The sequence below is a fragment of the Podarcis muralis genome, chromosome 2 (assembly GCF_964188315.1).
Source record: "Podarcis muralis chromosome 2, rPodMur119.hap1.1, whole genome shotgun sequence".
Lineage (NCBI taxonomy): Eukaryota > Metazoa > Chordata > Lepidosauria > Squamata > Lacertidae > Podarcis > Podarcis muralis.
The window spans coordinates 45,097,945-45,242,123 of record NC_135656.1 but is presented as its reverse complement, the minus strand read 5'-3'; the positions used below and the strand labels follow the sequence as shown (position 1 = coordinate 45,242,123).

At 41.9% G+C, this 144,179-nt stretch overlaps 1 protein-coding gene across 2 annotated transcripts; it reads right to left on the bottom strand.

The window, feature by feature from the left end:
• Positions 1-25,598: 25,598 nt before the first annotated feature.
• On the bottom strand, positions 25,599-87,105 carry GABRG2 (gamma-aminobutyric acid type A receptor subunit gamma2). 2 transcript variants are annotated; one of them, XM_028717423.2, is made up of 10 exons: positions 86,555-87,105; positions 61,275-61,423; positions 59,598-59,665; positions 57,833-58,053; positions 56,275-56,357; positions 54,928-55,065; positions 32,008-32,160; positions 30,812-31,017; positions 29,059-29,082; positions 25,599-27,619 (listed from the first exon to the last, which is right to left on the bottom strand). In XM_028717423.2, the coding sequence occupies exons 1-10, from the start codon at positions 86,659-86,661 to the stop codon at positions 27,344-27,346; spliced, it is 1,425 nt and encodes a 474-aa protein (XP_028573256.1). In that variant the 5' UTR covers positions 86,662-87,105; the 3' UTR covers positions 25,599-27,343. The 2 variants fall into 2 exon arrangements, with proteins under 2 accessions (XP_028573256.1, XP_028573257.1); XM_028717424.2 differs by lacking the exon at positions 29,059-29,082 and having other exon boundaries at positions 86,555-87,104.
• Positions 87,106-144,179: the final 57,074 nt, after the last annotated feature.

Below are 144,179 nucleotides of genomic sequence, written 5' to 3'. Positions count from 1 at the left end.
CGGGTTGGCTTTGCTTCCCAGGTTAATTTGGCCATGTTTTAAAGTGACACCTGAGGCGTACCTTTTGGGTTTGTGGGACCTGTTGTCAGAGTAAGGCTCACCTATGGGGCTGACTTGTGGCTCAGTTGTGGAACCCCAACAGGGTGTGAGTCAGGAAGGTGGTGGGACTGAACAGAAGAGTGTGGAGATTGAGCCATGCCCTTTTACGTGGCAAGGTGGGTCTCGTCCGATTTGTTAACAGGTTTCCACACAGTCACACTGCAGTTAATTTAAAAAGGTAAAGGTAAAGGTACCCCTGCCCGTACGGGCCAGTCTTGCCAGACTCTAGGGTTGTGCGCTCATCTCACTCTATAGGCCGGGAGCCAGCGCTGTCTGCAGACACTTCCGGGTCACGTGGCCAGCGTGACGAAGCTGCTCTGGCGAGCCAGAGCTGCACACGGAAACGCCATTTACCTTCCCGCTAGTAAGTGGTCCCTATTTATCTACTTGCACCCGGGGGTGCTTTCGAACTGCTAGGTTGGCAGGCGCTGGGACCGAGCAACGAGAGTGCACCCCGCCGCGGGGATTTGAACCACTGACTATGCGATCGGCAAGTCCTAGGTGCTGAGGTTTTACCCACAGCACAACCCGCGTCCCTTGCAGTTAATTTACATGAATTTAAATAAACATGGCCCTATGTGTTACCTAAACAAATGTGTCACACCTCCACAATTACTACTTCTCCTTCAAGTTGTTTTGTTCCACACAGTTGTACTTTCTATTGCCTCTGACAATAATTAATGCTTCTCAAATGGTGGCATTTATTAGCCCTGTGTTATACCAAATCCATTCTCGCTACCCGGGATTGGAGATGCCTGGCTGCCTGGCACTCTGACAAATATCAATGTTCATGGATGGTTAAATAGCCAATGAACTATTCGTACACTCCATGTGGAACATACTGTATTTGTGAGTGCTTATCTAAATAAATGTATTTGCCTTTCATGTAAAACAGATTGTAGGCTGGCACAGCAACAGGGAAAGAAGAGTCTGTAGCTGTTCTCTTTGTATCCGAATTCACAAAGTCCAAATTTCTTGTGCATCCCTAAATCAGATCTCTGGAAAGAAGCAACAGGGAAGCAACTGCCTCCTCCTGCTTTATGATAATATGTGGAAAGGGGTCAGCATTTAGCATCTCTAAGGTTACAGGGGCACCAGCAATAGTTAAATCTTCGTTAGCACCACACTTGTCGATTCTTACTCCAGTACTGTTTTGCAAGTCAATGCAGTGGCAGTTCGAAAGCATACTTGTGAGAGTAGATAAATAGGTACCGCTGTGGCAGGAAGGCAAATAGTGTTTCCATGTGCTCTGGCACTTATCACGGTGTCCCGTTGCACCAGAAGCGGTTTAGTGATGCTGGCCACACGACCTGGAAAGCTGCCTGCAGACAAATAAATGCCAGATCCCTTGGCCTGAAGCGAGATGAGCTCCGCACCCCATAGTTGCCTTTGACTGGACTCAACCATCCAGGGCTCCTTTACCTAGTAGTTAATTATTCCTGCTTGCCAACAAAGAAGGACTTCTTGCTTTCACTCTTCCCTCCTCACAGCTGCCTGTGCTGGCCTTTGGGGAAAGGCAAGCACGACCTGCTTACACACTGTGGAAAGAGAAGGGTAGGATGCCAGGGTTGTCATCCAGGATAGGCAGCTCTGGGGATTAGCCTTGGTATTCTTCTCTCTTGTGCGATTTAACTGAAGCACAGAAGCGCCTCCCAGGAGAATGCAGGGAGTGATCACAGTGGTAACCTGTCTTAGCAGCTGGAAGCCGAAGATAGCCTGCTGCTTTCCACCAGCAAAGCTCGATTCCCTTTCAATACGCAGCGCTGGTCCCAGCCAGCAATACGTTATCTGAGCCAGCGATTTGCCTCTCTTTTCATCCTTGAATGTAGCATTCAAGAGGGAGGCCATTCTCCTGTTTTTGCTAAAAGATACCATTATGATTTTGCTACAAGGGCAGACAACTACAAGTGATCTGTCAGGGCACACGCTTCCCTCCACCTGTAGAGGAGGTTCACGCCTCTCATTCATAGCATCACTTTATATCATTTTCTTCATATGTGCACAGATGTCCATGCACACGTGGATCCATCGCATTTTGTGGTCTGGAGCTCAGAGTCACAGTGCACAAGTTGCACTCGTACCAAGGAGAATTAGGCAGCAAACCAAAGCTAAGAATAAAATGCCTTACAAAACCAGAAAATATTATCAATAGACAAGTCGCTGTAAAAGCAAACTATTAACAATATAAGCAGTATTTAAATCGGACCAGGAGCAATGAATTAACGTCAGGAGGCCATAGACAAAAGAAGACGCTGATTCCAAATAGGTTTGAGAGGGGAGATAGAACACAAAGAGCTCTGGCACGCATTGACATGCCTACCTTGCTTGAGAATTAGAGAGACAGAAAGAGAAATGGAGTAGAAAAGAGGGAAACAAGAGTGTGGGTATTATACTTCCTAGAGCAATGAGGATCCATCTGATTTGGTTCAGACTGATTTGAAGTTTCTTTGATCCGATTCAGTTCAGGCCTTTGTCAAATTGCTTGCACAGCCCTAGTATATATCCATTAGGAATGAGCTGACACCCTGCTCCCAATTGGATTTGGGGGACGAATCTGACCCAGATCTGTGGCCCAAACTGTATGGAGGGACTTGCACAGTGTTTAATGAGGATTTTAAATCTTAGTTAAATATATGTTTGGAAAGGGAGAAAGGAGGAGATGTAGGCAGGTTGCCTGTGTCTTTTTCTCTCTCCTCCACTCCTTGCTAATGGACAGTCACCATCACCCCTGCTGCTTGACAGTTCTGGATAGTGCTGGGTGGACTTGATCCAACTCAGAGCTGCCTGAACTTGCTCCAGCCAAATCCTGGGTCAACCCAATGATGTTTGAGATTTGGCCTCAGCCTGTGATTGGTGCCCCATACCCTGAGATTCTGCAGTTCTGTTTCTCTTTGTATGCTACTTTATAGGGGGTTTGGCTCTGAAAACCAACTACTAAACAATTGGACAGGTATATTCCCAGCTCTCAGCTGAAGGGTCTGCAATGAAGGATTGTGAGCATGTTTTTAGCAGATTTGTGCTTGGTGCAGCGTTTGTAAGTGAATAAAGCTATTTCCCATTTATAGCATGCTCTCAGCGGTGGAAGAAAGCCCTGGTCTGCCTTGTGATGCTATCCAGAACCTGAGGTATGAAATCTGTTCTGGATGGCATTGTACAGTGATCAGCACAATAGCATCCAAACTGATTTGTAGCTAGGAGAGATTGCTGCCAAATAGTCACTGCTAGTTTTGCTGTGGGAAGTGCTTTGGCTTGTGTTTCACAGTAAATCTCTACAGAACCATGAACTGCTGCAGCAGCATTTTAAAATGCACCTGGGGATTATTTACTTGTGAACGCAGCCAAAAACTGGGGTGCTCCCTGCCTTAAATCTGGCATTAGTTGCCAGTGTCAACTCCTTTTCCTAACTGTTCCCCATAATTCTGGTATTATTGTGATAATTAAATAGAATATTTCTTATTTAAATGATTTATATACCACTTCACTGCAATAGTCTCTAAGCAGTTTATAAAGATACAGTTCAAAAACTAAAAAAATAATAATTAAAACTATAAAATCAAACTTCAATTAAAATGCCAGCTGGAATTTTTTAAAAAAGTCTATAGTAAGTGCTGGATCGGGTTGGAATGGGACTCCACAAAATTAGGTCCACCATACTAAATGCATGGCTCCTGGTGGACATAAGTCATGGGAGACCACTAATAGCAACTCCCCTGAAGTCGCAGGGCAGGGCTTTAAAGGGCAGGGCTTTAAAGGATCATAGGAGCCAACTCCTAGGGGCTGAAGGGTCTTCATTCCCCAAATAAAATATTTGAGGGGGACACCCCAGATAATGGGCATTGCTATTCAAATGGTGTGCATGAACTACGTAATGTGATTGATTATGCGGGAGGGACTTTTCTGTTCTCCCCCTCCAACAATTGTTCATGTTGGAACCCCTGCAAAGAATTTGGCAGTCCTTGAGGTACCCTTGATCCAAATTGTGAAGGGCATTGTAAAATAATACAAGAACCTTGGATGTGGCATATGAGTAGCCTGTGCAGGTTTTTGAGCGCCAGCAGGTGATAGGCTGTCCCCACCAACCACCTAGCTACAGCATTTTGAACCACCTGGAGCCTCCAGACGAGGCCCAAGTATAGCCCCACATGGAGCTCATTGCAATAACTTACTCTTGATGTTCCCAATGCATGGATCATTGTGGGAAACCATTTGTGTGTGTGTTAAAGTAAAGGTAAAGGTACCCCTGCCCGTACGGGCCAGTCTTGCCAGACTCTGGCGCCCATCTCACTCAAGAGGCCGAGGGCCAGCGCTGTCTGGAGACACTTCCGGGTCACGTGGCCAGCGTGACATCGCTGCTCTGGCGAGCCAGAGCCGCACACGGAAACGCCGTTTACCTTCCCGCTTGTAAGCGGTCCCTATTTATCTACTTGCACCCGGGGGTGCTTTCGAACTGCTAGGTTGGCAGGCGCTGGGACCGAGCAACGGGAGCGCACCCCGCCACTGGGATTTGAACCGCCGACCTTTCGATCAGCAAGCCCTAGGCGCTGAGGCTTTTACCCACAGCGCCACCCGCATCCCGCGTGTGTGTGTTAGGGGGGAGGAACTGATTAACCCATGGGTCATTAACCATGGGTGCATTTTTCAAGAGATAGCCACCCTCACCAACTGATGACCAAGGAGGCACTGAGTGGAGGGAGTCACAGGTGGGCCAGGGAAAGACCTCTGTGGTGCTGTGGCAATCATAGGTGTCACATTGGGAAGCCCTGGGCCAACCCGTTCTCCTCCTCTGCTCCACACATTAGAGGCAAACACAGAACTTTGAACCCCGTGTTTGCTGATGAACATCAAATTCCTGCCTTATATGTTAAGACACTCTTCCTAAGATTAGGGCAGCCACAGTACTATTATTTTTAAATATCCTCACTTATTGAATTATTTGCTAGTAGACAAATATACTGATGCTGCATTCCTTACCAGAGGGTAAGTCCTGCTGAACTTGGTAGACTGAATAAACATGCTTAGCCTTACACCAGCTTCCTCCTCAGGCTGCAGGATCCAGTACTTGCGCCGCTGGCAGAAGCAGGCAACAGTTTGTGGAAGCTAAATGCCAGCTGGAATTTTGTTCTAAATTAATTTTTAATGTTTCTGAGATGCTGATGTAGAGACTGTTTATGTTTTTTATTGTGTATTTTTGTACAGTTTGACGGATAGGACTGAAGCTAGTTATGTTTTATGTATATATTTTTATCTACTATAATTTTGCATTGTTTAATTTTCTTTTTGACATCGGAGATGGATTTGTAATGGTGTATGGCTAAAGTCTATTATTAACTGTCCAAGGATTCAACAACTCTGGCAAAGTCACATTTGCAATAGTAGGAACAGATTATATGGCAGTATATATTAACATATAAATTAGTATATCATCATAATTGACTGTATCATGGCTGCATTATATATGAAAGAACCCTCTTTCTGCCAAGTGAGGGTATGTGTTGCACAGGAATCGCCCACTCTGTACAACATTTGCAAAATGTTTTAACCTAAAATTTCCTGTTGGGTTGTGCACTGAGCTGCCTACGTACAAACAAAAGGAGGAAGCCAAATTTTTTTGCCTTTTTTGCCCCCCTTCCACACTCTGCTCACAATTATCCAGAGCAGATATTCATTTGGCACAGGTAGGAGGAATCAGGAAAAAAATGAGCACTTTTTTCAGTGAGGGCATCCTGAGTAATGGGAACACTGGATCTAATCCAATAACATATGGGAAAGTGCCTGTTATAAGGACCACTGGAGTTTAAGACTGTCTCCTTTAATTGGGCTGGCAACTAATGTGAAGCCAGTGTGGTTTTCACAGCAATGGCAGAGTATGATTCAATCTCTGTGCCCCAACCAGGAAGTAGCAATCAGGAACCAGGCCCAGCTAAATTTCACAAGCCGCATTGAAAAGTATCAAAGACTGACCACATCAATCAATCCCATTGGTTTAGCTCAATTGGAAGAGCTCAAGATTCTCAATCTCAGGGTTGTGGGTTTGAGCACATTGGGCAAAAGATTCCTGCATTGCAGGGAGTTGGACTAGATGACCCTTGTGGTCTCTTCCAGCTCTATGATTTTATTATGGGCTCTGCTTTTATGATGGTTTATAAATTTAGTCTTACTTATTGCACACCTAACCTGCATTTCTTTTTATTTGTGCAAGGAACTCAAAGTAGAATAACTATGCTCTCCATTCTTGACCTCTCAACAACCCAGGTGTCTATGTTAGGCTGAAAGATCATGACAGACCCAAGGTCATTTATTTCAATAACAGTGGTTTCCCTGATCCTAATCTGGTAGTCTCCTACATCACACTGGCTCAGCACAAACTGGGGAAACCCAGCTAGATGGGCGGGGTATAAATAAATTATTATTATTATTATTATTATTATTATTATTATTATAACTGCTTAGCTGGACAATGGCAACATTGACCCCACCCCAAACACCCTTTTTCTCAAGCAGCATAGTCAGATCAAGAAGCATGTCCAGATTGCACACCTAATCCAATAGGGTCACATTTACTCCATAAATCACTTGTCCCAAAACAGTTGGATTCCCCACAAAACTCATTTCTGTCTTGTCTGGATTCAGCTTCAGCCTAATGATTCTCATCTATTTTAAATGAAATAATTACCTTCCATTGGCTGGACATGAATGTATTAGAAGTGCATCCTTAGCTGTTACATTTATTGTACAGTGTGGAAGTTATGTTGTGCCAAAGAGGACTTAGTCGCTGCTGAAATGTTGCTGGTGGAAACTAGAGTCCAACAGCAACTTAGGCTGGTAAATGAACTGGGCATCCATTTGGTTAGCTCTTTGTAAGGTGAAGGTAACATGAGAACATAGGAAGCCATCTTATACAGTGGGGGTGTTCCAGGGACCAAATGTATCTCCTCAAGCTCCTCTCTCTCTCTCTGGTACTTGAGACTCTGTCTGGTTCACATCCCCTCTCCTGGTCACAGCTCTCTACCCAGACCACATGTCTCACTGACCCCACTCCATGCCCTCAAAGGCTTATGTCTGGCTGGAACGTGTCTTTGAATTGTGATAATCTCTCTTGATTGTTTGGAAGGCTGTAGGATAGGGAAATGTTTGTGCATGTAGAAACCTCTGGTTTTTGCATAGCTGGAATGTAGTCTACTATACAAACGTAAAGGCCACATCCATTTCTCTGCCCACTTTCACTTCTGGTCCCACCCATCATTGGCATATGACCCTTGGAAGATTTCCAAGTGTTTAATCCCTAGTCCAAAGTGTTAAGAGTTGCTGCAAGCAGAATCCCTGATCCAGACCTTGCGCAGAGTAGATATGAATTTGCTCTCCATCATAAGAATGAGTTTCAAAGCTTTGCAGGAAACGGTTTTAAATTAGTTACAAATAAACTGCAAAAATACGAAGTTAACACATTGCTCTTAAACAAGAAAGCAATGCAGTCCTGTCTTACTTAAGTCCTTAAAATGGTTCAGTGTCTTTCCTCTCTCTGATCCCAGAGAGAGATCCTATGAAAGCATCTTGCTTGATACTCAACATGGAGCCTAGTCTCTCCTCCAGCATGCTGGGAGTTCTTTCTGCCAACACTCTGAGCTAGGTCTGTTCCCTGCCTAATGCAAACTTCTCTCCCTTTGTAAATGCTACCCTTTACAAAGTCCCCCCCCCCCCAAACTTCAGTGTGTACAAACATTACATTTTATGCATATTAAACTTATATCTTTAACACAAGGCAGTACGTATGGGTTAGGAATCAAGTTATTCTCTCTGTCTGCCAGACAGAAGATGTAGTGGAATTTAGGGAACATAGCTTTTTGTTAACTCTAAATGAAGACATTAAATACAAGCGTGGGCCATACACTTTCTTTGGATTTCTGGATATAGGACAGAGGTGAAGCTAATGGCAACCAATGGATGCAATGTGAACCTTTGCTCCTCGGGGCGGGGGGGGGGGGCAGACAGAAGGAATGGGTAAAACAAAGAGACAAACATGCAAGTGTTGAGAATCCATAATTTTTTCATGTTTTCCTGTGGGTTGCTTTTTTCACATTTGTTTTCTACCAATCATCAATTCTACAATTCTGTGACCACTGTAATGGTGGCAGTGATGCTGAAAAGATGAAGGAAGTAAATCTCCAGGTGTACTTATGGAGATCCAAGTTGAAGAAAGCTCTTAAGCTTGAACATGCAGAGACAGTTCCAGAGACTATTCAAAAGCCTGGAAACATTAAATCCACAACTCTTACTGAGGTACAGAGTTGTTAACTGAATGAATCTGATTTTAATTCAATAGCAAACACTGCTTCATTTGCATAATCTAGTCACAGTAAGCATGAGAGAGGTATGGGATTTGGTGCCAACAGGCCCTGACCTGGCAGGTGGGCTCACACGCTGAATAAGTTTTCATTTTACAGCTTGCTGCTCAGAAAAAATAGATATTTCACAAACATTAATAAAGGGCTGAGATTGGTCAATGGCTCTTCATTTGTAATCCAATTTTGAGCTGTATAACGAGAAAGATAAAAAATGCTTTGTGATCCTGAAAAGAACCCAACCTGCACCTGAATGAAGGAACAAAACACTGCGGAATGCCTGAATGAGCATGAATAAATTACATTGAATGTAATGTCTCATATTGTTATGCACCTGGTTGAATAGGAATCAACACCCCCTCCAAAAAAACCTAAACTAAACTAAGTTGGTAGAAATTAGAAAAGGTTCTCTAAAATAAGGGTAGAACCATATGTCTGTAGCTTTTCTATGATGCCTTTTGATGCCAGGATAGCAGAAGCTCAGTGTCAATGACAATTCGTAAGCAGCTGTTCTGGAGTGGGCTGGTAATATACAATTGATAACCCTGGCCATCCACAGTACATCTGTATGGAAAACATATTACAGTGGTACCTCGCGTTAAGTACTTAATTTGTTCCGGAGGTCCGTTCCTAACCTGAAGCACCACTTTAGCTAATGGGCCTCCTGCTGCTGTCGCTGCGGCGCCGGAGCACAATTTCTGTTCTCTTCCTGAAGCAAAGTTCTTAACCCGAGGTACTATTTCTGGGTTAGCGGAGTCTGTAACCTGCAGTGTATGTAACCTGAAGCGCATGTAACCCAAGGTACCACTGTATGGCTTTATTTCCCTGTGTGATAGAAGTATTTGAGGACCAATTAGACCCACAATCTCTACTGTTCACTTGAAACATTTTCATTTCATAGGGAGCAAGCTCTCAGGATGACTGTGAATACGCTACTGCCATCCTCATGGGTCATAGGTCTCTTTCAGAGGCTGGATAAAGGGGATCTGAAGAATCTTTCAGCTTTTCCATGTTGGTTAGGAGTAAGGGATGGTGGCGGCCAGCGCTGTGGATTATTAATTGGAGAATTTTTGTTCTAGAACATTCTATGGGCAGTTGCTGAAATCAAGGCCATTTTGGCCACAGCCAGATGCCCAAATGTGCAATGATGTATTGCATGCAAAAAAGGTGCAGGGAACAAAAAGGGGTCATGTGCATCTTTTGAGTGCGGTTTCCTAACCTTAATGTGCATTTCCCAAACTAACAGAGCCTGGATACCTAGGATGTGTGAAGAGCAGCTATATGGGGAATGCCAGTAAGATTTCTTTAAAAGATCCTCAGTATATGTTCCCCAAAGGAACATGTGAAAGTCTTAATGATGTGCAGCCCTAGCTTGTTTTTAGCATTAGGAGAGCTGGAGCGTCCCCCGCCTCCACCCCCCCCCAAACACCCAAAAGGCTTTTTCCACACAGCTACACACTGACAAGAGGATACACAGGCAAACTGAAACCCCAAGCGTGTATCTCTAGCTCCACACTTTCTGAAGGAATAACTGACAAGCTGGCATCACCTGCCTGAATTTCTCCTTGCTCTCTGAATGGCAATAGTCAGGGAGTATTAATTTATCTTTCATTTGACACATTCTGAGATTTAGCCTGGCAGACTGTCAGAATCTGCTGAGGGGGTACGAAGAGAAAATATGACAAATATTTGATGATGGGTTTTGTTTGGTTTCGAGACGGTGTCACTTGAAGTTGCAGTCCATATGAGATTCTTCCAAGCCATTCCTCCCAAAAGCTTTGGTGAATGGCATCAAGAACACAGCATATAGAGGGAGGTGTGAAGTTGAATTGAAAGGTGAGAAGATTCATCCCTGACCAAGAAAAGCATTCTTTACAGACGTGAATTTAGATTACTGAACATGCTGTAGGAGAGCATGACACTGAATTTTTGTGAGAATCAGACTAGGCATGTCTGTACTCCGTAGGCTGGATTTAATTTTCAAAATAGGAGGTTCCAGAATGTGAGCTGACCAAAAAGGAAGTGGGAAGTGCAAGCCATTAATGTCAAATCCATGGGCTCAATGAATATTCCAGCCATGGGGAAGGTCAAATTCCAAAGTGGGTGTGGGCAGACCCATACACAATCTTATATCTCAACCTCTATTTTCTTCAAACTCTGTTTTATCTGTTCTGACTGTGGGGGGGGGGGGAGGCAAAAAGAGCTCAGTAGTCCCAGCAGAAGCACCCAGACTTAAGTCAATGCACAGCTGAAATGCAGAGCCTGCCTTACGGCTATTTAATTCTCAGACTTCAAAATGCAATTTCACCCTGAAACTTGCATGCATTTAATTGCAAAATGCATGAACTAGTTTTTGCAAGGAACGCAAGCCTGCCGAGACAATTACCTTTCTGCTTTTAGCTGATTGTCTTACACAGGAAGTAGATGCAATGGATGTTTAACAAGATCAAAGCCCCTTTTCTTTCCCACGGAATAGTTGGGAAAGAATCCAGAGGGTTGCATGAAATTTGGATGTGCATCTGACCGGAAAACTGAGGTTTCCCCACCTCAGTTGAGAGCCAGTGTGGTGTAGTGGTTAAGAGCGGTAGTCTCGTAATCTGGTGAACCGGGTTCGCGTCTCCGCTCCTCCACATGCAGCTGCTGGGTGACCTTGGGCCAGTCACACTTCTTTGAAGTCTCTCAGCCCCACTCACCTCACAGAGTGTTTGTTGTGGGGGAGGAAGGAAAAGGAGATTGTTAGCCGCTTTGAGACTCCTGAAGGGGAGTGAAAGGCGGGATATCAAATCCAAACTCTTCTTCTTCTTCTTCTCAGAATTAAACCAACTATTATCTAAGATACAAGACATACGGTATTTATTCCTCTCTCACTCCAATGGCCTTTGGGGGTGATTTGAGTTGGGCAACATGCCTCGTTTTGCTATTTTGAATTGTGACCCAATTTTTTGTGCATGGTCGCCTACTATTTACCAGTGCTTTCTTTTTTCCTAGAAAAAAATAGGTGATGGTACTCACCAAGAAGTTGTTACAGTAAGTGTCACATTTCCCCCCTCCCCCCAAAGGTGCTGGTACTGTGTACCCTGGGGTACCCCCTGAAAAAAGCACTACTATGTACAGACCTGTTTAATTGAATATTGCTATGGTAAGAGAGAGCTATGTTTTCTCACCTACTTCACCAGAAACTTCCTTTGCGGCTATGACTACAAAGTACAAATGGAAAGAGACAGAGGCATTTTTAAAAGGTAAAGGTAAAGGGACCCCTGACCATTAGGTCCAATCGTGACCGACTCTGGGGTTGCAGCGCTCATCTCGCTTTACTGGCCGAGGGAGCCGGTGTACAGCTTCCGGGTCATGTGGCCAGCATGACTAAGCCGCTTCTGGTGAACCAGAGCAGCGCATGGAAACGCGTTTACTTTCCCGCTGGAGCGGTACCTATTTATCTACTTGCACTTTGACGTGCTTTCGAACTGCTAGGTTGGCTGGAGCTGGGACAGAACAACGGGAGCTCACCCCGTTTTGGGGATTCAAACCGCCGACCTTCTGACTGGCAAGCCCTAGGCTCAGTGGTTTAGACCACAGCGCCACCTGCGTCCCGAGGCATTTTTAGTGGAGCGCAACTGGTTCACCCACACTGGGCACCATGCCAAGAGGGTGCCAAAACAACGATGTAGAGCAGAAGGCGAATGGTAGGGGAGTGTCAAATTTTGGCTGGCACAGGGTGCCACTGAAATTTGAGAGCACTAAGTCTGCTACTGGAAGAGGCAGAGGCAGCTGTGAGCTACACTGGCGGTGTCCCAAAGAACCTTGCTTAGGGTTAAGGAAACTAGAGGACAACAGGTTTTGTTTTTTTACTTGAGCAGCTCAGACTTTTCCATCACACTCCTTTGCAGGCTGTGTAACTGTCAGGGAACTGACATCAGAGACACGGGAGAAGGAGAGGGTCTCAGATTCTGCAGGTGAAGGTCCTAGCACAAGGGGGAGACTCAGCTTGGTGGAAGGGGAAGGAAATACGCGTGACACCAAGAGTCCAGGAGAGCAAGGGGAAGAGGAGGTGGAAGGGCTCCGGGATTCTTCCCTGGAAGTCAGTGAAGAGAGCCCAGGCACTCCGCTACCCACGCCCACCCTGCGCAGGAGACTCCCGTGCAATGAGAGGCGGAGACGATTAGGTGTCAAACAGCTTTTATGCTGGCAGAGGTTTAAGAAACGCCCACAGACAGATTCTGCCAGTGACTGAGGCAGTCAAGCGGAGATGGGCTGTGCAGTCCGAAGGGTTTAACCAGGCAATCAAGCACCCAAACGGGGTTGGCTTACGCATGAGTAACTCCAAACCACTACAGTAACACTTGACAATAACAAGTGACATCATAGCTACTGTTCCATTTTTTGCCGTTGAAGGGCCCTTCTACTCAGCAGATATACCTTGTGCTCGGTAAGCCAGGCTTGGCATGCATGGTATAGCTGCAGTGACATAATATAAAGCAAGCATCCCCAAACTCGGTCCTCCAGATGTTTTGGGACTACACTTCCCATCATCCCTGACCACTGGTCCTGTTAGCTAGGGATGATGGGAGTTGTAGTCCCGAAACATCTGGAGGGCCGAGTTTGCCTATGCCTGATATAAAGGAATCTGGCATAGAGATGGAAAGGTGGCTGTCTCCTACCCATTGAAAAGGGGAGATTGCATTGCCATTTTCATACAATAACCATTGTACAAAACTGAACCTATTCCTTCCAGACTGCTTCCCTCTCCCCTCCCCACACACTTCATTTTGGTCTTAATAGGATCATCTTCTTTTCTGAGGGTAGCAGAGTTCATTCATGGGCATCCGACAAGCTGCTTTAAATCATCCTGACACTATGAAAAAGGGCATTCTTTCAACTGAAGCCAGTCATTTGATTTATTAAGAATGTGAGGTATCTAGTGACTGTCCTTTCTCTCAGAAAGAATAGGTTCCACGTTGATATAGAAACAAAGGTCTGGTAGCAATAAAATAATGAGGCTATGTGGTAGATGCCATTACATTGAGCAAATGAACCCTCTGCTCAGCAGAGATAGATGACTAATGAGAACAAACATATTTGTGTGAAATATTTCTGGCGACTTTGCAATCTACAAGGACTGCATTTCACAACACAATTGGACATTAGCAGAGTCACAGAGTCTGCTTCAAATCGTGTATTAGATGAACCTTGGTGGCAACCTTAGGAGATGAGGCCCTGACCAGAGGCCAAATATGGTACTCAATGTCTATCTGGCCCTTGGAACTCTCCACAGATTGCTACATGCCCTCTGCCCAGGGGCACATCCCTCACTGGCCATGCTTTGCATCCAGAGTGTTTTTGCCTGACTGGAATATGGCCTTGACATCTGACAATGCTTCTTGGTTGTGTGGATGGAAAAGAGGGTTTTGTGTCAAAACTAGCCTGCTGTACAAAGGTGAAATATATGTTCAATGTTCTGCCTGCTTTTGCCTCTACCTCCCCCCACCCCCAAAATGGCATGTGGCTCTCAGAAAGTTGCTCAGATGGGAATAAAGACCTCAAACTGTAAAAGGTTTCTAGGTGGAACTCTTCTCATCTTCCCAGCTTAAAAAACTTTCCAGTGGTCCCTCACTCTCCTTTTAACTTTTAGTATTGGTTCCCAGGGACACAAGCCTGTACCAACGAGCTAGGTTGGATCCACCAGAAACCCTCATTACCCCAACCCTTCTTCCTAGTCTCCATCTGTACACCTAAAGCAGTGTCATGCCTCCTGAAACAGTCATAGCTTCCCCTAAAGAATTGTGGGGACTGTAGAGTGTTTAGGAGGCTGAGAGTTAAGAGATCCCTGCTCACACCACTGATCTACAATTTCCAGAGTTCCCTCACAGAGGGAATGATTTTTAAAGCACTCTGGGAATTATAGCTCTGAAGGGGAATAGGGGCCTCCTAATGACTCTCAGCACCCTCAACAAACGACAGGCCCCAAGATTCTTTTATGGAAGCCATGTTGGAAATGCACTGAAAGTATAGTTCAGATGGGGCTCTAGTATACTCTGACACAGTTATAATTTTTTACCAAGGCCAGGCTTTCTTGGGCCTCACACTGAAATATTCAGCACTTGCCACTTGTGAGCCTACTCCTATTTAGCCTTGGTATGAAGCATGGAACATAAAGCTGGACCATAAAAAAGGCTGATTGCCAAAGAATTGATGTTTTTGAATTATGGTGCTGGAGGAGACTCTTGATAGTTCCATGGACTGCAAGAAGATCAAACCTCTCCATTCTTAAGGAAATCAGCCCTGAGTGCTCACTGGAAGGACAGATCCTAAAGCTGAGACTCCAATACTTTGGCCACCTCATGAGAAGAGAAGACTCCCTGGAAAAGACCCTGATGTTGGGAAAGATGGAGGGCACAAGGAGAAGGGGACGACAGAGGACGAGATGGTTGGACAGTGTTCTTGAAGGTACCAGCACGACTAAATGACTAAACAACAACATGAAGCATAAGGAGGCTTCACTTGGAATTCAGTACTCATCTGTACAAAGGATAGTTCAGTTGGTAGAACTCAGAGTCATGGGTTCGAGCCCCACATTGGGCAAAACCATTCCTGCATTGCAGCGGGTTGGACTAGATAACCCTTGTGGTCCCTTCCAGCTCTGTGATTCTGTAGTCTCAGAGAGATTGCCTGATGCTTATGGTAACATGGTGTTTGTGGATAATTCATTGGTTTTAAATGGACTGAAGCCATTCCACACCTTGCTTGTCTGCTGTGATCTTAATATCTATTGTTTGATTTGTAAGGGTAGTATTATATGGTAGCTCTAATTGAAGACGCTGCTGCTGCTGCTTTTGTGGCTTTGTAGTGATAACTTTACTGATGTTTTCTGAGTGTTTCTTCAGCAGATGTGTTAATAAAAAAACAAACTTTAAACCATAGTTAAGACTAATTCATTTAATTAGGGCATAAGAGCCAACTGAAAGGATTTGAAGATACAGTCGTGGAAGGAAATGAGCCTTGAGGACATTACATTATTTTTTTTAAAAATTAAGTCCCTGTCTATATTGCCATAATGCCTGTTCTTTATTCTCCATTAAAGAACACATCTTTGGGTCTGCACATTGAGCTGTTTTCATTAAGAAATCAAATTATGTCATTTCTGTCAAGAATGGAGATTGAACAAAAATGACTCAGCTTCAGCTTATTAAATTGTTGTAGAAGTTTGATCAAAATGTACAAAGCAACCCACAATCAAGGGTATCATATGGTGCGAGGGAGCAATGCATGCAACGTGAAATAAACAAACATGTCAAATAGACCCTGGTTATTCTGGAAAGTCAAGTAATGAATGGCACATTCCTGATGCATCAGTGGGCAACGTGGAACCTATTTTCTTTATTTTGTACTTGTGCTGGGTGTTTGTTTATTTGTTTATTGCATTTATATCTTAGCATTCCTCCAAGGAGCTCAAGGTGGTGTGTATAGTTTTCTTTCTCACCATTTTATCCTCACAAAACCCCTGTGAAGTAGGTTAGGCTGAGAGTGATTGGCTGTCCCAAGGTCACCTAGTGAGTTGCATTGCTGAGCAGGGATTGGAACCCTGGTCTCCCAGGTCCTAGTCAAACACTGTAACCATTACACCACAAAGGTTCTATGCAGATGGTTCAAGAAAGGCTCTCAAGTGGCAGGACTGGAGACCCTTGACAGCTGTTGTCAGCGTAAGTGGACGGTATGGAACTAGTTTGGTTGTGCTATGTCTTGGCATAATTGCAAAGCTTTTCTCACGATAAATACTCTCAAAGCTCTTAATCAACTGATAAACATGTTTGTGTGTGTATTTGTTTGTACTTGCGCATGCACACACACACACAAAAACCTGCAACAAGCAACATTTTTATAGTGCATGTCCACCCCGTATGAACAATTCTTCTAGCTAGCTGGAAGCCTTGTTCAGGCCGTGTGTGTGTGTGTGTGTGTGTGTGTCAAAAAAAAGAAAAGAAAGTGTGGGCCAGGCCACTTTCAGACGCTCCAAGTGCCCCTATTTTCCAGGGACATCCCTGATTTAGAGAAGCCGTCCCAGTTTCTGATTTGATGCCGGAATGTCCCGCTTTTCCTTAGGATGTCCCTATTTTCATTGAAGAAAGGTAGGAGGTTATGGAGTTATCTGACCCCCCCCCCCAAGCTGTCTGAAGGCAATCCTGTATAGGGAAGTTTTTCAAATGTTTAATGTTTTATTATGTTTTTATATACGTTGGAAGCTGCCCAGAGTGCTGGGGCAACCCAATAAAATGTGTGGGCTATAAATAGTAAAACTATCATACGAAATGGGAAGTCCCCATTTTCATTGGAGAAATCTTGGAGGGTATGCACTATTTTGTTCTTTCCACCCATGAGGCATTTCTCTGTTGTGAGGTCTGCCTCTACCATTAGGCAGCGTGCCTCAGGTAGCTGACGTTGGTTGTATAATCTATCCAAGGTGTAAACTATTTCTTACCTCAACTGCCTTCAAGTTTTCTTAAATCCTGGCTTTTCATCAAGGTCCTTCTTATAAGGTTTGTTGTTGTTGTTGTTGTTGTTGTTGTTGTTGTTGTTGTTAAAACAACCTAGCAATTCTTTTCCTTCTAATTTACAAATTTCTATATTTCTGCATTTGTGGGGAGATGCCTATTTTCTAAATAGTAGATGGAAGGGGGTGGAATAGAGACTGCTATCTTATTTTGGGATGGTTCCATTTCAATACTAAAATGGTAGGCCCACCTACGTTTGCTATAAGAAGAAATGACCCGACATCTATACAGAAAAGAGGTGCCTTCTGTAACGTATTAAAAGAAGGGTTCTATAAGGAGCCTTCATAGTCTGCCTTGCAAATAAGGTTTAACTAAATAGAGCAAGCTAGTTGCTCCCTTCAGCAATCCACCCTCTATTTTTAGACTTTTCTCATCATCTTCTCCTAAATAAGAATGCTGCAGAGGACTGAAGAAACCTCACTGATGAGAATAACACTGGATTGTGTTGATATTTGTTCATGTCCTAGTCAATTTAGAAATACCAGTGTGTATGTGTGTGTGTGTATAAATGTACAACAGAGCATCCCAACATTCTTCACCTCTGTCTGTCACAAAAGATTCCTTTCTCTTTATTTAACAAGACATTGCAACAGTAGAGGTCAGGTAGGCAGATAACCAAGAAAAAGAAATCAAAATAACCTGAAGGAAGAGGACAGGAGGGAGAAAACAGGGATTGCAGGAGAATTCACCTGAATTCACAATCTATTTCATTTGATGCCCTCCTTTATTTTCAGCTTCATAATGGAGGGAAATAAGTGTCTCCCAAGGATGATTTATTAATAAGTGATTTGGAGTCAGGGATGAGCACTAAGTTAGCCAACTTTGTGGAGGAACGCTATGTTTTTCAGAATGGTAAAAACCCAAGCAGACCATAAAGAGGACCCCTCTCAACTAGCTGAATGAAAAACACAATAGCAAATGAGATTCAATCTATATTGTGCATTTTGTTTATATAGCACAGTTATTTATGGCATTCTTGTGTTAATGTTGCCTCATAACTCAAGCATAATTCAGCTGCCCATGAATTCTGATTTATCATTATGAACAGAATAGCTGCTATATACTAGCAGTATTGTCTCATAAACTAGTAAATACTGTAGCCCTATAAATGTTTATAGTACTTTTTTTATTTGACATAACTGAAAAATAGTAAGAATCTGAATGGGTTCTGCAAAGTGTTATGGAAGAACATATATTTTCTAAGCCATACAACTATAAGCTGCCATTCTATGTGAACAAGCTTGATAAATCATACATAATATTGCTATCGGAGTGGAGATAATACTGTAGTGGGGTTTCCTACAATCATTTATGCTAAGAGGTTTTTCAAGACCTCAAGCACCACAGTGTTGCCAAATGACTTTGAACTGTCCTGCTCCTTTGCCTTTTAGAGCACCTTGAACTTCAAGAATCAACTGGGGAAACTTTTTATGGCATGTTACATGTAGATGACAATCATTACCCACTAGTGTAGACTTTCCCAACCTGTGACCTCCAATCCCATCAGTTGCAGCCAGAATGGCCAACTATTAGAGTTTTCATTCAAAATGTATGGATGGCACCAAGATGGTGAGGGTTGTGTTAATGTGTGTCAAAGAAGCTGTTGTCAAAGGCACATGAACAGCAGTTTGTAAGAAGTTGGCAACTCTTAGTAAGAATGTAAAGCTTTTGTGTTCAGATGCAAATGCCTCTGAATCAAAGTAAATACACATAAGAATGCAGCCTTATTAAACTGGAAATATTTTTAAAGTACTTGAGCTATTAATTTTTACCACCCTGCCAGTTGTTATTCTTGTTTTGCCCTTTTATAGAATTGCTCTTTTGATGTGTGGAGTTCATTCCTACTTGATGCAATTTTTAAAATAAAGGCATATAAAATAATAATAATAATAATAATAATAATAATAATAATAATAATAATAATAATAATTAATAATTTATTCATACCCAGCCCATCTGGCTAGGTTTCCCCAGCCACTCTGGGCAGCTCCCAACAGAATTAAAAGCATAATAAAGCACCAAACATTAAAAACCTCCCTAAACAGGGCTGCCTTCAGATGTCTTCTAAAAGTCAGATAGTTGTTTATTTTCTTGACATCCACTACTGAGAAGGCCCTCTGCCTGTTTCCCTGCAACCTCACTTCTCACAAAGAGGGAACTGCCAGAAGGCACACGGTGCTGGATGTCAGTGTCTGGGCTGAATGATGGAGGTGGAGACACTCCTTCAGGTATACTGGGCCAAGGCCATTTAGGGCTTTAAAAGTCAGCACCAACACTTTGAATTGTGCTCTGAAACATACTGGGAGCTAATGTAGGTCTTTCAGGATCAGTGTTATATGGTCTCGGCAGCCGCTCCCAGTCACCAGTCTAGCTGCTGCATTCTGGATTAGTTGTAGTTTCCGGGTCACCTTCAAAGGTAGCCCCACGTAGAGTGCATTGCAGTAATCCAAGCGGGAGATAACTAGAGCATGTATCACTCTGAGGGCAGGTGGGGTCTCAGCCTGCATACCAGATGGAGCTAGTAGGCAGCTGCCCTGGACACAGAATTGACCTGCGCCTCCATGGACAGCTGTGAGTCCAAAATGACTCCCAGGCTGCACACCTGGTCCTTCAGGGGCACAGTTACCCCATTCAGGACCAGGGAGTATAAACTTGGGATGCGTGTTGGATTTGGATGCATCCTGAGGTAAAACAAGGTTCTTCAGAGGGAATTTGGACATGTCTGAGGCAAAGCAGGATCTGTGTACCCATGACTTTTGAAGTGTTCTGCTGCTCCTTGGCAATCCAGACATTTAAAAAAATGCTGCAGTCAAGTGTCTATTAAAAGTAAGTAATGTCTCTAAGATCACTTTTATAAGGAATAATGCCAGGTGGGGATTCTAAAGAAGGCAGAGCGGGAGAGGGCAGGGGGAGGGCAGAGGAAGAGCTCCATTATAGCCTTATAGGGAATGGTTTCAACTGGAAAGCAAAGCCCTTTTAGTTCTTCCTCCCCAAATAATTTTAAAGCTGTCTAGCGCATCAGCTCTGGACTTTTTGCCTATAATTTGGCAGGTTTCTTACCCAGGGGCCCCCATCTAATGTCTGCAGTCTTAAGGCCAATTGTCCACAAAACACTGCAGGAGATTAAGTGATTCATTTTCTTATCCATCTTAAAATTCTAATAGCTACTCTTGTGCGCAAAACTACAGCAGCTATCCTTTTGGAATTTGACATGATTCATGTCCTAAGAAGGAGAGAGGCCTGCAAATTTCATTCAGTCATGCCCCCAAATAAAATAAAGCCATGGACTTTTACTTTAAAATAACAAAGCCTACATTTTAAATGTCACCAGCAAAAAAATCCTGTAATTTGGCAGGCTTCATCCATGTATTTTGCCTATACATTTCGTTCACATCTGTCAAAAGGTGGGGGGAATTGTTGACATTTTTTTTTATTTCCAATAGTGAATGGAGGGATGAAATAGAGTAGGATGGTCTGAAGTTGAAATGGGCTGCACCACAGACTGAGACAGCCTTTTTCCAAAGGCCCAAGTCCTGATCCAAACTAAACCTTGATTGTGTGCACCTCTAATACAAACTTGGTAAAAAAAGTGGGGGAAAGTACCACTTTACTGAGCAATGTATGATTGTGTGCCCATTAATAAGATTCATTTTATATCCTGAGGGTTTTGTCACAAATCCACATTTTAAGCAAACCCTCATTACCTTAGGCTGAGTGGAAGGTCAGTTTAGCAAAGGTTTTGTTACTTACATTGCTTTCAATTACCTGTCAGATGACTGAACTTCTACCATTTAATGATATGCTAACAAACTAAAGTCCCTAGAGAGTCTTGGAAGCACAGTCTGTTCTAATGAATGCCTACCAAAGAACCCCTGCCGCCTCCTAAGAGACTTTGTGGTGTGAACAGCCTACTTAAATGAGAGAAGATGACAAAATGTTGTTGACAGTGGGTTTCCTACATTGGAAGACAAATATTACCTTAGAGGCCACTTCCAAGCTCATGATTCTAATCCTATTTCAAGATGAGTTTACTGCATGCTGACCTGGGCATCATGTGTGCTTTATTAACGAAACAACAAATATTGTAGAAAGTTGTCTTCAACAGAGTCAGAATATGTCTCCATCTAGCTCTCTATTGGTACTGACACTGGTGCTCTGGGGTTTAGGATAGGGAGTCCCTCCAGCCCCATAACAAGAAATCAGTTTAGGATTTTTGGCATATAAACACGTGCTGTTCCTTTGTAGAAAGAAACACATTCTCACAAGACCAAGCTAGAGGGGCACATCTGAAGCCATGTTATGGCATTTGCAAACCTAGGAGGAAGAGCAGATTTCACATCTATCTGTGCCAGACATTGTAGCATCTGAGCCTAGTATGGCTTTATAGCTGCACATGCTCCTACAAAGGTATAGAAACCTGCAACTCTGAAAGCCCACTTGTTCCTTTAAGTTTCTCCACAATATTTTCTTTCCCCCTCAGAAGGGGAACAAGAAAAAGATTCTGAATTCTAGTCAGGGTAGTGATTTTCAAAAGAGCTGGTTTTGCTAGCAGACAATGGGCAGATATGAAAAAGGACAGATAAGGATATAGATAACAAGCTGAACAATGGGCTTCCCTGAGTGAGAGGGGAAAGGAAAAGAATGGGGAAATGGCACAATGAAAATTTCATTGCCATAGAAAAGGTTGTTCCAGTAACAAATTAGGCTACATGTGGTAGGCAGTTGAGCCTTAGGGCCAGTACATACTGTCAGATGCAACAGGAATTTCTGTTGTCATAATCCAGCCTCAACTAGGGTAGATAACTGAGAATATTTCTGTTTCATTTCAGTTTTACATGTGTCTAATCATAAGTCTGTTCTGGCCCATTTTCTGCAGATTTTTGTTTTATTTTTTAAAATACACACACAAAGCAAATTCATTTAAATGATATGCATTTTTTTCGTTTAAAATGCACATTTTGTATATTTTTCTATCAATTCCCCCCTAAAACACAATTTTGTATGCATTCTGCACTCATTTTCCCTGTACAATATGCACACTTGCATTCACTTTTTAACCAAAACTGCACTGCAGTTTCAACAGTCCCATTGTTAACTGTGTTCTAATCCACACTTGGAAAATTAGTCTGGACCACTTTATAATGTGGACTAAATGAAATTCTCCTCCATCAAAGCATAGGGTCATAGAATTCAAGAGTTGGAAGGGATCATGAGGGTCATCACTGTGCAATGCAGGAATCTTTTGCCCAATGTGGGTCTCAAACCCATGGCTTTGAGATTAAAAGTCCCTTGCTCTACCAAAACAAAAAAAATTCCTTCCAGTAGCACCTTAAAGACCAACTAAGTTAGTTCTTGGTATGAGCTTTCGTGTGCATGCACACTTCTTCAGATACCCTTCTTCAGAGAAGTGTGCATGCACACGAAAGCTCATACCAAGAACTAACTTAGTTGGTCTTTAAGGTGCTACTGGAAGGAATTTTTTTTGTTTTGACTATGGCAGACCAACACGGCTACCTATCTGTAACTTGCTCTACCAACTGAGCTATGTATGACAATGAAAATCCAGAAGCCCCCATACAATCTAGCAACAAACATAGATGGATTGTCATGCTGCCCATTTGCCCTGTGCCACACATTTATTCAAACCTCTGCACGTAGCCTACATCTATATAGGTGGAACTCATATCAGCACTCTCTATGCAGTCTCTTGAAATAATGGAGGGTGGAGGGACTAGAACATGCATTTGTAGAAGTACCCTCTGTACAGAAGGTCAGATCAGTGTGCAAAGACCATACGCAAGGCCAGAAAGTCCATGTTCTCCTAGATAGTTCATCCTCCCTAGATTATTTTCTGCACAGAGTTAGAGAGCAGGCTGTGTGCAACAGCAGGAACAAAAGAACAGCAGGAGCTCTGCAAAAGTGTGGGATCATAACCATACCTTGTACTTTGTCTACAGACTAAAATAACAAATAACCTACTTTCAGCCCAAGTGGAGCTGTACTAGAGGGAAGAAAGAAAATTGAATCTGGAGTGGTAGGGAGCATGTTTTGCATGTAGGAAGACCCATATTCAGTCATATTATGAAGGGCCAGTGGGTGTGCTGGGAAGTCTTAGAAACAGCTGCCTACAAGTTTTGATAGAATGAGCTATAGGAATAATTGATCTGACACATAATAGATCATACTTGTCAGCAGGAAAAGCACATTAAAGTTCCAGATTTGAGCACTGGGGTTTCTAAAAACAGGGGATGTCTCAGAGGAAAGACATCTGAAATCCAGGTGAACCACTGGAAAAGTGGAATATTTAATGTTGGGTGCCTCTACAGATTATGTTCAATTCTGCTGGGTGTCTTGAAGGAACTCAGTCTAGATTCAGCCTTCTGTCATATTAACAACATCCACTGGAATCTCCTCTGAGTGGCAGTTTCTGGTGGGCTAGGCACATTCAAAAGGCTCTGGAACTCAAGATGCCAAAAAAGTATCTGTCTCCAAACACTGTGGACTCTGTTCTTCCATAATCCATGCTTTTGACTGTTCTACACGCACACATTACTTCTCTTTCACTCACTTGCCCTTCTTTGACCTTGCCTTGGATTTTCTGAAACTTGCAGCATTTTCTGATTATACAGCTACGTTTTCCAGATCTCCCTGATAGTTCTTAGTTCCTTGATGGTTCCCTGTTCCAAATTTTGCTGTTGTAGAGAACATGTAAGTGTTGCAACTTGTTGACATCACAGACATGGTAACACCTTGAGATGATCTTTCTCTCTTTCTAAATGTGAAGATTGTTGTTGTGTTACACCCCATTCAACAAATTGGTGTGAACCCATTTGTGGCTAATCATAGTTCTAACACATAGATTTTGTTTAAAAAGAAAATGGTCGTGGCTGTTAAGTTAGTCTAAGGGTCTTGCAGATTTTAGAAATTCATTGGAAGGGGACTGGCTTTTTCCCTTCATATAATTGTATATGTAGGCTGCCATCAATATATTACATAAATGCAACAGGAGGGGACTCAATGGTGAATGTGTGTTGGCCAGCAATGAGATGTATCACAGTCAGATTCTTTCCAGGAGGGAGTTATCAAAGAAAGTACTGCACCATACTCATAAATGCACCTGGATTATGTAGTTAAAGGGAAATGTTGTTAGGAAGGCAAGTGTTGCAGATTCCTTTTTAAATGGACTGAAGTGTGCTGGTGTGGCTAGTTCCAAACATTTCCTTCCCTCCAATGGAGAAGCTGAACTGTCATGGTGGAAATTCACCTTTCCAAGTTTCCCATTGGTTTGCTGCCCATCAAACTTCTGATCTTCAGTGAGCTCTCCCTCTTGATATGCCTGCACCAATGTGAGTTGGCCATTAAACTTCTGTGCATTGCACTCTGAGGGAGCATTCTCTGGTACCTTGAGGAAATTGGGTTCTGGTGTTGCCTTTCACAAACTGAGAATACAGTCTAGGATATCACATTGCCATTTCCTGTGCACATTGCAGGGGAAGATTTGGTAATTTCCCTTAGGGAAGCTGTCCAGCATTAATGATCTTGTTAAGAATCACTGTTAGGTTTCCAAGAAGCACTGTTGCTCTGAAAAAATAAAGTCTGAAAATCATTCTTCTGACGCAGGGAGAGCACAAGAGATTCAACGAAACATAGGAGAGAGAGGAATGACAATGCATTTGTATGCCATACATGATATTAGAGCACTAGCTAAGGTGTCCATTTATCTTTAGTGGCTATGAAACCATCGACCATATGTAAATAGTGGCATGTGATGGAGATAATGTAAAACCACATACTGAAGTCACTTCACACTCATTCCCTTTAGAACTTCGTTGGGTTCTTCCATATTTCCTTTACAGACACTACCTGTTATGACAAGCACTCTGTTTTCACTATGACCCTCCACTGGGCAATGGTGTTTGCAGGACATTTAGTCTCACAAACACTCCTGCACCTAAAGAGCTCTGCTGTGAATTAAATGGCAATTTGTGCATGCATAAGTTTTGGTATGCGCTGAACAAAAGTGGATATACATAACTTAATGGGGGAGTTGCCTAACTAAAAAAATATAGCTTTTTACAAGTACTTTGAATTCAGAAACACCATTGCTCGCTCTCTCACACACACTAAAACACTTTTAATAAAGTCAGGAACTAAAAACTACTGTGAGGTTGAGTGCAGCCATTTTATTGGAAAAAAAAAAAACTATGGGTATGTGCATTTCTTTCTTTAAAACACATTAGACAAGGAGCAATTGATGATCAGGAGTTATAGCTTTCTATACATGTTTATTTCCAAAACTATACAGACATTGGAAAATTGTCCTTAGGTCTCTGTATTGGTTATTGTTAATTCTGCAGTGATAATATATATATATATATATATATATATATATATATATATATATATATATATATATATATATATCATATATATCATTCTCATATATATATATATATATATATATTTGCTTTCGTAGATTTTCACGGGTATAGGAATGCAGGTTTTGGTGTCCTCGGGTGTCTTCCCGTGTAAAAGTTGGGGTGTCTAGGCGACCGCCTAGACACCCCAACTTTTACACGGGAAGACACCCGAGGACACCAAAACCTGCATATATATATATATATATATATTTCCTCATTCCCAGTTGCAAACCTATTTGATATGAACTGGTGTTTTCAGTTTGTGACAATAAAAAAAAGTTGGTTATATTTACATGTGCTTAACGTTGCATAATTGACCATTGTACAGGTGTTTTAAAACCATTAGCTACTGCTAAATGAATTTCAAGATTGACCCAAGTGGGTTTGGTTGTTATTTGAATACACATGTGCTACACAGATACGGTTTATTAAAGACACCCTCTGTCTCTCACTCCCACCATCACCACTTTTGTGTTTTTGCTGTTCTCTCTAAATCATGTTTTAGCTGTGGATATACTCTATATCATCATCAACCAACTGGGGTAGAGGAATACAACTGACCCCACACAAATGCATGGTGAGCAGTGGGACTATATACTGGCAAAAATGAAAATGTCCCAACATCTGCTTGGAAAACAAATGTTTGCTGCATTTGTGAAAAAGCAAATATAGCAAGAGCTATATTTGGCTCTGGTTTCTTCAGATGGATCATGCATCTCAGCAAAATATTCTAGGTGCAAATGATCGGCATTCAGAGTAGGGAATGATCAGTTGACTGCAAACAAATGCTTCAGAATACCGCAGCCAATCTTGTAGTACATAATTGTAGTTTCAGTTGCTATGGAGAAATGAGGAATAAAACAGCAGCAAACACCTGGAGCTAATCTATAGACTAAGGTATTATTTATATTGGTCTTACAGATGTGCTCTGTCTATGGATCATGTTCTGTTCAACGTCTTAAGGCTTGTCTAACTTCTTACAGAAAGTGCTGTCTGTTCAAATCTTCCATGCATGAGGGAGAAGGCATTTCTGCCAGGAAAGAAAAGGATGATTTTAATCCATGTTTTTTTCTGCTATAACAGCAAAGCCAGGGATATGAAATAAAATACAATATTGTATATGGTATCTTGGCTCCATTTATTCCCCCCCCCCAAAAAAAATAATTCTCCATGCACTAGACCCAAGTACTACAAGGTAGTGAAATATTTACAACATTTGTACATGTGCTTTTAGGGAGGTCACCCAAAAGTTCTATTTTTATTTGGATGTAAAGAAAAGCTATTTTCCCCTAGACTAGTTACATCGATCTGAAGTGAGAGATGACTCTTCCAAAAGGAAAAGCCCACAGAGGACAAAGATATCACATATTTATAGTGAATGCTCACAAACTGAATGGTATTTTTACCTTTGAACTGCTGCCACTGCATAATGCCCAAAATCTAATGGTCTGTGGGTCCTCTCCCTACGGTGCCTCTCAGATTCATTGGTATCGTATGTAATACTTGTTTCTTTTTTTGCTTATCGAATTTCTTAAAACGTTGACTGATAGCATTCAAACTACAACAATTTCATGGTAGCCTTAGACAATATATATGATATGATATTTACTGGGCTATGGCACTAAAGAATTCAGACCACTTTAGAAGTTCAGAGTTCCATGATGTGCAATGGATTCCTAAGTGACGCAGGGCTGATCCACCTCCTGCACATGTCAGGGAATGCTCTGTGTGCATAAAGGAGCGTGCGTAGAGTATTCCCAGGCACAAAAGAGAATGGGATGCTTCTACTTGCAGGAAAGCCCACGAGTATGTTAAAAATTCCCCTCAAGTGCACTACAGCCATTGGAGCGGGGCGTCAGCTTGGATTTATACAGGTTACCCATCTCTCTAATAAATTCCAGGAGTAAGGCTCTTCTCACCCAATTTCTTTTCTACTTGTTTAAAGGTAAAGGTAGGACACCCAGTAGACCAGATTAAACAAACAGAATGCAGTTGGGAAAAATATACGGGCGTATGAGTCCATTTTGGCAATGCGGATGTGTATCCTTCCATGCCGCCAGGCTCCCGTTCGGCAATCCTCAAAGCAGCAGAAGAAACTTGCGCAGTCCTTGCCATCGAGACATTCATATCCATATTCTTCGTCCCGTTCTTGGAGGTGTGTGGCATTGTTCATTTGGATAGTAGCTGACCTGGGGCGGATATCGATTGTAGGTGCCTAGGACAAACGAGCAGCAAGAAAGGGCAGAGAGGAGAATGAGTGATTTGCTCGTTGCTACAATGTTCTGTTTCAACTAACATTCAACAAATCGGTTGCTCTACATAATGTCAGAATGAGGGAGCCATGATGCTTAGATATGTTACAATGATGAACCTTTAATCTGGAACTTTCTCAAAGCAACAATTCAACACTTAGTCTTTAAATTCCCATTTTACTTAACAGCATCGGTTTGGTAGGGTTTAATTCCAAATAGGAATGCAGAATAAAAAGTGCTGAGATTTGTTTGACTGCTTCATATAAGAAGGCAATCACAATTCTCCCTCCCCCACCCCATATCACTATTAAGTTGGGGGGGGGGGGGTTGAGAGATAATTTAAATGCAGAATTCTTGAAAAAGAATGCTTTATGTTCCTGCATGGCTAGGTAACTTAATTTGGTTAAGGGGAAGAGGATGCCACATAAGAATTATTTGAATATAGGTTAGGTGGGGCTCTATAATGATCTCTGCTATGAAGCACTCCTGACAACATGCAGCTCTTGGTTAACAATGGTCCGTTGACTAAAAGCTTCATAATGTCAACACAGTATACAGCAGCTGTACATGTAGAATCACTTGAATCATGTTTTACTGACAATCTCTTTTGATCCTTTGGTGAACATACTGCACAAAAAACAGCAGCTGGCACACAAATGATCAAAAAGAGTGAATTGTTAAAATTAAGGCTGGAGTCAGAAAAATTGTTTGAAACAAAGTAAAATTATAATTTTAATAAAGCTCTGATTTTGGCTCCCACCTGCTTTTTGGGGGGGGGGGGGAATCACCAAGAAGAACTAAGTATCTGCATTTCAGAATGAGGGATATTTCAAGTTGTTATACAGCTACCTATATTTGCCATTTTGGATAGCAAATGATCTGAAGAGCTGGGGACAGCATCGAATGTAAGCAATTTATACCCTTTCAAAACTCTGAGAGTTTGTGTAAGAACAATATTGGCACCATTCCAATAGCATCTGATTGTTCATTGCCGATCTTTGAGAGATTTGAAGCTTGCATATCTTTAAATGAGATCATTAAGAGTCAGAACTGAGTTCTAAAAGGGTTTTTGTGGATTCTTGGTGTAGCTAGTGGATTGGATCCCATGAATAGCTAAAAAAGAGAGCAGCACAAATGCTTTGGTTTTACTACTAGGCTCTCTTCATGCATGCGATCCAAACATGTTAAAATCCATTGAACTTATCATAAGTTCAAAACAGTAGTGAATTAGTGTTTGGGCTGCTGAATCAACTTCATGTTAATATCTACATATTAGCCATTCTACTTCACTGCAAGGTTGCTTCAAGTAGAATGCATAAATATCTAGCAAGCCTTTACTGAAGCTATAGTTGTTCAATTCAGCAGTCACATGCAGTGGATTTCTATACCAAAAATATTATACCTTGAATGAAAACATCCGAAGAAGCTTTGGTTTTGTAGACAGAAAAAGAAAGAATCAGAGGTTTTTAAATTAAAGAAAGGTAGAGAGGGGGGAAAGGAGACAAAAAGTAGCATAAATTAAAGTTACTTTTCTAAACTATAGCAAGTCAAAAGAAATAGAAATAGAAAAAGGATTTAAGATAGAATTTTCTATAAGAACTTTAAAAGCGATTAACATGTAAAGAAGGATCTGAGTTAACAAAACTTGGAAATCCAATTTAAAATAGATTGACAGTTCAGGGTTCTGTGGTTTGTTCTGAGTTATTTCCATGGATAGGCAAACATACTGTGAGTAAGACAGTCAAATACTACCATTTTCTTTTCTGCTCCTCTAACTAAGGGGAAAGACCCACTAGTCTTGAGTAGATAATGTTCTTCCTCAAGGTCTATAGGCATTGGTTTCTACCCTTTTACCTTCCTTGTTCACAATATGGTGAACAAGGATTGCAGATTGTAGAAGTATCTCTTGGTTCTTAAACTATTTAAGAGATTTATATATTGCCTTTTATCAATGATTTCAATGCAGATTACACAAATTAAGACAACAGCATTAAAAGGGAGGAGGGACAGCATTGTGCTAATAGAACACCCTATAAAATAAATAACTTATAATAGTAAGTGGTAGAAAAGAGAGAAGGGAGAAAATACAGGCAGTGAAAAGAAAAGAGATGGGAATAAAGTGGCAGGGGGAAGAGATACAAGAAGAAATCATTCATATTTTGAAATTCAGATTAGTAATGTCCATACTCTCAACCTTCCTTCTGTCCTTAATACAATGCTCCTAGGACTCAACAGGTTTATAGGATCAGCGAGGAGACTTCTATGGGTACAGGTAGATCATCTTGAGGTAACTTCCCTGCTGCCATCTTTCAATATTAGCAAGGAGTCCAAGGACACCCATAAAGGCAGTGGGTCACATTCCTCAGATGCCCCACGTTACAGGCCTGCCTTCTAACCTCCACCACCCATATATCTGTAGACACAATTCCAAAAGGCTACTCCTATCAGAAACTGTGGTGTGCCTTGGTGGGAGCTGGAACAATACAAACACACATCTATAGTCTTGATTTGCCCTGTTATTTTCAATCAACCAGAACTGTTCTCTGTGCCTGGGCTACAAAGCAGTTTGACCACAGCCTCAGAGTTCACAAGCCATCACCAAATGAGCTAGTTGATGAAAATACATGCTCCAAAAGAGAGGGACCATAATTCCAGGCAGATTAATTTTAAATGTTACATGCAGCCCAATCCTGTGCTGGAATTCAATGCAGCTTGCTCCCACAAAGTGTACCTAGGATTTAGTTTGTTCCCGTGGTTACAGCAATTAAACACAATAGAAGATATGCATATGAACAGAAAATGGACCACATAGAAGTGGTCAATTTTCCTGTCACTAACAGTTAAGTTTCCTTTAACTGTGAGATTTGATGTATAGCTATTTGTCAGATTTTGTCACTCAGTCTTGATACTCTTCTGGAATCTGGTACTCTGGTACTCTGGTATTCTTCTGGAATCTGGCTATCAAAGCCAACCCCGGTATAAAAAAGGATCATGTGAACCTGATCAGCCATTTCCTTTCTTTCCCTTCCCTGGTCATCAAGCAAACCTTCTATGGTTTCCACTTCTAATACCGCTACAGGACAACAAAATGCTCATTTCTGGGAAACATAATTAAAATGTGGGTTATCAGTTGGTGTAGTAATAAAAATACATACAGGGTTTTTCTTCTTTTTGTCTTTATCCTTGCTTGGCTTTCTGTTACTGACAAAATAGTGAAGAGTCCCATACTCCACCAGGGCAGAAAAAACAAAAATAAAGCAAACTGATACAAAAAGATCCATTGCTGTCACATAAGAGACCTTGGGGAGGGATTTGCGAGCGATCGTGCTGAGGGTGGTCATTGTCAGGACAGTTGTGATACCTAGGAAGGGAACAGAAAATACAGTACTACTTCAGGGTTCTCCCTTGCGTAGAGGAGCTGTGCGGCATATGCTGGCATGAGCAGAAGGCCCTTTCACACTGTTGCTGAATGCACAACACCACAATCCTCTCCCATATGCTTCAACACATGAGGCATTCCTTGTACTGCTTAATTCCACATTAACATTCAGCTCCCTCATTGTGAGTCCCTATGGAATGCTCCTGGTTTCTGTGGGATTAGAACAATCAGCTTGCCTCGATATGGTCAGAAATGTGCTTATATAAACCAATAAACTGTGAGGTTCCCCTGAGAAATGCAAGCAAAGGTCTCAGTGCTTCAGGATGAGGTGAGCAATGCATCATAATAATACCCTTGGGTTGCATGCTGCCTCTCTCCTTGGGCATCTCCAAAGTGTTTACAGATATTGATTAACTGAGCTTACAAATAGGCCTCTTTCACTTAAGATCTATGTAGGACCACTGGTCCATGTAAACATCTCACTCGAGTGTGCTTCAAGGGATAAGGAGTGTCACAGTATTGTAAATGGCAATGTTTATCACACTGGGCAGCATTTGCGCATAGCAGTGATTGAACTAAAAGTGCTGGATTTTCCATTTCAGTTGCACAGAAGGATTTAGTTACATCAGCTTCAACTGTTCCATTACTCCTGCTAAGTATCAAATGTTGGCTGTGTTTTCATGACACGGAGCTACTGTATCCATAGACAAAGCAGAGGGCCCAATTTCATGAATTGGAAAAACTAGGCCTAGAAACACTCTGGGATTCTCTAAAGGTCATTTTAATTCTACTGAAACACCATGGAAATAATTTTGTTCACTACAATAACATGAAATAAAGCAGGCATTCCAGTCACACAGTGATGTATGAATTGGCCCCAGATCCTGACAGTTTGGATCCATGTGCACAGGGAATGGTCATAATTCAGTATAGGAACACAAACAATCGGAATAAAGAGAAGCCATGACCTACCCAAAGATGTTCTGGCTGGGACGGCATCCTTATTAATCCAGAAAGAGACCCAAGATAGCACTACAATGAGTGTGCAAGGGATGTAAGTCTGAATGGTGAAGTAGCCCATCCTTCTGCTTAGATCAAAGTAGACTGCCATGACCACATAATCTCCTGTAAAATATATGTTATGCAAGGTGATAGGGTTTAAGGTGTAATAGTCATTCCTCAGTTATGATTTTTCTGTAATTTTCACTGGATGGTATTCAATTAAGTTTTATTCAGAGTAAACATATCGAAATTGATGAACCTAATTAATCATGTTCATTAAATCCAATGGAGTATAGCCTGGTTTAATGTCACCCATTGTGTTCAGTGAGGGCTATTCCCAATTAAATCTGCAAAGGTGTTCAACCTTAATCTGCCGTCTAAAGGTCAGTAAATAAGGCACTAGACTGTTCCTCTGCTCACCCCAGGAAAGGCCCTACTGTTGAACACCACAGAAAAGATTCACAACTCATGCTTTCTTCAAGGCAAAGAATTGAACAGGTGTCTCTTTAAAACTAAAGATAGTGCTTTATTGACTGGAAGGAATGCAGTGAAACTTCTTTGAGGTCACTGTGCTGTGCTTGGTACAATACAACACAGCACAATAAAGCAACATGCTTGCCTCATGACAGAACACACAGCAAATGTTAATTCATTAGAATTATTTTAATAATAAACTTCCCGGCTTTGAGCACTGACATTTGGCGTGCCTATTGTTCGACTATAGAAGCAACCCAGATAATTGCATACCACCATAAGCAATCATAGTCCAAATTTACTACAACAAAATATTTGCATTTAACTTCGTTCAGTGCATGTCACTGCTTGATTTTTGTTTACGGTACTTAAAAATGTTCTGCCGTTGCTTTCCACCACTGGGCTTTTTCCAAAGGACTCTGAGGATGTCTACTAAACTTATATTTAAGCCAACTTTTAGAGGATTACACAGTTAATTCATGGATATATGAGTGAAAGGGAGAGAGACTGAGTAGGGGGTTGCCCAAAGGTTGATTGGGATCTACTAATAGCTCTCTGGGTGGTCTGAAGTAGATTGATGGGAATTTCTGACTCTAAGTGGATGAAATGTTTAAATAAAGAAAATGGAGATAGGTAGGGAATAGATATAAAGAAAGGCACAAAGAAATGCAGGATGGGGAGAATAACCAGGACTAAACAAAAATATGTGGGAGCCATGTAAACTCAAATTATTTTTTGGTACTCAGAAAGTTCAGAACCCAGGGATTCATTCTAACTCTGTGTATCTTTCTTCTCCCCCCTCCCCAACCTGGCTGCCATTGGTGGATCTTAATGCTCTAGTAAAACATGAAGTAGATCCCACAAGCCTGAAATCTGCCAACCCCCAAGATAGAGTATAGTGCAATACAGAGAATGTGAGTCACACTTAAGGTTAATTACCGTAAATTAACTCACATTAATTTTTCTTGTGGATTTCAATGGGACTTAGTTACCACTTTATATGTTGATATTGAGACCTATTTCAGAATGCTATCTCTAAATGCCTATCCTTAGCCCTTTGGCCACCTCATGTGCTATTAGTTCCAGGTTGTAACCCCTTTCAGTACTTGTGCTAAAGTGGCTATATATATATATATATGCATAATAAACGGCTCCCAAAGCTTCCCTCAGAAACACTGCACTCTGAAATTAACAACACAAGCTCCCATGGGAAATTGAGTTTTCCTGCTCCGTGAATTAGTCACACTGAGCCTTAGGCTTATATGCCCCCTTTCTATCTTCTCTTCTCTTGCATACCAGAGGTGATTGGAAGCTCTCCTTTTAACTTCCATCTTTTATATCAGAAGTAGCTGCTTGTGGACTCGATATGTCCCCAAGGTTTTTAATGCCCCCCCAAGACCCCCCATAATTTGGCAGTGCTGGCATACTTCTTAACAAACTGCTGTGCCTTCTTCACTTCAGACTTCTTTGCTTTTTAGTGTTAAAGGTCCCTCCCCCAGACTGATTTTGTATGTGTGTGGGGATGTGTGTGTGCTTTCTTATATACATTACGGCACAGGTATATGACATCTGAAGATGTGTCATTAGCACATGCAGACTGTGTAAAAAATCTGGGATATTCTGTAGAACCCAAGATGGGAGAGTCACAGGACATTGTGGTCCCAGTGCCATCCATGGAGTGGCTATAGCTATGGTGTTATTGAACAAACTCAAGCGGACAACAATCTGGATTAAAAATGGCCACAACCTTATTGATTCCAATTGTAGGTGGATTTTTGCTCAGGCATTGGGTGAATATCCATTCCAGCCTCCTGCCAGAGGGCTGAAGCTTTTAACAGTGTTGTGCCAAGGATTATGGGCTCCCCAAAATAGCAGTCTATGGACGTGGCCATCCTCAGGCTGCCACTGGAAGCTCTATGGCCCATCTACCCCACATTTGGCTTCTGGACAGGGATTTGCATCAAGACTCCTCTAATGGGGTACACTGAATACGCCACTGGATAAGGTCTGGGTGATGCACCACTTCACCCAAAAGCTTGATGACTAGGATTCCACCCAATGCCTTAACCACCAAAAGTTGACATTTTGCTTTGGAGAAGGCAAAACCTCCAGATAGGCCAATCTCTCTGCAGGCAAATTCCTTCCTGGCTCCAGATATGGCAACCATTAGCAACCAGAGCAAGGTCAGATGGTACAAGGAGGCAAAAACGTGGTTAAACAAGAAACCTAGGAAACAAATATGGTTAAACCAGAAACCTGAGAAGCAAGTTATAGTGAATATACATGATAAAACAAATGACCTAGAATGTAACAAAAAGGGTAAAATTACAGGAGCATGGGAGGGTTTGCTCTTCTGATGATTGTGCTGAAGGAGTCAGTGTCACTGGTGGACCAGAGCAGGAGAAACCAACTCACAAGGCTCTGCCCACTAGTGGGATGATCCAGACTGGCTCATTTAAATACAGAATTTTGGCAGGCAGTCCTGCCCTGCAGTTCAGCCAGCTGAGGAAATTCCCAACGGCTGGTTGAGATTGTGTGTGACAGCTGCCAGGGACAGTGGCCAATCCACGAGGGGCTGCAACAGTCGGCCCCCCGGGAGAAGGCGGAAATTGCCATTCTCTCCCAGTGATTCCTTGAAGGGCCCTGAGAGAGAAACAGTCCCAGGAGCTCCTACCAGAAGCTCCCACTATCTAAAGGGGGCTTTGTGGTGAAAGGCTGAGTGTAGTATAGATGTAGCCCTGAGAGGCTGCTGCACAGCAATGCCCATATATCTGCAACCCTAGAAGAAAAATACACATCAAAAATTTCTGGGCATCAAACCACCACCTCCACTGTTAAAAGAAAATAACCAATTAGAGTTAACCAATGAATTTTGCTTCTAATAGCAAGACTAGCATCTTAAATGTTAATTTAGCTAATGTGTACAAACATGAATAAAAATCTGGAATCAAGCTATTTAGATGGGCTCTGTTCAAAGGCAACAGGAGTTTGCGCAGCACAAACTGCTTTTCATGGGTTAGGAGTTTCCCTTGTTTGCTTCAGGAATAAATGGTGCCAGGACAACAGATGGATGGGGAAAGGAATGAAGAGAAATCTGTGATGCATGACCTAAATTGGTTCAAAGTTTCCCGTGTGGTTTATCAACTGTTCCTTAAGGACTGATCAAATGTTTAACAGCTGGAGTAAACATGGGTCACTGTTTAGATGATAACTAGTAGACACAATGTTATTGGCACAGTTGACAATGGCCACATGGCATGTAGAAACCCAGATATACACCAGCTGTCCTAACAAACCATGCTCTTTACAGGGAGGAAAAGGGAGTGATTTAGAGTGGACATTCTGCTTAAATTCAGGATTGGCTGAATTAAATGTGTTGTGGCAAAATATTCTTATTTAGCGGGGTGTGGGATTAGTATCCTTTCCTCTTTCATTACTGTATCTTGCAGTATCTGCTAAGAATTTGAGCAAGTCTATATTTCAAATGATGCATCTTCAGCATTTGAACCTGCTGTGGTGCTTTATATAAACACTCGATAATAGTAAGGCACCCATCGCCTCTGAAATTGTACAACTGGCAAGTGATGGCACATCTTGTCAGCTGTATAAGTAAGAAATCTGCCCACAATTAGCACAGGCCCCATGTAAAGCATCATGAATTAGCTCTATCTACTCTGTCCTTTCCAAACATTCATTTCCATGCCACAATTAGAGTTTCACTACATAATGAAGTCAAGCACAATTGCATCTTTAACAACGCTTGCTCCAGAGTTCATTTATGTCAGATTCTCTTTGGGATGAAGCTACCTGCTAGGAACCCAGAAATCCCAACTATATTTTATGACTAATTCTGTATGTGTATCGTGCTAGTGAATGAGTCAGAGATGATCAAACATGTTCAATTCATGAGTGGGAAGCGCATGTATGTCCCAATCGTGGTTCATCCTATGGTCACAGAATCACAAATCAAATTGCTGTGGAATCCAATGGGGGCAGTGCAATGCTTTGTACATAAGACTTGGTGGGCAGGGATTATTCCAGAGAATCACTCTGATATGAAATGACATTTCATTTTTTAAAATTAAGTGCAATTAAGCATTTGGCATTTCACCATTGTTTGTAGCTCCATCCTATTGAAATTAAGGAGCAATGTATGTCTGTGCATTTTATTCCAAAAGTAAATGCTATCTGTTCTGACATTATGCTGGTACCATTCTTTAGCAAGTTATAACTCACCTCTAGTTACCCTTTAGACGTAAGCTGACAGCTAGAGACCTACAGTTAAAATGCAACCTTACATCTATTACCAAAGGGTACAATACAGTCAGCAGCTCTTTACATGCTCACAAGGTCTAGGACATCTCAGCATATCTTCTAAATCCACTTCAATGAGTGAATTAATGTTTTCTCTTTGCACATGATCCTTGGAAGGGAATATATGGAAGTGTACTGGGAGACTTGCTCACTTTAGCTTTCTATATATGCCTATGTAAGACACCACTTGTGAATCTTTGGAATGTAAATGTGAACAGTAAACATACATACACACAATTCCCAAGAGTAGGTGTAGGGGTGTAAGGGTGTGTGGGTGTGGGTGTGGGTGTGGGTGCACGCACTCTTTAAATGTTTTTGTCATTTTAGTTCTGAAAGGCTTATAAAATGGCTGCTATGCAAAATACAGCTTTTATATTTTACCAAAACTTTTAGCATATAATGTAGTTAACTGGGACATAATTAAAATAAGTAAGCCGTTGTCATTTAGAAAAGTAGCACAGTGCCTATCTGGGGATTAGCAGAGACTTGTCAGGAAGATGTTTGGTATTTGGGATTAGCATCTATGTGAAGAAAAAGCACTGATGGAGTAGACTGAAGTACCTCAGGAGGTACCATTACACACCAAAGTGTAAATAATCTGCAAATGAAGATGCATCTGCTTCCTTTTCCTTTTATTTCCTCCTCAGTAAGCTACCACTGTGGAGGAGAGCAATATGTTTTTTTCATTTGAGCTGTTCAGACTGGTTGAAAGATTGGCTTTCCAATTAACCTGCAGAGTTCACTATTATACCAATAATATTCAAGGAAATTGCTCTGCGGTTGTGAATAAATGAGATTTTAGAACAGAAGCATTTCCTCTGCGTGCAACCTAGGATGCAAAAACGCCTTCCAAAACTGGAGCCAAAGTTCTGACAGTTCAAACTCTCAGTTCTTGTATCTTGTAAATGCTCTGGGGAAAAAATGTACTCCATCTCACTCCCACAACCTCCATATCCTCTCATGGGACTTTCACTTCTGTGGTCCATTAGGATTAGTACCATGGGATGCATCTTGGAAAGAGTAATCCAAAATCAGATTCCACCTCTCCACCACTGTAGAAAATTTATGGCCCTTGTCCTACTGATGCTGGAGCATAAACACTGGTAAGGCTGAAAATGGATCATTCTGGCAAATGAACCTGAAAGATCCAATGCCTTAAAAACACACACACACACACACACACAGAGAGAGAGAGAGAGAGAGAGAGAGAGAGAGAACGACAAGAGCTGCTGTAGCTTATTCCCTTTGTGCCCAGTGGGAGGCAGATTTGTTGCTGCTTGAGAAAGAAAGAAAGTAAGAAAGAAAGAGCGAGCAAAGGGGTAAAGGGAGGGAAATATCCAGTGTGTTTTTGGCCTCTCAGATCCTCCATCAGAGAATTTCAAATACAGAAGTTAAGTCTCTTGTACTCAGTGGAAGGAAAGAGGAAACAGTAGAATAAGAGGTTGAACATTCTGTATTGAAACTCCCTGATGGAAGACCTGAGAGGTCCCAAGTGCCTTGGATGTTAAGCTCTTACTCTGTCATGTTGCTCCTTGCTCCCACTCCTACCCCCATTGCCTAGGGTTTTCCCCTTTTTGTTACATTCCTCCACCTTTTCCTCTTTTCTTAATAGTGTAAGAGCTCCCCTCCACCTGCTGTTCCACCCTGGCAGCTCTGAATGAGGTGGAAGAACTGCCTTTGGTTTTTCAGCTCTCCTTCAATCCTAAGAGAACTATGCCTGCTTATCAGGGAGGCAGTGTAAGTTTGTCCCCATTTCTTTTTCGTTCTTCATGTCAATTTGCTAATTGTGGGATACACAGAGTACAGAAGACCTATTTGACCAAACACACTTTTGAACTCCCTGGCAAAATGGAATGTCAAATCAAATGTACTAAAGATATTTGATGAAGATTTTATTGGCAAGACTGGTGGGAGAAAGCCATGAGCTCCAGCTTCTGCCCAACTCACAGCTTGTGGCAGCAAAGATCCCTAGAATTAATGTCACCACAGAGTGAGAAGAGCCATGTAAAAGGCCAATGGCACAGACACAAATTACACAAGCAGGCTAATGCTTAGGATTCTACTTTGTCAACTCTCTTTCAAGTCTCTTTAGATTGCCAGAGGTAGGATAAAAGCCAGCTCAACACTCCTCTAAAAGCCTTCCATTCCCAGGGAGTTGGGAAAGGCAAGGCTCCTGTGCATTTAATCTTTGATGCTTATATTTCCAGCTACTTTCAAAGTCAAGGGACAGTACTGCATAATAAAACTGGAACAAAACCCTTCTAGCTCAGGGCACTGATCCTCGGAGAGGCTACAGATGTTAACAGATTCATTCTGCCTGAACCCACACCAGGAGAAATACTTCTACAAGGAAGTGCCATTAGAAAGTACACTGCCGTCAAGCTGGTAAGAAGGTCTCATAAGGAAAAAGCCAGAGGGATTCTGGGATGCAGACAAGATGAAAAGCTGTTTTATTGCTCAAGTTCTTCCCCCTTCCAAACACACACACACACACACACACACACACACACACACACACACAAAATTCCATGTTTTTTCAACTTCCATCCTTTAAATATTTCAGAGGACTGCATCACCATTTTTGCTGGAACATTTTGTTTTAAATTCCCCTTAGGAAAGTAATCTAAGCAAGTAAGCAACGAGAAAAACTTATCTCACTACAAGATTCTGGAGGGCAAAACAAAAGCAGTGCAGATCAAAAGCAGACTCTCTTGGAAGCTCAGTGTGATCAGTCAGGCTAATGGCATATGTATTTCAGGGCAGTTCAGCTTCAAAAGAAGTGGAATTTCAGACCAACTATAGAGAGCTGGGGTGTTTGGGTGGGTGGAGGCTGGAAAGGAGGTGACTGTGCACAACGTCCCTTCAAGGGAAAAGCACTAATGCAGCAAGATACGGCTTTGCTGAACTGGAGTAATTCCAGGCAAGCCATTTGCAACCCCTTTAAGGTCTAGCAGATGCTTGCTGGTGTGCAGCTGGAGGAAAGCAGCTATAATTGGGTACCGCAGTCTTACATTGCATGGTGCATGTTATACTAATAAAAGAAAATACACTAACTTTCGGAACCTAAACTAGACCCAATCTAACTGCAGAATGAAAGGCTATAAATAGAAAGCAGGCAAACACAATGACTGTGCAAAAATAAGCCTCCCTATGGTCTCCCAGTCCCATTCTGGTGTTCAGGAGACAGAGATATGTCTTGATTATTTTACTAATTATATACACAGATAGGTAGGGGAAGCACCCCATATACATGATAAAAATTATTGGAGAACATTTTCCCTCTTGCTTATTTCAGGTACGGCTAACATTTGAGCCACCAAATAAACTTGCATCTTGCTTCATGCACAAATAAGCAACTATCCTGTACTGCCTGATGTGGCTGAGCCCCTGGGCAGCAGTCCAAGCAAACAACAAGGGCCGGCAGTGACTGTTTAGCAACTTAACAAGTCAGAGAATGGGAGCAGTCAGCGATAGATATTTCAGGACCCTGGACAGGTCTTAGAGAAATACAAGTGCTCTGCAACAAAAAGCTTAAAAAACAAACAAACATGTTTTGGAGACTTAATACATTTCTTTTTGCGAATTTTAAAAACCCATGAAATGTATCTTTACTGTATCGTGTTTCTTATCACATTAGAAGAAGCAATCTCTTTTGTAATCTGTAGACTTTATCTGTGCTCCTCCATTAAAGTCCAAGGCTCTTGGGGGAGAAAGGAGAGAGAAACATCTGAATTTGACTGCTCAGTTTTCACCATCCACCCCCTGAATATTTGCTTTAAAAGTTTTGCCCCATTCCCAGCCAAATCTTCACATTTGAAACACACATTTGCTTGAGTATTATGTTTCAGTAGACACATACAGATGTCTATTTTTTTTGTATGAAATATGCATTTATGAAATAAAATGTTACAATAAAAAGGACTTATATGTGGTTAAATAGCATTACAGCTGAGTGAAGGAGTAAGCAATACAATCCAGGAAACAAAGAGCAAAGTATCTTCAGGGTCCTAAATTGTCCCACCCTGATGCCTAAGGCAGGATGACAAGTTTATACTAAACTGTGAAATCAAGCTTGGCTGCAAGTCTAACACCACTTACATGGGACTTACTTCTGAGTAGGTATGGTTAGAATTGCAGCCATAGATGGCTTTGAGTTGGGCTGTTTTGCCGTTTAATTGCCACAATATTCTTTGTTGCTTTTACTGCAAAAGACTACCAAGGCTACCTGTCTGGAAAAGCATTAACTTTAATTATAAAAAAGTTTGTTTGTTTAAAAATGAAAAACGCAGAGAAGTCACCACAGCTGACTCCATTACTCTCCCACTTCCCACAGTTAAAACCATTACTCTCCCACCCCACAAAGTGCCCCTGAAAGTCCTATGAATTTCTTCCTCCTGCACCAGATTGTGTAGAAAGTGGATGCTAGTCAGCTAACTTTTATTCAGAGTTGACCCTTTGAAATGAATGAACCTTGACTAAGCTAGGTCCATTAATTTCAGTAGTTCTACACCAGGTAAAACAAAGCTGACTATTGCCTTCTGTCTTCTGATCATCACAGGAGTGGGCTTGTGAGATTGGGAAGGTACTTTCTAACTATCCCTAGATAACGTAATTTGCTGTGCAAATCGCTGCAACAGAAACACAACTTTCAGGGCAGCTCCCTGGATTCTCTGCAGTAAGTAAGTAAGTAAGTAAGTAAGTAAGGCTGCATATTTCTCCTCTACAAACTGCCTGCATTGATTATGGGTTCCATTTGGGGTATGATGTACCACACTGGATACTTAGCCTATATGTTCACTCTGTTTTGAAGCCGCATTCCCTAACCATCTCCATTCTCATAATAACTCTGCCAATAACCAGCCTAATAATAGTTTTCACATAATAGCTTACAAATATAGGGCACAGCCCATAGAGATTTTCTGGGATGCATCTGGTGAACTAGTTAGTTAATCTCACAGAGCTCTAATGAAGCTAGAAAACATCTTGCATTTTACAAAAGCGTAATCCCAGCTCATTCCAAAATACCATTTCAGACAGTAAATGATTACATATTGTCTGTACTCTCAGCTGCAAATCATAGTTAATGCTTACATTTTACATTATTTTGTTCATTTTGTCAAACTAGCAAATGGCCTTATGAATGCAGAGCACCATTTTTCCTTCTCTATTACAGAAGATAGAGTTGCACAAAACAGCCAACTATTTTGTGGAATTCCAAATATCCAGGATATTCTGTTAACTAGAAGTTAATGGAACAACATTTTGACTCGAAGACGAGCTTTGAGGAGAAGACACCTGATTTAGAGTAGTTTAACAGGAGGAATGTCCTACCAAGAGATGAGCAGATTTTCCCAGTTCTGTCCCTTTACTATGTGTGGTCTCTGCCATGTGCTCCACTGCTCTTGAATTCTTATTCCATTAAGATAATATATATAACTAATTTCAGAATGGAAGCATGAACAATTCATCTAAGTTATTTCAGGCATTTGCATTCCCTACTGTTACTAATATGCACGTAGACGTTCATTTTTTAGAAAGCTACCCTGCAATGCTCATGTGGTCATACACACAACTGTGAAGTTTGTGTTTTGTTTTAGGAATGCACACAAGTGCTCAAACAAAATCCATATTGACTCAACTATACATACAAACACATCAGGACTGGATTTTGCGTTGTTTTATCAATGCAAACCTGCGCATATATCTTAAAGATGTGTACTGGGGAAAATGATTGTTTTCCTTTTGTGATTTTGGCTTTAAAATTGTTTTTTTTAATTTGTTCCTTTTGTAAAACTTTCACTTGTATTTAGCTAATTTGGAATTCATTTTTTGGACATCATTCTTTTCAAGGGAACACACACACAGCATTCTTTTTTTTATTATTCATGGCATTTCAAAGCTGACTAGAACTACATTTGAAGGATTTAGATTACTTCAGGGCATCACACCTGCAATTTTTTTAAGAGAGATTAGATAAAGAGTCTCCATTTGAGATGCAATTTAAAATGGGGAGACTTCCAATAAGCTTTCTATTACATTCAATGGAGTCTAAGCCAGATTAATGCTGCCTGTAACTTTGGAGTTCTGTGCTCAACTACCATGAAAATTGAACACACTATATTACTCCATAGGGGCATAACACTTGCCATGTTTCAAGAAGATCAGACAAGAGTCATCCATGTCAAAGACTAGGAAAAAATAACACCTTTAAAATTCTCCGAACTAGGATTCTGGGGTCCAAAGATCATTAATTAGTCTGCTTATAATCCTTTGAAATGTTCTTTGAACTTACAACGTGTGTAACTTTGGAGTTTTGCATTCCAATGCATGACAATTTTAGGGATTCTAGTACTTCCTTTGGGTATCTGACCTGCCATGTTTTGAAAAGACTGGAAATAGGGAACCAACCTTAGGTCTCTTGTTAAATATAGTGCTTTTTTGCTTTTAAAAAGAAAACTCTTCTTCATTGTGTTCCTTTGCTCATAAGATTGGTACCCTATTTCCAAGAAAGTTGATATAGGGGCAAGGAACAGGGAGAAAGGTTCTGAGGTGGGGGATGTAGAAGAGCACTAATCAGATGATGGGAGACTTATGTGTATAAATGAGACAAATGCATTGCTGGTGCAAAGTGGAGGACAACTTCCCTGTCAGTTTTAGAGCTGGCCAAATGTCTTCCCCATTCCCACGCGAACTTTGATGCAGTGTTTCAGCTTTCAAAAACTGCCAAGAAATACAGTGCAGTGCAAATCTTAAAACAGAAACAAAATAATTCCGAAAGAAATAATTTTATAATTTCAGCAATATTAATACTATGTTATCTGAATTAATAGAAATAGAAATTACTTTTAATTAATTTTATTTGTATTTCTTACGTCTGAATTAAATACAAACGAGGCTCTTTTATATCCTCTACCCGTAATAAGCAAATACAGCCCTGGTGTACACCAGTAAAACATTGCACAAAGAGAATATTGATGGAAATCATGTGTATAATCACATCAAGCCTTTTACATAGTTTATCAGTCGATATTTAATGTAGATGTGATAAAGACACAAATGAAAAGAAGAAACGGAATGCTTCAACCAAATGTGTAGAGGTACCAAGTTGCCCCCAAAACTGAGGGGGCCCAGCACATGTCCCGTGTGTATGATGTCAAGCATGCAAGACATCATGTGATCTGGAGGAAGTCGAGCATTCTGGAGGAGCTGGCCACTGAAACTGTGACACGCATTGCATCATGGGTTTTCCCCACCTGTCTTGTCAATATCACCACTATCTTCATCATCATTGAGGGGGGCAGGCCCCTTCCAACAAATATTGAGGAGGCCAAAAATACCTGCTGTGAAGTAGCATAGCAGTTCTATCCTCCATCCCATCCAACTAATTTCTCTAGACTAGACAGCATAAGACAGCTTCTTATGCTCCCTTTGTGACACAAGCTGTAGTATTTCAGCTTAACTCAAACAGGTAAAATGTTATTAATATGTAAAACCCCTCAAGGACTTTATAACAATCCTATATAGCTGCCATTGGACTCTAACTGTGATGCTCTTTGCCTGGAATGATAAGAAAACACATTATCTAATGGTTCACATCTTATATAGCAGATTTAAAGATATCAAAATATGAAAAAGCCTTTTTACGATCACTTTAGGGAAAGTGCTATGTGCTGCAAATAATTCATTTAACCAAAGCAAGAAGAACCATCTCTTAAATGTAAATTGAGAATAGAGCACGCAAAAATCTTATTGCAAGGGGTGTCTACTGCATGGCATTCTTTTTTTTAAGTCTGGAAATTAAAATGTTCCAAAAGCAAAGCCAGCTGCTGTGCGGAATTTTGCAACACATCTCCCAAGAGTGGAAGGTAACAGCATGAGCAGGGGCAGACCTAAAGGGAAAGCAAGCACCTGGGGATATAGTCTGTCTGCACACTACATACCTATTTGGGTTTCAATTAACCCTTCTGCAGCTCCCCGCCCCCCCTTATGAAGCCCATTTAACATTCAGTAATTTATAGTCTGGGTCTTTCAATAGCCCTAGTTCACCTGACAACAGATTTTTCACAGCATTCTGTTTCATCCAGTCATATACGTGACCTGAACTAGTAATAATGATGATAATATGAATAGTGACAGCTCAACCTGCAACCTAGTTATGCCAGTGTAAAAGTACTGAAAACGTTTTGGTTCTAGTCCCTTAAATAAACTGAATCTCGGATAGCTCAGTTGGTAGAGCATAATCCTCTTAATCTCTGAGTTATGGGTTCAAGTACTATGTTGGGCAAAAGATTACAATGGTACCTCGGGTTACATACACTTCAAGTTACATACGCATCAGGTTACAGACTCCACTAACCCAGAAATAGTACCTCGGGTTAAGAACTTTGCTTCAGGATGAGAACAGAAATCGTTCTCCGGCGGCGCAGCAGCAGCAGGAGGCCACATTAGCTAAAGTGGTGCTTCAGGTTAAGAACAGTTTCAGGTTAAGAACGGACCTCCGGAATGAATTAAGTACTTAACCCGAGGGACCACTGTACTGCATTGCAGGATCTTGAACTAGATCACCCTTGCGCGCGCACACACACACACACACACACACACACAGCATTGATTTAACTAGATTGTAGACTAGGTTGTTCATGTAACTGAGGATCCTATTCCTCTGCTTCCCATTCAGCCTTGTTCTCAATTAAAGCTCCTCATTACAGTTGATGGGCAGCAAGAAGGGCCTTGGCGTATTAGCTAAGTAGGTTACCAAAATGCTATGTAACAACATGAAGTTGAGAAGCCGGCAACTGCAGTTACATTGTGAAAGGATTTAATTGGGCAAGAACAGCCTTGAAGGCATCTGTGTTTATTATTGAGGACATATATATGCCAGAAGCCAATCTCTCTCTCTTTCTGTCCCCCCCCCCCACTTCATTCCAGCAGTATCTCTTCACCCTGAACTGCCTAGAAGTATTCCAGCTGATTTTCTGTTCCAAATCAAAATGTGACATTTTGGTTACGACCTGAGTCCTGTCCAGCTGTTCAAAGCATATTCAATTAATGCGCACAGGAAAACCCAATTCTGCTCAGAAACATTTAATGTCTGGACAGATTCCCTGTGTTCAGATGTACAAATGGTGGAGGGGGTGCTCCATCCAGGCTTTCAAGTAATGGGGTAGGGGCGCCCTGTGGCTTGCCCCCATCTCTCACATGAGTTGGTTACACACTGTGTTACCCAAAATAAGGAAAGATTTGAAAAGGAAGAAAAACAAAAGACTTATTTAGATGCTCTCTTTCTTGGGGCAATCAAAATCACATGAGGGAGCTGGTAAGGCCTGTCCCATCTGCTGCGTAATCTTCAGTTCCCTTTTTTTAATCCCTCCATGAGTTCGAGTGAAGTTCTCTAAAATAGAGAATCTGCTCACTGAAGCTCCCTCTGCAATAGAGAACCCACATGGTCAAAGTTTTAGATCATGTAGGGACTCTCCATAAATACACCCTTCAGTCCTACACTTCTGTGATTCTAGGTAAAGGTAAAGGGACCCCTGACCATTAGGTCCAGTCATGACCAACTCTGGGGTTGCGGCACTCACTCGCTTTATTGGACGAGGGAGCCAGCGTACAGCTTCCAGGTCATGTAGCCAGCATGACTAGGCCGCTTCTGGCGAACCAGAGCAGCGCACGGAAACGCCATTTACCGTCCCACTGGAGTGGTACCTATTTATCTACTTGCACTATGACATGCTTTCGAACTGCAACAGGAGAGTTGACATACCAAGGGCAGAAGAGCTTGCCAGCCGTACTCTCCCTCACATGATCAGCAGTGGGGAACCTCTGGTCCATTAAAATAAAGTATGCACGCTGGTCCTCCCCATTTGGCCTGTGGGGCCATTTTGGCCAAGCTGTGTCCACCTGCCCTATATGAGATCCAATGAGGGACAGGCCAAGACCTGTCTCAGCTGAAAGGAGGTTTGCAGGCATCATCAATCAGCTGATCGGTGGTGCCAGCAAAGCCCTGAGCATTGGGCTACATGAGACCAAATGGTCAGCTGATTGGTGGGTCTTGCAGAGGCTGTGCAATAGCACTTTTGAAGGCAAACCCTTACCTGGGAATAAATCCCACTGATCTCCATCCGTGGATTGTAGCATTATTGTTATAGATGTGCATGTTTTAACTTTCTAATTTTTTTAGGACAAATGTTTTTTATCAAAATTTGTTTTTATTACATCTATCTCCAGTTGCAGACTTTGGTAATGAAATTACAATGTATTTCTTTCCTGATATCACAACAGTTTAATGAAAATAGATCATTAGATTCAGTGATTTCGATAAAAACAGGAGTGTGGGCCGTGAGAAATGCAATTTGCACAACATGTAATTTGATGAATGTGTCACAAAGTGTCATTAGTACTTATAACAGTTGCTTGCTTTAGGGTAAGATATTCTTAATGCATGCTCAGCTTGAAAATTTGCTTTAAAAATACAAATTAAAGGATAAAGCAGTCAATACAGAAATGCTTATAGCTCTGTATTTTGTTATAGCTCAAATGTCTTCTTTTTGTTTGTGTGACACTAAATTATATTTTGACTCTTTAAATGATTTTTGTAAATTTTCCCACTCCAGCCATGAAGTCATTTTCTGTACTGCAGAAAAGTGCATTAACTAGGGAGAAACATTGGTGGTCTTCACTAACTGTATTTCATAAATATACTTGCATTGGAAAGAAAGGAAATGTTTACAAAATCTGACAGCTTTATCAGATACATAGTCATAATGCTGATCTGTTATATTCTCACTTGACCTTAGTAGAGCCCATTTTAAACTATGGCCACCAAAGCTTTCTGAGTAATTACCCAAGTAATAGAGATGGACAAATATGTCAATTTCAGCTTCTCATTCTCCCTGTCCTAAGTACAGTTGGCTATATTTCAGCATTCATTTTAAATAAAATTAATACATTTTAATACTTCCCTAAAAAATCCATCAGTATTTTAGTGAACATTTCTCCCAATATGCACATATTTGCAGGCAATTTTACATAATTGCATAATATAATGCAGCTTTGTATGTTATTTTTATTAATATTGTATTTTCATGAACACTATGCCTAATATGTGCATTTTGTACAGTTTTTCCATGGAAAATCGACAACACAAAATTAAGAGAAGTTGGGTTTCAATTTGCATACATATTTTGCAGGAAGTTCAGTTGCCAAACCAAATTTCTCCCGTATCCCTACTGAGTGAACTTTACCACTGTTTGTACCAGCCTGCCTGGGAAATGGTACTATGTGAGGGTGTTTCAGCCTTAGGAGAAGCCCTCACTTCATTTGGAGGCAGGTATTAGGCATTATTACAATCTGGTAATTGAACTACTAATCTTGTAATTTAATTGTCAAGGTAGCTAGCATGAATATAGCTTGGCCATGGAGTCTTAGTACATAAATAATTCAGCTACAGGATACTTTATTTTCATGGATTTTGGAACTGTTATTATATACTAGAGATATTGGATCCCCTCTCCACCCCTACCCCACACTCTACTCAAGTTGCTGGTTGATTAGGAGAGGATTTATAGTTATGCAGAGGGAAGAAAGAAAGAAAGAAAGAAAGAAAGAAAGAAAGAAAGAAAGAAAGAAAGTAAGTTACTGAGGAGTAATCCCCCCCGAACACAGCAAGACCAGCTGTGCATTAGTTTGCACTTTCAATTTATCTTTGTGATATATGTGAATAAGATATACTGTATTTAATAGTGTTTGGATTTAAAATAGGGACTGTAGGAAGAGAACTTGCAATGGCAGGACCCATCCCTGACCTTGGTGTCTTCTGCAGAAGGTCAGAACAGATCAGAGTCCCCGATCATGTGAAAAGAAAAGAAGGCTGTGCACATTCAAGTTGTTAATGTGGAGACTTTCTTTTGACCTTCCACCAAGGACATGGAGGTCAGCAGGACAGGGATGGGGATTTGTCACCACAAACTTCTCCCTTCCACTCATTCACTGTACCCTGTTCATTCCCTGAAAGGAACTAAAAGAGAAATAAGAGCAAGAAGTGGAAGTGGAACCCATTCAGTATAGTTAGCTGAACAAAGGGGAGTTAATTCTTATTTTATGACTGGAAGCACAGCCCACTGATTTGCGGATACCTGGTTTGATGGCTGTTCCACTTATAGCTACCTATATTACTTTCAATAATGCATTCCTTCATGCCTCACCTTCCTATATGACAAATGTAGATAATAATAGTTACCCAGACACGTTTCTGTCCCTGTGACATTAACTTCATTAAGAACATTTGTAGAGTCACCTTCTCTATTTTGTTAGCAAAATATAGAAAGATGTTGACTCATTTGGTAGAATACGTGCAGTGGACTGCAGTGGATAGGTAAAATTAACTGCTCCTCTAGATATAACTATTCCCATAATTCAAGGGAGATGGTTCTTCCGATTTATTTCTCTCATGATGGCTCACAGAGTAAGAATCACGTTAAACCAAATTCAAAATGCAAATTCACAAAAGCAATAGTATCAAACAATTCAGTCTGTTGCTATCACTCAGTAGTATTAAAATGCAATATGTCATATTTCTTTGGATGTCATGATTCGGCACCCATCCTCCCTTCTGTTCTGAATGGAGGAGAGGTACAAAGAGCTTATTTCTGTGAGTTGGCTTAGTGGTGGCTGACGTAGATCCTTTTTTCTTCATTGGTGGGAGTGACTGATACAGCGGGGCATGCCTGCACCATTTTGTGGTCCTATCTCTCTTCTGCTCTTTCAATTGTGTCAGCCATTTTGCATTATGCCCATATAGCAGCCATTTCATGAGAAAGACTCTCATTCCACTAATAAATGCTTTCTCTCAGTGGAAGAATACCTATTGGGTCCTACCCAGGATTTACTGGATTTTATTCCATTATTCCATTTCAATATTATGTGTGGAATTCAACAAAGTTTCACTCAAAGCAGATCCACTGAAATTAATGAACATGACTAAGTTAGGGTCATTCATTTCAAGGTTAAAACTTAGCTGACTAACACCCTGTATTTTGACTACGTGGATACACATACTGGTATGTGATCAATTATCAGAATACTCCCTACAAAAGACCACAAGATGCAAAGAATCCACATACTCTCCAGGAAATAAATATATCTTACTGTTCATAATGTGACATTGGTGAACATTTTATTGCAAGAAATGAAAATGACCAAACTAAAGCAACATTTGTGACAGAAAGCTTCAAATGATGTTTTTTTCTCCTGTCAAAGGTTTCCTACTCTAATACATTAACCTTCTTACCACACTATATTTGCATGCAGCTTTAAATACGGGATTGAATGCCTGGACCCTCTAAGTATGTCAGGAGCATCCAAAATGAGGACATGGTCATGCTTTTTTCAGCATGCGCTATAAATATCTTTACAATTTTCTAGAGAAGTGACCCACAAACTCACGTGGCAATCCTCTGCATATTTAGTCAGAAGTTCAGTCTCATTATGTTCAGTGGAGTTTACCTCCAGGTCAAGTATGCATAGGATTGCAGCCTTGTGTTTTGGGGGTTTTTTGGTTGTTGTTTTTAACTGCAGCCTGTTTACCTTTTCAGCTATAATGCTCTCCCTGGTAAATGCAGTCATTTATCAATTCAGCTAACTGGAGGGAGGACGCAAAGTTGGGTCAAATAACCCATCATTGCAGACTCATTAACTACTGAAACGATCAGGTGAAACTCTAGTTGATTGTTGGGCTATACGAATTAGGAAAATAATGTGTACTATCACACAAACATCTTGAGGATCTCAGTAGTAGGAGCTTGGCCACAAAATGGAAGCTAAATATACATTCAAAGGAGAACCACGTGCAGATTTGATACACTCTACATACATGAAAACAGAAGATGAGGCAGAATGAAAGCAATCATAGAACTGTAGAGTTGGAAGGGACCAGGAGGGTTATCTAGTCCAACCCCCTGCAATGCAGCAATATTTTGCCCAACGTGGGGCTCAAACCCACAGTTCTGCTGACCCTGTGGCTCTTGCCACTTGAGGCAGTTGCCTCACCTGAGTTTGCTTTTTTCTCCCCTCCTCCCTCCAAAGACTTTTTCCTTTTATTTCAGGCATAGGCAAACTCTGCCCTCCAGATGTTTTGGGACTACAACTCCCATCACCCATAGCTAACAGGACCAGTGGTCAGTGATGATGGGAGTTGTAGTTCCAAAACACCTGGAGGGCAGAGTTTGCCTATGCCTGTTTTATTTCACGTCTTCCCATTGTAAGCCTGAAGGTAATGTTATTGCCATTTGTGAGCCACTCAGGGAGCATTTTTTGGCAGGATAAAAATGTATATAATTAATGTCTTTCAAGCATATAGCTATATTTCACACATACCAAATATTCTGATAAGTTCTCTGCTTAAAAACAACAACCAAACACATCCAAATACATTGAAAATGGATATTCAGTTTAAGCTATGGAATAAATATGGAAACAGGATTGGCTGGACTTACGGGTGAAAACATACAAATGCTATATGGACCAGAAACAGACCAGTTTGTGCAGATCCCTAGGAAAATTGAATGTGGGATGAAATATCCCCCGTTAGCTATTTTATAAAAGTTGCAGTATTAGGGAGTGACACAGACCAGTTCAGTCCATAAAGCAATGCAGTCGGAGTGCTTGTATTTAAGTCAGTTCAGTGCTCATATGGCAGTCTGCAGAGCTACTCATTTCAGGGCACAGTTGCAGCACCAAACTGAGCCAATTCTAGACCCTCTGGCTCCTCAGATTTGTAAAGTGCCACCTGAAACAGTTCCAAGTTATGACAACAGAACACTTGTTCCCTCTATGTTCTCTTTGACCACAGAGAGTACTTGAGTTGCACAGAGAGCTAAGAAGTGACTACCCTTTGCACTTGGTGATATCCATTTCAAGTTTATATGCAGGGTCCTTTGAGCCTGCGCAAAGCTGAAGTCTCCATTTTCACACACACACACACACACAGAGAGAGAGAGAGAGAGAGAGAGAGAGAGAGAGAGAGGCTTCAAGTACATCCCTAGCAGGCTAAATTCAAGTTCTTCTGAGGCTTCAAGTACATCCCTAGCAGGCTAAATTCATCAGGATTAAAGTGTCTCTGGAAAGCATATTATATATATAAATATATATTCCAGGCTAAAGCGAGCTTTTACTGTGTACGAAGGCACAATTAATATTGATCAATTTATTTGTTTAAGTAATGGACAGGGACAGTGTGCATGAGTGCATTAATAGCAAATATGATCTTTCAATTAGATGGCACTGCTTAGACCACTACTGAGGGTTCTGAAATGAGATTAATGGTCCCTTAGGAGGATGGTGTTAGCTTAATGTGAATGGATTGTTTCCTTCAAGGAACACTCTCTTTTAATATTGCACAGAACTTCATAAAATTGATTCACTAAATATAACAGTAGAACTGAAGCTCATAGCACTGATTTTGTTCCTATCTGACTTAAAAACAAAAACAAAAAACTGTTAGCAAAGAGAGAGAAAGGAAGCCAATAACTACAAGAAATACAAATTGTGTTCCAGGTGGAATACATCTCTTACTGATGCGAGATTTTCCATTAACCTTCCTGGAATGGAAGCAAAACCAAGAAGGCCTTTTCATGCACAGATGTATATTTGTCCACGTTAGAAACTAGGCTGGAAGCTTGAATTTGTTTCTTTTGTTGAGGAGTCACTGGCACCCTGATGCATTACTGGGTTAAGGGGCACTCTTGAGTCATCACCTGCAGTCTGAGGCTTAGAAGTATTTGTGGATATCTGTAGAGCCTGGTGTCTGCACATTACTAAGGCTCACTTAGTATGGAGGAAGTATACTATATTTAAATAAATAAAACTTTTTGCTCCAATATTGTGTGCTGGCAATGCATATATATATTATAGATTCAGGTGGATAACCATGTTGATCATAGTCATAAACAATAACAAGAGGAAAGATGAAAAAATATTTTTAAATAATTCCAGTGGCACCTTTAAGATCAACTAAATATAAGCTTTCAAGGTATGAGCTTTCGTGTGCAATACACACTTCGTCAGATACTTTTTTTTCATCTTTCATCTTGTTATTTATTGAGATTATTATATTATGTGATGCTGGTGGCACTGTGGTCTAAACTGAGCCTCTTGGGCTTGCTGATCAGAAGGTCAGCAGTTTAAATCTGTGCCACAGGGCGAGCTCCCGTTGCTCTGTCCCAGTTTCTGCCAACCTAGCAGTTTGAAAGCCCACCAGAACAAGTAGATAAATAAATACCGCTGCAGCGGGAAGGTAAACGGCATTTCAGTGCGCTCTGGTTTCTGTCATGGTGTTCCATCGCACCAGAAGCGGTTTAGTCATCCTGGCAACATGACCCTGAAAGCTATCTGTGGACAAACGCCAGCTCCCTCTGCCTGAAAGCGAGATGTGAGCTGCAACCCCACAGTCACCTTTGACTGGACTTAACTATCCAGGCGTCCTTTACCTTTACCTTTTACCATTTTACAGGGATGTGGGGAACCACAAGAAGTGCCCAATCAGAGGATCTGAGGTAGTTCACAAGGGATCAAAATGTCCTTAATGTGCTTTGAACTCAGGTTGTTTAGGGCTTTCTGAATTAGCAGAAGGACCTTGAAACTAGACCAGTAGCAAACTGGTAGTGAGAGCAAAAAAATGGTTTTTTGCTACATTTGCCCATTTCCCTAGTCATTGCCCTATCTCTACATGTGCTTCAGATAAAGACAGTAGAATTTAAAGGAAAGTTTTGTCAACAATGCCCTTTTTTATACAGTAAGACACTACAACATCAGAAGTGTGAATCCATTTCAAGACAATTAATCTACAAAATTCAAATCGAATTAATTATGCAATGTATTTATCTACACTAAGCTCCACTCAGGATCCAATACATCTGTGTGACCCACAATTGTGTGCTTCATCCCAAGCTCAGTAATGAGGTAACGCTCATTGCTCTGAGTCACTAATCTTTTGTCGTTATTACAGATCCTGTTACATGTGTGCTCTGAGGGTGACACAAACAGGCAAAAGGAAAGAGATTTAGCTCCCTGACATGCAGTCCGTTCAGCACAAAGAAGCAACCCCAATTTAGGACTAGATTGTTCCATTTACTGCTGACCCTGAGGCAAAGGCAAAATGAAGCACTGCATCTCCAGAAGCCTATTAGAAAAGTTGTGATACTGAGTTACCAAAAATTCTCTGTGAAACCCCTTTTATATTTCAGTTCTGATGACAGAGCAGGCACAGCCAAGAATTTACCTCACATTAATCCTGCTCATCCATCCTCCAGCTAGCTGTATTCAAGAGACTAGAAGAGTTACACAGGTTATATTTGGTTTGATTTTGGTGTTTTGCAGTGAGAATCTAAAGCTATAATTCCACACATGCTTACTTAGGGAGTAAGCCCCATAGAATTCACCAAGACTTGCTTCTGAGCAGACGTGCATAGGATTCTGCTGTAAGCAATTATATAGAGTTCTCTCTTGCCAGATGGTTTCCTTCCAAAATGAAGGTGGAATAATAAATGTTTAAATGTTCTCTAATATAAAACATTCTCCATTTATACAAAATTACAATGTCAAAGGGTCAGGGGGGCAATAGTTCCACCTAGCAAGTAGAAATGTTTGCTCCCTATTTAATTAACATTTTGCTGCCCTTTCATGTCCCCTCACATCTGCTACCCACGTTGGCCACCTTGCCTAATGGCAGGACTGGCCCTGCAGAGCTAAGGCAGAGCCTTCCACCTAACATGCTATTTTTGTTGATTATATATATGGCAGCATCTAAGCCACAGAAGGGTAACCTTCCAGGTGTTGTGGGACAACACCTCCCATCATCACTGACCACTGGCTTTCCTGGCCAGGGCTAATGGGGACTGGAGTCCAACATCTAGAGGGCCACCACTTTCCCACGCCTGATTTCATGCTTTGATCCCACACTGGTAGTCTAAAATGGCACAGCTTGTCAACAGAAATATCCCATGAAACTGATAATTTCAGCTACACAGTAAGCATAGTATTGCCCTTTCCCCACTTCAGCGTCAAGTAGGAGCAAATGATCAATTAAAGCAGAGCAGCTTCGCCTACCTGAAGTTGTCGGCACGACTTCAGTTGTATTTCTGAGCCCAATAAATGAAAACTGATACAGCCTCCAGGATCTAGTGTCTCCGACTTCTACTGAGCTGCGCTTCCACATGTAGATAATCTCTTCCTTTGGGTAGCCATCTTCAAAACAGTGAAGATCATCATTCCATCACAATTTTCATTTATGTGTTGCTTTCCTTTAGTCACATGACCATGAATGGCACTTGCCACAAAGGCATTCACATCATTTTCCCTCTCACTGCCACACACACACACACACACACACACACACACACACCCCAAAGTGGTCATGATGCTTATATTCAGAAAGGGACCTTGCAGTTCCAAACAAATACAGAAAGGCATGCTTACGTTATGTCTCTTTTTGCTCCCCCAAATAATGAATTGTCACAATTATTTTGTTTCTATTTATGACAGCCTCTAAACTGCCATGAATAAATTCTGTAATGCTTCTCTGCACTTATAATGACTTTGTATAATGGGTTGTATGCAGATCACTTAAAACGGTAAGGTCTTTACTGACACCCCATTTCTCCACCTACCAGCATTAAATTCCCCACTGTTGTATACAGTATATCCTGTACATAGGAAAACACATAGGTTGCTTTCAGGCAATCTGTTTCTTGAATATTCATCTTGATTTGTTTGTGGGGACGTTAAGACAACATTGCATCAAGCAAATGTTATCCTACATTTTCCGGTGCATTTTGCCGTCTCTTTTCTTACCTCCTTGTGCAAGAGTTCCAAATCAATCTTAGTTTTGCAACCTGAATAAGCCAACATGTGATTTAATCCCACCTGAAAATAATGGTTGCCTGGAAGCTTATGTCTGTATTACTTTGGGCGGGGGGGGGGGGGAGCTAATGTGGTGTAGTGGATGTAATATTGACTCTTGGACCTTCTCGTGTTTAAGGAGCAGGCATGAAACACAGGACAACAGAAGTCTTGTCTGACCTGTATGCTAAAAATGCCCATGTAACATAAAGATTATTTACAATCACCCTCTCAAAATATGTAAGATGGCAACTCTGGGCTAGTTCATCAGCTACTGTAAATGGTTACAAGTGATCCATGTTAAGCATCTGTCCATAAATGTGTTGTCTCCAGCACCAACACATTTATCATGCAATTCTGTACACATTGATTCAGCAGCAAGCCTATTGAGTTCCATGAGACTTCCTCCCAGGTAAATGTGTTTTAGACTGCAGCCTTCTTTGGACTAAGTACAGTACATTTACTGAGCAATGCATTTTCAAAAATTTAGATTCCTCTTTACTTTCCAAATGAATCAATTTTTTTTAAATATTATTTTTTTAGATTACTACTTACAGCTTGAAAATGCCAGTGGACAAGAATGTTCATCCATTGGAAAGTTGTGCAACTGTAACTGACACTCAGCATCTATCGTCAATCTAAGAAGAAACATATATTAATATTAATCAATTGTTCATAGTTCTAGAAGTTCAAGGTCTACAGCAGTGAACAGGTTGAGAGAAGACACAATCCCCTCTTTCTTTTAATGTATTATTGATTAGGATGTAAAGTAAAATGCTTTATGTCGCAGTGTTGCGTGGCAAGGTCCTGAACCCTTGCCCATTGTAGAATAAAGACACTTGACACCAGAATTTAGGTTAATGGGTTGAAAAAGGCAACAACGTTATTGATTACAGAATGTGAGTGGTACTGGCTTAGGCATTGGAATCAATGACTATATCCGACTTCTGCCCCCCTGCCAGAAGTCTAGTAAGTGTTAACCACCAAAAGGGGGAGCCCTGTTGATGCACATCAACTAGGAAGTCCCCCAGGGTCACCGATAGGGGTCGTGCTATGGCCCTGGCCCCTGTCTGGGTTTCAGACAGAGGACACACACCCCAGATTCCTTTAACAGAATACCCTTGAAATAGGAGGGGTAGGTGATGAACGCCCTGTGACGCAGAGCTACCTAAGCCCCGTGTGCACGGGTCAGGCTCATGACCTGCCCTCAACGTTGACTCCCTGTGAGTAGAATCGGCTTTAAAGATCGACAATAACTTTTCCTACCCATTTCTGAGGTCTTCCCAATGGAGGGAGGTTTCTAAAGCAGGCTGTGTTTTGAATGACCTTGTCCCCTTTCATAAAGCCTTCAAGAGTGGTCATACCAGCTAAACTGACTTGATTATCTCCTGGAGCCATCTTGGAAAATGTAGTTCTGAGAGCAGGCTTCAACAGAACTGTAAACTCTCTCAGTGGAAGCCATTATAGTTAAACTGGTTCAAAACTATTCTCATTTGGGGTGCAAGACCCCAGTTCAAAACTATGCTGTGCAGGGAGCTATGTGTAGGCACTTCCACAGCCACTGAAAGCACACTCTGGGATTGAGAGATTATGGTCTCAATCCTAAAGCCCAAACTGCATGTGTGGAGGGAAGGCGGGCAGAGCTGTTCACCTGGTTCTTCCATGCTCTATAATAGAAGTTTAGCTGCTGTTGAAGCCCCCACCTACCTGCAAATATACATTATACACACTGAAGGTACAGCCTGTTTGAGAACGGCTGGTGATAACAGGTGCAAAATCCTTCGATGGGGCATTTCGGGGGCAGAGGTGTAGCATATCTGGGCAAGGATTTGCTGGATCCTAACCCAGCCCATTTCCAGGTTGGTGGGTGTCTTAATTTGGGCCCCACTCCTATGCTTAGACTGAGAGGTAGTGACTGGCCCAAGGTCATTCACTAACCTCTAACCAAGGCACCACATGAGCTCTATGGGGCATTTAGCTTTATTATTGTTTCATCTTGTCTAAAATATTCAAGGCATCGTACTTCTTTTCATTAAGTGGAGATACCATTTTCACTCATATTGGACACATGTAACAGGTATATTGGATAAAATTTAAAAAGCGGTAAGATTACCTCAGTGTATATAGTACTCTGCCATCATTCCAGATCCGGAGCATCCGATTGGGAGTTGTTATCCAATGAGCATCAGCCTTTTTTGAGTTTCGGAAGAATGTGTCAGGGATCCAGATCTTTCCCACCATGTTGCTGTTCAACCTCAGCACTTTAATGGTGCTGTTGAATCTTAGCCGTCTGTCGTACCAGGTTTGAGCAAAAAAAATGTCTATTGTATATTCCTGCAATGTTGAAACACACCAAACAAAATAAGTTTCCATGTCCGTTCAGTCCTGCTTTTCAAAGCTTTCATGGCCAGTTCACAGAGAACACACACATCACATCAGTAGCCTGACCCACAATAGAACAGAGCTCCTGGTTTTAATGTGATGTTTCTGCATCGGATGCTATTGCCCCATTGACACAATTCCGATATATGCCCACTCAGATGTAAAACCCACTGAGCTCATTACGACTCCCAGGTAAGTGTTCATTAAAACTGCAGTCCTAATGAACTGTTGCTTTAGCTATTTCCCCACCATTTCCCCAAATCTATGTTTTCATACAGTAAAACATAAATCTCAATTTTGGGTTGTTGTAAATGAAAATAATTTATTATTAATTAATTAAATTTGCACACCATTCTTTATCCATAGATCTCAGAGTTGTTCACAGCATCAAATTACAATATAAAAATTTAGGTTAGTTGCTGGTGTGGTGTTTCCATAATTCTTATTTGGCCCACTCAAACTTAAATAGAGAGAAATATTGTGTATAATATCTACAGTGGTGCCTCGCAAGACAAAAAGAATCCGTTCCGCGATTCTCTTCGTCTAGCGGTTTTTTCGTCTTGCAAAGCAACCCCATTAGCGGCTAAGAGGATTAGCGCTATTAACGGTTTAGCGGCTTAGCGGCTATTAAAGGATTAGCGGCTAAGCTGCTAAAAGGCTATTAGTGGCTTAGCGGCTTAGAAAAAGGGGGGAAGCGGGGGGAAAATGGCGAGACTTGCAAGACGTTTTCGTCTTGTGAAGCAAGCCCATAGGGAAATTCATCTTGTGAAGCACATCGCAAATGGAAAACCCTTTCGTCTAGCGGGTTTTCCGTCTTGCGAGGCATTCGTCTTGCGGGGCACCACTGTACTAAAAAGAATATTACTGGAGGAAGATTTCAGTATGAAATACAGAATTAAGAATTTAGTATGAACAGCTCTTACGTATTTATTTAGCAACCATAATTCTTTGGACACAAATATTCATGTTAGCTACAGAAATTAGTTGATCTTGGATGGAGTTAAAGAACCACAGCTCTACTAACAGCACAATCCTGAACAAGTTTACTCAGAACTAGTAAGGTCCCCTGACTCCGAAAGGGATTATTCCCATGTAAATGTGCATAGGATTGCAGCCTTATGGCAAAACTATGTGCAACCATTCAAAAGTCTGATTGAATCATGTGACCCAGTTCTAGATACATGTGTATAGTCTTCATCATCCGAGTATTGTGCCCTTGCTCTGTCTGATACATGGGGTAGAATACAGGGGTGTTGATTGGTGTGTACAGCAATGTGTATTGGCATTCATGAATAACATAATTTACAATACAAACATGGCAAAATGCAGGGCATTTTTTAAGCCGGAACTCACCCGAACTCATGAGAGTTCCGGCACCTCTCATGTGGGTGCCATTGCCATTATAAGAGAACAAGGGTGGCATTCATGGTGAGTTCCAACACCTCTTTTTCTAAAAAAAATAACACTGGCAACATGTATTAATATATGCTACTTACCATATTGATGGCATTCACTGGGCCAATGCTGTTGATATACATATCAGTATGAATTACCGTTGGCTGCACTGTAACAAAAACAGTAACAACTGCTAATATCACATCAGGTAAAACATCCAGAACATAAAGGAAAATCTTAGATACAAAATATAGTATTTAAAGAAAGAATCTGATTGTGTTCTAGAAAGAAAGAACATAAAAGGACTTGGGTATGTGAGATTTTCCATATCAATAAATGCAGGATGAATAAAACTGCATTCTTACTTGATGACTGTAGTGAAGAGGGGGGTGGATTTTGACCCCATTTATACTATTGTGTTATTAATGTGATTGTAATCAAATCAGTATTTTTGCAAGGGGTGGGGATAGTTAGAACGCTTATTTGCTTTTTTAATAGGAAACTGTATTGTATTTCTGAAGTCTCTTAATGATACATCACATCAGACATTTCACATTGTACGAATGAACACAAAATGACTAATTTAGCCAGAAGAGGGTTCTGCAGATATAGAAAAAGTCCAAGAAACAAAACAGCAGCAGCAGCAACAACAACAGTAACCACCAACATCATGAAAAAGAAATCAACATCAACTATAACAATAATAATGCTTGGAGGATTGCAATGCATAAATCAAACCGTGATCAGCATAACTGCTTTCGAATTATATTTTCTCTCCTCCTTATGAGCCATCATAATGCAGTCATAGATAAAAAAAACCATGGAAGAAGTACTCATTATCTTTCATTTCTATGCCTATCAATTTTGCTGCCTCAGCCCTTGTCCATCCTGGCCCAGCCCCACTCTGAGTTTCCCAGTTCCTCCAAATCTGAATATCATTGGATTGGTTGGTGGTTGCAACCCCAGGCCACTCATTGACCACTTTCTGACTTCTTTTGATGCCTGTTATTTGGACTGGATTAAAATAGTACCTAGTTATCTGTTATCATGCTCCTGCTGGCATTTCCACTGATGATTTCTTTGGAAGAACATGACTTGTTATGACCACACTAGCTCTCCTGGACTTGTATCTGACATGATTGTATTAGTTTACTGACAATACCTGAAAGCTTGTCTGCTAAAGTACAAATAATTTCATTAATGCACATTGATTAAGGATCAAAAAATTACCTTTGCCATATTCTCTTCTATCCATGCCACAATATATTACTGTAGCTTAATACCTTTGTGATCATGCTGTTAAATGACTTAAAATATTTACTGACCATGTTAATCTTTCACACACAATGACAGCATGACCCTATGTCTTGAACCACTTAATTAATCTTAATTGAAATTGTTCAATGAATGTTATAGTAGAGTGGTGCAATACAAATTCTGAAACAGTCTTTGCCATTGACTTCAGACACCACTTCGCTCATAGATTCCTGAACATTTCATCAAATTAATTTTAACAGCAATATGTTTATAATGAGATGTCATTACTATTCTTTAAATAACTACGAGCTTTGCCATTTGTGTGTGTGTGTGCAATACCAGTTAGAGGTCTAAACACTTGTTTCAGAAAGCTTTGGTTACAGATTCTTTAATGGAAACACTAATTGTCAGCAGCTAAGTATATTATATTTTCTTTATTGTCATTTCCGCTTTGTTAAGTGATCATCATCACTTCCCCTTCCAACTCACTGCTATTAACAAATGAAGGAAAATACCCTCACCTCCTATATCTGGCCTTAGTTTGTTATCATATCCCTCCAGCAGGCCATTTAAAATAAGGGTAACATCACTTTCATGAACTTTGGGAGTCAAAACCCAGGTTTTGTTGGTTGTATAATCTTCATAATCGTCATCACTCTTTTGGCTAGAACTGTTTGAAAAAGAAAGGGAAGAAAGCACTGGAGTCATATAACAGCTGAACACAGCAATTACATTCATAGACAGCTCCATTAGAAACCATCAAGACTAGATTTAGGCCCCTTTTAAATAATGACAGTTCTGCACAAAACACTGAAATGGCTTTACAGAAAGAAATGAACGAGGGAACACCATTTACAGACTGATGTTTACAGCTCAATTTACTGAGAATGCCAAGATAGCTGAATAGACATTTTCTCTCTTCTAACTTAATGCATCTTTCAAAGGTATCCATTACTTCTATTGGTTCAGATTTAAAGAAAAAAAAGTTTTTAAAGGCAGTGTATCACCTAAACATTAGTGTGCATGAACAGAAAGATGTATGGCACAGCCTTTGTCTTAGAATTATCTTACTATAAGTTATATTTACACCCAAATCATGTTAACATTAGCTTGTTGTACTATTCTACATTAAGCCTGCTGGGAAGTTCAGTATTAAATATGATTATTTGCCCAAAGTGGAACATAGGAAGCAGCCGTGTGCCACATTGGTCCAGCTCAGGGGACAGCAAACTTTTTCAGCAGGGCGCCGGGCCACTGTCCCTCAGACCTTGTGGGGGGCCAGACTATATTTTGAAGGGGAAAAAAATGAATGAATTCCTATGCCCCACAAATAACCCAGAGATGCATTTTAAATAAAAGCACACATTCTACTCATGTACCGTAAATACATCAGGCAGGCCCTACAAATAACCTAGAGATGGATGTTAAATAAAAGGACACATTCTACTTATGTAAAAACACACTGATTCCTGAACCATCCGCGGGCCGGATCTAGAAGGTGATTGGGCCAGATATGCCTTAGTATGCCGAGGCCTTAGTATGCCTATCCATGGTCCAGCTATTCCTTCACTGGTGGCAACTCTCTGGGGCTTGATCACGAGTCTTTTCCAGCCCTACTAGGGATTGAACCTGAAACCTTTTAAGTGTAACATGTGTGCTTCACCACTGAGCTATGTCCCTTCCCTAGTCTGCTTTACGACGCACATTCATCTTCACAATGGCCAATAATATTACCATTTGACAGATGGAGAACTGAAAGAGATATAGTAATTTGCCTGTGAGTGAAAGACTAATTCCTTTACATTTCTTAATATATTACTTTACCAATGACTTCTCACTTCCAAATCACAAAAACAGAGCACAAAAAGAGGACACATTTATGTGAAATATATGCAGATCCCCACTTGAAAATCAGAAGGCAAGTCACCAAATATGGGCTTTAGCTGGAAGCAATTGGCCTGTAGTAATGCTATCTTTAAAAAACAACAACCCTAAATCATTACAAAATGTACATTTCTGGGTGGTGTGTGAAAAACTAAAAAGGGTGTCCTTTTTCTTTTCTTTTTCTGGATTCTGTATTGATGCAGCCAGAAGCGTACAGAATGTAGGGCAAAGTGCTGCTATAAATCTGCTTTTGCTGGGGCAGCGGAAACAGCATTTGTACAGCCACCGTTTAAGAAGCGCCATAGGCTTGGCAATGGGAAACTCCATTAAACTACGCCTGATTTGCGGATGAAGCTCACTCTTCAGATAAAGTTATTATGATTTTTTATTTTATTTTTTAATGCCTGGGTCTTCACTTATAGCCCTTTGGGTGTCGTATGAAGGTTTGCCTGTAATGATAGTGCTGGAAACCTGCTTCCCAGCCCTATAAAATTGGTATCTTCAGATGTTAGGCTGGCTACTAGCTAGAGGAAGTCCTCTGTTTGAAGAAGTATACTGAACAGCTGCCCACTTGCCAAGCCTGGTTTGAATATAAAGAACTCTAAGGAGGAAGAGCACAGAGCAGAGGTCTTGAAACTGCCAATCAACAGTTAGTAGGGAGACTGTGTCCAGGTGAGCAGCCTGCTGTTCAGGTACTATGGTGAAATGGATTTTATTTCTATTTACATTAAACAAGTTATGTCTACAACTGAATCTAGATACATATCCAAATTTTCTTCAAAATCGTCCCTCTTTGGGGATGGTGGATTTCCACTTTTTTGGTGATAGATAAGAGGGCCACCCTGCCAGAAGTGGGGCAAGGAATTAAGGCCAAATTCATAAGATAATTGAAGAATGTAGAAGCTGCTTCTTTGGAGTTTGGCTCTATCTGTGCCATTCCAATAACGTCCGTAAGCAGCAACTTACACAAATGACAAGACAAATCTGATCAGAACAAAGTAACCAGCAACATATGAAGTTTCTGCTGATTTCCAATATTTTTTCTTCCGTATTTATTTGTGGGTGGGATGGAATTAAAACCCAAATCAGTCTGGGCCAGCAAATGAATGGAAGAGAGGCAGAGATGCTGCTGATCTCTTTCCCCAGGTGTCGTTCTCCAGCTCAAAGTTTTTTTCTCACATCATAGAATCATGGAAGGGAACCCAAGGGTTATCTACTACTCCATCCCCTGCAATCTTTTGCCCAACATGGGGCTAAAACCTATGGCCCTGAGATTAAGATTAAGATGCTTCAGGTTACAGACTCCGCTAACCCAGAAATAGTACCTCAGGTTAAGAACTTTGCTTCAGGATGAGAACAGAAATCGTGCGGCGGTGGCGGCGGGAGGCCACATTAGCTAAAGTGGTACCTCAGGTTAAGAACAGTTTCAGGCTAAGAAACAACCTCCAGAACAAATTAAGTTCTTAACCCGAGGTACCACTGTATGCTGCTTTCTCCTCAGAAGCCTGTGCCCAAAGTGGCTCACAAGGTATCAGATGAACAAGAAGCATCACCATTCAAAACACATTAAAAACATTTATGTATAAACCATACAGTCAAAACAATCAATCTATGCAGCATTGTACACAAATACCAAATAAGCTAAACTAATTTAACAGCTGAAATGAAACACTGTTGTATAAAACAATATTAATAAGCAAACATAACTAAAATAACTGAAACTAAGCTGAAGAAGTGGGTAAGTGGCAGAAAGATACGGTGACCCTGTATCTTTTCTCCCACAGGTGAAAACGCAGCTTGGGGATGAGGGTGATTTTGAGCTGGAATAAGATATTAGAGAGGAACATTTTTAAGCAACATCTTCCCTTCTTCCATTCAGAAATAGGCTGTCCCAAACTGCTTTGTGGAAAGGGGGAAAAACATGCAAGGAAAACATACTGGGACTCTAAATATCATGTAGTTAATGCCTAAAGCAAGGCCACCATCAGTCATTTTCACGAGGAGTCCAAAGGAATCTCTGCGCAGAGAGATATAAAAAGAGGGGGATGTCCAATGATGTCACATTACTAGCGCAGAAGCCATTCCAATAACAGAAGCCTTATGTTGAATCTTGTGCCCTGCTTAAATCTAGTGGGTCACTTACACCAGTAGAATATAGTGCACAACAGCTAGTGCAACCATCACCACTATTTCTATATTGAGTGACAATTATACTAATACTTCAATGTACACTACCACTTCAAAAACTGCAAATCAAATGCCACACTAATATTGTGTTGGATATTCCCCAGAGTGCCTCTGTACGACCCTCCATTTTGCACAACAACAAATCCCGAGAATCTCGCACTAAAACTGTGTATCTTTAAAAATTGGTTAGCAAGCAACGTATGCTGAGCTCCGTCTCTGAGATATCCCTTGGTTGCCACTTTGTCATTAACTGCCATGTTTCCCCAGCTCCATTGCTTAGGCCCTTTGCAGCCAAAGCGCAGCTTGTAATGAGCCCTCCTTGTTTTATTGACTCTCAAAAATGAGGATTTTTAATTGCCATTGCGTTACACAGCATTCCTCTATGTACAGAAAAACAGGGCATGGACAATTAAACTGGTGATGTAAGCAGGTTTATGAAGCTGCCTGCAATTCTAACAAACTAATTGCATTTCAGGGAGACAAATCTCACACAGTCTCTGGAGCTCGAGCCCACATATCATTTGAACGTGGTTCGGCAGAATGCTATATTTGCGCTCCAGAGAAAATGTACAGGAAATCACTTCAGTTTGTCAGCCTCCTTACATTTTTCCAGAAATTATTTATTAGCCTCCTTTCTGCAAAAAACAGCCCAAGGCAATGTAGGGTCTCAAACCAAGGTTACCACAGAAATAAAACATTAATAGAAAGTATACACAGGTGTCTCCAACAATGTACACTAGTGCTTGTTCTCGTCGGTCCCTGGAGTGGATTTTTCCCCTATGCAATTTGCAATCTAATCTGGAAATAACACCCTGCTCTCATGCTTATGAATTAAAAGCCCTATTCAGGTTTTATACCTGCACCACAAGAAGGGACCATGCATACCAGCCCTGTTCCCCACATTGCAATCCACATGGAGGGTGATGAGAATGGTGACAGGGGAGAGCATTAGCTTGTCCCTTTCACAGGCTTACTTAACACTGAATATGAATGCTTGAAGGGTGCCTATGTCTCAATATAATGCTGTCTTTGATGGCTGTGGCTGGTGAGAGGTGTCATCCAAAACATCTGGAAGATACCAGGTTGGCAAGGGCCAAAGGTGTAACTGGAAATGTGTAAACCTTGCTTGGAATGCTCTTCTGCTGTGGTCATGCTAGCTCTGTCAATTGTCCCTACAGCCTGTGTGCATACAAATGAACTGAATATTCCGGCTTGTATAACCTACAAGCACCAAAGGCAGGCATCCCCAAACTTGGCCCTCCAAGATGTTTTGGGACTACAGCTCCCATCATCCCTAGATAACAGGACCAGTGGTCAGGGGTGATGGGAGTTGTAGTCCCAAAACATCTGAAGGGCCGAGTTTGGCGATGCCTGACCAAAGGTATAGCACAAATGCTTCTCACATCCAAAGCAAGCATTATAACAGCACTTTAACAAATGGTGAAAGCAGTGGCGTAGCGTGGGTTGTCAGCACCCGGGGCAAGGCAAGTAATTTGTGCCCCCTAACCCGTGGATTTGCGCCCCCTAACCTGTGGATTTGCCCTAACCCCAGATGTTGCGCCCGGTGCGGCCGGCCCCCCCTGCACCCCCCACGCTACGCCACTGGGTGAAAGTATTTAAAGATCCCGTCTCCTAATGGGAGATTCCCTTCTGGTATTCTGGGAAGCCCAAATTCACACATAAACTAATCCAGGTGGGGGATGGCCTGGGAAGAGTGATTGAAGAAAGCAAGCTCGCTGTCATCCATGTACAGGGCAATAAATTACAGAAGGAAGAAGCTATGCATTCCTTTGGGTATGTCAACCCAAAAGCTAGCAATTATATTTTATAAACCGATGTATAAATAAGGGATGAGCAATAGTCCAGTATTTAGAGAATGTATTATACTTCCATGTGCAAGTGCAGGGCATTATCTGGGCAAAAGTCTCATTTATGCCAATAAGAGTTATGTGACTACAGCCCACACATATCCTTAAGACTCTTTAAGCTCATATTATTAGTAACAGGCTGTTCTGCCTTCAGAATGTTTTTTCCAAGTTATGAAACAAATCTAACGAAACCCACAGTCAAAATTATAGTGGGCAGACTATGGATCTTATGAGAATGCCAGACAACCTCAGATAGACAAGGAATGGAAAGCATAAGAGCTTTAAACTATGCAAGTACAATTGCCCACTGTTTCATTGATTACTATATCAGTTGGCCCATAGTCACATTTTTTCCTCCAGTTATACATGTTTAAACCCATTGATTTCAATGAGGGAAACTATGCATTGCACACTGGATGCATTAGTGAAGCCTAACATTCTTCTCTGCTTAGCAGCACAGAGATTTGTGTGCAGATCATCCTGTCCTCATTGGACCTGAAGGAAGGGAGACTTTTCTAACCTAAAGCCCTAGGCAATTCCTACTTAGACTATTATCAGCACCAGTCATCCTCATCCTCATCACCACATCATCATCAAAAGCAACAACATCACCAGTCCAATAAGCACCTCCTTTACTAAAGCTTCATGCTTTAGCAAAAGCCTCAATGCAACAATGCCTAATCTTTTTTTAGAAGGACGCTGGCATCCGTCTGTCTCGAGAGACAATGGAAGGCGTGTCTTTTTTAAGAAGGCATGCAGCGCCACATGAATGTTAACATATGGCTTATAGTAAATTGTATGTATCTGTTTAATCTAGAGCTGGCACCATTAAAGTTGCAGCTACAACTTGTACTCTTTGCTTAAGAGAACAGAATGTGCATGGGTGGAGTCCTTCTCCTCCTCCACTTGCAAGGTTCAGCTGACACTAAAAAGGGAATGAATGGCACGTTAAGTGGCTTTGTGCCATCTGAGTGAGAAATGTGCTTTACTAGGCAAGAGCTGACATGGGTGCTATTACATTACCATAACGTAATACAGTGGTACCTCGGGTTACAAACACTTTGGGTTACAGACTCTGCTAACCCAGAAGTAGTACCTCGGGTTAAGAACTTTGCTTCAGAATGAGAACAGAAATCACGTGGCAGCGGTGCAGCGGCAGCAGGAGGCCCCATTAGCAAAAGTGGTACCTCAGGTTAAGAACAGTTTCAGGTTAAGAACAGACCTCTGGAACGAATTAAGTTCATAACCAGAGGTACAACTGTGCAGTAGTTGCTTGAATTTCAGCTAGTATTAGCAATGTATATAACTGACCAGGAAAAATGCCAATTAAGGTGGAATCATGTCTGGACATTTGGGAAGGATAAGTCAACATCCATTTTCTTTGCAGTGATGCAGACTTAGGTTCCTAGAAATGTTTGCAATGCTCTTTATCCTGACTGATAAAGAATTATATGAATAGTTTGTTAAATCTTGATGAAAGGTACAATTCTTTTTTTAAAAAATGGAACCTGTTCACACATAAAGCTTACTGATCGGCTTGCTTTTATTTTGCTGGACTGCGTCAAACAGAATTTCAATTTGTTTACTCAAGGCACAGCAAGAGACCTACTCCAATTTTTATTTGAACTTTTCCTCTAAAGGCCCCTATCAGCTACATGTTCCCTTCACCTCTGCTGCCTCTGCATATTATTTCGCTACGCCTGTGCAATTTTGTGTCTCCTCTTCTTTGCTATGCAGAGTTTGTGTACTTCCAGCCTCTTCTAGTTCTGATCCTGCATTAAATAAGAGTTTAGCTCCACAAATGGAGGAATTGTCACACAGTTTAATCAGATATTTTTTCCTTCCTTTTTGTTTCTTCACAATATTTATTTAATTGAAGCAAATAAAAGTTCCATGCTTCGTTAGTTCTCAGAAAAAGGTTAGAAAAATATAGTCAATCTAGTCCAATCCTTCCCAGTTCCAAATGCAGGACAGGACAGCCTCATATCTCATTAGATATGAAAGGTTGGCAGAATTGTAAAATGCAGGAGAAATATCAATTATTTGATATAAGCTACTGAAACATCAAGGGACGTGGGTGGTGCTGTGGTCTACACCACTGAGCCTAGGGCTTGCTGATCAGAAGGTCAGCAGTTCGAATCCCCGTGACGGGGTGAGCTCCCGTCACTCGGTCCCTGCTCCTGCCAACCTAGCAGTTCAAAAGCACATCAAAGCGCAAGTAGATAAATAGGTACCGCTCCAGTGGGAAGGTAAATGGCGTTTTCGTGTGCTGCTCTGGCATTGCCAGAAGCAGCTTAGTCATGCTGGCTACATGACCGAGAAAAACTGTCTGCAAACAAACATCAGCTCCCTCAGCCAGTAAAGTGAGATGAGCGCCGCAACCCCAGAGTCATTCACAACTGGACTTAACTGTCAGAGGTCCTATACCTTTTTTTAATGAAACATCAACAATAGCCCTGGGAGACCAAGGCCACAATCCAACAAAGTAGTAGGTCTGGTTAATAAATCTCTTCTCTTTACTATGATTTTTTTATATTCCTCATTGGGGGAGAAACCCTTTTACAAACTTCAAAAATGTTGTTATGGGTAAAGGTAAAGGTAAAGGGACCCCTGACCGTTAGGTCCAGTCGTGGCCGACTCTGGGGTTGCGGCGCTCATCTCACTTTATTGGCCGAGGGAGCCGGCGTACAGCTTCTGGCTCATGTGGCCAGCATTACTAAGCTGCTTCTGGCGAACCAGAGCAGCGCACGGAAACACCGTTTACCTTCCCGCCGGAGCTAGGTTGAATTGCTAGGTTGGCAGGAGCTGGGACCAAGCAACGGGAGCTCACCCCGTCGTGGGGATTCGAACCACCGACCTTCTGATCGGCAAGTCCTAGTAGGCTCTGTGGTTTAACCCACAGCGCCACCCAAGGGCATTTTTTAAAAAATATTTTTTGTTTCCCTGGGTCAGGTTTTTTTTTTGGGGGGGGGAGTCTAGTAACATAAGACAAAAACAAACAACACATTCCGGTGGTAAAACAAAATCTACAGATTTCTTGGGGTATTTTTTGCCCCAGTCCTTGGCACTGAACCTATGGCACTACATGCATCCCATCATGTTACCATGCAAACAGCCTATGTACAACAGTCAGTTTATTTTCTTGAGACATATTTAGAGTTTTTCTGTACAGAAATAAAGCTGTAAATTGTAACTTGGGGGCATTTTTAACCATTGTGAAGTGGCAATGCCCTAGAAGGACTATGTTACCTCTATGTAAATTCAGCAGTGAAAAGTCTACTGGGGTTGTAATTTAAGTCTTGAAGGTCTGGGTTAGTGTTCAGAATAGGAAATAGTGATCCTGAACCACAGCCACCATCTGGCATGGGGAAGTTGGGAAAAACCAGGGGCTGCTGGTTCCTTTTCATCAGTAAATGAGGGCTCATGCAAGATGCCTTTGCAAACCTTCGTTCAAGGTCAAGAAAGGGCACGTGCTTTTTAGTTCTGCTGGTACCCAGGGAATTATCTGTTGAAGCTTGGCAGATGAAGTGTCTTCCACCACAACACTTCCAGGGAAGGGAGCAAGAATGTCTTGGCAGGTCCACAGCAGATCCTGCTTTGACTGGTGTAACAAGACTAGCCCTACCATTATGCAGAGTGAGGAACCCAGCTCAGAAAGCCACTTTAGGGTGTCACCAAGAGCAAAAAAACTGTTAGATGTATCATTGTTATATTTTTACTCTCAGGGACAGGTGCTTGTGGGATTTTCTGCCTCAGGTGCCAAAATAACTTGGCCAGCTTTGACTAAGAGTGGGGAGTACCATTTGTTGTTCCACTTTGGGCAGAAAAATAGAGTGGATGTGTCCGGTCCAAGGTCCACTTTAAAGATATAGAACCATAAGAAAAAGCATGAGGAGACTTGAAGTTGCCCAACAACAGTTTGCAGCACTTGGCCAACACAGGTCACCTGGTAACTATGGTGAGATGCATTTTTACTTAATTCTGCATCTATACATATAAATTAGTCATTTATTTTTTGGTGATGCACCTCTTTTCTGGTTATGTATAAGTAGCCACCCTACAGAAGAATGTATTGATGCCTCAAAGCACTGCATAAGTCACTGGTGAGGAAAAAGTAACGAAAAAATGTATGCATTCTGAGAGGTAAGATCAATTAATCTGTTGCTCTATTGATTGTTAGAGGACAACTACAGAAGCTATCAGAGCAAATTTGTATGCCATACTTAGCAGGGAGTAAGTATTACGTACATACTGCAAGTACTAGACTGTGATTTATGTTTAGTACAATATGGTGGGGAAACATACATTCAGTTTACAAACTCCAATATAAGCTAGAGGGAGTTTCGTTATGTAGCAAAATAAAATTGCAAGAAGATGCTTGAACCAACAGTGAAAACAACCACCACCACACACTAGTTAATCTAGATATTGTATTTTTGCAACATACATTCAGGCAAGAGAGATGCAATGGTAGCATGCAATCTAAAATTCAGGCTATGAACATTGGATTTAAAATAAAAAGCAGTGTATAAATCTCCACCACATGCAGATACTAAAAGGTGACCTTAGAGCCAGTCTAAGATAACAACAGCAACAGCAACAAATTTTATTACGGTCGCAGACCAGCATAAGATACAAACATGTGAATAAAAGAGGAGAAGGATAAAAGCAAATAGTTAAAAGTGGTTATAGCTCACATAAACTTAATGCAGATAGAAACAAAAGACAAGTGGTTAAAAGAGACTACAGTCGTACCTTGGTTCTCAAATGCCTTGTGACTCAAATGTTTTGGCTCCCGAACGCCGTGAACCCAGAAGTAAGTGCTCTGGTTTGTGAACTTTTTTTGGAAGCCAAACATCTGACGTGGCTTCCGATTGAGTGCAGGAAGCTCCTGCAGCCAACCGGAAACCACTCCTCAGTTTTCAAACATTTTTGGAAATCGAACGGACTTCCAGAATGGATTCTGTTCGAGAACCAAGGTAAGACTGTATAAGGGAGGGAGGGTGAAACAGCACAGGTCTTGCATTATAGGCCTTCAGTTTAGGCCTGGTTTGTGACACAAAGCATCCTTCTACGTGTAAGATCAAGTAGCTAGCATTTCTGTACTTCTTTTAGTGTGCTAAGTACCTTACAATCCTTATCTCATGTGACCTCATTGCTCCATCAGGCTCCTCCCTCAACTGGAATCTGTCAGCAAACATTCCATCAGCCTACTGAAGAGAACTGAATTCCAAGTCCTCTCCATCAAGGCCAGCAACTGTTGGCTGCTCCTCCCCTTGAATTGTTTCCATTCCAGCTGCTCACTACAAGCACACTTTAACAAAGAAACAGCGCCTGAGTTTTTGTTTTAACTCCTCCCTTCCAATTTCATTTCCCTTCATGCCATATGTTTTAGCTCATAAGCCCGAGGGCAGGACTTGTCTTATTCAAGGGAACAGCATGTGGGGGAACTGCCGGGGTGCTGTTCCCAGGCACATTTTTCTGGGGGGCTCTGCTCACACCACCCTGCCAGCCCTGTGAGGCTGGGATCTGATCTGAAGGATTTGTTGGGCTGGAAGTATTCCTAACATTGCAAAGGAGCTCGGGGCTGGCAGGACGGCTTGAGAAGGATGCAACAGCCATGTGCCCTTCGATCCCAGCTGAGGAAAAAGGAAAAGAAAAATATGCCTTCTAAGAGGAAAGAGCAATCATTAGGGGACAACTAGAGAAACCATGAAGAAATGTGTGAGGGGGGATGTGTGGCTCCTTAGGCTAGCCCAGCCAGTGCTGCAAGTAGAACCAGCAGCCTCAGCATCCATGCATTGGGAGATTTGGAGTGGGTCAGAAGAAGAGTTTGGATTTGATATCCCGCTTTATCCCCTAAGGAGTCTCAAAGCGGCTCACAATCTCCTTTCCCTTCCTCCCCCACAACAGACACCCTGTGAGGTGGGTGGGGCTGAGAGGCTTCAGAGAAGTGTGACTAGCCCAAGGTCACCCAGCAGCTGCATGTGGAGGAGCGGGGACGCTAACCTGGTTCACCAGATTACGAGTCTACCGCTCCTAACCACTGCACCACACTGGCTCTCAGTGTGTACTGATGTAAGCATGTACAGTTCTTCCATGCTAAAGGGGCAAATTAGAACATTCTATGAGGAGTCTTACACACGAATGCTGCTATGCACATAAAAGCCTTCTAGACGCATGGATAGTGAGGGCATGGCTGCCAAGCATTTGGCAGTGAGGGCAGGGTTAGCCCCAGGCATAGGCAAACTTGGCCCTCCAGCTGTTTTGGGACTACAACTCCCATCATCTCTGACCACTGCTCCTGTTAGCTAGGGATGATGGGAATTGTAGTCCCAAAACATCTGGAGGGCCAAGTTTGCCTATGCCTATGCACCCATGTAATCTACACACACACACACACACACACACACCACAGATACATATTCTTTTACAATGTGGATTAAGTCACCTGAATCCCCTTATTGCCGCCAGGCAAAGCATATAATGGCTTTCTCTTCAAGCAGCAGAAATGTGTTTCCTATTTTACATCTGAATTATGCACACTCCCATTCCAGGAGCTACTACTAATGCTCCCAGCTTTTGTCCACGCTCCGTTTCTGTATTAGAAAATGTGTGGAGGTGACTGCATGCAAAATTATTTAATGACTTCCAAGAAAAGAAATGGAGAATTGCGTTTATCGTATTTTCATTAACTGTGCAGCCATTCTAATGTCTTTTACATTTTGAAGTGGGAACTTGCATCTAGTGCTAAAAAGAGAGAGAAAACTCTTAATTCCAAATGTCTAAGAAAGTGAATGAGTTTCAATAATATTAATATCAACTGGAAAGAGACCAATGACAAAAATAATCAATACTGGCTATGCATTCATGAGGATGATTTTTTTAAAAAATAGTTTTTATCACAGACTTTCTTTGGTTTGTCTCTTTTTTCAGGTCATAGTCTCTTTGCTACAGATCAGTTACATTCAATGTGAGACATTAATATTGTATACAGTATATGGTTGGGAGAGAAGAGAGGGGGGTCATAAAACTTACATTCTTTTACTTAGCATATGTGGGGGGTTTTGGTGTCAGCATCACTTGAGTAGGTTCTCTTTTTATTCATTTATTATATGATTTATTATATGATTTTTAAATATATATAATTTCATTTTTCCTTTCTTTAAAAACAAACATTTGCTCCACCAAACAATTTCTTTTTAAAAAAAACAGTATTGTGTTTTTGAATGTTATGAATTTTTTTGCAACATTTCTTATAATCTGCTTCCCAAGGGTAATCAGTCTGAATAAACAGGATTCAATTCAGAGAAACCCTAAAAGCATTTGTTTCTCTCTACTTTTCCCAAAATGTCCTCATCCTGCACCTGGAGGGTACTTTTGAAAGTTCCTTCTGGGAAACTTGCTCATTGTTGGGAGAACAAGGTGCTTTTGAAACGGGAGCACTTAGAAGCTTTGCTGTACATTTGAAGTATGTCTCCATCTGGATCGATACATCAGAGAAGGAAAAAACTTCATTTGAACCAAAATATGCTTACTTTATAGATCTAACTCTTCACTTCTCCCTCTCAGCAATGGCTGAAAACCAAAGTTTCCCCCCAGATGAATGTGCATATGGTGTGGGCGATTTGGTGCTGGTGGGGGTGTGTGTATGTGAGAGAACTATCTATAGCAAAGATGAAAGAAGGAATGAGTAAATATGATCAAACATTGTGATATTGTATGATGTTGAGGGCAAAGAGTGAAAACTCAATGCAGAAAGAAGGTGAAATATCAAAAGAATGAAGTGAAAATGGGGGAAAGGGGCTAAGAAAAGGGGAACAATAATAGTGTGGCGTCCCGTTTTTTTACCAGGATCCTACAGGAAATTGCTATTTTCTGGAAGCAAGCAAATGCAAATTTTTATCATCCATGGTTTATTAGCATTTTCACAGTATCACAATAGAACAGTACAATCCCTTATTCCCCCTCCCACCTCATGCTCTCTCTCTCTCTCTCTCTAGCTACAGTATTGTCATCTCTGTTGTTCAGGTTTTTTTAGCACAGTACACAATGTTCAGGTTTGCATGCCCAATAAGGTTGAGGATAAATGAGTGTCACTGTTCTGCACTAGTCTTAGATCAGGCATGGGCAAACCCAGCCCTCCAGATGTTTTGGGACTACAATTCCCATCATCCCTGACCACTGGCCCTGTTAACTAGGGATTATGGGAGTTGTAGTCCCAAAACATCTGGAGTTTGCCTATGCCTGTCTTAGATTAACATCCATTAAGTTGGGGGAGTTTCCATCCCTGCATTGTGCCTCTCACTGCTTCCAGTTGTGGGTACTACTTGGTGAAGGATTCCTAAAATGCCCTCCAAATCTTTTGGAAGACTGACTTTTCATGTGCTTTGTAGAGTAGAATGTTATCATTGGCTACTAGTTGCAAGAGGTCTTGCATCCAGTGTTCTGTACATGACGTGGTTCGGACTTTCCAGGGTTGAAGGATTATTCATTTTGCTGCTAGTGTGGTTAAGTGGAACCATCCTTCCTGTCCTTTTGATAACCTCCACTTGGCAGGCATGTAGCCAATTATTGTGTTGACCCATCCACCCATAGCTTAGCTACCAACTCCTGAAAAAAGACTGGTTGCTTCTACACTAGCAATTGAGCCTGCAATTGCCATCCATTCTTCACACACTTTTTAGTTAGGAATCAGATGGTGTCATTGTCAACTAGTTGCAGTTCAGTTTTTTCTGTTGCCCTGTGTTTCATAGCCCTGATTTTGGAAGGGTGTGTGAATGTTTAAAATACACGTGCAGTGGTACCCTGCCCAAAGAAAACTGAAAACATTGAATGGAGGCTTTTCAGGTCTACAATGACTTTAAATCGAAGCTTCCTCCTTTGGAAGGAATATCTTCCTCTTCTCCTAACTGCTTCTTGTTCTGTGTAGGCCAGCATTACTGATTACGCGGGTGGAGCTGTGGTCTAAACCACTGAGCCTCTTGGGTTTGCCGATCAGAAGGTTGGCAGTTCGAATCCCTTGATGGGGTGAACTCCTGTTGCTCTGTCCCAGCTTCTGCCAACCTAGCAGTTCGAAAGCACGCCAGTGCAGGTAGATAAATAGGTACCACTGTGGCAGAAAGGTGATGAGTGTCGCACCCCATAGTCACCTTTGACTAGATTTAACCATCCAGGGGTCCTTTACCTTTACCTTTTACTAATGAATTACTGATAATTAGGGGGCAATTAAGGAGCAAGTTCCTGTTCTTCATCAGGATGGGAGCTTTCAATTACAGGTGCTGGTTTCCTTTCATTAATAGTGAATAGCTCTAAAATACTTTACTAGTTTAGCCTATTTTCTCTTCACTACAGCCTCCTTATCCTATATACTTTTGGTTGAGAATTCAAAAGTCTTTTTGCAGGATAGATTGAATGAAAATTCTATACCAATAAAATATATATCAGTAGCATGAAGCTACAAATTTAGATATATAACAAGAATCTGCTGTTCTGATTGGCCATTAGGTTAAGACATTAAATTACCCTTGGGGCGTACTGTATTGTAAGTGTCAGAAATTCTTGTGTTAGAAGTTTTATTGATATTTATCCATAAATGGCAAGGAACAAGGTTGAAGATGGTCAATATGCTTGATTGTTCTTGGAATGTAAATATCAGAATGTTCTAATATTTCCTATTGGCCTTCTGCAATCTAAGAATTACAAGTGAATTGCAAGCTGGCATGCACTATAACAAATACCAGTTATTAATAGGTCTTAATAGCTCTTCATAGATAATTTCAGATATTCAGGTGTTTATTAATAAGGGATTAGGATTAATGACAGTTAGATGTTGCTAGATCCCTCCCCCACGATGAAAAATATCCATCAAAGGGATGCTTCAGACATGTACAGTACAAGGGACTGCAAATGCCATTGAATCTTTAAAGTTAGTCACTCCTCTCTGCAGCTGCCATTGTCCTCACCCTTGTCCAGTCTCTCTGCTCTCACTCTCTTGGTGCCATTGTCTCATCTGCATCAGCATCATAGTCAGCAAGAGCCCTGCCCATGGTGACATCCATTTTGATGGTGTCACTGAGGAAATGCCCAGCTTTGCCAATGCAGCTAATGTTAAAGAGGGCTGTGGAGACAGTGGAATGTAATAGAAACATTTCAATGGATGATACATATATATCATGGCTATCTGAGTACTTTAAAAATGACAAGAGATGAAAGGAATGCAGGGGGTGTGGGAACAGACATATATTCTTTTGCCTGGGTATGTCTCCATTTTATTTTCAGACACTGTCAAACAAGACCATTCTGAACAAGGATGAATGTGTCATTCTCATTAATTCACCTACCAGACACTTTTATATTTAGCAAGACTTGTCAAGTTCACATTATGCTAAAAGACTGGGCAACTGGAACAGCAATTTAGTTGTTAATCCTCAATCTGCCAGAGAGTACAGACTTTTGCTTATATCTGAAGATACTCTGATGCAGCTTAGTAAAAGCCTCATATGACCAGAATACACTATTTATATTGTAAAAACTATGGCGTGCATACATGTGCCTATACACTACAAAAACAAAATCTCATCTGCTGCCTGCCTCTTAAAATGGTCTCTGAAAATAGTAGCTAGTGGGCCCTGTTTCGTTCTCTTACACCCTCTTTCTCTCACTGAATTGTTTGGGGGGGGGGAGGAGAGAGCAAAAATAAGGAAGACCAAGATATACACAGCAGAGGCTTTGGTGCAGGCAAAAGGCCCCAGATTCAATCCCTACCATCTCTGGGTAGGGCTGGGAAAGTCTCCTGTCTGATACCTTAGAGAGCCACTGCCAGTCAGTTCGCTGTATCCAGTGTTGTGTGAGTGGCTTTTACACTGGGACAATGGAACTTCCCTTCTCTTCTTCCCCCTATCCCCAAATCTGCTCTGTAGGACCCCCAACCCTCTGGAGCAGATTTTGAGGATGCCTGAGGGGGTATAATGGAGAGAAAGGGGAAGTTCTGCTGCAGGAGTGGAACAGCAGTGTTGCATACAACCCCCCCCCCCCCCCTCTCTCTCTCTCTCTCTCTCTCTCTCTCTCTCTCTCTGTGTGTGTGTGTGTGTGTATAGATATAGATATAGATGCAGGTTTTGGTGTCCTCGGGTATCTTCCCGTGTAAAAGTTGGGGTGTCTAGGCGACGTTTCGACGAGGTCTCACTCGTCATCTTCAGGCAGGTGCTTTCGGCTTCTTGTTACTGGAACAGAGCAGGATCTCAGTGTTTGAGTTCCTATAAATACTGTTGAGGAGGTGTGGCCTCCAATGTTTTGGGCAGAGAGGAAGTTCCTAGGCTAGTGTGCCTTTTCTTCTTTTGTTCCTTAATTGCTTGAGGGATATCTTGAGTGATTTCTTGAGTGATATCCTGAGTACCACTTAGGTGGGTCATTAGGTGTGGATTAGTTGCTAAAGCCTTTGTGTCTTGACCTCTTGAACTTTGTGAAGAGTTTTTCTGAGAAGATGGGTGTACTACATTTAGTTGTGCTCTGGCTTGGCTTCGTGTATAGGGGCGAGCTGTGGTTTTGTGGCCTGTGCCAGCCAGATCTGTGTAGGGATTGCAGGGGGGTGCAGCATCCGGAGGTGCCACCATGGTTTGGCTACTGGATGGTGTCTGTAATTTATCTGTGGAGAGGGTCTGGGTTTGGGTCTGGTGTGGTTGATTGGTGATGGCGTTCTGTGTGCCTCTGGATCTGGTGTCAGTTTTTGTGGGGAGGGCTAATTTCCAGATGTCTGGCAAGCGGGATGTGTCGTCACGCTTGTTCATGTTGTGAGGGTGTTTCTCTATCTCGATGGCTTCCATGATTATTCTCTTGTGGTGATGTTCCATGTTAGAGAGCAATTTGGAATCTGCAAAATTAATTTCGTGTCCTGTTTCTTTCATGTGTTGGAAGAGAGAGGAAGTTTTTTCTTCTTTTTTGACGGCATTCTTGTGTTCTGCGATACGTGCATTTATTCGTCTGTTTGTTTGTCCAATGTACGTGGCTGGGCAGACTTTGCAGGGTATTTCATAGACCCCTTGGTTTTCCAACTGGATTTTATCCTTGGGGTTTCTGAGGATATTGGCTATTTTTTGGTTGGCGCAAAAGGCTGTTTTGATATTGTGTTTATGGAGGATTTTGCTAATTTTATCTGTAGTGCCCTTGATATAAGGAAGGAGGGCCATGCCATTGTTTTCTTCTGTGTCTTGGTTTTTGGGGGGTGTTTCTTTTTGGATTAGCTTCGTAACCCTGTTTTGCTGGTATCCATTGGCAATTAACACATTTGAGAGATTCTGTAACTCAGTTGTCAAGTGGTCTTTGTCAGCCAGGCGTTTGGTTCTGGAGATGAGAGTCTTGGCTACGGAGTTTATTTGTGCAGGGTGGTGGTGTGATTGTGCATGTAAGTAGCGGTTGGTGTGTGTTTTTTTCCGGTAGATAGTGTGTCCTAGGGAGCCATCAGGTTTTTTGTAGATTAGGATATAGATATAGATATAGATATAGATGATATAGATATAGATATAGATATAGATATAGATATAGATATGAAGCACTGATATCCTACCCTACATAATGTCTATCCCAGAGCAGTTTTCAGTACTACTCAAACAGAACCAAGCAACCAAACATGTGCTAGCTAAATTAAAATTAATAGCACAATTTATCATCATCATCATCACTGAAAGGTAAAAATTAAGGCAAAGCCCATCCATTGTTCTCCAAACACAATGAACAAAGAACAGGATGAGGAAGGTGTGGGGCAATAAGTAACTGAATAGATAAAATTAAATGCTGCCTTACACCTTACTAGTAAATGGCAGGTACATTGAAAGGAACATAGAAAGCTGCCTTATATAAGCCAGACCATTGGTCCATCTGTTGACAGGAGCATTTGCTATCCCTACCTGGAGATGCCAGAGAGAGAAAGTGAGACCTTCATTTAAAGCAGATGCTCTTCGTGACTGTTTAATTCTCTCAGTGAAGGTCCCCTCTCACTGAAACTGTGGCAACTGGGATGTCATTCATGAGCTTGCCCCTGCCTGTTATCCATCACTGCTTTTTAATTTAGAACGGGCAGGAGGTTTGGTTGAGCAACCACATAGAGTAAGAACTTGAAAATATACATTCAAAAGCAGATATGGTTAGAAAGCATTATATTCTTGTGACCAGGTGTACCTGTATATTTCTTCAAAATGAATAACACTGAATATAGTTTCCAGACATGTAGAGAATACTGAGCTAGCTGAGTCAATGGCCAACTCAGTTTAAGGCAGTTTTTGCTGTTACAGGAGTGTCTTCCCTACTGCAGGTGTGCACAGTCATTCTCACATCCATTACCGGAATATAGGCCTGCGCCAAGCTGTCATCTTGCTTAAGAAACACACGTCTTTACCTTAAAAGTCCTAAACTGCCTGAGACCTTGTTACTTTCTTCTGTATGTAACCTTCAGTGCACAGAGATCAGCCCAAGAGAACCTGGACCATATCTAACATTTGAATGCAAGAGGCAAGTCCTTTTCTATCCTGGCACTATACAATTACCTCCATGGAGAAACCCACCTGACTCAACCATAGCTCACTTTTTTGCATGCTGAAGAACTGGACCTTTTGGAGATGTTGGTTTGCTTTTGTGACTGCTGCTATAAAGAAAGACAATGTATCCTAAAAAAAGAACTTCTGTGCATAAATCCCTTCAATCTTCTCTTTAAAACACCCAGGGAGGAGTGAGATGGAGTCAATGTTACCTGTGTTCCCATTCAGAAATAGATGTAGGAAAAGGAAAATGTATAGAAAATGTCTAGAAATGGAGGGTGTCTTAGACCTACCCATAGATGTAGCATTTGTGTAAATCATAGTTCCTCCAATGAGCTTACATCTTATCATGTCGCTTCAGAAATAAGTTCCATCCCAGCCAGCCCCATGGGCATAGCCAAGATTTATTTATTGGGGGGGCAGGCTTTAATGCAAAAAGTGGTCATTAAAAAGGTAGAAAACAAATGAAAGCAGGGCACTTTAATTCATCACCTCAGATAATCACATTCCAAAGAAACTCTTCAGAAATATTTCTTAACAATAGGATCATTTATGTGAACAATGGTAAGAAGTACAATTGGTATAATTTTCACAAATCCCATTTGGTTCTTTGTTAATATGACACATGAATCTGATCTTCAGTGAGCAGTTGCTAAAGTTCAAACCCCAAAACTCTGAGGATTCCTCATAGCTCTGGCAAGTTTGGTCAAGTGATGAGGTGCTGTCAAGAGAGGCTAGGGCTTGAACTGGGAGGCTTTGCGGTGAGCCACCGAACTGCATGTTGAAACCTCTGCATTGACAGTTTAGCATTCCTGGGCTGACTCTGCCCACCCATATTGGCTGTTGGATCCTCCTGGATGGGAACAAGTGTAAGAGGACTTCCTTGCCTGAACAGCAATGGTGTTTTGTTTTCAAACTCTGGCACATCCCTGTATTTTTTAGTTGTCCTGGTCCTGACTTCTGGCTTCCTTCTCAATCCTGGCTCATTTGTCCTTTGGTTCTAACTACTGGCTTGTTGCATTGCTCCAGGTTCCCATTTTCTGGACACCCCAGGCTGCTTCCCACAGGCCAATCCTGACAGGTGCCAAAGGGAGACATAGTGTCATCTACACATAGCACATATGAAGAAGATTTTAAAGCCTATGCATACATATTATTTATGCAAGTACGACTTGCTCCTGTGATCCATTCATTTCTGTTTCTGGTTAAGATTGTGCTGTAACTGACTAACTTTCACTTTCATGATACTGCTTCAATTCTGATTATATGGGACTATTTTAGTTATATGCAAATTTGTATATGCTATTATAATAATGGCTTGTATCAGAGCCAGACCCTTTCTTTAAATCTCACCACATTGACACTGAAGAATATCCCTCATGTTGTGTAGAGTTTAGTTCAACTTACAGAACTGCCAAAGAAATTTAACCAATGTAAGGAAGGCAGTTGCGCCGAGTATAGGATCACAGTCTTACATTCTGTTCTACAACCTGTGCATTAGGAGCAAATTTTGGTTGCTATCCTCCACACATTTAGATCTAATTAATAGGTTGCCATTGTGGCATGCAAACCACTTGCAAGAAGATTGCACCCATGCTGCAGCATCACACACATACACATAAATCACATGGAACAGGTGAAAAGGGCAGGCTGGTGACTCTGGCATAGGAAGTAATCACATCATATGTCAGTCCCATGTGATTCTCATATAATTCACACTCGTGTGGTATGAGTAAGACAAAGGACCCACACCTGTGGTTGCCAGGTGGACAGCAGTGACCGCAATCTCTTTTTGCCAACTATCTGCCCCTGTTAGCCCAGTGCAAACCTTCCTTACATTCTCTGTGCATCTCAGAGAAATTGGGGGCGAGGAAAAGCACCAAGCATCATGATGGCAGCAACACAGTGGCTCTCCCATCCTTTCTGGTACTAGTAGAGAACTTTGGGTTGAGAAGGGGCTCAACCTTCTTGCCAAGATTTGGAGACACTTTGAAGCAAAGAAACAAATGCCCCTGCTTCCCAGTGCCTACAGCACACGGTGTGAAGTGAGACAATGACTCCTCTACACATGTGAGAGGGATCCGGAGGTGGTCATGGAGCAGAAGGACCATGGCTTCAGGGGAGGAATAGCTTTGCCAGTGTATGCCACCTTTTGCTTTGTCTAAACAGTTGGATGAATGCTCCTTCAGATGAGTGGCACAGTAGGTGAGTGGCTCGGCTTTCAAAAAGAAATTTAGAAATTAAACATTTAAAAGGTACTTGAAGCAGTACTGACATCAATGGAAGAGTCATGTCGCTTATAGTTACCAATGTCACATGCAGTTTTAGTGGTGCCCATGGCACTAATCCAGTCCATTACAATAGAGGTTTTCAACAAGGTGGGCAGAAATCAAATTTTCCTAGGCACAAAACATTACCATTTTGAGTTTAAGAGGTAAGCTCTGCAACTGAAACACTAACTTAAGGAAAGGCAATTATAACTCTACCTCAAAAATCACACACACACACACACACACACACACACACACACCATGTCCCCATAGAACTAAAAAAAATTGCATTACTTTCACAAAAGTTATATAGAACTTTTGAGTACTAAAGCTGCAATTCAAGGGGCGCTGGCTGGATATCTTTAGGATTTGGTGCAAGTTCCCTACACTAGTGGATTGTAGCAATATGCCACCACCTGGGGATCTGACACCATGGCAAAGTCAAGGGTATTCTGCTGTAATGTTATGTTGAAGTATCCCCATCACTGGAGGGGCTGAAGATGGAGTGCACAGGGACATGTCGAGGGAGGAGCAGGCTTAGCTTGAATGCTAAAGGCCAGAATCTGTTCCCAGGCCCTCTGCAAGTCTAAAATTATGTAGACAAATGCACAGTATAATATGAATGAAAAAACTTCCATTGAACTCAGTGGAGAGTCAAAAAACATAGCCCCCCAAAACCAGTTTCCCACACCCTGATACCAACAAAGGCTATGATCCTTCCTGGCTAACTGCACTCAATCACAGCACCCCCACAGCAATAGTCAACCCCTGGTAGGGAGCCGATCACTCAGACGAGAGGGTGCATGACCTAAGCCTCATATTCTGCACTCTTAAAGTACACAGGGGAAACTTTGAAGAGGATGGGCAGTTTGCATAAACATCCTGACCTCAAAACAAAGGTAGAAAGAGCAAATTACTAACACTTCTTTTCTCATGGTCCCTTTACTTCACAAGGTTTATTGGAAGACTGCTTCTGACCTCTACACACAAACATCCAATAGAATCCTGAGTGCTATCCCTGGAACTGAGGACAAGGTAAACACATACTGAATCCATGCTTTGAATTATGACTGTTGCAACTGTTTCCCATGACTTTCCCCATCACAACCACCAATTTAAAATAATAAAAATCTGTGTTGGCTAACCATTGCTTCCTTCCTTAACAGTAGCTTCCTTCGTGGCAATAGCTTAAAGAGTTGCCAGGCTCCCAATCCATTTCTGAGTGTTGGTGTGTTGCCCTCTAAAATTTGAAACTTGGATACCTGAAGTTATGCCTATTCTCATATCAACCTTCCAGTTTACTGAGATAATCATCTGAGGGCCATTATGTAGGTGCCTTGACTGGGTGAGGTGGGACAGATGGAGACTGGGGAGGAGAGGAACCCTTCTCTAGTGCAGGGGACAACTCCCTCCCCAAAAAGGCTCGCCTGGCACCTACATTCATGTATTTTAGACCTTTAACAATGAAAAGCAAATCTAGAATGGTAATATGACAAAACTACAGTTTTCTGCTCATTATGTTTGTGTTTTAACACCTTTTTTAAAAAAAAATATGTACCTAACACTGTGCAGACATGCTGTGAAGTTTCAAAGGGAAATTGCAAATGGCTACCTCATTTGCCAAGGTGACAGGACCAGGGAGAACAATTTTCATACACATTTGTGCTGTTTTGTTTTGCTAAAGCATATTTCAAAACCCCATGGGGAAGGAATGCTAGCAACCCTTAAGATTTGTACAGTTTCATTTCCCCCATGAGTGAAATTGATGGTGGCCTCAGTGTGAGGCCTAGTTCTCAGATATGGCGGATTTCAGATTTGTATGGGTCAAAAACAGGGTTCCTTCCCGATGTGGTTGACCTCCCATGATACCTGGCCAGCATGGGCAATGGTAAGGTTGGCAGGAATTGTAGCTTACAAACATCTGGCCATTACATTGACTACCTCTGTCAGGAGGACAGATGGAATAAGTTTGAAATGTCTGCAGAAACAGCCATCACACCTTCATTTCATTAATATGTTTCAGTAACAGGCAAGATGGAACTCTTGAGCTCACCCTCCTGCATTTTCAAACATAGAAAAGGGGAGAGAAAAAGAGAGGAAGGAGGGGGAAATAGCACTAGGCACCCTAAAGCACGGTTAGGCAACCTAAGGCCCAGGGGCTGGATGTGGCCCAATCACCTTCTCAATCTGGCCCACAATGAGTAGAATGTGTCCTTTTATTTAAAATGCATCTCTGGGTTATTGGTGGGGCATAGGAATTCGTTCATTTTTTACCCCAAAATATAGTCCAGCCCACCATATGGTCTGAGGGACGGTGGACCAGCCCCCTGCTGAAAAAGGTTGCTGACCCCTGCCCTAAAGGAAACAAACACAGGCCTCCAAACCAAAAGATAGACCACAGCAAGGGTGCCAACTTGAATAAAATATTGTGGGGGCCCAGGTAAGCCCTGCCCCACATAATTGATCACATGATGATCACACACGTAATTTGACTGGGAATACCCATCAACTGTGTGGGGACCTGGCCCCCTCTAATATTTTATTGTGGTGGGCAAAGCTTTCATGACCCCTAGGAGTTGGCTCCTATGGACCACAATGTTGGTTTAAGGCCCTGATACCTGAATATCCCTGCTTGAAATATAATACTTTAGGAAACCAAACACAAGATTATAAACACTTCTTGTTTTTACAAAAACATAAGTTCCCCTCCACCAAATCTGTCCCATTGTTGAATTTATTACTAATGTTCCCATTTCTATTCCAGGTTTTCCCATGTTTTAAGAGGATGCAAATGAGCAAAGTAAAACAAGACTTGTTAAGCATGTTATTTTTAAGACTGCACTCCCCACCTTCCCCTATCTAGAAGTTGAAATGAAAAAAATTTTAGTTCTGGAGCAGCACGTTGTGAGCTTGGCCATTTCTCCAAGCATCAGGCTGGTTCTGTTCTTCAATATGGCAGGTAAAGGGGAAGGGAAGCCAGCCAGAGAAGAACGTAAAGCATTGCCTCTGCTCTCCTGTTGCCAAATATTATAACAAAGGGGAGGAGGCGCCTCTTTGCCTTCATGCACCCACGGAAATCGAGCTTGTGTCACTACCACGGAAAGCAGTCGGGGGCATGAATGGCTGAGCAGTTGGCAATGCTTTGCTACTTCGGGATGCAAACCTGCTATAAAACGCACGGTACACAAAATCTCAAAACGCCTCGTTCAGCAGCCCAGTGCTTATGCACCACAGGAACCATCGTTTCCTATTCCATCCCCCACAGCATCCTTTCTCTACAACCTATTTTCTTACGTACCATGACGTTCAGTGCACAGAAAACACACATATGCATATGTAATCACACAGCTCGCATGTATAGTGCAGCTGACGGCGCCCCTGCGAAAGCGATACACCCATTGCAACGTCAGTGTAAATATTTGCCGAAGAGAGCGATAAACTGTCGTCGGGCGAGAGGGAGATGCTGGCTTCTGCATGCCATCACTCCCGGCTCCGGGGAACGGGGAGCCTTGCCAGGCAGGGACAGCATTTTTTGGCGAGTGTGGGGGTCTGTGAGCCGCCCTTCGGCCCAGCAGGGGGATGGGGAACCACGCCAGCGCAGAGCACTACCCAGAATAATGTCAAAAACCCGAACCACCCAGCCCCGCCGCTATGGCTCCCATTCGAGAAGCTGCCCGTGCTGTCCTCCCCATTAGGCTCTCCCGTGCCATTCCTTGCGCGGAAGCAGCCGATAAACTGCAGGGAGGGAGGGGGAACCTTCATGGGAATGACGCCTCTCTCCCCACCCCAGATCTCACCGAACACCCCCCCCCCGCGCCCGCTTAAATCCACGCTGAGGGCCCTGGATTCCCAGCGCAGCAAAGCCGAAAAGAATATGTTCATCGTGATGGTTGGGAATAGATCTAGGAAGGGGGGGGGGCAAGGGAAAACGCAGGGGTTCCTCTGCAGCCCTGTGCATTTATAATCGGCATCTTCTTCCCCCCTCCCCTTCCATCACCCCCACCCCCCACCCCAACAGCCTACCCCCAGCCCGCGGTAGCAAACAGAAAGCACAGCTTACCCCTGGATGAGCGAAAAGAGGAGCAGCGCCCGCACCATCATTTTGAGAGGAGACGCTGCATCCAGCACTGAAAGGCTGCCTTGGCTGGGCGGATTTCGAGGACTCATCCTCTCCCTCTTTCTCTCTCTCCCCTTCTCTCTCTCTCTCTCTCTCCCTCTCCCTCTCCCCCCCTCAACCCCACACACTTTCCCGCCCCCTTTTTCCTCTCGGTTGCCGACGGATCCGTCCCCTTCTTTATTTAGTGATCTGTAGGGGTGGGGGTGATGGCGAGGCCCCCCTCCCTCCTGTTACCAGGTCCCGCCAGTAGGATGATACATTGCGCTCGCTCGCTCTCGCTCTTTCCCAGCTGCTGAATTAATATTCGGTGATTTGCTATCGGGGGAGGGTGAGGGGGGGGGAAGAGAGATATAAAAATCAGATCCTCGCGAACCCCTTGGCGGATCCAAGCATCTGCTACGGCTAGCGCAACAGCAGCAGCTTCCAAATTTAGAGAATTGGGAGAAAGGGGTCGAGGTGAGGGGGGGGGAGGAGGCGAGGATCACACGTACACACACTACTGGAACAGGCAAAGGGGGAGGAAGGAGAAGAATCCCACACAATCCATCACAGAGAGGGGGCTGGGGAGATGCGCGCAGGGGGCGGGCAGAGGAAGGATTGCGCGCAATGGGAGGGGGCGTGAGAGCGCAAGAAAAGCTTCTGCCTCGATGCAGATTAAGTCGGAGGTCAAAGTGGAAACGACGCATACGGGGCTGATGCGGATACTGCTGCTGCCTCCGCCGCTGCTGCAGCAGCGGAGATCAACACATGCGTGGTGCCAAGCGAGCTTTCTTTCTTTCTCCTCCTAAACCCCTTTGGTTGCACGTGCGCGAGGCTGCATCTGGGAGCCGCGAGAGAGTTGCAACCGCGATTCCCAAAGCGAGCACCTTTACCCGCTTCTGCTGACCGCCTTCGGTTGGAAGAGGAGAGAGGGCCGATTTGCCAAGCAAAGACACGCACAGCGTGCTACTAAGCATTCTATTGCAAGAAGGAAGGATGGATGGTGCTGATGGTGGCGGTTGCTAAGCAACCCGGGCACTTGGGGAGAGGAGGGAAGCATTGGGAAGGGGATCAGGCAATAAGGGGGTGGGGGTTTTGGGTGCAGGGCCGCGCCAGCGAGAAACGGTTGACCCAGGGATTTCATCTTCCCCACCCTTCTAATCGTCAGCATCTTAAAAATCACTGGAACGACGTGTTCTGAAATAATGACACGGAACAGGAGCTTTGCGAAGTTGAGGGAACAGGGTCACCTGCCCCAGGTACCACAAAGACAGCACTCCGGGGAAGAAGAAGAAGAAGAAGAAGAAGAAGAAGAAGAAGAAGAAGAAGAAGAAGAAGAAGAAGAAGAAGAAGAAGAAGAAGAAGAAGCGATTTGTGATCTAGTCACATGGTTTTAGACAGGGTCAAACTATGGGAAGTTTTCTTTGCAGTTTAGATGAAAAGGGAAGGTGGGGAGATGGGGAGATGGGAGCCTGATGCCAACTTGCTGATAGGCTTGGTAAGAGCAGTTGGCCAAGTAGGGTGGCATTTGTTGGTGCTTGCAGCCTGACACAGTGAAGCACATTCAGATATTGGATGCTGGTGGTGGTCCAGAAGAAAATAAGAAACTGAATGCTGACCAGCCACTCCTGATTGGGCAGGAAGGTGTTGTTGTTGTTGTTGTTGTTGTTGTACTACAGCTTCAGAGCTAACTCCTCCTTGTAAAATAGGAAGAATATAAAGAACTTGGAATGTTAATAGTAATATGCTTAAGTGCTGATTAACTCTAGAAAGCTTCACCTCAAAAAGGCTATGGAAGAGTTGGGCAAGGTTTAGAAAAATGCAACCCAAATGATCCAGGGAATGGAGGAAAGGTGGCAGCATTTGGGACTTTTTAGTTAAGATAAAAGTTGAGTAAGGGGCGACATGGTATAAATTTATAAAATTATGCAAGGCATGAAGAAAGTGGATGAGAAAAGCTTTCCTCTCTTTCCTCCTCTCAGCACTAGAACATGTGGAATGTTGGAAGATTCAGGACAGATAAGAGAAAGCACTTTGAGAGGGTATAGTTGAACTATGGAACTCCCACAGAAGGCAATGATAGCCACCAACTTTGAAAGAGGATGAGACAAATTCATGGAGAATAAGCCTATCAATGGCTACTCTCCATGAGGACTCTGCTTTCCTCCATGGCTGGAGGCAGTAAGCTTTTGAATACCAGTTCTGGAAATTGCAGGAGGAGAAATGTTTCCCACAACCATCTGGCTGGCCACTGTGAGAACAGGATGTTGCACTAGATGGGCCATCAGCCTGACCCAGTAGGCTCTTCTTACATCTGTATGTTCCCAAAGCTGCAAATTTTCCTTCGTGCAGCAAGGAAGAATTTTCCAGGGTACCTCTGCAATGACTGCTTAGTAGTTACCAAACCAGTAGCATGCTAGGTGTTCTGTAGAACACACAAGTGATATTCTTCATTCCTAAGTAGCATTACAATGTTAGATGTGAACTAAGGAATAAATCCTTTGACTCACAAACTAACAAAACAGGAAGAGGGAAAACAAAATGAGAAGACGGTGCAGAAAAAGGAATAGGGAAGCAAAGATGGCCAGTCAGCGGTATACAAGCTGCATTTGGCCAGTATAGGCTGCCTCACTCTAGACAGTCAGTTTTTCATGGAAATGATTCAAGTATGTGCCAGAAAATTTAGGTTTACACATTTAGAACCCTGGTGCAACAAATTCAGTTTTAAAGAGCAAAAGCCTTCCTGCAATTAAGAAAGTAATGGGGAAATTGCAGTGGAAAGTGTGGGGTGACTGAATAAATAATGGAATATGCTTAGAAAAAAGGTCATCTGAAAGAGATCATTGGGAACAGCCTTTGTCAACTCTCTGGGGAGCAACAGGGTCCAGCCACCCTGGAAAACCAACCTGCTCAACAACTTGCCTGAAGGTGAACCAAAAGGATTTCACTTTGCACTGCTCTAAGGGTGTGTTCCCCTTTCACAAGGGGCATCAGCAAGCTCAGGTGGCAATTAAAAAAAGAGTCCTTTCGCCAATTCATTTGACTTCAGAGTGGGGAAAGGAGAGGTCCCAGAGGATGTATATTAGAGCTTTTAGTGCTACTGAGGCATTGTTTTTCCTCAATTATCTGGAAGTAGAATTAAAACAGTGGCCCCCTGATCACTCTTAATGTAATGCTATATTAACTAGCAATGCCCTTCCCCATGGCCAAGATCTTTCTACAATGTCTACTACCAAGTAAGTTTCATTTAGCAAAGGTTCTTCCAAAAGCTAATTGAAATCTTCCAGTTTGCAAGTTTAGCCAGTTTTATTGCTTCCCCAGTCAGAGAGGCTGGGAGATTAGTACCAAATTGCACTATTTCACTATAATAGAATGGAAAGGGGGGGGGCAGGAATAATAGACAGCAACAAGTAATTTAATACCACCCCATGAGGGCCCAAACCTGACTAAATCAGGAACCATTTAGGAGCAATTCAGCACCTGTGCAGACCAGGAAAGCAATGAATGAATCGATTTATTTCAGAAACTGACCAGAGTGAGAAAAGCAATGAAATGGACTGAACCTGCAAAGAAGAACTAGCTTCTCTTAAAGGCCTTAATAGTGTGTTACCAGTTAACACTGGACGGACATTTGCTACAATTCTGTTATATTACAAAGCAGGATGGGGGTCCTAGCAAAACACAGAGCACAGAAAACACTGGCATCAAGCAGTTTGACATGACATTGGTCACTTCCAGATTTCAGCTTTTTTGCGTAGATCTCTCCCCCATTCAGGTACATGCTTGTTTATGTACCTGATGCAATAAAGTGCACCTCCATAACCTCCTCTCCCCCTTCAAAGAAAGTGGATAAATTGCAATAAATAGCAGCAGCAGCACTACAACTCTCTTGCACAAAAATACACTTTTTAAAAACTCAGCTTTCTGTAGCATGAGAAATTATGGAGAAGTGCACCAGAAAGTGTGGGGTGACAGACCCTTGATTGCAATAACATGCAATCTCTATGCAAATTTTGTACAAACAAGTGAGGGCAAATGTTCCAGAAGTAGGCATCTGCAAATAGACATTGTGTGGATTCTAGGTGAAATGTAAGTGAAGGGTTGGCAGTTCCAGCGAACAAGGCAAGCGAGGAAACAACCTAGACTGGCAAGCAAGGAAACTACTAAGGAAGATGTACTTTTGCTCTGGACTGCAAGCTATTTCCTTCTCAGACTACCCCCTATTTCCATAAGAGGCCATGAACTAGCTTCGTAATGAAGGAAGGCAACAGATCTCTCTTTTATTATTCAGCAAATCTCTGACAAGATTAGTGGTCCTCAGTAACTATCCTGTGTGTAGCACATTAGTGGTTAGAGCATCTGCTCTGCATGCCAAAAGTTCCAGTTCCTGTCCCTAGCATCTCCAGGTAGGACTGGGAATGTACCTTGTCTGAAACCCTGGAGAGCCAATGTCAAGCAGTGAGGACAGTACTGAGCTAAATAGACCAATGAACTAACTCCGTTTGAGTCAGCTTCCTGTGTTCTTATATTCTTGCCAGTTCCTCAAGGTCCAAAACTTCACCCTCAGGATACAGGCAGCATGATGGGGCAAGGTAGCCAGGTTTTCATGGATGCCTTCATAACATACCATCCAGCTAGCAAAGCATCATGAGAAGTAATGACAGTGCAGGTGTCCATAGGTGGAAGTGCAGTTACTGAACAAGCAAATAGAAATCTGGATTTTTCACCCTAGAGCTGCATGACAGATCCCTTTTTCCAGAGCAAGTGCTACCTAATATTAGCCCACTTCCAAACCCTTTCCCCCCTGTTGCTCTTACTATCTCTTGACTCACAGGGGCTATTAGCTCCACCCAAGGCATGATGGAGAACAGCAACAAGTGGGAAAAGATAGCCATAATATTGTACAAGGACAAGAAGAAACAACACGGACAGAATTATTGCCACGCACAGGAAGAACAAGGCTATAGCTTGAATGCTTCACCTGTAGATTTATAAATCATTTAATGTGTCGATACGAATGGAAGTCATAAATATTGCAATTGTTGTACAAGGGATTGTTATTTTGACTGGAGTGTAATTGAAATTAATAAGATTTTGAAACGCAGAAATAAAGTAAATCATCAAACCATAAATTCTAGCATGTGGGGGGCCACATAAAGGATATAATTTGGCATCTAAATGATTGGTATTAGTAATTGTAATTTGCCATTGTTATAATGAGGCTATTGTTGGATTATTGTAATGAAAACTAATAAAGAAATTTATTGACAGACAGGGGTTGCGTTTTGCCACTGAAATGTGTTTTGGAATTTGTTGTTCCCCTCTGTACTCTACTGTCTGTAGTCATCATATGCCCCAGCGACTAAACCAAAAAGTCATTTAGTAGGTCTCCCTGCCCCAGCGTTTCACACACACTGTAGCCTCATTGTGTCACTTCCCAAGTCCAGACAATCCCAGGTACTCCTTTTTCCCCCTGCTTAAAAACAAACAAACCAGTATATCAATGTGTCCCAGCAACCAAACACAATGTCCTGAGGAATATGCAGATTCTGTTTTAAAACTCTCTACAATCAAGTAATCAAAACTCCTTGAACAGTCTTCTTTGCTTCATTGTTTCCTTGAAGAAAATGTTTAAATGCTTTTAAAAACCATGCAGTTAGGATATTCTTTGAACTACCTGACAAGGATTTCTCACTGCATTTATTTTTTAAAAAAAATAACCTAAAGAATTAAATCCACATAGATTTGTAGTTATGTTGAATGTTCCTATTATCTGAGGAATTATATATTTTTTTTAAAAAATGAAGAGAAGCAAATGTATAGTTCTCAAAGGCTAGCTATGATCAAGAGACTCTTTTTTCCATCTCTTTATGGGAGACGATTCTATATCTGACCTTTGTTAAGTAGTTCCTGGATTATACTGTATCTGTTAGCACTACAACATCTGGACACCCCAGTGATGGTGCCATGTGGTGGTGGATTAATTCTTCTTCAGAGTGGAAAGCTGCAGTTTCTTCCTATGGCTACATATTTAGTTCCGCAGGACCTGAATGGCATAATATTCTGCAAACTGAGGATGTGGTCCTGTTGTAATTCCAAGTTTAAATGTAAACTTCACATTATACAACAGTGGATGCTAATATTTGTGATCTGATTAGTAATTTAGTAAACAATGATTAATATGTTTGTTCTAATGCTGACCTTTAGAAAAGTTTGCAAAAAAAAAGTCTATCCTTTGCAGAATGAAATGGGCTTATACCTGTATTTGACTTTTAAAAATCTGGTAATTTTTATGTGCAGACATTAATGAAGTATTGCTTATTCTGTCTGCTTGTATTTTTGTAGTGCAGATTATTGGCTCTTTAAAGGACTACTGTAGTCTCTGCAGCTGTCTTTGCTTTTTCACCCCCTTTCTTTTCCTAGATGCTTAATCTTGCACTGGTCAGCTATCATTTCAAGCTCTCGTGCTGTTCACAGGCCAGCAATCTGCTCCCTGAGCCTCCTCGTACACTGATGTTGTGCAGCAGAAATGGCATCCTTTAATTTTCTGCTTTCAGACTCCAGGTACATTTGCAGTTTTGAATCTTTACTTTCCCAGTGATTTAGCTAGCTCCAAGGACCAGTTCATGCAATCATTTATGGTCATAAAAGTCATCACAAAGTTGCGTGGTAAAGGGGCCTTATTTTTTATGCCTGAGTATTTTTTATTTTATTTTTTAAAAAAACACACTGAGTAGTTGGAGGTTAGAGGTAGCTCTGCTCAAGCAATCTGAACCATTTTAGCAGATTAGTCTGCCCCAATCGTAAAGTGGTTTTGCAATGATCTGGATGGAAGATCCTGTACATTATGACTATAATGTCTATTTGCGAGCAACCTCCAGAGCAATTTGAAGCGATGCTCTTTGGAATCTACTCAATTATTAATAGAAAAGTGAAACATCTCCATGTGGGACCTGTCAAAGTTTTGAGCTAACATTTAAATAAAAGGTTCTGGTGGGAACTCTCAAAGCCATTTTGTCCTGATTGGATTGATCTCTCCAAGCCTTCCTTCCCAGACACAATGGTGCCTTTTGAAGCAAGGTATTTATGAGGGGACACACTAAATGGAGGTGGCATAAGCCCCAGCTCAATCCATTTTGCTGCCTAAGGTTCAACAAGATGGTCTCCACTCTCATAGGTAGAAGCTGACTGGCCTGGCAGCAGCTGAATATTATTTCAATAGCAACAACAGCCCAGTGTCCTTCACAGTGTCCTCCTGGGCTAGCTTAGAGATTACTGTGCAATCTGTAGGGCACGTACAACTCTCCTCTCCAGCACTTCACCACCACTCCCCCACACCCTCCCTAATGGCCATGGATGGAAGAGTACTCACTTGCAACCAGGGATGCCAACTTGAATAAAATGGGGGGGGGGACAGGTAAGCACCACCCTGCATAATCGATCACAAGACATCATGCACACACACCATTTGAATGGCAATGCCCATCAACTTTTTTTGGACCTTAGCCCCTAGGACTTGGCTCCTATGCTTGCAACACAGGCCAACAGATTGCTTGACAGGGTTTTTTTTAAAAAACAGGAGGTATGATAATCCAGTGAAGGAATGGATGCAAGGGTGGGAGGGAGACTCCCCCTTAAAATAATAATGCCCACTAATTCCACAGATTAATGTGCTTCGCCTAATTTAGGAATGTAAGGAGAGCCTGGTGGGTCAGGCTGATGGCCTGAGTAAATCTGAGAATGGTACATACCAGATTTGATGCGGATGAGATTGGTTGCCAGCTGGGTACTTGTAACATGGGCTAGTACCTTCAGCTGCATGGCGAATTCAACTACACAGACACAAGGTATCTATTCCAGTGACCTGATAAACCTGGGACTTGGGTCCACCCCTTTGCCAGTGACAGCCACCCAACAATAAGGTAGTGGTGAAGCTTGAATGAACCACAACATAGGATACCATACCATATCTCTAGTGCCTAAACAATGTTTCTGTTAAGGCCGTTTGTTGCTGAAATTTCCTGGCATTTTGGAGCGTGACTGAACATGGAACGTCCTTAGCGCAACATGCTACACTAAAAGGTCTTTTCATTCATTAAATACTGTATCACTATATAACAGTTCCAGAACCTAAAATACTCTGATGCTTCAAGCAATTCATAGTGGACATAACATGCAAAACAAAGCATATTGCAGCTTATTGTTTAAGACATCAGAAGGCAGCCCTGTATTGGGAGGTTTTTAATGTTTGATGTTTTTATTATATTTTAGATATGCTGTAAGCTGCCCAGAGTCGCTGGGGTGGGCAAACCCAACCAGATGTGCGGGGTATAAAAAATAAAATTATTGTTAGTCTTAATATTATTTAAAATGTATGCAATAACTAGGACTTTTGAAACTACATTTGGCATTTATTTATTTACTACCCCTCTTTTCTGCCCCCCCAATCCACATGTTAGAAAAAAACATAAACAATATAACTCACACCAAAATAGTGACCATGAGTTGTTTTTTTGTTTAAAAAAGCTTTGATTTATGCAAATTTAAAAAACAACAACAGTAAGGCAAGTGCACGAAGCTGGGTCAATTAAAATAAAACAGATAAAAGCATGAAAATCAAATGAAAAGCTTGGCAAACATTTAAATAGTTTTACCATTCTTCTACTTATCCCACAACAATCTGCAATCCACTTAAGTGCCCATGTAATGCCAGGACAGAATAGGAGGAAGCCAATTTAATAAGAGAACCAGCAAATAAACTTTATTCACTAGAACTTCTGAAACCACAGGAAAAATCCATCCTAGGGAAACTCTGCCCCCACAACCTACTCTCTTAGTCACCCCTCTGGCAAACCTGCCCCCCCACAAGACACTTTGCTTGCTGAATCATGTGCCCAACCAAGAAAACATCCCAGCTTTTCTCTTCTGCTCTTCAACCTCGCTCTGCATGCCTACTATCTTCACACCCATATCCATGCATCCTCCCCTCCCCCTTTTCTAGAATCCACCCCCCCCCCTTGCACACAGACCACTCCCTTGGTAACTCCCTGCACCGTCCTCCTCCATCACATTGCAACTACTAAGCACCCTTCTACCTTCTGCCCAATTATGGAGCCACCTTCCCCCTGTGTCATAGTCTCCTGGCTGAGCAGCAACATGCAGAGCTCAGTGGAGTGGGAGACCAACCAACCAGAAGGGTCTCTGTGGTGCAAACAGCAATCCATGTGGTCAGACAGTCCAGGGGTCAGGGAATCTGATGGTCAGGATGAGCAGGAGGCAGCAAGGCAGGGCCAGGAATGGCAAGCATTGTTTCCAGAATCTGACTGCTGCTGGAAGCTCTGCTTAAGAAAGCTGAAGCCCGCTGGTTCTCGTCAATGCCTTTTCCTCTGTGTCCTTGAAGCCACTCCCCCTTCTCACCGCTGTTCAGCAAGGGAAACTGAGTCCTGGCCACTCTCTGTCCTGCAGCCCCACGTGTAACCCCATTTTAATCTTTATCCCCCTTCCTGTGCCTCTTACTCCTTCATTTTTGGTATATATATAAAAAAACCAATCAAACAAAAAACCCTTTGCACCCCACTTTCATCCTTACTCACTTTTTCTCCTGCATTTCACTAACCTTGTTGTTATAAGAATTTAAGGTCTCAAATATATAAATGAAATGTTCATAAATTTACAAGGCAAACACATACATAAGTATGTAAACCACGTGTCTGCAATAGTACAGGAGAACAATCCTGAAACCATTTTGACCCTCCCAAATTGACTTCAAATGTTTCTCTGCAAGGAGAAAGGAAATGGGAAAGCCTCTCCGTTGTCTTTTGCTTATCTGTCTTTAGGGCATCTTTGTGTATGAATAGGGTGAGCCTGTGACCTAGATTCAGGAATTAAAGTATTTACCACCACAAAAGAATGGCCGGGCTGCCCAAGTAAGCAATCACTGGCCATTGTCAGGTATCCTGGCGGACAGGATTTCTGCTGTAGACCGCCTCCTTCTGTGATGTATGTATGATGTTTTTGGGGGTGGTCTTGGACTACAGGGTGGGCAATTTCAAAAGTCTATATAAGGGCTTGCGGACCATTGTTCTGGGTTCCCCTCCTCCCTCCTGCATGTGAGGAGTGAGGACCCTGTTGCAACAGTTTAATAAAGATCAGGCTTACTAGCTACTTTGCTTCTCAAGATATTCTCTGGCTGGCCTCTGTTATTTTCTCCTACTGATAGGGTAGGTAGGAGACTCTTAAGGACTCTATATGGGCTCTTGGATACCTCTCAGTTTGCTTCCCTTCTTCCTTCTATGCCACACCTACTGCTGTTGTGCAGCTTACCTTCTCTTTTGCTTGCCTATGTCACCCTGGTGCTTTAAATATATGGTGAGGATGTGATCCAGAACTTCAAAGGAGATACATTCCTGGTCCTATCTAGGGGCTGAAATTCAGACCTTCTGCATGCAAAGCATATACTGGAGCTAAGGCCCTTCATGTCTTCCTTAATCCTACTTCAAGGCATTATAGCCTTGGCTTCCAGGTCTGGCCCTTACTAATTCCTTTTCTCTATGTATTTACATAGTACTCATTGTTAGTACTCATTAGCACCCATTGTTAGTACTCAGGAAAACACTTTCCGTATATAAATAAGAATAACAGAAGATCATCTGTAAATTATTATTATTAGATAGATAGATAGATAGATAGATAGATAGATAGATATAGATATATAAAAATTTCGGTGAGTTGGATCAAAAGGTGGTTTTTCCAGCTTCCTTCAACAGAAGGAGCTTTCTTGGAGAAACACTCCTCCTGCTGCACTGAAGGGTATCCTTGGCTCCAACTCTTTATTTTTGTTAATTTTCTCCAAATACATTTCTATTGGTTGCTCTTTTTGAGTTTAGAAATGTCTTTACCCCGCTTTTCTTCTCTCTACCTCCCTTTTCCAAATGCTGCCAAATGCCTGCTAGCACTTTTTAAAAGCTGAAGTGGTTTCTGAAAGATTTGTTGTTGTCGCTGCTGCAAATATTATCCCTAATTTTAGTACTGCTATCATTGTCGAATTAAAATTAGAGAACATGCCTCATTATCCGTAAATAAAGGCAGCGTGATCTGTGGAGGGCACTTCCTCCCCCAGCCTTTCTAATTCAAACCTTGGGTGCACAAAGGAAGGACACAGAAGTTATTCTAAAGGTCCTCCTCACCTACAGCATGTGTCAGAGTAAATTGTTGGAAAGTACTTTAAGAAAAAAAAAATCCAATCTAAGCAAGGTGAGAGGAGACAGAAATCGTTATTCTAGTTGTTGAAGTGAAATCTTTGAGCTATTCAGGCTTGATGAGTCAATTGGGAGGGGAGGGGGAAGCACTGTCAATTTCCAATCCACTTTCTTCTATCTTTTCAAAGTGTTTGCGTGAACAAGTTATTGCATTGCCCAAATGCCAGATATTCAGAGATGCTTCCAGAGTCTTAAGACCACTTACTGCAAAATAACCATATTTTCATACAAGTTCTACATGTGTCTACTGAGAAGCAAGCCCCATCGTGTTCAGTGGGACTTACTCCCAGGTAAATTTATATAGGATTGCAACCATTATCCTCCTTCTCCTCTGAAATCTTATAGGACAATTTCTCACAATGATTACACCCTACTCCTCAGCAAAAAAAATGGATAGCATTGAGTTGCCAGGGACCTGAAAGGTAATTTAGTCCAACCCCTGCTACTGCAGCATCCCATCTGGCCTCTGCTTAAAAGGTAAAGGACAAAGGGACCCCTGACCATTAGGTCCAGTCGTGACCAACTCTGGGGTTGTGGCGCTCATCTCGCTTTATTGGCTGAGGGAGCTGGCGTACAGCTTCCGGGTCATGTGGCCAGCATGACTAAACCGCTTCTTGCGAACCAGAACTCTCCTTAGGAACTTCTAAATGAAGGAGAGTCCACCGCCTTCTAAAGGCAGTCTTTCCCACTTCGAAGAAGACACATTGTCAGGAAGTTCTTTGCAACATTTAGTCCAAGTCCCTTTTGTTGTGATTTGAACTCCCTGGTTTGGGTGCTACTCTCCTCCAGAGCAACAGAAGACAAAATCCACCCATTATTTCTATGTCAGTCCTTCAAATATTTGAAGATGGGTATCAGTCTCTACATTGTTCTTGTCTAGCATTCCATCGCCACAGAACTGATGTGCATGTTATAGCTGACACATGACTCCTCCCACACACTTTTAAAATACTCTCTGGTTTTTTAAAATCGGAGCATGCTACTTTAAGGCCCTTTTAAATTGTTGTATCTTGCAACACTCACCATGTGATAAACCACTGAGAGTGATCATAAAAATAAAATCATGTTTAGACACCTCCATGCTGTGTTTTTCTTTGGGGGGGCACATGTTTAGACACCTCCAGCTGTGTTGTGGGGGGCGCACATGCAATGGCATGGGGAAATTCCTTTGATCCTAATAATATTGGCTGCCATATGATTCAAAATGGATCAATATGATGACCTAGTTTACATGTGTCCCAAGTAGATACCACCAAGCATCCCAATCGTATTTTATTCTCTTAAATTGATTCTTACAATCAGGTTAAACAGATTTAAGAAAAAACACATGGCTCCCTTCTATTTGTTAAGCAATTGTCTAATGCAATGAAATAGAATGATCTGTGAAACCTGTTCCATTAAAGGGTCCATATCATCTAATGAAGTGATCAGCTGTGGGGGGGGGGTGCATGCGTGTAATCATTCATCTAGAATATTTGATTTTTGTCAGAGGCAAGCTATCATTCTGGTTAATGCATGACCAAGATACATCTTTGCATAATGACCGTGATTCAGATGTGGTCTGCTTAGTTTCCAAGGCTGGATACTTAAGTGGATCTGTGCGAGATGGCACTTCTTACTTGCGGGTAGTTAGAAGGACAAAGGCAGTTGAGAGCAGAGAGTTATGTGTTGTATGCTGTGCCCCTAGTTGACCTAATGATAGCACCAGCCTGACACTTCCATTAAAACAGAGTGTGCTTCTGTTTGTGTGTATGCATTTAGAAAGAGAAAACTAAAAAATAAAATAAAATTGTGATGTTTCTGAGAACAGACTTCTTCTGTACAGTATTCCTTTGATAATACAGTGGTATCTTGGTACTCAGACAACTTGGAACCCAAACAATGCAAACCTGGAAGTAAGTGTTCCTGTTTGTGAACTTTTTTCGGAAGCTGAACATGCTCCGTTTTGAGTGCCACGCTTTCGTTTTGAGTGTTATGCTGAGGTCTGTCTGTTTCTGCTATTTATTTTGTGTTTGTGGCTCTTTTTTTGTTTTTGTGACTGTGTGGAACCCAGTTCAGCTACTGAATGATTGATTGACTGATTGATTGAGTGCGTGACTGCTGTACATTGTATATTGCTTTCATTTTAGGGATCAGTGGTCTCTTTAGATAGTAAAATTCATGTTAAATTGCTGTTTTAGGGGTTGCTTTTAAAAGTCTGGAATGGATTAATCCATTCTGCATTACTTTTTATGGGAAAGCGCACCTTGGTTTTGGAACGCTTTGGTTTTGGAATGGAATTCTGGAACGGATTAAGTTTGAGAACCAAGGTACCACTGTACAAGTATTTATGACTTGGTGGTACAATTCCCATGATGCTGTTTGAATAAAAGACTGACATACCGAAGACGAACCTATTCCTTCATTAAAACAACAATAAAAAAGAAGAAACATGCAGAAAGTTCCGCAGCTATTGCATTTGCCTTTTTGTTTTTCTAAGCCCTTCGTCTCAAAAGAAAAGAAAGAATTTGCACAGCGCTGAAATCCTGACACAAAGAACAGTCTTGATAAAAATCCAATTAAACACCTACATTTTAAAGTCAGTGATTACTGTGTATTAAAATACCAATCAAGCCCACATGTTTGCTGAATGTCATCCCCTTTAGCGAGGCGTTTGATCAAGACTCCCTGCTCCACTCAAATGTTATTCCACCAGTTGGAAGGACTGTGGTCCAATTCTGATGTTAACTGACACTGCAATACCTTACATGAAAGAGTTAAGAGATGCATTGCTTGTTGTGGGGTGCATATTCATGGCATGACACTTTTGTTTTTAAAAACTACAAAAATCTGTTTGACCAGTGGAGGCACTGGTACAAATGAAATATATGTGTGTATGTACCATAGGACACAGGTGGCGCTGCGATCTAAACCACAGAGCCTAGGACTTTCCGATCGGAAGTTTGGTGGTTTGAATCCCAGCGATGGGGTGAGCCCCCATTGCTGGGTCCCTCCTCCTGGCAACCTAGCAGTTCAAAAACACGTCAAAGTGCAAGTAGATAAATAGGTACCACTCGGGCGGGAAGGTAAACGGCATTTCCGTACGCTGCTCTGGTTCGCCAGAAGCGGCTTAGTCATGCTGGCCGGCTCCCTTGGCCTATAGAGCGAGACAAGCGCTGCAACCCCAGAGTCGTCCGCGACTGGACCTAACGGTCAGGGGTCCCTTTACATTTACCATACGAAGAGGTGACTCAAAGCACTTTCAATTAGGGCAAAGGTGAAAGGACCTCATCCCCCCCCCCCTATTCAACAGTCCACCATTCCAGGAAGTGAAAATGGGACTTTTAGTGATTTTGGAGGCTGGGGTGAATTACAGCACCCAAAGCCTCCCACAGGTGATGGCAGCTATCTTTCCCCACCCCACCCCCCACAAAGCCTCCTCTGCATGACACTGTGTCATGTATGTCAGATCAGGCACAAAGGGCTTTCTTGGGGGGAAATGGTGGACCATCAAAGCAGCAGTGCTTCAACTCCTACTGCTGTGAAACAAAGAAGGGCAAAAGGATGTAAATAGTTTAAGCCTCCATTCCCCTTAAAAATGCCCCCAGATCAGGATTACAATCTTTCCCCTCAGAAAGAACTTTTGACCCATGTTTACTTGTTAGCTTTCCAAGCTATTTTCTGTCTCCAGCATTAATTACTTATCACTCAGGGTGTAAAACCAGAGAGTTTGCCAGACTTACAGTTGTTCCCGAGGAATAATTTATATGGTCTGACTCACAATGGAGGGGAAGTAATCTGCCCAAAATGGTGGCCTGGTAACCAAATATTTGTAGAGAAATACTCCAAAGTAATAATTGTGAAAGAGAGTCTGCAGAGTCTTGGAGGAGGTCAAATGCCTTGCCAATTTTTTTGCCAATAAAAAACAAACACTTTTGCTATTAAGTGATCTAGTGAGCTGAAAAATGGGAGGAAAGGGGGTGGTAGGGAAATAAGAAATCCAGCTAAACCCACAATCTGTGGGCTCCTTAAATCACTATAAAGGGAAGCAATGTATGTGGATGGAAATTACTTTTCTTTCCCCCTTCCTTTTTTTTAGTTTGTCCAAGTTAAAAGTATAATGACATTAAGCAGGTATATTATGAATTGGTTCTGTCCTGCAGAACATGTTAAAGAAATAAATGGGATGGAAATTGAAATTAACTGAACCCATTTAAGGGCCTCTTCTAACAAGAACATGTCATAGATTAGATAGATAGATAGATAGATAGATAGATAGATGATAGATAGATTAGATAGATAGATGATAGATAGATAGATGATAGATGATAGATAGATAGATAGATAGATAGATGATAGATAGATTAGATAGATAGATAGATGATAGATAGATAGATAGATAGATAGATAGATAGATAGATAGATGATAGATATAGGTAGATAGATAGATAGATAGATAGATAGATAGATAGATAGATGATAGATGATAGATAGAGATGATAGATAGATAGATAGATAGATGATAGATAGATAGATGATAGATAGATAGATAGATAGATAGATAGATAGATAGATAGATGATAGATAGATGATAGATAGATGATAGATGATAGATAGATAGATAGATAGATAGATAGATAGATAGATAGATGATAGATAGATGATAGATAGATGATAGATAGATGATAGATAGATAGATAGATAGATGATAGATGATAGATAGATAGATAGATAGATAGATGATAGATAGATTAGATAGATAGATAGATGATAGATAGATAGATAGATAGATAGATATAGGTAGATAGATAGATAGATAGATAGATAGATAGATGATAGATGATAGATAGAGATGATAGATAGATAGATAGATAGATAGATAGATAGATAGATGATAGATAGATAGATGATAGATAGATAGATAGATGATAGATAGATGATAGATAGATGATAGATAGATGATAGATGATAGATAGATAGATGATAGATAGATAGATAGATAGATGATAGATAGATAGATGATAGATAGATAGATAGATAGATAGATAGATAGATGATAGATAGATAGATGATAGATAGATAGATAGATAGATAGATGATAGATAGATGATGATAGATGATAGATAGATAGATGATAGATAGATAGATAGATAGATAGATGATAGATAGATGATAGATAGATAATAGATAGATAGATATGAAGTTGCCTTGTACTGAGTCAGATTATTAGCCCTTGCTTGTCCACTTAGGTATCTCTTAGGCAGAGGTCATTCCTAGCTCAGCTACTTGAGATTCCTTAGCTCAGGAACAGGGAAGCTGTGGCCCTTCAAATGCTGTTGGACTAAAAGTGCTTGTAGCATCTGGTTATCCACTAGTGAGAGCAGGATGCTGGATTAGATGCACCAGTGGTCTGATCCAACAGGGCTCCTCATCCGTCCCTATCCTCTCTGAGTACTGCCCATGCTGGCTTGGGCTGAGGGAGTTTTTCAAGTCCAACAATATCAGGAGGGGGCAGAGATTCCCCCTTCCATCTTAACTGGAAATGCCAAGGACCAAATCGGGGGGGGCGGGGGTTGCAAGCAAAGCATGGGCTCTGTCTCTGACCGTTTCCTGTGTTAGGAATGTGAAAGAGTAACCCCCCCCCCACACACACACACACTTGGTTTTTTGGTTTTATAGTTATGTTGCATTTTTACAGTTTGGTCAAGATAAACTGATGAAATCCATATTTGTGAGACTAAAATATCCCATACTTGAACAGCCTATTTGTTTGCATGTGTGTTTAATTTACTTTGTAGATGAGTCCTATAGCAGAAGTCTCAAATCCCTCCTTCCTCCTTCCTTCATTCTGGGAGTTCAGTGCAGCTAACTTGGTTTGGAATGCCCTGTAAATGCTTCAGAAGGATGTCCCCATTTCTGTTGGACAACCCTGTGTGTGTGAAGTGTCCCTATGTCTTCTGCCAGTCTAAATTAAACGCTCAACCCTTCAGAGTGCTAGACTCCTTTTGCTCTTCTTATACACGAGGAGCAGAGACTTTATCATCTTGTCTGCTTCTCTGAGTGGATGTTACAAGCTAACCTTTATAGTTATTCAGCTATGGATTGGTTTAATTCCAGAAGGGATTTGGCTATCTATGTGCCCCAAGGATGTCCCAAGACTCTTTGCAGTCTGATGTCAAGAGGCAGACTCAGGGCAGAGCGACTGGTTCCCTTGCAAGGCCAAGAGCCTCACTCTCCCTGGACTCACAAACTGCAGTTTCCTTTAAAATAAATTCAGGTTTAATTTGTTATTAGAAGTCTGTTCCCCAACCCCAATGCCACAGCTACTCAAAGCACCACTATGGTCTACATGAAGCAGACCTGATCTCCAGGTTTATTTTATAAGAAGGTTTATGTGCAAACAAGTTGTTAAGTTGGGGGGGAACATATCAGACGACACAGCGATTCTTCAAACAGCTCTTGTTTATTCACAGGTCAGAACAGAACTGAACTGAAGGGTTCAGTCAGCCTGCTTATATAGAGCTCCAGTACAATGTAACTGTAACAACTTTCTGTAACTATCCAATCACTGAACGTCACTTTCAATCCCTTATTTGCATATGTGGACCTGAGCTATCTACAGTATCACCCTGCTGGCCCAGGGTGAGAACTTCAGTACATAACACAAGTGGAACAGCTAGCTAGGGATGGCATATTTAGGTTTTTATATGTTTGGGGTCCTCTGGCTTATGGAAGGGGTACAAGGCACAAGGTTAAAGGGACCACTCTGTGTGCCTCCCCATGCCATGTCAATTGCTGGCAGCCCTTGATGAAGACCACAGTGGGCGATGAAAGCAACATCACTGGGTTTACCACACCCGCAGCCCAATTGCAATTGCCAGGTAATGTCAGACATATAGTGAATGAGACACATCTGCATGGTGGCATTGTCTACAATGTGTGGGGGGTGGGAGGGCCTTACACGTGTTATTATGAGCAAACAAACACACCTGCCACTGTTTGCAAAGCAAATAAGATTCTAAATTCTCCTGCCAGGTTTTGTTTTGACTTTGCTGTAGTACAGTGCATGAATTGCTGGATGTTCGGCAGAGATTTAATTTTAAAATGTGATTGACTTTCGGAGACGCAATGGGGATTTAGCATCCTTTATTACTTTTTCCAAAGATATTTCTTGACTTCAGGTTTAATTTGGGTTCTCCTCCAAGAAAGATAAGCAACACTTTTGTGACCTTGATGCAACAGCATATGATTTAACACTATTAAAAAAGAAGAGATATTCAGAAGATTATTTTGATGTCTGTCCATTTGTAAATTTCTTCTGCAAATCTGCTCTGACTGGATTAGTGTCATAATACATGGTCATACAATTTCTTTGAATTGTAATCTGCACGTGTGCGTGTATGTGTGCACATGCGCACACTCAGACGCACACCGACAGATAGACAGATCTGTTGTTTCTCTTTGGATATTGCAAAAGAAATTTGTTTTGGAATTCAAAATTAATCTCTCATGAATTTTGGCTACACCTCCTGCCACTTGATGATTTTCAGGGATAAGAACCACAAGGTTCTCTTCAAACAAGCTGTGGCAGTGAAGCACCCTTTCTCCGGCTTGGCTGCTGACAGGGTAAAGGACATTTGACCAGAGACCACATAGTATATTAGACAAGTAAGGTGTGGTGTAGGCCTGCAAGGAATCCTGTCTGATCTGGGTAAAGGTGTCACTTGAAGACAGCAATCAGAAAAGCTCCCAGGCCTGCTCTGAAAATGCTTCTCTCCCAACTGGAAGCCTTGATTCTTTGTGGGAAACAGCTGCACCCATCCCTAACAAAAAAAAGTAGCTCCATTTAGAAGCTACTGAAACTTTAATTGAAGTGATAATGCACATTAATGGTTATATTATGAAATTTCCAGCACCACTGATTTCAGTGGGAGGGGAAAGTGCATGTTTAGTTATTTCCCACTGAAATCAAGCGGATTTAGAAATGTATTACTTTGGCTGCATTGTGTAAATGTGCTGTATCTAACACGGCAGATAAGATAATGTTACCTGGCCCACATGATTGATTTGGATGTAGGGATGGACATATTTCTGATTCCATTTTTCAATACACATTTCAGAATGGTTTTCAAGTGGATATCTCTTTTGCAAGAACTGCCAGTTCCAAAGGAAAACAATGTTCTGATTACTGTACTAGTCAGGAAGGTATGAATTAGTTAAGTTTTCTTAAAAATTACTCCCCATTCCTAGTGAGATATCTAGTATGGACAGCTGATACAGAATTTAACATTTTATGAATTTCAACTGTGATCTTCTAAAAACCAATGAACTGACCCAGTTGTGGATAGCTGTAACAGCAAAATTATCCCTATTAAGAAAAACCTGCAAGCAACTGCTTTTTAGGGTATAATTTATTCTATTTCTTCTTGCCATGGGTAGGCACAGAGGAGAAACTTGATCGCTTGGCATTTTAATGTACATCTACCTAATGCACACTTTCTGAACCGATATGTGAACCAAAACATACCTATCCCCTTGGAATGGCCATTTCTCCAGATTTTGTTATGTAGTTCTCCATCAGCTGACCCATGAAGCTTCAGCCACACTGCCCTCTTTAAACAGCAGTAATCCAGGCTGCTTTCCTCCCCCATCAAAGAGCTGACAGGCTTCACTCCTGCTGAGAAGAACTATATGCACAGCATGCATTTGCACATACAAACTTCCTCATGTAGGGGAAAACACAGACACACATTTGTTCCTTTGCTGGATCAGGGCAGAGTTTTCTAGGTCTTATGGTTATGAAGATATAAGCTGAAAATTGCATGGTACAAGATCCCTGAAATTTCAGAAGGAAAAGCAAACTCATACAGGAATGCCTGTGGTCCACAGGTGAGGCTTTTCTTTCTCTGCATCTGTTCCTACCCACCTCCTCATGGCTTCCAAATCCTGGCTTCTTTGCAAGCAATTAACTTTTTGGTCTGTCTGCATAATTCCTAGAAGATATGGCTTCCTGGCCCCCAGTCACATGAAGGGAGTGAATAAAAACAAAGGGGTTATATGTGTGGATGCATAAACTCATGCATATCTTGGCTTATTAAGTCTGGATTTGATGGAATATTCACCGGCACAGCATGCCAATTTCAAAGCATCTTAAAATGAATCTGCTTGTGGGATCTTTTGAAAATACAGTTTTTAGAATGACTTTTTATTTTATCTTTGTTAGCTTAGTTCACTATAGTTTACTAAATGAACTGGATCATAATCTTCAAAACTGATGTGTGTGTGTATTCTTGAGGATATTTGAAATTTATGGCTTTATAATATTAAGCCACATACCAGTTTCTTATGCAAAATGTGAGACACCTGACCACCTTTCCAGGATTTTTTTTTGTAGCTAGAGTATTAACAAACAGTTGGTGTTCTGAAGACCTGTGTGTGTGTGTGTGTGTGTGTGTGTGTGTGTGTGTGACAGAGGAAAAAAAGAGAGAGAGAGAAAGAGAGAGAGAGAGAAGGGAGGAAGGGAGGAAGGAAGGAAGGAAGGAAGGAAGGAAGGAAGGAAGGAAGGAAGGAAGGAAGCAAGCATTTTTGATAGGAAATAGAGTGAGGGGTGGTCAATCTAACCGTGGCTAGAAAAAGACTAAACCAGTCAATTGCCTTAAAAATGCAACCCTTGCTGGGCTGCAGCTATGTCTGAGGAACAGGCTCTGATTTAAAACCTAGACTTCCTTATCTGGGTGACGTCTGCCACCTTACTCCTCTTTCCATATTTGTAAATAAACATACATGGCACATCTGCACTATTCTCTCCTCAGAAGAAAACTGAATACATAATGACTGCTGCTGGAACTTTCTGTGAGCGTGAAACAGTAGTGCTATGCTCAGTGGTATTTTTCCTAGAAAAAGAGATGCCGGAACTCACCATGAACACCTCTACTGTTCTCTTAGAATGGCAATGGCACCCACCTGAGAGGTGCTGGAACTGAGTTCCAGCAATTTCTGGCTGAAAAAGCCCTGGCTATGCTAAATGTCCATGCATTTGAAATTTCAGGTTAAAAGTAGTGCTTTTGGAGAGGCAGAACTATTTCCTGAAACATCCTTTAAATGTGTGGTGCATATTTGTTTTTCGAAGCAGTTGCCACCACTCTTTCTCCCGTCTGCTGTTGCTTGGTTGCCATTTTTTCCTCAGTCCAGGCTTCTTTTGAGAGTAATTGAAGGTTTTCAGGGGTCATGTAGTGGATGTGATGTTGTTCCATAATGCTTCATAGACAGTACTGTCAAGGACATGGTGATGTCACCACATATTTAAAGGATGAAACCAGTTTAAAGTGGGTCATGCTTTCTAGATGGGTCACATGGGTGATCCTGGACAATCAGAGATCACATGCTGTCTATGATGGGAAGTGGAACCTGTTCAAAGGAAGGTGATGCTTCCTCAATGGGTAAACACTTTCATCTTAGTGGTTCCTGAACAAGAAGGGATGCCTTTCAATGCTGAGCAAGCATTCTTGAAAATTCCTTCCTCCTTTGGTTGTAGTCCTAGAAACAATACATTGGAATTTCTCATCATTGTCGCAGGATAACTGGCAAAACCCCAAGGGTTAAACCATTACACATTGGTTTTCTAAAGTAGGTTAAGGACTGAAGCCATTAGTGATAACTTCATCAGATGGGATCGATACAAAGGGTAATACCTTGCTCAAATGATTTCTAAGTGCTCTTTGCAGTGCACACTTGAAGGAACAGACTCTGCTAATTTTATTACTGTAGCTACTGGAATAGTATTAAAGAAGGATTGGAATGATGGTATTCCAATTATAAACAGCTTTAGGAAGATTTGATTAACTACATTTTAGGCCTTTATGTATTCACATAATTAGAATGGCCTATTTAATAATAACTTTTCTGAATCTACCCCCTGCCAAAAATTGTACTTAGCTAAATCTTGGGAAAAAGAATCCCTAATATCCTTTGTCTCATAATTTTAATAAGCTTTTAAAGAACAAAAAAATAGCTCGAGGGGTAGTAGTGCAATCAGTATTTTGCCCGAAAGAATCTGCATCTCATTCATAATGTCACTGTAATAAAGACAGTACTTGCATTTGTCGATGAGTCTTACAGCTCTTCTCTTTAAGATGGGCCCTTTATGTCTTGAGGGCTATAATACTGTTCCTTATTTTACTACTTACATTTGTGAGAAACAAATTATGTCCAAAATATCCTGGCTGGAGAAGGTTAGGATTTGACCTAAGTCCCCTGTGAAGATGTATTTTCAAGATATGGCAATGCCAATTCCTGACACCAGCATAGGATCTAGTGTGGCATTATGCCAGCATATCCCCACAACTGATAGAAAACACTAGTGGATGGGCAAAAAAATGGGCAGCTCTTGGGGCGGGAGGAAACAGCTTAGCATGAATCCTAAAGTCCTTTGCCATCTAAGCCTGTAAAATTATACCAGCAAAACAGTTAAGTTAAAACACTTCCATTGAACTCAATGAAGAACCATTTACTCAGATGCTTGGACATATGACATGTGGTTATATATTCCTCATGCATGGGGGACTTTTAGTGATAGGAACTATGGAGAAAGGGCATGAGCAGGCTGGCCTCAGAACAAATATAGAAAGGGCAGACTGCTAATACACACATGAATCACCCGGCAGAATCCTGAGCTTCATTCCTCAAATTGGGGGTGCAAGCACAAATTATAGACTCATAGAGTTGGAATAGACCACAAGGGCCATCGAGTCCAACCCCCTGCCAAGCAGGAAACACCATCAGAGCACTCCTGACATATGGTTGTCAAGCCTCTGCTTAAAGACCTCCAAAGAAGGAGACTCCACCACACTTCTTGGCAGCAAATTCCACTGTCGAACAGCTCTTACTGTCAGGAAGTTCTTCCTAATGTTTAGGTGGAATCTTCTTTCTTGTAGTTTGGATCCATTGCTCCGTGTCCGCTTCTCTGGAGCAGCAGAAAACAACCTTTCTCCCTCCTCTATATGACATCCTTTTATATATTTGAATATGGCTATCATATCACCCCTTAACCTCCTCTTCTCCAGGCTAAACATGCCCAGCTCCCTTAGCCGTTCCTCATAAGGCATCGTTTCCAGGCCTTTGACCATTTTGGTTGCCCTCCTCTGGACACGTTCCAGTTTGTCAGTGTCCTTCTTGAACTGTGGTGCCCAGAACTGGACACAGTACTCCAGGCGAGGTCTGACCAGAGCAGAATACAGTGGCACTATTACTTCCCTTGATCTAGATGCTATACTCCTATTGATGCAGCCCAAATTGTCCCACATAAGTAAGCACAAGGAGGGGAAATCCATGCTCAGGTATGACTGCTGAAAATATATATTGCTCATTGTCTTCAAATATATGAAAACTATGTGTTGGCCAAAGAAGCTATATTGCCTAGCCAGTCCTTCCTCCAACAACATTGATACCAATGTCTCACTCACAAAAGACATTAAGATCAGCATGCTATGTGACAGAGGGGGGAGCAGCAATCTTTACATAATGCCCTATGGCACTGGGGTGATCCTCTTTCTCCTGCCCCAGCCCTTGCTCCTCAAGCACTTCCTCCATGGCATCCATTCTTGTAGTTGCTACATTTTTCTTTGAGCTGTGGGGAGCAGCTCCCATTCCCAGCAGAATGGCCATCATCTGAATGGCTTGGGTAAACCGAAGCTGCCAAGATGTTGCTCAACACCTCAGTATGGGTCTGCAACGGCAGTCCCTTCTCATGGTGAACTACTGAACAAACCCATTCACACAAATCTCCAAAGCAGCTGTGCGGCAGTCGTGTGTACATTGGCTCTTAAATGACACTCCAGGCAGAAGATGGCCTGTGTCACATGTGCTCAGTAGCCACAACCAACTAACACTGGTGACATGTGGTGACTTTTCTACAAGGACCAAGCTACAGCTAAAGCAGAGCTGCTATAGAAAATATCACGGGAAGCCTATTTAACAGCAGGAACCTATGAAGCTGCCTTATACCAAGGAAGACCATTGGTCCATCTACATTCTACATTGACTGGTAGCAGCTCTCCAAGTTTTGGACAGGGGACATTCCCTTCCTTATATGGAGATGCTGGGAACTGAACCTGGGACCTCCAGCATACAAAGGAGATGCTTTGTCACCAAGCTATCACTCCGTTCTCCCTTCAGGACTAATGTTTCTGAGGTGACTACGTTGACAAAACCACTCATAATTTCATTTATGGAGCAGTTCATTAAGAGACTGGCTCAAATGACCCAGCCATTTATTCATTACAACTAATGCCATTATAGCCAAAATGCCCATCAACACTGCTTTTGTCATTTATAAAGCTATTTATTATACATGACAGTGTAAAAATGCGGAGCTCAGAAAAGCTGCAGGTTAAACCTTTCAATTAGATGTCAGTAGAAATGAGGGCACCGATTTTTTAATGGAGGCCAGATTCTATTGTGAATTTTGATTTTATTGAGAAAGTGCTTTTAGTCACCATCTACGTAAGGTTAGTCTGTATTGATATAAGCCTGTTAAAGAGAGCTAATTTTGCCAGCAGTATCTGAAGACATTGGATGAGCTAGAAAATACAAGGGTAGGAACTATGTTATATTCACAAACACACACACACACACACACACACACACACACACACAGACAAACAAAAATCTCCACTGGGTTTGTTGCATATCAAATCCCACTGGATACCACTGTCAGCACATAAGAGCAGCTTTGAGGCTCAGGCCATTTAGTCTGTGAGTGTGCAGCCTGCAGGCAATTGTTAACCACCAGCTCAGTTCAGCTAGAACTCTGTACATGCCCCGGAAATGGGTGTGTGATTTGGCTTTACTCTATGCCAGAGGTTAGCTTCAATGCCGGTATTAGGAAACAATAGGCTAAGTGAAGAGAACTGGAAGGAATAGGGGCCAAGCTCATTGCTTCCTTCAATAATATTAGAAGTCTGTTAAACAAGCATTCAGACATTCAGAATGTGACTTAAGTAAACACATGTGAAGGAGACTGTCTGCCCTAGCTCTGCCCTGTTCCTGTCACCCTCCACGTGTTCAAATGTGACGATCTGCAGCAGAGAAGCCTCCTGATTTTCTGGGGTTCCAAAATGTGGGAAAGCTTTCATGGGTACAAGAGGCTCGTAAGCCACATTCTGAATGCCAGAATTGCCTTGGTGTACAGTTGCTCTCTGCTGGGCCAAATAACAAGGCACATCAAGGAGATTTAACTCATCCCTGAGTCAAACCACAATGGCAACAAAGCACTCAAATCAGATCAGGAAACCCACAAAGCCTTGTACTGTTTGTGTGTCATCATTCTGTAGTCTCCACTTTTCTGTGCACTATATCACTGTTTTTCTAGATTTTTCTACTTCAGCTCCATGGGCTTTGCAAGAAGTGAGGCTGTCTAATTGCTGCCTGCAGAACACTTGTGGAATGAGGAATGGTTTTTCGTTTGTTTGCTTGCTTGTTTCATTAAAGCGGAGAAATAAAATACTTTTCTCTTTATGGTCCACTGCTCTGCCGGGGAGGCAAGAATCCTCGAGTGCTTCAGCACTCTGCAGGCAGCATTCAAGACAGGTTCACCTAGTAATACTTACTGAGAGGACATCCCCGCCCAACAAGCACTGAAAAGCTAAGTTGGCCAGTGTAAAGCTGCTATGTTTTTCTTTTTTTAAAAAAAGTCCAAATAATAATAAACACTCTTTGGCCACCTCTTAATTACGGCAATGTAATAAAGAAGAAGTGACCCCTCCCACTCACCCCCCCCCCCGAAAATATGAAATTAAAAATGGATTTTGGAGTTTGACACTTTGATTTAATCGTTTGTATGATTATTTTAATAAAGATGACCATTTTAAAAAAGGAGGCAAGAGGGCTATCGGTGGCTATTAGCCGTGATGGTTCCGCTCTGATTCCACATAGGCAGCAATGTACCTGACTACTAGTTGCTGGAAAACATTGGACCCAACTCCTAGAGACGTAGATCCCTTCAACCTCCCAGTAAAATATTTGAGGAGGCAGGGCCCCCCAAAATTGATGTGTGATTCAAATGGTGTGTGTGTGCTGTGTCCTGTTATTGATCATGCTGGATGAGGTTTATCTGCAAACCCACTCATATTTTATTTACAGTATTTTTCGCTCCATAAGATGCACTCCACCCCCCAAAAAAAGTAAGTGGAAATGTCTGTGCATTTTATGGAGCAAATGCATGGTCCCTGGAGCCAAATGCCCAGGGGCGAAAAGCAGACCATGCTTTTTTTTTTTGAAAGAGGGAAGTGGGTGTTGAAACAAAGCGGCTGATCAGCAAGCGATTGGGAGGGAGATAAGGGACGCTAGCAATAAAGGAAGCTTGCCTGGGAGGGGGGAGGTAAAGACAGTGAACTTGCAAGGAGAGGAGACAGGAAGACTAAAGCAATGAGGAGAGAATGTAAAAGAAAGGAGGAGCAAAAAACTGCTCCAGCTCAGGAAAAGAAACTAAGGCAAACAAGTAAGTTGGCACTCCTGCTGGAAGCCACAGCAGGGGAGAACGCTCATGTGTTCTGGTTCTGCTTGCAGATTTCCCACAGGCACCGGGCTGGCCATTGACCCAATAAGAAGACCATCCTGGATCAGGTCAGGATCCCCTGACCTGATCCAGGAGACTCTTCTTATGTTCTGAACACTTTGCCTCATGAGTATTCATTGTGGCTGTGACGGCAACATAGGATTTCAGTATTGGTTCCTCTCCTGTTTCCCAGACTCATGTATGTAACAGTGTTTCTCCCCACCCCAGTACCACTTCCCAGGCTCCACAGTACCACACATTTCAATGCCAATGTCTATACACAATATTGCAATTCTAATAAGAGACAAAATGAGCTTTGCATTAACATGAAAATTGGCGGAGCTGCTTACGAGATCCAGCCTCCTGTTGGAAGAACGTTTCTGAAACACCAAGCTAATGAACGAGCATTATATCCACCTCCCCGTGAATGTTTAAACATAAAATTACAGTACATTTTCAAGAGGAATATTCCAAAAAGAAAAGAAAATGCCACCCAAATGATGCATATTTATCATAACTGGTCGTACCAGAGCGATGATGCCATTAGCGTGGATTACATGAATAATTTATGAAGTCTCACCAGTGTTATCTGGAGTTGCTAAAACCAGTGGGATATCAGTATGTAATTAACCAAGTCATTATTTATAGGTATTGAACCCCAAATAGTGGCATTAAACTACATTAATGGAGTGCTCTAAAGGAACAAATGGAAATGGAAAAACATCCAATTATTTAAAATATGAAATTTAACCCATTCCTACCTCTTTGAGAAAACCTTGTTTAAGCCATCTGGGGTTTCACTTGAATACATCAATGTTTAAATAACTGTTATTCAATTAAACGAATCAACAGTCAGCCCCTGTGAATTTTGTTGTGTGGTTTGGGGGCCAAAAGTGGGGAAACTACACATAGGATTACCCAGCCACTGCAGGAACTGATACATGAATGGCTTCTTTATAAACCCATTTGTTGGACTTTAGTTATGAATTCCTACAAAGTGCTCTGATTCTGATGTCATGCTATCCCATAACTGGTGTAGCTGCAAGGAGGTGTTTGGAAGCTTGTGCTTTCTTTTTGCCTCAACCACAGCTTGTCATCCAAACCCCCAAATTAAGACCCAGCTTTCTAGACATTTAATAATAATAATAATAATAATAATAATAATAATAATAATAATAATAATAATTTGAGACCAGTGTTACTAGACACACACACCCTGGACATCCCTTCTCGTACAATTTAGTGGCCTTAATTTCGTAGGCTAAGTAACCATCAAGGACTATATTGTCAGTTGCCCAGGTTTCCTAAAACATTATCACACTGGCCGTGGCAAAGTTTCTTTCAGAAGTTAAAAGATCACCATGCTTGAGACATAACAAAATGACTGCCTCTGGTTCTCTCTCTTTTGTGGTCGGCTGTCTTAACTGTATTTTGTTCTGAAATTGTTCTATGGGCCTTTGGACCGCAATAAAGATATTATTATTATTATTATTATTATTATTATTATTATTATTATTATTATTATTATTATTATTTCTTCCCCAGCCACTGGGCGGCTTCCAACAAAAAATTAAAAATCCATTAAAACACCAATCATTAAAAACTTCCCTAACCAGGGCTGCCTTCAAATGTCTTCTAAATGTCAGGTAGTTGTTTAACAGAGTACTAAATCTCTTGAACGTGTATATTTGGGGAGCATCTTGACTCCGGCACATATCAAAATAGGTGCATGTACATGGGCGCAAAATGCCTGTTTGTCATTTCACCTACGGGACCGCCTCTCCTGGTATGTCCCACAGAGGAACTTACGATCTTCAAACAAAAACATCTTGAAGGTCCCAGGCCACAGAGAAGTTAGGCTGGCCTCAACTAGAGCCAGGGCTTTTTCGGCTGTGGCTCCAATCTGGTGGAACGCTCTGTCACAAGAAACTAGGGCCCTGCGGGACTTGACGTCTTTCCGCAGGGCCTGCAAGACAGAGCTGTTCCACCAGGCCTTTGGTCAGGGCACAGCCTGACTCCCTCCTTTGGCAATCTTCACAGAACTTTAGTCTAATGGTTGCCATCAATTTGAGTTGAATTAATTTTAATGAAATGATTTTAGAATGTTGTATTATTTTATTGTTGTTAGCCACCCTGAGGGCTGGGGAGGGCGGGATATAAATAAAACTTATTATTATTATTATTATTATTATTATTATTATTATTATTATTATTATTATTCCAGTTCCTCCCCACAGGACTGCATACTCAGCTACATGAAAGGTTACTGAATGTGCTAGGTGTGTCATAATGCAGTACTAATCCATTGTGACATGAAACATTCTTAAACTGTTGCATATATCTATATCTATATGAGAGAATGACACTGCTTCAGTCCACAGTAGGTGAAAGAGAGTTGCCCCCCCCCCTACTTTGGAGCATTAGCTGGGTGGAGTAGCTTCATATATGACAAGAGGCTGTGAGGCCCTGCTCCTATTAATGTTATACATCTTCCCAGGTCCACACACTGAACATGGATCTCTGTAAAGGGGTAAAGGGATCCCTGACCGTTAGGTCCAGTCGTGGCCGACTCTGGGGTTGCGGCGCTCATCTCGCTTTATTGGCCGAGGGAGCTGGCGTACAGCTTCTGGGTCATCATGTGGCCAGCATGACAAAGCCGCTTCTGGCAAACCAGAGCAGCACACGGAAACGCCGTTTACCTTCCGCCAGAGCGGTACCTATTTATCTACTTGCACTTTGAAGTGCTTTCGAATTGCTAGGTTGGCAGGAGCTGGGACCGAGCAGCGGGAGCTCACCCCGTTGCAGGGATTCAAACCGCCGACCTTCTGATCGGCAAGTCCTAGGCTCTGTGGTTTAACCCACAGCGCCACCTGTGTCCCTACCCGTGTCTCTGCATAGGTGAAGCCTAATTGCATAGACTTCTGTGCATCTAGTTTTCTATGCTTAATATTTGGAGATGGGGGTGCCATTAATGCATGAAGGGAGCTATTGGGTAAATAAGGGGAATTAAGAGAATTATTTTTGCTAGAAGAAGAGCATGTTATACCAGAGCACCGCTGTTTCCATCTGTGAAATGCGGGATGGAGAAGACAGCATCTGTTGGGCATCCGAGAGCTGCTGTTAATATATAGAATTTGTACTGACGTGTTTTCCGTGGTCCTGTGTGGTGCCATCTAACAGCTCAGTACCTCTAGTCTTCCCGTGCCCCTCCAAATCTGCATCATAGAGTGGTGGGAAAGCGATGTTTTATGCCATTATAGGGCTGGACATGATCAAATCCAACACTCTTTCCAAAGACAAGATCATTCATGAGCCCATCAAGAGAGAAAATCCAGCTCCAACCACACAACAAACAGATCGGGAACAGACAAATTGCATTGGACCAAATGGTATTTACAGGAGGGATCTCCAAACAATTTAGACAAGGCCCTTATTATGGTTCAGGAGAGCTGTGGAAATCTATCAAAAGCAACAGAGACTACTTATGGAAGACCTGTCAGAATTAAATTCTTCTAAGCTTTGTGTTAAGGCCACATTCAAGCCAGCTATTCAGTGCCCAGTATTACTGGTGGGAATCATTTATGAGCGTGTCTGCCAAAACAAAGAGCTGAATATTAGCCAAACACAGCAACAGCTCCTCCCAAAGGAGACCAGCTGATTGTTTATTTTAAGATACAACAAAATATATTATTTTAACGACATCAGCATGAGCTTCCTTAATTTTAAAGGTTTTGCAACCATATGAGTTGGCAGTTTCTATATAGTCTTATCAATTTAAATAAAATAAAATAAAATAGCCACCTTCTTTAGAGAACCAGTGTGGTGTAATGGTTAGAGTGTTGGAGTGGGACTCGGGAGACCAGTGTTTGCATCCCCACTTAGCCATGAAACTCACTGGGTTACCTTGGGCTAGTCACCAACCTAACCTATATCACAGGATTGTTGTGAGGATAAAATGGGGAGAACCATGTACACCACATGGAACTCTTTGAAGAAAATGGTGGTATATAAATGTAATAAAGATTTTTTTATAAGCATTTGCTTAGTCCTCGTCAGTTTGTTCTTGGGGAGATATGGTGCCACAAGACTTTTTGATATTTTAACTGCACAGCTCCCTCTCAGAGGAGTTCCCTGTACTACTTCAGATGATGTGTGGTTCAAAGGCATTTCTTATTCTTTCATCATCATCTACAGTTACAGCTGCAAAGGGCTGGCGTGCAGAAAAGGTTCTTTCTACCTTCCCTACCTGCACCTTGCACTATTGTCTTTGTGAAGTCCACTAGAAGGACATGCCAGGGACTGCCCAAGCCATATTAGCTGCTGCATTAGGTCTGGTTTGGGAACTGGCCCTGGCATGAAGAGATATCCTGTTCCTTTGATTCAATGATAGGCCCATTATGCTGGAAATAGTACACCTGCCAAACCCATACAGCAGATGTATAGGAATAAAAACATAAGAGGTCTGCTTGATCAGACCCAAAACCCACCTAGTCAAGCATCATGTTTTCACAGTGCCCAGCCAGATGCCCATGGGCAGCTCACAGCAGAACCTCAAAGCAAGAGCACTGTCCCCAATTATAACTCCCAGCTGGTAGACAGACTGTGAAGGTAGAACACAGCCATGATAAATGAGCAATTATAACAATATTTGTTATTATCCCAACCATTATCAGTTTGTTCTCCTTCTGCCATGTGTTCTTCAGTCATGTTTGATTTTGAACACATTTTGAATGTATCCCTTCCTAACACCGTAGGCAGCCACTATATTTTTTCTTCTTCAGAAAAGTGGAAAATCTGTATGCAGCCAACATTCAAATTCCATTTATACAATGAAAGGTTGGCTGGTCTGAATTCGATCTTTAGCTGCTAACAAAGTTTTATAGATTCCAGTTCTATTTCACCTCTTCGGCTGCACACACTTGCTTCTACCCACTGGCTGTAGTAAGGATGACAAAATGGAATCTTAATCCAAGTTGACAAAATGTTCTTTACAAAGAGATGAAGATGTTTTTAATTCACGCCGTCACCAAATCAAAGAAAGGGCTGCTTGCATGAAGCAGCCTGTGGAAGGTTGATAGGGAAAGACTTTCATGCTTTTGTTCCAGCTCTTTGTTTTCCTCATTTTCAATAATAAGGAAGTCACCTTGAAAAAGTTACAAATAATGCATGACTATAAAAACAAAGGATTGTTGCCATCTAATGGAATATCATTAAGTGAATGTTCACCTGCGTGCCTAGAGATAGGAGAAGATTGTTTATAAAAGCACAGCATGTGCATTTTCTGCATAAAATGTGCACCTAATAAAGTTTACTGCACTCATTTGTTACTCAGGGCAGTCCACTGACCTGCATGATACCAGGTCAGTAATGGTTAAGATCTCTGCAAGCCAGGATTTGAAGCTGGGTGAACATCCTAATTTTAATTATGTAACAGAAACCTGGTTGGCAATGTGGAAGTTTAATCTGGGACAGTTATGCCCACCAGAATTCAAAGCACAGCATCAGACAAGCTCCAGTAGGTGAGTAGCAGATTCTCCCATTGAGGTACCCTGTCTAGCAGTCTCCTAATACTGAGAATGTTTACCTAGCGGTGGGTTATCAAGACCAAACTGGCCTCAATGACAACCATAGCCCTGTCTCGAAGAAAATTTCTTATTGGAGTGCTTTCCGGGCACAAAGAAAGTGGTCTGAGATTTTTAGATTTGTTGGGGCGCCTAGCCCCTGCAGCGATGAGGACCAGTTAAGATGATTTGCACTTAGAGGTTTATGGATCCAGATGGATGCCTGAAAGCTTGGACAGGTGTGGTTTTTTTTCATACTCAGGGTTGGCAGTTTATGCTGAAGTTTTGATGACTGACACCTGGAAAATTGGAAATGGACCAAGGAGTTCCAAGCATCCTCTTTCAGTGTGTAGACCCTGTACCATAGAGCACTTTCCTTTGTTTACTGAGGAGGGTGGGGAAATCAGATAATTGGGCAGAGGCTATAGTGATGGTAGGGAAAGATATGAGACAAGTCTGACCAAAACTGGGTCAGTGCTCATTTTAAGGCCTACTCCGTGGAGGAGATTAGACCTTCTCCACCATTGTGCCAGCCAGTTCAGCTGTTTCAAGTGGAGAGGAAATTGTTACCCATGAATCCCCCAAGTAGCAAGCAGGAATCTTTGGCAGCCAACTGTGACTAGTTTGCAAAACATTAGTTACAACCTGCAGTTAGTCTAGAAAAAGCTTAGCTGTGAACATGGCTTCAGATGACAAACCTTGGCTTAGTTCAGCACAGCACAGCTGCAAAAAGGAAAGGAAAGAATAAAACAGCCATGAGCTGCTCTCTGGAAGCCCACACGCTATGGCTGAAACCCTGAATATACCTCCAAATACCAGCAGCTACATATATAAAAAAGTGGACTTCATTTTCATTCTATGCTTGAGAGCTTCCAGTGGCATCTGGCTGGCTCTGGTCTCCCCAATTCCAGTTTCAATTCCAGACCTTCAAACAAAGGAATCTACATTATACTGACACAGACTGGATTGGTTGGCCCAGTGTATTGTCTACACTGATTGGCAGTAGCTATCCATGGTTTTAGACAGGGGTGTTACCCTTCCAGTTGGAGATACTGAGGATCAAATATGGCCCCTTTATATACAAAGCATGTGCTCTAACTCCCACCACCTGCAAAAAAAGGAAAATCTCATTTTCTCTCTCACCATGAACTTTCTCTCCAGTCTTTCTAACTCCCCTCCTGTTTTCATTTTAGCATCAGATGCTAGTAGGAGTTTTCACTTTCATTCTTCCCCCATGCAGCCTGCATGGTTCTGTTCTGTTCTGTTCTGATGGCCCCACCTCCAGGCAGAAGAAAAGGGTGCAAAATCCAAAATGGGTAGCAGAAAAGGAAGAAGAAAGATCATTTTTTAAAAGTTTGTGCTCATGCATATTGATCTTAAATCTTAAATATATATATATATATATATATATATATTCCTTTTCCCAAATGGTGAGTGTGGCACACACTGAACAGGAAGATGTATCTGGGTATTTTTGTCCTTAGTCTGCTGATTTAAACTGAAGGCTGTCACTTGAAGTTCACTGAGAGCACTTATATGCGTAAGCAGTCATTTTGTAGCAAGCATAATGTGCAAAGACCGAGTTCATGCAGCAGCTCCTATCCACATGCTAGAGCATCAGCCACTTGGGTAACAGGAATACTGCCAGGCAAAGATGCGTATGGGTGGCACACAGTGCCTACACGAGCAACAGGTTTTTGGCAGCCTTCACACACTGGCTGTCGCACTTAAATTGTACATTGAAAGGCATACTGTACAGCAGCTGTAGCACAGCCCACTAAGCAACACGTCTGAAACACCAGTAACAGATGTCTGTCATTACTATAGACTCCCTGACTAAAAATGGCTTACGCCTTCTATTTTTAAATGAATCAGGAGGCAATTATCATAAATGAAAACAGCATATGGTACTAGCAACAAAGTTTTAAGACATCTGGTGGTTATAGCTAAAGACACATTGGGCTAAATTTGATTTTAAGTTATTATTGTTTTAAAAAATGGGTGTCCTCACCCCACAGCTACAGAGGTGTGGCTAAGAAGAGGAGCTGATTTTTCAGCACTGTAATATTGTGGCATCTTTCAAGGACAAGCTCATATCTGCTACTTCTAGATTGTAGATTGGGGGTGGAGAGCCTTTCGCTCTTCAGACATTGATGGACTCTCATCAACACTGTCCATTGGCCATGCTGGCTGAAGTTGGTGAGACATGGAGTCCAATACTATTTAGTGGACCACATGTCCCCTATCCCTTGGTTAGAAGTTGGGGACCTGCGCACTGCAAAACAAGTTACAGTATGCAGCAGATCTCACACATTATATCAGCTACTAGCAGCCTTGTACTTGGTATGGCTCAGGAATTCCAAGAAACCAAATGATCAGAGCAGAGCTGAAATGAGTTCTTTAAAGTCAGTGCTGTTCTGAAAGGTTCAATCCACTATCTGATTCAAAATGGCACCCAGTTCTAAAATGTAGATGAAAACCTGCTCCTTGACCTCAGAAACTATTTTGCAAAATTTGGTTATGGCATCTTAAGACAGAGGTGGAAAACCTGCAGCCTGCAGGCCAGACATGGGAGTCTCCATTTGGCCCATGAAGCTGTTTCCCCCCCAAAACCAAGCCTACCCATCTACACTGAATGCAGTTTGTGATGTGTACACAGAGGGTGCATTTCCACTGGCCATTAGCTGCTCTGGGAGCCTTTTGCAGGCACCTGCTGTGTGAAGGAGAACTCACTTGAACAGCCCATGCCTGCAAAATGCAGGCTTCTGTCTCGCCAACATCAGCTGATGGGTGGGGGTGAAAGAAGCTATTTTCCAGACTTATGCGTGGCTGTTCCCAAAGTGCTGAGCATAATGTTAGCAATGCTCATTGCACCGCAGTTCCTAAGTGCCTGGCACCCAGCTGGCTCTTGGGACCCTGGGAACACCATACAAGGAATTCTGGCAGGTGGATGGGACAATCCAGTTTTCATTCATGTGACATCATAATGACCCATCAAAGTTGCCCATAAATGACCTACCACCTCCATGGCCCATGGAGTGGGACCAAATAAAGATCTGGCTCCAGGAGCCAAAAAGGTTCCCTACCTGTGTCTTAGGCGGTGTCCAAATACCTAGCAAACAACTTTTCAAATTAAATAGGAGGTCCCAGAGTTAGCGCTACTAAATCAGCTGTGCAGAATAAGCCCAAAGAGGTGGTGAATGAACCCTGCTTTCTTGGGTCTAGGAAACCCCTAGTTAAAGCAGGAGACAGTGCAGCACAAGTTCCTTCAGGGAAAGGGAGCATGCTCTGTTGTGAGGTAAAACCTACAGCTGCTTTCATGAAAACTCAAAATACATTGAGTAGTGTCCAGAAATGAACTGTAAACCACTGTAATGCATAGCACCTACTCTCTGCATATGTCACAATTTTTAAAATGAATTCAGACATTGTCGCTCACAAGAGGCTTATCATGGTTGCCTAGGTAGAAAGGTCTGTGTGTTCCTGTGCCCATACAACCCACTTAGCAATTTTATTAAAACTTATCAGATATACACTATATTGCCTTCAGCTCAGCAAAGGCAATCAGCATCCTGTCAGTTATAACTGTCAATGAATCTTCCTTCAGCACAAAACCAGATTGTTGCAATAAAGCAATCACATCACTGTGAATAAAGTACAATGGTAATTTGGTTTTCAAACTTAATCCGTTCCGGAAGTGCATTCCAAAACCAAAGTGTTCCAAAACCAAGGTGCGCTTTGTTACATAGAAAGTATTTGTATTACATAGAAAGTAATACAAAATGAATTCATCTGTTCCAGACTTTTAAAAACAACCCCTAAAACAGCGATTTGACATGAATTTTACTATCTAACGAGACCATTGATCCATAAAATGAAAGCAATAAACAATGTACTGCTGTCACACAATTAATCAACCAGTAGCTGAACTGGGTTCTACACAGTCACAAAAACAAAACAAAAAGAGCCACAAGAGCGAAAACGCAAAATAAATAGCAAAAACAGACAGACCTCAGCATAACACTCAAAACAGAAGTGTGGCACTCAAATCGGAAGAGTAACACTCAAATTGGAAGCATTAACACTCAAAATGGAGTACATTTGGCTTCCAAAAAAAGTTCGCAAACCGGAACACTTACTTCTGGGTTTGCAGTTTTGGGGTCCCAAGTTGTTTGAGTACCAAGGCATTTGAGAACCAAGGTACCACTATATAACACGGGATCCCTTCCAAGTAGAAAAACAAACAAACATGTATGTCTTCTGACCTACTTCAATAGTATCCCGGAGCTGGTACACATGCTGACCAATGCTGATTTATTGGTTTGGCGTGACCCCCGCTAATTGGATCTACGGTCCCCAATTAGCTCTTTATGGCCGGTCCGGCACACTTCCCTGCGAGACTCTGCTCCATCTCCAGTCGTTCCAGTCACGCCTCAGCAGAGTGAACACAGCGGTAAAACTGTCACGTAGCTTTCACTTAGCTTCCGACAAACACACAGAGCCCGGTTTGTCTATTTACAGTCCTTTATTCCGACATTTCCCAGAAAACTCCTGGACTCACCGCAGCCATGACAAACTGCGTCCTTCCCTCTCAAAGACCAGAGAGGAAGAGAGAAACTCCTCCCAGCTTCCAAAGCTGACGTCAGAATGCTGAGGCATCATGGGAACAACTTAACCTGTTAAGTTCCAAACCCCATAGGTAAGAAGTGTCATTGCACAGTGAAGGGAACTTCCGCACCTTCTCCCAACCACAAATAAAAGGCACCTTTGTGAGCTTGGCATTCCAAGCATAGACTCAAGCATGGGTAGACATAGTTCATTTGATCACATAAGGTTCTGTTCTATGTTTGGTTTCATATGTACAGTATGTATGGTTGATGCTTTCCTTAATTCTTGTTTAACCTTTAAGAGGGTGTGGGTTTTCCTATGCATGTGCTGGTTTCATACAGCACAGGTTGGAAGCTGCAATGTGGCACACTGTCTGGGTACTAGGAACTATTCTACAGAGATCACTAGCTTGCTCACAGACTCACAGTTCCCAAGGATCCTTCATGAAGGAAGCTATCCCACTTCAGCTGCTTGAGATATCCAATGCAATGTGCAGTGTTTGTTTCATCAAAGCAGATTTGTATTGGAGCACTTGGCTCAACTTAGGCCAAGCTATAAATCAAATCAAATTTATTTATTTGCTTCAATAAATCAAAGTGCCATGAGATTGCTCTCAACTCTGATTCCATGCAAAAATGAGGACAATCCAGACTTCTTAAATTCATATTTCTGTCATGATAAATTGTGTGGGTGTATACGTTAATTAAGTTGTCATTGCATTATTCCACGCTATTCATATCAGTGAAAATGAAACACAATGCAAAGGGGGTAGGGAAGCATAATCATTTGTGCATCATTTGCAGTATCAATTGTATTCCCTGGATTTATTTATGGTCCAGACATGGGGCAAATAAGCAAACATTGGCAATTTCCACTCCCATTTCTGTCAGAATTCTCTCACAACACACACACACCCTCACCGACACACACACACACACTTCGAGAGAAGGATACAATGAATAAATCTAGGATAAACAAATGGACTACAATGGGTCTAAAATGTGTCTAACATTCATTAGTTATTAAGCCTACGCATCTGGTGAGAAAGTAATATTGCTGTCTTTCCTGCATGACATCACTTCTGAGACATAGCAAGAGCCTTTGTTGGTTACTAGGCCTGAGGAGACCCAGGTAAAAGCCCCCTGCTCACCCATAAAGCTCATTGGGTGACTTTTGGCCAGTCACTTTTTCTCAGCTGGACTCACCTTCCAGTGTTGGTGTGGAAAGGAAGGAAGGAAGGAAGGAAGGAAGGAAGGAAGGAAGGGGAGGGGGCAGAGAAAGAGCCATTTAAAAAATCTTGAGGAAACAAGCAACTTTCAGAGTGGGACTAATTTTTGTCATCCTTCTAACTTCCAGCCCACATGACACACCTTAAAGTTGAGCAGAGAAGAACCAGAGCATGCCACACACTCCTGAAGCAGAGCTTCCCGAGGGGATATCAGTGCATCCTTCCTGAGTCAACAAGCTCTTTAGTGATGAGCTGAGGAAACACGTTCACCAACATATGATGATGCTTCACGATGTTCATCTGCCTTGAACTACTCCCCACCATGGCAATCATGAAAGTACTTCATAAAAGCCATTCAGCCATGCACATTTCATGCCTGCACTTACCTTTACCTGCACATGTTGCACAAAACTTCTTTTTTAAAGTTACACCATCAAACAGGGACAATTTATTCACATTTGGAGCAAGGAGCAAGTTTTTTGATGACGCAGCTGCCAGGCCATTTGCAGTTATGGTGTGAAACCAATCCAGCCAGCTTTCAATAAGTTCATGCAAAGCCAAGTTGGTCTACCACCAGCCCCAGACCCTTAAGCACACATTGGTTTAGCTCCAATCCTCTGTCTACAACAACTCAGGTCGGCAGGGGGTCAGGTATACAAGTTAAATAAAGCTCTAGAGGAGTAAGCCAGGATTACTTTATTTTCTGCACAACATTTCCCCCCTGAATACTTCATTCTTCTGATCAGTCCCCTTGCGTTTGATTACAGAGTGAGAAGCCAATCAGTTGCTGGTACTGAATCTAGCAAAACAAGTCATTTGTGACAACAGCAGATACATCAGTTTCACTAACTTACTTGCATTTTAGACCTGCCCCATGCCAATTACATGCCAAGGTTCCCATAGTCGTCCGTTTAATCTTCTCTCAGAGCAACAGCCCCTAAAACCAGAATTGGAGAATTTAGAGTGAGGCAAATAGAGTATACATTATGCATGCAATTTGGGAAGTCTTCCCTGGCAAGCATCAGTGATGGCTGCCTCGGGAAGAGCATGCTGACAGTTTGCCGGCTTAATCAGATGGATTGAGGATCTCTGATCCAAAAAATGATTTTTATTTCAGAATATCATCTCTGTTGTAGTTTGTCATCATATCAAAGCAATATAATTTGTCAAAACTTGAAAGGGATAACACCAAAGACTACTGGTTTTTAGATGAGACGTCATTGCTTTCTTACCACCACCATATAGCACCAGGACTTTGGCCTTGCATACCTAAAGGAGTGTCTTCAACCCCACCATTTAGCCCGGACACTGAGATCCAGCTCCAAGGGCCATCCTCTCACTGTGAGAAGTGAGGTTACACAGAACCAGGCAGAGGAGCTTCTCAGTAGTGGTGCCCTGTGGAACGCCCTCCCATCAGATGTCAAGGAAATAAGCTACTATCTGACCTGTATAGTGAAGTTTTTAATGTTTGATGTCTTACTGTGTTTTAATTTGTTGGAAGCTGCCCAGAGTGGCTGGGGCAACCCAGTCAGATGGGTAGCACTGTGGTCTAAACCACTGCTGATCAGAAGGTCAGCAGTTCAAATCTGTGTGATGAGGTGAGCTCCCATTGCTCTGTCCCAGTATCTGCGAACCTAGCAGTTCAAAAGCACGCCAGTGCAAGTAGATAAATAGGTACCACTTCAGAGGGAAGGTAAATGGTGTTTCCGTGTCCTCTGGCACTTGTCATGATCCTCCATGCACCAGAAGAAGTTTAGTCATGCTGGCCATATGACCCAGAAAGCTCTCTGTGGACAAACGCTGGCACCCTTGGACTGAATGTGAGATGAGTGCTGCACCCCATAGTCGCCTTTCACTGGACTTAACTATCCTGGGGTCCTTTACCTCCCCCCCTTTTTATATATTACTATTATATATTATGTGCAAAACTGGTCAGCCCCTATAGCAAATGTACACTTTTGAATTTATTCACAATTGTAGGCAGCTATCCACAACCCGGTGCCATCTAGAATGAAGTTGCTGGACTCCAATTTCCATCAGTCCCTGCAACTGTGGCCAATGATCAGGGATAATAGGAATTTTAGTCCAAAACACCTGGAGGACACCAAACACATATCTAAACTAGATATTTAAAACTGGCTTAATGGCTACTCTCTCTTCCCATAGGGCCCTGAAAGATGTACGTATGCTTAATTTCACTTTGTCCTATTTGGGTATAGGGTCACACAACCATGACTGCCAGTGTAGTGTTGGACTAGGACCTAGGAAACCAGGATTCAGTTCCCAGTCCAGCTATGAAATCCACTTAGTGATCTTAGAGCAGTCGCAGTCTCTCAGCCTAACCTAAGTCACAGGGTTGTTGTGAGGATAAAATAGGGAGGAAGAGAACCAGGTGAGCTACTTCGAGTTCCTTGGAGGAAAGGTGGGATACAAATTCAATGAATGAATGAATGAATGAATGTCACACAATTGCATTGCTTGATGTATAGTGTAGTAGAAGAGGTGAAAATAATGCCCTTTTGGTTTCATGGGTCAAACAGTCCAAAAAGCCCAGAAGACCAAATTCCTTGGCCTTCATGGTCTAGATTCTAGCTGCTATGGTGGCTCATTTAACAGAAGTAATGTATTTAGTATTAACTCTGGAAGTGTATACTTGATTCTAAGCAATCTAAGTCTCCTAGGAGTTTTTAGACTTGTCTACCCATATCCTATCAGAAACCAAAGGTGCACATTTGGTTGACATGTGTGAATTTTTTTCCATCTCTTCTATATGTAGTACATATTAAGCATAAATGAGCTTAACTGTAACAGTTTTTCAACACTGATATTATTGGCCATTTCAAAAGGAGAAAAGTTTGCCTATGTTGAGCTGATCCTCACCATGTGAATGGCTCTTTGGTGAGCTTTATCACTCCGCCAGCAAATCTAGTCTTCTTACATAGATTGCCCCGAAGGCTGAGAACCATGGCATGCAAGAATCAACTGGAAGCTGCCATCATTTGCTACAATGTGACTTTTAAAAATAGGAATGCAAAGGTTTATGGCAGACACAAAATGTGCAGTACTCAAGACGTGTATATTTTCTAACACAGAGACATCAGGGTACATATTATGAGTCAAGTGCTTATGGGAAATGCAGATGATAGTAGAGGAGCTCTGTGCCCGCCTGCAGGAGCAATGACCAATGGGAGCAGAGTACAACAAATGATCCAGCCTATGCTGTCTGCTCATTGTTTCACCACAAATGGAAGGTGGGGAGAAATTAAACCTCCTAAAATTCTGAAAACTGGATGTCGTTCAGCACTTCTATGTACAGTTGTTGCACTGACTGCCTTTTGCAGGTTCTCAGATTTGCTCCTCCAAAAAGGTGATTTATTGGTTTTCTTTGTGAAGCTTCATTGTGCTTCGGGTTGTCTACAGGTCTGTGCAGAATCATAGTTAATGAAGACAGATGAGGTCTTCAGCCTCAGGCTACTCTTTGCATTTTTCAGTTAACAGGATCAGAAAGAAGAGAAAGAAGGAAGAACTGGTTGAGAGGGAGAATGGGAGGTGGGCTGATTCCATCACAGATACTTAGTGGTGTTGTGGAAGATTGATCTACTAGAAATCTACTGGAAATTTTTGATTTTTAAGTTGGAAGGTCTTGCATTTCTCCCTATCCTGTGATGTTGTAGAGCATGAGCAGCTGTGATGGTTCTGTCCAGAAGTTATGGACTACCACTCACATCAGTCCCAGTCAGTGGAGCCAATGATCAGGGGCAGGCCTGATGCTGGGGCTGCGCACACCAAGGGAACGCATGCTGATGTCGGGTGCGCATGTCCCCAAGGCATGCGCAGCCCCAGTGCAAAAAAATGTTGGTGCCCAACCCTTTCATGGAGAAGGTTGTGGGAGCTGGAGCACACAGGGCCCATGATCAGGGGTGATCATTGTAGTCCAAAAGATCTGAAGGGAACCCATCTTGGCTGCCCCTGTTGTAGGGAGTGAAATGTGCTACCCCATTATCTTGCTGTATAAGGGAATTAAGAGCAGGTTGCTTCTACTATGTTATATGCAGTTTTGAATGTCATTCTAGTACCACTATGAACAAGCCCCATTGAACCTCTGAGTAGACAAGTGTAAGGAGGGTGCCATGTTTACATTATCACACATTATTTCAATGCATCCAAGGGTCTTCTGAATCCCCCTTATGTCAATAAGTAATATAACTGAATTTTTGGATGAGGTAGAATAAAATTTGATTGACCACTAATACAGGTAAATACGTGTGCCCCCTTGTCAAGTCAAGTCAAGTCGTTTTATTGCGGTCAATGGCCAGTATCAAAACTGTGTCTGAGTTTCTCTTTATAACCGCTGGCTGTGTAATTAACTATATGTGTATTAACTATATGTGTATCCACATCACATTTTCTATCATTGCCCTTTCATATAATTTTGAAAACAGATCAATATACTGAAGAGTGGACAAGTTTTATTATATGTCATGATCTGTTGCATGAACCATGTGGATATTTTTATATCAACCAGTAAATCATTACAACAGAGATATGGCTATTAATTTACTTAATGACATCAAAACTTGTATTTGCATTTCATTAAAACAAAAAAGAATCTCCCTTTCATAAAGAGATTGGTATTATAAACTAACCAACATAGATAACAGTGAAACTTACTAATTATGTGTATAAAAGAGAGGGAAGACAACCAGGAATTAAGTTTTGGAAAAACTGGTCCTTTGTCATGATTTAGGACAATGCATTTCACGACAATGTAAACTCTTTTAATCTGTTGCCTATGCTTTAATAAGTTTTACTTAATTAAGAGTAATGATACAAAACATTCATTCATAAGTCTGCTTGTTTAATCAAGCAAATTCACATAAATTATTGGAGGGAGATATGTATATAATAGGATCCAAGTTTTAATTAGTTTCATTGGTAGATTAGTAATTTAAACTAAGTAGGCTGTTCGCATACATATTTTGTCAAGAATAAGTTCCAGTGGATTAATTAAATGTAGTTTCCTCCTAAGTAAGTAATGGATAGGATTAATCTGCCTCTTCGTTAATTTCAATCCAAGAGCCCAGTTTTATTTGGTGGGCTGAAAGTTAAGGCACACTATTTTTTTGGCCTTTTTGGTAACTGTACTGAGGAACGCAAACGATAATATTGAAGATGTTCCCACACCCAAATGAAAAAATAAGACTATTTACACAATAAATGAAGGCCCCAACTTGAGAAACACAATTCTCTGCAATGGGATTAAGTGTTCATCAGCCCCCCAGCATACTCACTGGTGGAGGAAGAGGAGTGCGGGGGGAGCGCACCGCCTCTGGCAGCACAATCCCAGTGGGGTGCCATTGCAGCTGCCCCCCGCCCACACTGGGTGCCATGCCCTGGGACGCACGCCAGCCCCATCCCTACCTGCTCTCCACCCCCTCGTGATGGAGCATGAAGCTCCGCCACTGAGCATGGTTGCTATTCTTTAAAGTAAAAGCTAAGAAGACTTCATGTTGACAGCTTCCTTAACAGGCGACTCTTCTCCGGGAAAGACTTTAGTCTTTCAAATTTCAGTTGTGCCCTGCACAAAGCCAAAATTCATCTCTCTCTCACACACACATAGCCTCTCGCCTTCTGTTCTGTGCATGCTTTAGATTATAGTTGTGGCGCCCTGTGGCGCCCTCCTTAGCTTGGCACCCAGTGCAGGGAAACCAGTTGCACTGCCCTTAAATCTGCCTCTGCTCCTCCCTGACTTCTAGGATGCAATGAGCCTCTGGGTGATTCCTGTTCCTCACAGCAGTGGGCTGAGGGAGCGACAGACAACAGCATCACCCACAAGCCATCCAGGCTTTCAGATTTAATAATAATAATAAAATACATGTGTCTTTGGGAGCTCCCCTTGGTTGTTATCTCATGTTGGTCAGTCTTGAAAAACTGGGTTGGGTATTCCTTCTTTCCTTCTTTTACCACAATGGTTCCTCAGGGAGGTCTCCAGTGTGCTTTAATGCTGCATAGGATTACAGCCTGCCAGTAAATAAAAATAAAAATTGCATGATCCCTTCTCCATTAGGCTTCAGAAAATACCTAAACACTGTTTTTTTCATTCCAGTCAGCACTTGGAAGATCTTATGCTCAGATTTTATTTTTCACTCAATGCTGTTGCTATATAGTTGTTTGCTGTTAAAAAAATTGGATTTTCATGTAGTATTGATTTGCTGTAGCCCACCTTGGAAGACAAACTAGAAACCCATTCCTATTACTGATGAAGATACTGTTGTTGTTGTTGTTGTTGTTGTTGTTGTTGTTGTTGTTGTTGTTGTTAACAGCAACACCACCATTATACTACTACCTCCCTATACATTTTCTAATGACCCCACAACATCCATTTTGGCATCATCCCTGATGAGCTGTGAAAAGTAAGCAAAAGCCCCAAACCCAAAAACACCCCCCAAAAAACAAAGCCGATCACATAGGAATCAAATAAATTCTGCTTGGACCCCCTAAAGCAGAAGGCCCTCTTCATTTTAGGTTCAGGGGCATATGTAGCAATCTAACCAACTGTTGCAGACACCACAATATTCCCATCCAACAGAAGAAAAACTGGTGATGCTCAGAATCCACTGAAAACAGGTGAAACTCCTGCAAACATCCCCAAACAAATAAAATACAGGCAACTTGTCCAACCATATTTTTTTTATTAACACCTCTCCCCCCCCCATGAATTCTACATTATTCTTTTAAACAAAAATTGGGAGGCCTTGACAGGTGCCATGGGGAGTAGCTGAGAACACCATAGTAGCCATAGGTGCCCCATTAGGATCCTAGCCATAAAGGATAATCCACTAATCCTACACTGTTAATATTAAATATGACTTTCACTGCATCAATATGTGTTAGATTTTCTTCATTAAATTGTAATTTGCTTTACTTTTTCAGTATCCCAGAATGGCATCTGTTTCTGAAAATATGCAAGTTTTAATCAATTCATTATCAGTTAATTAGATAAAAAAATGACGGAAGTAATTAACAGCCATATTTCAGAAAATGGAGTTCTAATGGTTTGTTACACTTCATGGTTTAATTCTGCAATGCAGTATTTTTTTTTGTTTTCTACCAATTCAGAAAGACTTTTTGTTTCCAATGACACCCAGAGCACTATAACTCCTGGCAGTGAGTTACCAAATACAGCTTTAAAAATCTCAACGTATCCTGAGGAAAGCTGTGTTTTTTTGTTTTGAGAGAGAAAGAACCCTAGAAGCACCAGCATTTTCAAAAGCAGAATTTATCAATAAATGTGAAAGATCACCAGCTATTTTCCCTCTATTTTCCTTTCTTTAAGTTATTATATTTCCTTCTATTCACTATACATCTGGCTATTTTTCTTCCAGCTTAAATCACTGGGCAAAATATAGCTCAGAGACAAGCTGAGAGGAAAATCATCAGCTTTACAATATTCCCCGAAGAGTAGCTCACTATCTTCAGAAATAAATAATAAGAATATATCCATACACTTTCATCTTACAGTTAAAAACAGGGTAGTTTTTGATCAGTGCCTTTTGTGGAATATTTAACAGAAGTCTAAGATATAGGGCCTGATAATTATCAATCCTTCCTCAGCAAGGCACACTAAGAAAGCCTCAACACCTGATGCCTGCCTTTTCCCCATCCCATGAATAGTGCTGAACATGTAACAGTAAACTCGTGTTATGATGCTACACACTCAGTAGCCAGGAGGTCACAACCATAGTAGCCCCAGGATTGTGGAACTCCTTGACCTGAGAGATATAATCAATCACCTCCTTGCTATCAGATAAATGGGCTCTAGAAACATTTTCATGACTACTTTTAGTTAGGGCCTCTGTTTGCTCTGAGGTGGTTGACTGATGGATTAAAAGAATTAAAATGTTCTGCTGCTGCTGCTATAAACATTAGCGTATCGTTTTATATTACACATGGTTTCAAATTGTTTTTATATGTTGTAAACTGCAGTGAGGAGATAGCCGTATTCTGAACAGCGGCATAACATTCTTCAGATAGATGCACTGTGTTTTATACTGGTTGAGAAACAGAGACAGGTGAAACCAATAGCTCTTCAGACTAAACCTAGAAGCCACAGAGGAGGGAAGTAAAATGAAAATGGGTTTGGAAATGCTAGACAACAACAAAAGGAGCTGCCTTGTTGTGAGCTGAGTCCATCTTGTATGATCCCAATTTCTTTGCCTGGAAGCAGGTCTCCCATTTCACTGCCAGGGATGTTCCAGCTTCTATCAAAAACTGAATACAGGGCTTGAATCATGTGTCACATTCATGAGCAATGGTCCCCTCTTATGGCCTTCTCCATTATCAAAATTGTCAGAGGAATGTACAAAATTGGAGTATAGCTTACTTAAGAATTCCAGAATAGTGCCACCCCTCACACAGTTTTGCTCACCCTTCACTTCAATTAATCATTAACCTCATTCCCCCAAAGGAAACAAAAGCAATTATCAAAGCTGAGACTGATGAGATGCTTGAACAAAAGATCAATACAGTATCTGTGTTTGGCTGCCCTGAATGGTGACTTAAAAGTAAAGAGATGGGCATTGTGGGAGATACTCAGGCTTAAACAAAATACATGGTGACAAGACTATTTACTGATAGTGGGGGGGGGTGGTTTGGGGGGGTGTTTTATTCCTTTCCCCATCACTTTCCAAGGAAAGGAGTGGCTTTGATCAGAAGCTCTCCTTATTATGATGACGAGAGATCATCAGGGGGTTTGGGCTGGGTGTCCATCAATATGCGGATGATACCCAGCTCTACCTCTCTTTTAAATCAGAACAGGTGAAGGCGGTGAAGGTCCTGTGTGAGTGCCTGGAGGCGGTTGGAGGGTTGATGGTGGCTAACGGATTGAGGTTGAATCCTGACAAGTCAGAAGTACTGTTCTTGGGGGACAGGGGGCAGGCTGGTGTGGAGGTGTCCCTGGTCCTTAATGGGGTAACTGTGCCCCTGAAAGACCAGGTGCACAGCCTGTGAGTCATTTTGGACTCACAGCTGTCCATGGAGGCGCAGGTTAATTCTGTGTCCAGGGCAGCTGTCTACCAGCTCCATCTGATACGCAGGCTGAAACTCTACCTGCCCACGGACTGTCTCACCAGAGTGGTGCATGCTGTAGTTATCTCCCGCTTGGACTACTGCAATGCACTCTGCATGGGGCTACCTTTGAAGGTGACCCAGAAACTACAACTAATCCAGAATGTGGCAGCTAGACTGGTGACTGGGAGCGGTCCCTGAGACCACATAACACTGGTCTTGAAAGACCTACATTGGCTACCAGTATGTTTCTGAGCACAATTCAAAGTGTTTCTGCTGACCTTTAAAGCCCTAATACGTTGTGTATTAAAAGATATGCTCATTAAAATCTTGATGAATTGTTGTGAAGATTTTAAAAAAAACCCCACAAGCATGCAACAATGTGTTGAACTGAATTTAAGATTGGAAAAATAAGAAATTGAGAGAATTTTGAATTGTCCAGTTTTGTCCATCCCATTGTTCGGTCCCAGCTCCTGCCCATCTAGCAGTTTGAAAGCATGTCAAGTGCAAGTAGATAAATAGGTACTGCTCCAGTGGGAAAGTAAATGGCGTTTCCGTGTGCTGCTCTGGTTCACCAGAAGAGGCTTAGTTACGCTAGCCACATGACTCAGAAACTGTCTGCGGACAAACGCCGGCTCCTTGGCCTATAGAGCGAGATTAGTGCGCAACCCCAGAGTCGTCTGCGAGTGGACCTAATGGTCAGGGGTAACTTTACCTTCACATAGTGAGCTTATGCCCAGGGAAACAAGAGTTTTCTGGAGGAGTCCTCACAACACACCATTTGAAAACATTTCGTTATGTGAATACTTCCTTTATTGTTGCTGACTAGCATAGAGCAGTCATCTGCTGCTACCTCTACTTGTGTATCCAAGCTGATGTATCTCATTGTTTTAATTCATTTCCCCCTTCCCAGTTGTGAAGCCTCATTACTAGTGGTGCCCTGAATGTTCACTATGAAAGCAGGGTCTGAAGTTTGGGAATAACCCCTTCTGCTTCATTTTTAACATGCACAGTTAGAAATATACTATGTTTAGAAAATAGGAAATTTTGTTAAACTTGTGTCTGACATGCATGAACCAAACAGTTCATAACCAAAAAGTCAGACTGCTTAGGTCTGTTTTCTTCCGAACTGCTGTTTCCTTACACTTCCAGATGTCCACAGTCTGGCCCTGCCTTATCCTAGCATTAGTACTACTACGTATTGCTATACATAGATATAAAAGTTATAGAATACATTATATTGTACTGTGTTTGAGTGCCATTGTATTTAAAATGTTGTAAAGAGAAGTTTACATCAGGCAGGCGCTTCTCCTATAGCTAATATGATAAACCCAAGAAGCATTGCCAGCTACTTAAGAGTAATGTGTTACTTTGTTTCTTTGTAACATTTACTATTGTAACTATTCAGGACTGTTTCAGTAAAGTTTGAAACACCTTATTTGGGTAGAAAGCTCATTCATTTCTACACAAGGTCCAGATCAGGGATTCTGTTTCAGCAACTGTAACACTTACTACAGCGACAACTACTACTACTAATAATAATGATGATTGTGCAAATCCATTTACATATTATTAAACAACTGTAATACAACAAACACAGACATTTATAGCAAAATGCTCTTAAGAGATGCAAATCAATTTTATGTTTATAGCACAGTGAATGTAAGACAGAATTATTTAGCACATATTTGAGTCATCAATTAAATAAGCTGCCCCTATAGACAAATGGACTCTATATTAATGTAAGGCTTCTAACAGACTATTGCTTTTACCAATGTGCAGCACAGGTCTACTCACAAGTAAGCCCCGCTAAATTTAGTTGAGCTTAGTCCCAAGTAAGTGGGTGCAGGATTGTAGCAGTAATTGTTTCCCACATCATGAAGGGCCTGCTTTTGTTTGACCTTTTACAGTATCTGGCACATGTTATCTTAGCCACCGCTAATAAATTAAGTACCAGCTTGGGAAAATGTATCTGTGTACTGGATTTTATGAAATTTAATAGATGTATGAGAGGACCATAATTTAGCTGTATATTTATCATTTCCTTAATTGCTTCAATTACCATCTTCCAGTTGTGGGGTGAGTAGCCCTGCTCATTCCCTGTGGAAGACAGATGTTTATCTCAACCAGAAATGTTGTATGTGTATGAACTGTCTGCCGCATTGCTGTGATGAAAACAACTTTGTTATCTAAATGCCTTTCTGTTGTGACCTGTGAAAACTAAGGAAGCAAAACCTAGTTTCTATCAATGCCCCAGCCCCTTTCCCACTATTCTGGAATTTCATTACTGATTGAATTTCCCCCACCCCACACCATAGAGGGGACATGCCAGAATTGGACTTTGCCCCAAACATAGATGTGATCCTTGGGGCAGGCAGGGACCACTCAAAAGGCATCCTCACACCCCATTGCCTCCCTTCGCTCGTGGTGTGGGGAGTCTGGGACTGGCCAGTCACCTATGTGAGGACTGAGTAGGAATGATGGAGGGGAATCTTCCACAATTTAGCTGAATAGACACCCCCTTTTTGCCTATACAGTGGTACCTCGAGTTAAGAACTTAATTCGTTCTTGAGGTCCATTCTTAACCTGAAACTGTTCTTAACCTGAAGCACCACTTTAGCTAATGGGGCCTCCCGCTGCTGCCATGCCGCCAGAGCACGATTTCTGTTCTCATCCTGAAGCAAAGTTCTTAACCTGAAGCACTATTTATGGGTTAGCAGAGTCTGTAACATGAAGCGTCTGTAACCTGAAGCGTCTGTAACCAGAGGTACCATTGTATTGTTTGATCTCTTAGTCCAGATAGCTGGCTCCTTGGTTCAGTCAGAATGAGCAGGCAGCATAAGCAGGAAGAGAAAAAAGAATAGCTTCCTGTGACTGCCTTGGTGCCCTGGAATGGTGAAGAGAAGCTGCATGACCTACCGTACCTCTCACTCTCATCTTGAGGAGAGTTTGAGTGGGGGAGAAAAGCGCCCTGTGGCCCATAAGATTCCTTTGGCTTGGTTTGTGGGTTTTTTGTGGGTTGTTTTTTTCAGTGAGCAGGCAAAGAAGGCCACAGATCAGTCAATCTTCTAATTTGCTTCCTCCAGTCAGGATGGGGTCTGCTCACTCATAGGGAAGGCAAAAGAATCAGTTCCATTGCCTCCCCTAGGCAGCGGCGAAGCAAGCCGATCGGGTGCCTGGGGCGGCACGTATGCCCTGTGCCCAGGGGTGGGGCCAGCCACCCGTGGGGTGGGGCCAGCCGGGGCAGGATGCTCCACAGGGCCTCCTCCCACCCAGCCACCCTACAGCTGAGGGGGAGGCAGCGAGCGGACTGTTTGGGGCAGCGTGGAGCCTGCTGGTGCCCAAGCCACCGCATCACTCCCAGGAGAGACGCGTGGCTCGGGCATGCTGCAGACCCCACAGTGAGTGCCACCCGGCAGTTTGTCACCCCCCAGTGGTGACACACGGGGTGGACCGCCCCCCCACCCTTTCCTCTGCCCCTGCCCCTAGGTAAGGGTGCCTTCATGCATTAAGGCTATCAACCCTGTCTAGCTGATCCTTTTCTTAATTAGTACAGTTGTCAACCTTTGACCCATGATCTTGTCCCTATGCATGACCCTTTAGATGTCACAGAGTGTTATGCAGACCTTTTTATGTATATAAAAAGAGTAATGTTGGAGTTTGGTTGCAAAGAATACATGTTAACTCTTTCCTCTTCTCACAAGGTTGGTTGCAAAGAATACATGTTAACTTTTTTCTCTTCTCACAACTTGAAATGGTTTGATGAATTCAGCTTGTTCTCAAATGAATAATAATAATAATAATAATAATAATAATAATAATAATAATAATATATTTGTACCCCACCAATCTGACTGGGTTGCTCCAGACACTCTGAGTGGCTTCCAACATAAATAAAAACATAATAGAACATTACACATTAAAAAAACTATACAGAGCTGCCTTCAGCTGTTACCTTCAGGTTACATAGTTACTCATCTCCTTAACATGTGATGGGAGGGTGTACCACAGAGTGGGTGCCACTACCGAGAAGGCCCTCTGCCTGGTGCATTGTGGGTTTTATTTTTCTGTATTTTCCTTTGCATCAGTATTTATTGTTCTATTTTAATGTTTGAAGGGAAAATATCAAATTACAGGCAACAGAGAAATTCCAAACTTGAGATAAGCAAGGGCTCCCTTGGCTTGAGAAATTATTGGCATTTTTGCTGTGTTGATAAGACACCACCATTTATCTCCAAGGATACGGTTCTAGCCATTCACCCAGTTTTCCAAATAAAAATGTGACAAGGTTTCTAACAAAATGAGGAAATAACATCTGTTACATCAATAGTGAACTGGATGCCTGATGACCTTAACATTTATTTTACCACATTATATTAAAATAAAACATGGGCTACCGTAAAGAATTCAATCTTTATAAAGCTGACTTTTCTTATACATTTGTTTTTATTTATTTTAATATACAGTCAATGAAAAGGTCAACTAGTAAATGAAACAATGAAATGCCCTCATCAAAGCACATACTGCACTGAAAGAATATGAGGCTCTTACCGGGTAAAAAATTCCCTTTTCAGTGAAAATTACCAGTAGATGTTAGGTTAACCTGAGCTTCTGTCTTACAATTCCAAGAAAAGAACACAGAGAACTATTAAAAAATATACACTTTGGCATAAATGGGGAGAATATTTCTTAATTAGTTATTTCTTTGACCTACACCACAATAAACCTGTCCATGAGTCATGGCAAACTTCTGAACAGATAATCAGCTTTGGGAATAATGGTAAAGTTATGAATTTTGCAGTTTAAACCCGCAGATCCCTCACATGCACGCACTAAAATGTCAGAGATGCAGGATTAATCTCTTTTAGGTCACTGGCTGTATAATGATCCATCTGTTTGGTTGTATAACTCTGTCCAACATGTAGTGAGGATATTTTGCTTTATTAGGATTTCCAGTTAATCAGTTGTAATCATTGTCTGTGTTCTGCCGCTGTCTGTTTCTTTGAGTATTTTCATATTTGAGGTGGCTTTTCAAACTAATGAGTGGCATAATATGGAAGCAATGACCCTTCTGTTGCTCCACAGGCCATAGCCATTAGACAATCTACATAGCTGCACTGCAAATTTTTTACACATGATTTCCTTTCCATTCCTGACCTTTTGTTTCAGTCATGCCTAGAGGGCAAGGTCTTCTAAAGACAGCATACAGGTTCTCTCTCTCTCTCTCTCTCTCTCTCTCTCTCTCTCTCTCTTTCTGCCCCCTCCCTCCTTCTGAAGAGCCAAATGAATAATCACTTTAGAAAGGTGGCGTATTTTTCCTTTCCAGTCTCCCACACCATAGCTTTAACATAAGAACGTTAAAGAATCATATATGGGTTATCCATCCATGTGCACATCAAATGTGGGGATTGGGAGTGGGGAGTATGCCTACAACCCCACATGCTACACACTCAACTGATGAGCTCCTCAACGTCCATATTTCAGCTTTGCATTTGAAAAGGAAGCCTACATCCATATCTCTATCCACATGTAGGCTCTCCATGCAACTGGAAAGTCTGGTCCTCTAGGGTTCCCAGATGGGTGAATAGCTTACACAATGTGCCTAGGTCTAAACCACTGAGCCTTCGGGGCTTGCTGGTCGGAAGATAGGCAGTTCAAATCAGCCTGATGGGGTGAGCTCCTGTTGCTCTGTTCCAGCTCCTGCTAACCTAGCAGTTTGAAAGCATCCCAGTGCAAGTAGATCAATATTTGCCACTGCGGTGGGAAGGTAAATGACGTTTCTGTGAACTCTGGTTTCTGTTATGGTGTTCTGTTGCGCCAGAAGCGATTTAGTCATGCTGATCACATGACCCAGAAAGCTGTCTGTGGACAAACATCAGCTCCCTCGGCCTGAAGTGAGATGAGCACTGCAACCCCATAGTCGCTTTTGACTGAACTGAACCGTCCAGGCAGGGGTCCTTTACCTTTTTACAAAAATATATAAAATTCTCAAGGCTGTTGTGAGTAGGTTTCTCAGGGTGTGCAATGTGGGCAAGGGGTGGGCTTAGCAGTTCCACATTCCTCTAATTTTAACACGCCTGTTGTAAAATGATGCCACTACGAGCAGGTGATGAAACTCAAAATGAGAACACTGTAAATGCACCCCCCCCCCCGAATGAACGGACCAAGCATGGGACTCTTAATCTCAGGATTGTGGACTCATGTCCCATGTTGGGCAAAAGATTCCTGCATTGCTGGCGGTTGAACTAGATGACCCTCTCTTGGTCCTTGCCAACTCCACAATTCTATGATTATTAGCTCCATAAGACTGAAAAGTGTCAAAAATTAAAAACAAGCGTTTATTGGTGCCGCTCAAAATGTTTATTAATGACTGAGTCCCAACACAGCTGATGTGAGTTCATCATGGGCTGTCAAACATGAAAACAGCTCGAGAGTGTTTCAGGCATTGATAGAAAAAGCTGTGCAGTAGAAAGATACATAAGGAAGCAAGGAGACTCTAGAAGCCGATTATTCTAACCCTCTGTTGGGTTAGCAGCACAGATATCTACATGGGCAGCATTTCCTGGGTAGTTCACAGCTGTACATGTTTCTCTCGGTCAGATAACATAAGGTTCTTGGCAAAGGGAAAAATGCATTTAAAAGGCAAGGCCATTTTTTTTATAATAAAAAAGCACATAAGGTTAAAAAAATGATTCTAAAGATGGTAATAATTTTGGAAAACATGACTCATTACATCTGAGTATTTATAGTATGACTTTAAAGTACTGTAGTAATTTTTCCTCAAGCCGAAGTAATGAAGCGCCTATATGGCATTTGCTACCCGTAAACTATTTTTTCTTAGAATTCTGAAAAGAAAACTGGGGCATGTGAGCAATGAGGGGAAATGTAGTCAACTGTCTGTAGATAATATAACCCATTTTTCTTAGAACTGTAAGCTAGGTCTTAATTATAGAAAATAAATGCCTTATTTACTAATCCTCCCAGTCTCCTCTAATTTGTTACTTTATCACACTAAGAATAATTAAGTTCTGTCAAAACATTCCATCAGTTAATCCTCCACCAAACTGAATTCATTAAATATATATGTGTTAGAAATGTAAGCCGTTTTGTTCCTGGGAACCTGCTGCTGCTGCTTAAATAAACAGAGCTGTGTTTGTATTACCGTATAGTAACGTTTTCACGTTTCTGCCCCCCCCCCCCCGAGACATTTGGTGTATTGATGCAATGATTAAGAAAACCACGAATCATTCCAGAGAATCAAACATTGTCCTTTAACAATAATCCTCTGTCTCTCCGGACTATCAGTAGTTATCTCTGCAGCAGTAAACCTGTGTCTGTTCTTTACCATCTCAGATTGTAGATAGAATAGTCCTCCATAAGTGGTGGGGAGGGGGTGAAAGGGAAGGGAAATCCCTGCACATAGATACTGTGAATGTCAGGAACAGGGATGTCACTAGGGAAAACCCGGAGGGGGCGGGTCCTGTACTAGGCTCCTGGTCTCATTGGGAACATTTATTTTTTTTAAAAAAATGCCTACAGGATGACTACAGAGCACAGTTCTGGTGACTCCAGCCACCCTCCATCTTAATTTGCTTTGTGGTAGTATTCTTGACAAGGCCACAACCCTCAGAGTGTTCTTAGCTTGGGATGGCAGAGAAAATTGATTTAAAGAGAAGCTTCCTCATTCTCACTTTTGGAACCAATCCTCCACAACTGAAACACAGCTATCCTTTGAAATTCACATTTGCTCCAAATTCTACAATGCAGCTCTCCAACAAAACAGTGAGCACAAAAGCACAGGCATAATAGAGAATTGTGCATATAAATACATTCGCAGATAGCACAAAACAAGCATGATATTGGGATAAATCGCTTGTGAAATTGTGTACATTAGTCAAACCTGCATTAGCAGGAGAAATTCACAATAAAATGTTGACATATTTTCCTGAGGATTCCTTTCCCTCGCCCCCAAAATTAGTGCAAATTGATGCAGAAATCCTGAGAAATGAATTTAAGTTTGGGAAAATGAGAAACTGAGGGAAACCATCTCTACACACTAACCATTCTCCTGAAGTTGCTTTAGCATTCCTTCCTGCTTTTTCTTCAGTTTGCCCTCCATTTGTGTCGTTTCCCTCAGCTTCCAGTGCTGCTGTTCCTGCCCCCCTACTCCTCTGCACATCTGGGCTTGAATCCTAACAGCTGTCATGGAGGGAGAGCCCAGCTACCTCAGTTTCTTGTCCAGCCTCACCCCACACCCATTTTAGCTTTCATATGTCCATGAGCAGCAATTCTCACCAATTGACTGTAGCTGAGGTATATGGCCCAATCCACATGCAATGTCCCAAGGCCTAGGAAATCTTGCTGGCTCCCTGTAGGTCAGAGTCAGTGTTTGTTTTTCCCTTCTGAAAATCTGCCTCAATATCCATCAGCAAAAGCTGATTTTGTGCAGCCTAGCAGCACCCTTGGTCAGGAAGAATGCTAGTGTGAAAACATTTTTACCTGAAAATTCAGTTTTCAGTGTTTAGAGAAACATTTGGATGCAGGAGTATTTGATAATGAGTGCCTCCACCTGCAGTCCAAAGTAGTGACATGACAGTCTTTGGGGCTGATAAATGGAAAGATATGCCACTTATATAGCCTTGCCAAAAAAAGAGAAAACATAGCACCAAAACAGAGGACACAAACATCCGCATGTGCTAATGTGTACGTGCTATATATGTAAATTAAGAAATTACCATAATTTTACTAGGAATACAATGTATCTCACAATAGTGGGGAATACTGCTCAGTCGGCTGTCCAGTTTTTAGTGGCAGACAGGCAGCTTCAAGGCCCTTCCTGTTTCTCTCTGCCTTCTTAGGGTTCTTTAGCATTCCTTCCAGCTCTTCAGTTCTATGATTCTATAACCTGGCTGATCAGCTAGAGAAACCTTCAGATACATGACTGCATTCTATGAAGTGTAAAGGGCCTAAAAACTACAGCCTAGAATGCCCATAAAGTGGGACACATGACCACCCTAGGCTTGGCTTTGAATCCATGGTAACACTGTCATCCTGCAGTTTAATAGTCAGAAGTACAAGAATGCTTTGCAGGCTAGCTTCCTCCTAGATTAATAATAATTCATGTGGTGTTTTCAGTGATATCTGCAATCTGCTTCCACCATACTTCTCAAGTGTCCTGTGCTGTGGTCCATGACTTTTACTATCATGCTTTAGTTGTTCTACTGCCCGTGTGTGTGTATGTGTGTGTGTGTGTGTGTGTGTGTTGCCTTTTATTTGTCTGAAAATGCAACCAACTGCTACAAAGGAATATCCCTCCTAGTGAAGTTATACTGGCCCCATATCTGATGGTTTTCAGGTGGGCAGCATTAGGATCTTTGTTCCACCTAGATTTTAAAGATAATTTAATCTGACATATGAAATTTTCAACAACACTTTTCTTCAGTTGGTTTAAATTTTAGTACTGTTTACATTTATTTTTGGGTTTTGCGTCTCCCCCACTCCATGTAAATTCCCTTCAGGCAATATAAAATTGTTTTAACAAATAGTTTAAAAACTAAATACTTGTGTGGTATCACCCCCACGCAGTGGAATAGGTACCTTTTATTTAGCACTAAACCAACTACTTTTGTCCTTCATTCCTTACAGGGGCATAACTCTTATTTCAGAATACGTCTTTCCCCCCCCCCCCCCTAAAGAAAACATACATCCTTCGCAACTGAAAACTTCTCAGAACAGACATTTCACCACCATCTACAGATAGCCATCTAACACAACAATCCCTAGTTCTTTTAAGGCCATTTCTTCTTTTGGTTTTTCTGTGGGGAAATGTGATGATTTGCATTGCTGATTTGGGGAATTCTTGCTCAACAGTGATGTCCCGGTTCTCAAATGCCTGCTACTTCATGGGTTGACTTTAATATACGAACATCATTTTCACAGCCTCCTGTTCTCTGAATAACCCAAGAACAGTCATCTACTTAAACATGAACTTAATATTTTTCGACAATATGTGTAAGACAGAGTTCCACTAGGTGGCATTGCAACAGATCAGAGAAATGAACTGCTCACTCAAGACCTGTTTTAGTTGTGCAAGGAGGCCAGTCACGTCCTCATGCTTGTGATGAGCATCCTCTGTTTGTGTGTGTGAGAGAAGTATTTCCAATAATGCCCCACTTCTATAATCTTGTAAATTGGCTGTGAAATGTAATTATTTTCTGGAGTAGATGGTGAGGGGTTTATTGTTTGTTTGTTTGTTTGTTTGTTTTGTTTATTAGAGGCAGCTCTAATAAAAATATTACCAGAAGTTATTTATTACCAAAGGTTTCCTATTTATGTG

Coding starts and splice junctions, on each gene's coding strand:
- GABRG2 (XM_028717423.2), bottom strand. CDS start 86,661: ATGAGTCCTCGAAATCCGCCCAGCCAAGGCAGCCTTTCAGTGCTGGAT. Junction 56,358..57,832: donor AGAGTACTATATACACTGAG/GTAATCTTACCG, acceptor GTTTCTTCTTAG/ATTGACGATAGATGCTGAGT. Junction 55,066..56,274: donor TCCACTGGCATTTTCAAGCT/GTAAGTAGTAAT, acceptor ACTGTTTTGAAG/ATGGCTACCCAAAGGAAGAG.